The sequence below is a fragment of the Phoxinus phoxinus genome (assembly GCF_949152265.1).
Source record: "Phoxinus phoxinus genome assembly, chromosome: 15".
In the NCBI taxonomy this organism is placed as follows: Eukaryota; Metazoa; Chordata; class Actinopteri; order Cypriniformes; family Leuciscidae; genus Phoxinus; species Phoxinus phoxinus.
In genome coordinates this window covers 5,092,830-5,237,008 of record NC_136890.1, presented here as the reverse complement: position 1 = coordinate 5,237,008, position 144,179 = coordinate 5,092,830, and the positions used below count along the sequence as shown (strand labels likewise).

Here is a 144,179-nt window from a genome sequence, read left to right as displayed (position 1 = left end):
CACTTTCAAATAATAATAAATAAATGTTAGTGGATCATGTTCATAGTTAATGTGTGACCTTGAGGAGAACTGACTTAAACATCCACTAAAAGTCACATGCTGATCAAAAGTCATCGCAGAATGGCTCAGAGAAAAGCTTATAAAGCATTGGTTTGCATATGTAACTTGCTTCGATATGTTTTATATAATGGAATGATATTCAGACATTTAAATACTTTTCAAATATTTGTAAATATTATATTGATTTTTAAGTTTAGAAAAGCCTTTACTACAGGGGTTTGGACAATTAAACTGAAACACTGGCCAATAATAGTGTTGGAGGTTTCACACCTTTATATATGCGCAGCCTCCAAATATCTTGGGTTACTTTTTCTTCCCAAATCCTGGGTTGAGCCTTTTGGATACATTTTTTGGGTCCTTTTTTCAGTGTTTGGGTAGTTTTTGTGTTACCCAGATCCTGGGTCAGACATAACAACCCAATTTTTGGGTAGTTTTTTGTGTTACCCAGATCCTGGGTCAGATACAACAACCATGGGGTTGAGTAATTTATTGCAGAGTTTTTGCAACCTCTTCAGGAGAGAGCAGTGCAGCTTCGTCAAATTGGTGCATGTCAAATATGCTATATATTATGTGTATATGTATATATATATATATATATATATATATATATATATATATATATATATATATATATATATATATATATATAGTTTATATCAAATATACTATACCGTGAAATATGCTAAAAAAAATAAAGGCATTATCAACCAGTGGTTGTGTGGAGTATTTTTTTTAAAGTTGAGAGGATGTCGGTTAATCCATAAACATGAATTCATGTAGGAAGTAAAAAAAATAAAAGCTAGTACTAAAGGCCATTGCACACTGAGTCCGAAATTTTCGTATGCGTTTTTTCGTGTTCGTGATTCGGTGGCTCTGAATTGTCAAAGCACCATTCAAACTGCTTGTTACGGATGCGAAAAACGCAGAAAATCAAACCCGTTTCGATTTTTTTTATGACGGACGAAAGTTTCGGAGGCAGTGTGCAAGTGTGATTGACATAACGTGAGGTCGTATTTATTTTTTAACGTGCGAAAATTTCGGATGCGAATTTCGGACTCAGTGTGCAATGGCCTTAAGAATAAATCAACCCAGTATGCTGGGTTAAATAAACAACCCAATTTGCTGGTTAAAATTAACCCAACCAACATATGTTCTGTCCTATATTTACCCAGCCTTGGGGTTGAAAACAACCCAGTGTTTTTTAGAGTGAGGCCAATCTTCACTGATTTTACATTCCTTCAGTAAGAGCGGAGTGTGAAAAAGGATTGGCAGAGCAATAGCACAGCTGTACATTGTGATATAAATGTTTTATGTAATGTCCTCAGAAGTGGTCAAAAATGAATTTTCAACATAAAATGTACAGAAAAATGCAGACTAAGGATGCTCAGGTCAAAGACCATGTAGACTTACCCAAATAGTGCTTAACACTTAACAGTCATGTGATTAGCAGTGGTTCTCAAACCTGTCCTGGGGGACCCCCAACACTGCACGTTTTCTTTGTCTCCCTAATCAAACACACCTAATTCAACTCATCAGCTCAGACAAAGAAACCGTGCAGTGTTGGGGGTCCTCCAGGACAGGTTTGAGAACCACTGGCTTAGATCATTACAAACCAATCACCAGAACAAATCACAGTGAAGAAGACTTACTCAAATGTAAGATTTAAATGTACATGTATCTTTCTGTTCAGTGAGACTCACTTGGTTGTTGTGACCAGTGATCTCCCGGCAGTGATTAAGACTTGTGTCAGGTATATGCTGCGCAGCAGAGGAATAGAAGTAGGCCTACTAAAGATGCTACGCTTTAAAGACCACCGCAGAGGCCGCGATAGTGTTGGAAGAGTATAGAGACGCCCTCGGGTGAGGCTGTAATACTCTCAGTTAGTATTAATGATCCTGTGTCGGACCAGCGTACACATGAGAAGGACGGTGAGAGTGTATAGATGCTAAAGACCTGTGTGCTCGTGTGTGATTGAGGTAGTGATAATAGCTTCTTGACGGGACGCCGTATTGTATTGTAATGTATTGTAAGTATTCAGGAAGGGAAATTACCTTGAGTATATACCCTTTAGTATTTTATTTTATTATATTAACAACTGAAAGTTGTTTGAATTGTCCATGAAGAAGTATTGAATAAGTCAGATTAGTAGGTTGTATTCGTATTGAGAATTAACACAAAAACTTAAAATAATGCAATCCACACGACATAATATGAGACATATCAACATTCAAAAGAAGACAAATAATGATAATACACACAGCAAGACTTGTGACAGAATGGTTTGAAGTTGAACGTCTCCCATGACCTGCAGAGTCACCAGATCTGAATATTGTTGAGCCACTTTGGGGTATTTTGAAGAAGCAAGTAAACGTTTTCCTCCAGCAGAATCTCATAGAGACCAGGCCACTGTTCTGGAAGAGGAACGGCTCAAAATCCCTCTGGCCGCTGTGAAGGACTTGTGTCTGTCATTCCCAAGACAAACTGATGCTGTATAGGCCGTAAAACGAGACCCTAAACCATACTAATAAATGATTGTGGTCTAAAACCAGGTGTTTCAGTTTTATTATGTGTGCATCACAATTTATCACAAATTAACCTTCTTGTAGTAATGCATGTTTCTAAATATTCAAGCCATCTTAAATCTTGTCTATTTCTGCACCTTAAAAACTTAATTTGCAATCACCCTAACAGTATAAATTATAACTATTAAACCTCAGTATGAATATTTGCAACAGGGATATAGCTTAGAAAGTTGATTTTTTTTATTTACTTTTAATAAGTCACATTTAAGCTTGCTTCAATTAAAGGATTAGTTCACTTTTAAAGTGAAAATTCTGTCATCATTTACTCACCCTTAAGTTGTTTCAAACCTGTATGAATTTCTTTCCTCTGCTGAATACAAAGGAAGATATTTAGAAGAATGTCGGTAACCAGACAGTTTTTGGTTCCCAATGACTGCCATAGTAGGAAAAAAATACACTATGGCAGTCATTGGGAACCAAAAACTGTCTGGTTACCGACATTCTTCTAAATATCTTCCTTTGTATTCAGCAGAGGAAAGAAATTCATACAGGTTTGAAACAACTTAAGGGTGAGTATATGATGACAGAATTTTCATTTTAAAAGTGAACTAATCCTTTAAGTAGAACCTTAATTAGATTTTGGTCCGGCTGAATTTTTGAATGCACCGTATGGGAAACTTCACCAGGCATAGTGTTGTTTAGTATCCCAAAACGTTAATTTTAGGCTTTGAAAAAAAGAGTTAACAAATTGTTTTAACAGTTCGAGGGTTACTGCATGCGCAATTGCAAGATTTACAGAATTAATTATTTAAAAAGAAGACAGCAGATAACTGTAAGTACAAGAAAATTGCAAATGGCACAAACAAATCAGTCTCAATGAACTCAGTGTATGAGTTCTCTAATACTCATGAAACATCTCTGAAACTCTTAAAAAAAAACAGACATAGCAGTTTCGAAATAAAATGATTTTTAGATCCCTGACAGGGTTAATTGGATGAAAATACAGCAAATTAGTTTAAAATGTTGGTTACATTTATATTTGAAGCAAAAACTAAAATTGCCATCAATTAATTCAATCTGACAAAAATGTCACTTCTCAACAATGCTTGCTGGTCACTGGCTTTAAAAAAAATAAAAAAATAAAAATAATTTTATATATATATATATATATATATATATATATATATATATATATATATATATATATATATATATAAATGTTTAAAAATATTCAGAAAAAAAAAAATCAGGCCTCTCTATCTCAATTTTCTAGTGGTTTGTTGCATCTAAATATAATAATAATAGTAATAATAATAATAATGCTAACAACAATAACAAATAACTAACAATAATAATAATAATTGTATACTACATATAGAAATATAAAATCTCTATTGTATTAAAATGCATATTGCAAATAAATGCAAAATGCAAAACAAATTTCTAAGGTCTTATGATCAAAGCAAATGTAAAAGTAGCTGTTATTTGCTTGAGATAAAACTGTATGAATAGCATGTCGCAATAAATCTGGCATTATAAAGTGTGTAACAAAAAAGCAAAAGGCACAGATGGACTGTTTTTTCTGCTAGATGGAGACACGGCTGGTTGGGTAAGATGAGCGATCGGCACAGGCAGATAATATATGTAAGAGAACAGAGACTACTCGATAATCATGCTAATCCTGAACACTGCCAAACATTCAGCATACTGACAGTGCCAAGTATCTGCAGAGAAACACTCTCTCTCTCTCTCACACACACACACACACACACACACACACACAAAATCATAGACACAAATCACGCATACGCTTACACCCAAACACACATGGAACACTCAGACTGACATACGAGCACAAACCATCAGAAACACTCGCTCACACACATCACTGGTAAAAAGATGCATTCAAATGGCTGCCCATTTCTCCGCCACTCTCCGAAAGTTGTACATTTACAAAGAACGGTGCGATTTCAAAGTGAAAAACGCCTGAAGACAATTAAGCAAGGTCTCTAAGAGGCATCTGATACGCAGCCCCCTTTGAGAGGAATATTCTAAATATAAACTCATATTGGAAATGGGATTTTAGTCTGACTTCAGGCAGCTATATGTGGTTTCCAAGGCAACACTTTTTTGTTTGTGCTTAATGGGTTGGATACGGTCTAAAACAGAACACGCACATTTACATTGTAAGTGCAACACGGGCAGAACTTCTAGTCAGATAATTAATAGTGAGGTTCTTTTCAGTTCATTGTAACCCACCTCTCCAATCTGGTCAGCTCTCAGTCTTCTGGCTTGGAGGCAGAAGCGCATTTCTGCAGCTGAGATCCACGCAAAAGTCCAACGCTACATGTGTTAGACTCCATATGTGCCGTGTGCGTGTCTCTGCTTCCTTAATTTGATACTTCAGTGCTAAAGGAAGTGATTAAGCATTTAAATCTCACATCTTAGTTTTCCATAAGATTTGTATATAATTGCACTACATATTTGCATAATTGCTGTCACTCTGCATTACGTTGTAGATTAAACTAACGCTACAGTAGTCTCAAGCAGTGAACATTCCTCATTAATCTACTTTTCTTTATAGGTAATTAGATTAACATCTTGCTCATCTTCATCAAGAAGAACATACAGTTGGAAAATTCACTTTACCAGGGAATAGGAATCACCATCTAGATGAAGATGTTGGAGCTGTGGCCTAGTGGTTTGTGCATATATGCTGAGGTGCTCATGCACATAACGTGGGTTTGAATCTGGCCAGTGTTGTTAACTAAAACTAAAACTACTAAAAAAAAGTTTTTTTTTTCGTAAACTGAAAAGAAAATATAAATATTAGATGAAAAACTTTGTGTTAAAGGCACAATATGTAAGATTTTTTGCATTACAAAAATCCAAAAAACATGTTATTTTGTATATTCAGTGTTATTAATCCAGAGAAATTAGCTATTAGTGTAGTGTCCCTCCTTATTGCCTGTCAATGACGCCATGTCCACGTTATCTTCAGTTTCCACTTTTACTGCCATAGAAACAATGGCAACAATGAGTCTCATAAAACAATCCTCAAATGTATTTTTACTATGATTGTTTTGACCAAGTAAAACAGCGCTGCATTACCCCACAATTTTAATCTGTCAAATAAAGTGACCTGTATGAGTTTTAATTCAGCACTATTTAATTAGAATGATAAAAAAGTTAATTCAACTGATCAAACGTAACTGTGACAAAGTTTAAGTTCAGGGAAAGAGGAGGCGGGAAAAGGCAAACGTAACGCAAATAGTAAAATAAACATAAACAACAAAGCAAAAGGAGCGGCAGCAATATGACTGTGGTAACGTAAAATGTCCCGGGCTCTCGGCCCCGCACCGCTTCATACCACAGTAACGTTAATAAAACTATAAAACATTAGCTCATTCATGAACATGATTTCTGCCTGAGTCCCGTTGGATAATTTTCCATTGTCTGTGGAGGTGAAGACGACAACTCCCATGATTCCACACTCCTTCACGGCGTCATCAAACTACTCATTTTTTATTGTTTTGAATAAGCGACCTCTAGTGGCAAAACTTGCATACTGTGCCTTTAACCCAAAATTTGAAATGGTACAAAAAAAAAACAAACAAAAAAACACTAAACTGAAATATTAATTATTATTATTATAACAATAATAATTTATGATTTTGGGTTTCTGCAGTCAGAAATTTAAGGATCCATTTTTCAGTGTCATTAAATATTTTCGGATTTGGAAGAAACTAAGACTTCTGAAATGTTCCTCCATTCATAGCTAAATTAACTCAATTATCTCAAAAGATAAGTAAAATTTGATGCCTCAGTAATACAAATTATTTCCCACAACCTTTGTAGAGGACTAATACATTCTGTTTTCATGTGAGAAGGAAGAAAACTCATTGAAATGGGTTGAATCTTAAGTACCAGATTGCAGGGCTGTCCTCAGAGCGCACAGAAAGTCTCTCAAACTGATTCTGACACCTCTCCTGTTAGCCCATCAGCGCTGCTAACGCTAACACAAGCATTCACAGGCACTGCATGTATCACCAGCGAACATCACTTCCATGCATTTCTTTGCTATCAGGATTAATTATGGCAACTAATGTTGGCTGTGTGTGAGAATGACTGTCATAAAAGGGAAATTTTACTGCCACTCATAGTCATGTCCTCTTTGCACTCCTCTGTGTGGGATGATGACATTGACGCCATTCATGGACACCCACCAAAATGGCTCTCCCACTGGCAAGGGCCGAAGCTTGAGATTTCTGATTTGGTTTGCCAGTGCAACGTGACGGATGATCTGGCTAAAGCAGCCTTAGCATGAAACCCTTAAGCTGACCTGTGTCTTTTACCGTTCTCATCTGCCAAAAGAGATAATGCTAGTCTGAAGAAAAACTTATGTTAATGTTTGTGTTAATTAGGGCAAGGGCCTCACGATTCACTACATATCGCGATAAATGTGTTGCAATATGATATATCAAGATAGATCACAATATATTGTGATACGATACATATTGCGATATATAGCAATACTTTAAAAAAATACAACTTGCTGTGTGGTATAATGTGTATCACATTATATTGATAACTCTAAAATCAATAAAACTAAAATTGATCACTTTTATTTGAAAAATAAAAACTTTCATTCCAATTTTAATAGCAAAGCTATTTGCATTGCAGTGTCACTGAACACATTTAACTTAAAATGTATAAAACTGAGATTTCTTCTGTTGAAAAGTTAAAAGTTATTTTGATGAATGTGTATCCAGACAGTTGCAGTCCCCTGTGACTTAAAGAATACCATATTTTCATACTATGGAAGTCAATGGGGAACAGCAACTGTAATAGCCACATTCTTCAAAATATCTTCTTTTGTGTTTAGCACAACAACAACATTTCGAACAACATTAGAGAGTAAATAACAGCATTTTTATTTTTGGTTGAACTATCCTTTTAAGGACAAGTGGCAGCATGTTTACTGCCTGCTGTCACTTTAAGACCGGCACGCGACGCATCTAATATAGCCTACACGCATATCACGCGCACACAATTTCCTCTCAAGCGGTTCCTTTCACTTTAGACATAACCAACTGTGTTTATGTAAACCTTGTGAGTACATATTTGACAGTATTATGGTGCGTTCACACCGGATGCGAATAGCGTGTCAAATTCGCGCCTGTCGCGTCTAGTTATACGCTTGACCACTTTGTGTCCATTCCCGCGTCAAGAGCGAAATTGACGCGCGTAAAAACATAAGTTTGAAGCGAAATTGACGAAAGTTTAAAAAGTTTCTAAACCCGTTGGCGACCATCTTTTTACAAGATGTGTGATGTTGATAGATAATTTATCGAGAGAGTCACCGCTCTGTATTTGCTCTGGAGAGCAGAACTTCAGCGAACTTGACGCGCGAATGAGGTCAAGATGAAAAATCGCGGGATATTTTTACACGCGTAACACGTCTTTGCATTGACTTAACATTGAAATCACTCGCGCCTGACGCGCTATTCGCGTCCGGTGTGAACGCACCATTAGGCAATGAGACTCAAATGTAACGGAATCCAGAAGCTGTATGACAGGCTTTTAGTGCCTGTGAGTGAGCTTCGTGTGTACGCACTCAGAAAAGCATGTTAAAACAGCGCATCAGCATGCGAATGAAATGTTTAAGGCTTTAAAGCTCATGCAAATAATTACCTTTTGTGAATTGGAGTGTCCTGTGTGTGTAACTATATCTCTGCATGTGATGTGAATGGTGTTGTTGAGATGGAGTCGCCAGAACTGCAACTGCTAGAATGCACCGTAACACGAAACTACGATATTTCTTCAAAAGCAAATGGTAGGAACATTTTAATCGTCCATGATCAAAAATCGTGATATCGCACACTCCTAAACCAAAGTGCACCCATCCGTTGGCTCTGCAAGCTGGAGGCGCTCATATTTTCTGCCATGCTCGCTCTCGCTTGGCCATATGAATGTACTGTAGGCCTATATTACGTAGCCTGTTAGCTAAATGTTAAATTAATTTTAAACCCGTGTAAAACTTTTTTTTTAAAGTATCGATAGTAGAGGTTGGAATATTGATACACTATCGGGGGAAAAAAATATCACGATAGTTAGTTGTATAGATATTTTTGTACAGCCCTGGTGTTAATAGACGTTAATGCTTTCGACAACAACATGTCAGGAAATGTGCTCAGAAGCCTCAATTGTTACTGTCACAACAAAAACACAAGCAGTGTTTTTTCTTTATTTGAATTTTTTAACTACAAAAAGTAGCTGATCATTTTAAAAATTCAACTAAGAATGTAAATGCATTTACACTGCAGGTCTTGATGTCCCATTACGATTTGTTGACTATATCCGACTTTTTTCATGACCAGCTTGCATCTTCTTTTAAAAGTGACCCATATCCGATATCTACATTTACACTGTACTAGAGCTGCACGATTCTGGTTAAATTGAGAATCCACTTTTTTTTTTAAATAGAGTTCAGACAACTAAACAAAATGACATGCAATTGGTTCTGACAAAAATGTTAATTGCTACGGTCTATTTAAAATGTTTAATTAATCGAACTAATAATTAATTATTTTTATATAAATTATTTGAATGCGTGATTCAATGACTCACTCATATATCCCTCACTTGTTTCATTACTGGATGAATCAGTGTTTTTGAACAAATCTCTTGAATAAATAATTCAATGACTCAAGTTAATAGTTACAACAACAACAAGGACGAGCTTAAGGAGCTGATGCTTTTTACCAAGCATCAGGAAAATACCTGTCTGTTAGTCTAAATGCTTCCTATCAATTAGGCTTCAAGCCAGTATCTCTACTGAAACTAACAATATTGGCAACCAGAGCATGATTTGCCATGAAAATGTTTTTAATTTATATAAATACTGTCTATTTAAGTCAAAATGTCAGGTTGATACACCATTCCTGATAAATCAAGAAAATACCTAATTAATAGAATTAATTTATTGAAATAAAACCTTACAGAGAAGTAGTAATAGAGAAGTAGTTTGGCATGATATTTTAATTTTATTTTTTAAGAGAAAATAAATCTGTGTTGACTCAAAGCTATATGGTGTGACCAAAATATCAGATCATTTGCTCTTTTTATGACAAGACAACGCTGGTTGTAAATGTCATGTGGTATGACAAAAAAATAATAAAAAATTCATGATGCATTTCACCTTTAAAAATATAATCTAAAAATCATGAAAACAATGATTAAGACAAGTATACTCATGAATTCAAGCTGCAAATAAAATGATATTACTTTTGAAATTATATGTAATTTTAAACTTTTTGAAAATGGAAACGATTTTCAAACCCACACAAAACCAACATGAATACAAAGAGTACATTTCTCTACATTGGGCTATATGCTGTACTTTTTCTTTTTTAATTATTTTTCATTTACATTGACACCTTTAATTCAAACTCACTACAAGCGCAGGTGGGACGTATGGTTCAACTGCTGTAGAAGATCTAGAAAGTGTTTACAACAAAGTAGGCCATTTACAGCTACACTACACCCACAAACTTACAGTCACCTTCTAGCCACAAGGTGCTAGTATGGCAGCATTTGAGGGTCTAAACACATGCAAGGTTACAAGCTTTCAGTTCTCTCTTTGACGTATCTACAGCAGATGAGGGCCGTCTGTGTGCTCCTCTCACCAGCCCACCCGTCTGACAAACGGCACCTCGCTGATCCGCGAGAGCTAGCGTCAGGGAGCCCTCGCGACTCGCTAAGACTCGGCCCTAGTCAAGACGTCAGAAACACCATCGCCATCACCATCCTTCACAGCCAACTCAGCCCAGACTCAAGCGGAACAGATGGAGGTTCACAGAACATAGAATGCATACATTGTACCCGCCTGGGAAATATGCTGTAACCCAAACGCGCTGCGCATATAAGAAAGAAAAATCTCGAATTAGAGCTCAATAGAGTCTGAATTGCTTTTTCTACAAAGAAATTAAATTAAACAGAGAGGAAATGTAGACTTTTAATGATGTCTCTTGCTTCTCAGATTTTAATTTTGAGAAGTCTACAGGTCAGTGACGATAATTTTTTTAAATAATAATATAATTATTATTAATAATGTCATATTGATTTAATATGAATTAATTCAAAAATACACATGAAATGCTATTTATACATTAACTTTACACCTAGTCTATTATGAGCATGTTAATCCATTAATTATCTTTTAAAATGTATTTTATTGAAAAAAATAACAAAATATTACTGCTTGTTAAAAAAAATTAAATAATAATTTGTCCACCAAATCAAACTGTGCAGCCAAAAGATATTGATACAACCAACATGCAGAAAACATCTTGCAAACCCTCATGACCGTGTCAAGGTATAAGTCTCTTACAATATAAGATAAATTGACTTTTAATGACAAGGAAAGGTTAGTTCTGATTGTAAAACTTCTCAATTTATGAATTAATAATTCATGATATTTGCACTTTTAAAATAATGATTGTGATACATTGCTGCATGATTCTGGATAAAATGAGAATCACAATTCTTCTGTTTCAAACAGATCTTTAATCAACAAAACTCGTGTTCGGACCAGGCAATCGAACCAAGTGTGAAAGCACCCGTACGACCACAATTAAGCGGAATTCAAACTGATGTGGCGTCATTTCGAACTAAATCAGGCCAAAACGAAGTTCGTTTGGAGTTAGTTGGGGGAGACCGGAACAGCTTGCCAAAGCGAACTTTCCGGAAAAGCTCCGGCTGGTAAACATCTTCTTACTACCATTGGGTGGCGATTACATAATAGGTAAAGAGGCTCCGCCTTCTTTCAAGTGGAAATCTTTTCTAGTTAATTTCTTCGGTTCATTCCATCCAGGGCAGACAGCCGCTTTATAATAGAAAATTAAGTTGCATTTTTAATGTTTAATACGGTAAAGCTGCTTGATTTTAAACAATCTATTGTATAAAGTGCTATATAAATAGACGTGACGTGACTTTACCGGAGTGCCGAATTGCAGAGCTCCTGCAAACGTATTATCCACGTTGCTATGATCAGATGCTTTTCTTAGGCTTTATTAAAATGATTGCTCTTTTCTCAATTTTGTAGTGTTTATTTTGTTTAATGAGAGGAAAGCGCGCAGCACATATTTACAGTACATATTCATCTAAACATCGCTCTCAGCAGTGTGGGCGGCGGCGGATGTTTGATAACAGTATTTCGCTGGTCATGTATTTTCAAACTTATCTTCTAGTTTTAACTTAACTTATCTTCATACTCCTAAGCAAAGAAGTATAGTGAGTATATCAGGGCCTTAAAAGGATAGTTCACTTTAAAATGTAAATACTGTCATCATTACTCACCCTCAAGTTGTTTCAAACCTGTATGAATTTCTTTCTTCTGCTGAACACAAAGGAGGATATTTTGAAAAATGTCAGTAACCAAACAGTTAACTGGTCCCATTGACATATATGACATAAATACCCATAGTATTTTTTTTAAACAACTTGAGGGTGAGTATATGATGACATAATTTTCATTTTAAAGTGAACTATCCCTTTAACTCTACTTTGATCACTACCATAGACATCAGTGTTTATATCCAAACTATAAACTTTTATCCCAGTTTTTCTGTGATAATAAATATGTGTAAAAAAATGTTCTTATTATTTGATGGTAAAACCACATGACATTTTTAGATACAATCAACTGAAACTTGAAACGTTTTTCAAAACCATATGAAATCAAAATAAAAACAGGTTTTAAAGTAGATTATTACAACTCTACGATATAGCATTGACCCCTGATGAGCTATGAAAAGAGAAACCTTTGAGCAATCAAATCAAATTATAACTCTCTATATATGTGATGGAGTATATTTTAATACAGAGCAGAAATCAAGTAATATTAATAGACAGCAAGCATATATTTTATCCCACTGAAAGGAAATTACTTTAATTAACCTCAAGATTTGCGGGTTTAAATTGCACAGATCCAAAAAAAAGAAGGAATAATGGAAGGAGAAAAAGAAAAATCATAATGATTAAGAGGGAGGAGCAGGGGGGGGGGGGGGGGGGGGGGGTTTGTAAGGCATGGAGAAAGAGAGAAACTAATGATTGGAGGAGAGAGAAAGGAAGAGTAGTATGTAAGAGGATATAAATATCGTCATGTGGTCTGGCGGTAATGATGTCACAATAGTGTGTGTTATCAGCGCTTGTGCAGGTTCTTTGGTCTTAGGGTTTGTCCTTTTCACTGCTGTACAGACACCCGCTCTGCCCTCAACACTGATAAAAAGCCACAAATAATGCTTACACATGTGACCACACCCATGGTTACAAACCCGCTGGACAGATATCTCATCCGTCTTGACCTTTCTGTTATCTTCAGTGTCGCTCTCTCCTCTTACCACTAAGATATTGAAGTAGAAGGGATCTAATTTGGATCATAAGTTCATGACCGGACTCTAAATATTTGATCACAATAAACATTTTATTCACTATGTAATACCATTTACTAACCTAATTGTATACAGCATTTAGAGCTTTAATATAAATTGAACTGATTTGCGATCACAGTGTGTATGTGTTGACTATTTAACAATGGCTTCAAGAGAGACTAATTGAATCATATTTAAGAGCCGGAGTAAACGGTTATAGTTTATGCAAGTGTTTTCCAAACCCAGAATTTACTGGTTTTGTTCTAACTTAATAACTTGTTGCCACAGTTATTATAAGCGTCTTTGGACTTTTCCCCCCACTAAATCACTTTAGGAAGTTAATAAAGTGAGAGGGTGCCGCTTAGTCAGAAGTCGATATTAACTTTATTGCCAAGTGTTTTACACATACGAGGAATTTTCTTTGGTCAAAGGTGCTACACGTAGACAAAACATACAGTTGACATTAATAAAATGTAAAAATATACATATATGGAATGGACAATACAAATACAATATGGAATGGACAATAATATAAAAATATACAACAATATGAATAAAAATAAATAAAATAAACAACAAATATGAGCAATGTGCCAAGTTGTACATGATATATGGGTTATATGATATATTGTACATGACATATAGGGTTAGCGATATCTTGCGAAGCTTGTTTTTTTTCGTAGCAATATCTGGCAACACTTAGTCATCAAAAAAGGCCCATAGACAGCGCAGGCAGGTTATTACTGACAGGATACCACTCTCGATAAGACAAATGCAATGATCATTATGATATATATTATCTGTAGGAAACTGTCTCAACACTCGCACAAAATAACACTAGTGCACAGATCTGTAGAACAAGTAGGTTACAGAATGAAATATGCCAATTATGCAAAAACTGGCAATGAAGAGGGCTATGCTATGTCATTCGGTTTAGTAGTTGACCTTTCACAAAGTTCTGCTAAAACATTCATAAGAGCACTAGACAAAGTTCTTGTTACTTATCCACACAGCAATGCTTATAAATGAAAACTATTACAGTAGCAGGTATTGTTTCATGAATAATAATAATAAAAAAACTTTAGATGTATTTCTTAAAGAAAAAAATCGAATTTAAAGATCAGGAAGATAGATATGTGGACAAAGGGGAGAGCAACAGGGAGGAAGAGGATAGAGATCAGAAGGAGACCGAGACCTTTTTAAAGTTAGTGTAATGAGTTGCATAAAAAAAAAAATATATATATATTTACCATCCCATGTCCCTTTATGGCTCCGTAGTATTTAAAGGTGGGGTAAGCGTTATTTGAAAAACACTGTTTGAAAGTGTGTCAGACCGACACACCCAGACAACAAATGTGTAGCCAATCAGCATTAGGGGACTTATGGCGGTGGAGGAGAGAGAACGAGCAAGAGGGAGATTTGAAGAAAGACTGTAGAAAGAGAGATGGCTGAGAGACATTACAAAAAGAGAAAAGCTCATAAGAATATCACTGGAAAATGAAGGGTTATGATCAGGCAAGAGCTTTAGGACCCGCGTTAATATTAGAAAAGCTTTCCAGCGGTGGAGAGAGAGAAGCGGCAAGGCCTGAAAACAGACGGAGGTTGCTTTGATTCGCTCCAAACGTGAGTAACACTTGCTTTGAGTGTGTGCTGCTGCTTTATTTTCCGTAAAGCATCATTTTTTTGCTTTTGCTATGATAAATAGACATGCACTCTTGCATTGTGTGTGTGTAACGGAGGCCAGCTAGTGAGAGTTGCTGATGAGTGCTAGAAAATGCAGTGTTTACTGTTTAGTGTCCTTGTTAGTGCATCGGCCGCGCATGCCACGATCGGGGTTCGGAACCGACCCGGAGCAGGGCGGTTAGGATTGGAGGGTGAGCTTTGAAGGCGGAGCAATGAAGAGATGGGTGTGTTTGTTTGGGTTGATTTCAAATATCAACAATGTTCAGCAACCACTTTACATACTGCACCTTTCACAAGTTCACACTTACGAATGATCAGAGAGTAAGCGGTTATGCGTATTTGGCGTGCTGTCTGGGGGGAGGGCTCCGAGCTCGGAAATTGGGCCCGAACCCAGAGTGAGTCCCTGTTTACACGAGAACGCTCGCGGGTGAAAACGTAAAAATATTTGATCAGATGTGCCTTTCGTTTAGACGGCGACGGCGTTTTTGGGGCTTAAAAACGCAAAAAAGTGAAACCACCCTCCAAAGTGGAAATCTTAAAAACGCTGCACCGTCGTGTTCCCGTCTAAAGGGTAAAAACGCAAAAGTCTGCTAGACAGTGAAGGCACCGATCTACTAGGGCTGGGCGATAAAACGATAACGATAACTATCGCGATATAATTTTTCTCGATAAAACGATATCAAGAGTTCGATAAATTTCCGATAATGTTTTTGCGCCAAAAGCGGAACGAATCTCATTTGAACCGCGCGCCACACGGACCATTTATCCGCTCGGCTCAAAGTCCAAACGGCAGCGCAGCGCAAGTTCACCTATGGAGTTCACTAGAGCAGACGCGTTTACTCTGATCGGTCACGGGATCCAGTGAGAAGCGCTTGTATTCAGCGAGGAACACAAATGTCTCAGTGATTTAAACCAGTTTAAAGGAGATGAAACAGCGCTGACGAACAGGAGAAGCACTGTGCGCAACGATACAGTCAGAAGCTTCTCCGTCTACACATTCCCATCATTTACCACGGATTTAACGTTACTGTAACGTTAGCCTAGTAATATTAACTGCACCATGAAATGTGGGATATATATATTGAATTGTATAATATTATTAATGTAGACAATGTATTAAAGGACTAATGGAATATAATTACAGTTTTTAATAATGTATTTAGGCTACTGGTTTTCATAAATACCATAGAAACCATTGAGTTAAATTTTATCTGTGGTGATCTAAATGCATGATGCTGGATGACCAATGGTTAATTTTAATAAAACTAAAGAATATTACATTTTACCAAATAAAAATAATGTTGTTACTTTTTTTAACAGATGTTACTGTTTTTGTTAATGAACACAAATTGTATAAAGTAAATCTGCACCCTAACTCAAGCTAATACTACTGAAATAAAGATATTTATTTTATTAAGGAAAAATGTCAAATGTTTGAATGTTCTACCTCGGATTTGTGAATGTTCACCTGTTTGGCAAGTGTTTGTCATGATATGTTCTGACAATAAAGAGTAGTTTATAAACACAACGCTCTGGTTTCTACAGCTTTCACTTAGGAGTAAAAATCTGTCTTTAAACTTGAAATAAATAAAGATTTGACATGTATCGATAATTATCGATATCGACTGATATAAAAAAAAATATCGTGATATTTTTTTTGGGCCATATCGCCCAGCCCTACGATCTACTCACGGTGGCTCTCGTCGCGTACGCGTTTACGTCACAGGCATGCGCCAGTACAGGAAAATAACAAAACATTATCAAACTAAAATATAGTATTAATTTCATTGACAAAAAAAAAAAAAATCTGTCATTTTTAAACGACACACGAAGAGCTTCGAGGGTTAAAGCAGCAGCTTTACCGTATTAAACATGAAAAACTGTGTCAGTGTCTCTTTCACTTTCAGTGCTGTGCTTCACATTGCCACCTAGCCGCCTGGAGTGCACACTACATCGAATTTCACACACTTTTGCATCACCATATGCACGCAGATTTCCCCCCCATTACGCTCGTCTAAACGCAGAATAAAAAGTGATAACGCAACGCCACTTTTGCGTTTTCTCTTCAGATCGTTTCCGTGTAAACATAGCCTAAGTGTGAGGAGATGGGGTGGTGGAGGGAGGCTGAAAACTGTCCAGGAATATGTGTGTGTCGACTGCGTATATTTATAGGCCTTACTCGTGCTGATTGAGTGGACCTGGTGATTACTGATTGCTGACAGCTGGTTGGAATGACTTGATTATTTGATCATTCGAACGTGTTCCTCCCGAACCTTGTTAATAAAACATAATTTAAATTGTCAGGTGAGTTATCCTTAGCAGATTGAATGTAATAGTTGTCTTATTTCTTTAAGTTAGGTGAACTTTTGTACACTGCAGAGTGCAGAAACGGTCTTCCTAAATTCCTGTGAGCCTGTGGCCTGTTTTACACAATCTATCAGTTAACCTATTGAGAGGAAAATGGCATAACGTTAAAGTTAAGAGTCAAAGAGCTGCGCAGTTTATTTTCAAAAGGGCATACATGTAAAACATTACTGGTCCATGTGATCCAAAAACACATCCGAATCTTAATATTGAACTGACCGGAAAAGACACTGGCTCAAAAGTGTGCTTGGCCTGCCAGTTAAAGGTCCCACTGTGGTGCATTAGGTTAACATCTTAATGTAACATTTCTGGATTTATCACACTGATCTGGAGAACGGCTAGTATTTAAACACGCTGTTTGTTGACGTTTGTTTTGTTTTATGCTGTATGTCTGTACACAATATCCTGCATGTATAAGCCCATCCATCATGGCACAACAGCTCAGAGCCACAATCCCATTTTAGACACAATTTAACCACCTGAGTGAAATAAACATGACATACGTGTCGCTTTTGGCGACCACAGCCAGATAACGGATTAAGTGGGATTTACATAGACAAAAATGGGCCATTACTTTGCAGGTCTTTGAAGGGATCGATAGGCAACGTGAACCTGACGTATACGACTCCAAACAGATGCGTTTTCAGCATTTAGTCCTTGAATTTGTTGTTTGGGTCTCATGTTGAGATTCTTAAAACACTTTCAATAAAAGCCCGAAGTCAATTATGTAGCTGTCTGAATACATAGGTGCAGCCAGAAAGCCGCTCCATCAACAGAGCGACCGCTTTCCCTCATCTCATGTTTCTCGGCTCTCTCTCATCCTTCTCGAAAGGTCTCAACAGATGCCTGAGGTCCATAAACTCTCTGCATTCTCCGAAGCATCTGGGATCTGCTTCTCTGTCAAGGCAAGTTACGGGACAATAACCTCAGCCACATTTCTCAGGGTAAAAATGTGTTTTTAAAAGCAGAGTTTGAATACATTCGGCACAAAACAGCAGAGAGCCAGGAATCAGCCTAGCGGCAAACACAAGCGCTCGGCTTCTCGCACTGTGAAAGGGTTACATCCGCATCTCGCGCTGAAAGAAAACGCTCTACATACACACGGAGAAGAACAAATCCTGTTGAGCCAAGCTGAGCTGAGATACCCTACATACTACCAGCCCTTCCAGGCACAATTAGGATTTTACGGAAGGGAGAAATCCACATTCCTGCACACATAGAGCACCATCCTTCTTAACACCATCCAGTTATTCTCTCGTTTTCTCTCTTTCCTTCTCGCACGCTCGTGAATCTTTCCTCTCCCTTCTTCTTTCCTACTTGGGAATTTGAGCGAAACAGACAAAGTCTTGGAAATCAAATTAAGAGCTCCTTTTTGGCAGGGAAAGGGTGTCTGAGGGTTATCGAGAAAAGCAAAGATAGTTTGTATACGTTCAGTCGCAATCAATTTTTTTCATGTCATAGTTGTGTTATAGTGCACCATTTCTAACAATACAGAGCCATTTTATAGACTTGCGCTGAAGGCGAGGAAAGGGAACACAAAACTATAGTATTCTAGGAAGATGTTCTTGGTTTAGGGGCTTTTTAAACACTTTTAAGTATAGAGCTAAATGAATGCTGCTTAATCTATGCTTCAAGGATAAGACTGCATCTTTACAAAAGTCCTGTCAGTGTTAACTACTTAAATCAAAATTAATAATATTTGAAAATAGTTCTTTTCAATAAATGGTTATTATTGAGCCTGATTCAGCAGTGAACTCAAAATAAAAAAAATATGTATTTCACACTAGTTTGGAATAATTAACAAAAAAAATATTTAAAAAATCTGAAGAATTTCCATTCAGATATCATTCTAATAAGTAACATTTCTTATTATCACAGTTTAAAACTGTTGTAGTTCTTAATATTTTTGTTATACATGTTTTTTTGTTTTTTTGTTTTTTGAATTCTTTGATTAATAGAAAGATTCTATTGAAAATATAAATATTCTTGAGTAATATAAAGAAGTATTCCTATAAAAGGGTACGGCAGACTTTCAGAAGCTCAGGTACTTTAACATAACAACTTGATAATTTGTACAATGGAAAGAAAATTAACTCAATGGAAATAATAAGCTAAAGTTGGTTTGTTAACATGTTCATTTTTACTGATTCTTTTTATCTTTGGAAACTATGATGATTCTGCAACAGGACTGTTTTGAGTGAGACAAACCAACTAATAGCACAAAAATAACAGAATACATCAAATCCACTTCTATTGCTAAGTTATGTTTTTGTAGTTGTTGTTTTTTCACTAAAAAGTATCACTTTATGGATATTCAAGGAAATGCCTGCTTTTAGAAAAGCCGGGGGGGGGGGGGGGGGGCAGGATGAAAAGTGATAATGCAGACACATGTAAAAAGCAATAAACGGGTTATTAATTAAACCAGTATTTCTAAGAAAACAGGTTTTGCATAAATCATTTTGATTAGAGAAAGTGTGGAAATGGAGAAACACCTGCAAAAAATTCCCATTAAACTGCCAGTTTTTCAAGTTAGAAGTTGCAGAGAACCCGGTGACACATCAATAATGACAATACCAAAATGTAACAATTTTATGTTTTTTTAGCATATTAAGATTTATATGATGCAGGGACATCAACATATATTGCAGGAATGATATAATGCATTGCAAATTCCATTTTATATTGTCCTATTACACTTTTTCACAGTGACTAAAAGAATAATAGTATGTGGTAAATTCAGCAATCATGACAAAACGCACCAAATTAATCAGTAAAATATTGAAACTGATACCTACACAATCCTCTACAATCTTCACTATTATTTAATGACATAAACATCAGGCTATTATTATTAATAGTGCTGAGCATCAGACAACATGTGTGCCTAAATGCTGTCTGCTGTCCTTAAAAAACAAAAAGTACCCGATCATTAAAGAAAACTGATCTAATTTAACTCACTGATTCATGCAACTGCAGAGCGAGTGAGAGAATGAGAGTGTCAGGAAGCTTTTATTAAGTTCCAAGATGCAGTCATTAAGATTACAGTTGAACAGTGATTCACACACATCATGTACTGTATTTTCTAAATATGCTAATCTTTGGAGAATTATGGGTATTCTGCAACCAAGCCAATTCCTCCAAACACACACACACACACACACACACACACACACACACACAAGTGCAAGAATCTAAGCATATTATAGTAGTCAGTTAAGCGACAGTTGCTAAGTTGAAGCAACAGTTTGAGCAACGCAGACATTGGAACGGTTACTGAGATTGACTTTGGCCTTTTAGCTGTCAGCACGAAAGGGCTGATCCCTCACAAACATATTATTACTGTCACTAAAGATTCCCTCAATGAATAGAAAAGGTTAACACCATCTCTACCATGTGAAATGACACTGGATCCAACCATTTAAAAATGACCTGCAGTTAAACCACAAATATGTTTGTCAAAATATAATCAGAGTCTAAATATTATTAATTTCAACATGCAAGAAACATACTTAAAATGGTAGGTTGCAAGGATTTTAATTGGATAATTAACATGCATTAACGACACTTCCATTCCTGACTTCTGATTGGCCAATACAGTATTCCAAGTGATAAAACATGAAACATCAGTTAATCACTGTGCAGCTCCCATTGCAGTTCATTATTTTGGTTTCATAGCAATTGTTCTTTTTTTAATATTTGTATTGTGTAGTAAGGATGTTATAAAACTGCTTGAGGCTGGGTTGATTTGTGAATACAGTCAAAGCTAAAGGCCAATGCTAATGTGTTTTTTTTTTTTCCTGATGCATGATGAACATTAGCAAAATAGAAGGAGAGATCAAAAGAAAAAAAAAATTGGAGCAACAGTTGGAGACTGTTTTTAGAAGACAATACATTAAAAAAACAAATCACCCAGCAGGATGCAGGCAAATGCACATGGAAGTAAGTTGACTTATGCCCACTTGTGTTCTTTTCACAGACAAAATGTCCACATGGTGTTCCAAGTCCTTGTGTATTGTGGGGGTGAGAAGCGGTGAAAAACCTCAGTCACTTCAGGGTAATGCAAATGACTTTAATATGTTAAGAAGATTAAAGTGGATAAATGTCTAGATACATTTTTTTGAAAAGCCACATAAACCTCTAGTGTTTTTATTTGGCGAGGGGAGGGGTGGATATACGTGAGTCAGTTCGGGATGATCAACACAAAAACCCTGCCGAAATGAGACGCCATTGGCTGAGGAAAATTGGGCTTATTCGAGATTTTGCATTTTAAGCTTCTTGGATGTAAGACCGTCCCACTTCTTTCTTATTATTTTTAAACACCAACCCTTAGGACAACAAAAAGCTACCGGCAGACATAGGTCACAATCTGCTATCTCCACGCTCTCTCCTGAATTAGGCTTGGTTGTCTTCTTCAGCTTTTGTCAAAGTGCTCTTAAAGATGGTGAGCTCTGAACTACTTTTTCGTTCCTCCTGTGAAAGTAAGTACACATGCAGCCTGTAGAATAAAGCATTAGCTAAACTAGTGTGTCTGTTTCCTCATACTATAGTTAGCAAATCTAGTTTTCGTAGGTGAGCTTTCTTGGTGATGCAATCAACAAAACTTATTTCTTAAGAACGAAATCCCAACACGAAATGACAACCGACTGCAGCAATTGGCCGAAGTTTGTGTGGCGGTAAAACACTGCCTAAAACGTACAGATGCCATAGCAAAAATATGTGAGTGTGAAAAATGAAAGAGAAATGGAACAAAATAACATAAAAGGATTAAGAAATGATTTGCATAACATTTCCGTTACTTCCAAAGCGCAGGATCAGAGACATGACAGGGACGTGATGACTGCTGAGTCTTATCGTCAACCACATTCTCTTCAAGGCACAAAGCTAGTCAAGATCAATCACAGTTAATTTCACAATTAAAGATATAACCATCAAGAGAATCTCTTCAGCTTGCGTCTGGGAGCCAAAAGCTGAAGAATATGAACATGTTTGTTTCATTCACATTCCCTTCACTCTTCTCGTGATACTGAGAATTATTGCTGTCCCAGCCACCCGGTAAAATGTAACACGGTAATCTGAAACATAAGCGAGTTATGTTCAAGTGTGATATGTGTCATGCACTTACTACTATGCTTATTTGCTCTGATCAAAAAGACAATATCTAACCAGCTGGGCTGCTGCCAATGAAAATCAGATTCAGCTCGTAATGACCACAAAACAACAGCAACGACAACAACAACTACTACTACATGCCCAGTAGGAATAACAGAAATAAGCAGGAAAAGAAAAAGAGAATATGATAAGCCTGAAGGAAGGAAGGAAGGAAGGAAGGAAGGAAGGAAGGAAGGAAGGAAGGAAGGAAGGAAGGAAAGAAAGAAAGAAAGAAAGAAAGAAAGAAAGAAAGAAAGAAAGAAAGAAAGAAAGAAAGAAAGAAAGAAAGAAAGAAAGAAAGAAAGAAAGAAAGAAAGATAAATTAACTAAGTGGAATGGAAGTTAAATGGGAGGAAGGAACAAAGTAGAAAGCAAGGAAGGAAGAAAGAAAGAAAGAAAGAAAGAAAGAAAGAAAGAAAGAAAGAAAGAAAGAAAGAAAGAAAGAAAGAAAGAAAGAAAGAAAGAAAGAAAGAAAGAAAGAAAGATAAATTAACTAAGTGGAATGGAAGTTAAATGGGAGGAAGGAACAAAGTAGAAAGCAAGGAAGGAAGAAAGAAAGAAAGAAAGAAAGAAAGAAAGAAAGAAAGAAAGAAAGAAAGAAAGAAAGAAAGAAAGAAAGAAAGAAAGAAAGAAAGAAAGATAAATTAACTAAGTGGAATGGAAGTTAAATGGGAGGAAGGAACAAAGTAGAAAGCAAGGAAGGAAGGAAGCAGAAAAGAAAGAGAGAAAGAAAGAGAGAAAGAAAGAAAGAAAGAAAGAAAGAAAGAAAGAAAGAAAGAAAGAAAGAAAGAAAGAAAGAAAGAAAGAAAGAAAGAAAGAAAGAAAGAAAGAAAGTGAAAAGGAAAGAATACTGTAAAAAGTGATCAGTTGACAACTTAAAAAAGTGAGGAAACCCGTTGCCTTTAACATTATTACGTAATAAACTTCACGTGTATAAAAAAACTTGACAATTCCACATAACTTCTTTTTTTTATATATATAGATGAAGTTTATTTACTTAATAATTTTAAGGCAATGGGTTTCCTCGCTTTTTTAATGGAAGTGGAAAGAAAGAAAGAAAGAAAGAAAGAAAGAAAGAAAGAAAGAAAGAAAGAAAGAAAGAAAGAAAGAAAGAAAGAAAGAAAGAAAGAAAGAAAGAAAGAAAGAAAGAAAGAAAGAAAGAAAGAAAGAAAGAAAGAAAGAAAGAAAGAAACAAGCTTCACTGAGACTTTTTTGGTCCATTAAATAAGATTTTATAATATTGAATCTTAGATTTTAAGTTTCATTAATTTTAATGAATTAAATTAATTAATTTGAAATGTAACATTTCCTAAACGCTTAAAAAAAAAGGTCCACACACTGGTCTCATTACTGACGGGAATATTCCCTGATTCAAATAGTAAAGCTTAACGGTTAGCATTCATGTGACACACGTCGAGCTATTGGTGTCCGTGCCAAAAATGCAGTTTCAAGTTCGGTCCGCATCATCCCCCTTTTTTTCCACTTCTCTTCATTCACACATAGTAAAATAAAGGCAAATGTTTGTTAAATCAAGTTTCAGAAGTTGAAAAATGATACTTTCAAGCGACTTTGATATGAATGCAGTCTCACAGCAAAGAAGATTACACATGGCTCATTAAATACATACTGTCCCTTTTTTCTCACAGTTCCCACAGAACTATGGATCTGCCAAGCCTCTCTTGTTCTCTTGTGTTTATCTGTGGAAACAATATCTTTGCCAAGAGAAAAGGGGACGGCGGAGGGAAGACAGAGACAGTGAAAGTTTGTAAAGGCCCCAGGGCTCTTTCAGGACCAGGTGAAGCAGTGGGCTGGGACAGACGTGCATGGAGGGGGTGGTAGGGAAGAATTATGGCGAATCTTCAGAAACGCATGCATTTAATTCCTGTAAAATGAATGCAAATCCGAAACTTTAAAAAAAAACTTAAACTCTTTGGAGAACTGAGGGAAAGGAAGTTTCTGAACAGCTCTGAAAGTTCTAAATTTGGTCTCCGATGATCATTAAACAAGGTAACGTGTCGAAGCCGCGGCCCAGCGGGTAGCACGCGTGGTCCGACGCTAATGCGAGTGCAAATCCAGCTCACGTCATCTCCCGATCCATCTTCCTTGCATCATTTCCTGTCCTCTCTAAACGAAAGTGACGAGAAGGCCTCAAATCGGAAAAGGCAACATTACTTCAACCTTTTGTAACGGCACAGCATGCAGGGCATCAAATGCACTGTAACCGAATGTCACAGTCTTTGCACCGAAGTGAACGAGACACCCACTCACACAGACACCCGGCAACATCAGCCTGCAACAATATCAGCTCACAATTCACATTAGAGGTGGCATTACAGATTTCTGACAGGCTTGCCTTTACACGCAGAACTCCTCAAATGGGATTGGGCAGATCCCTCTAAACAGCTTGCAGCCGAGTGACATTTTGTCCCCATTTCAGCAACGGTTCTGCCAGATATGATCCACCATCTAGTTAACGCAAGTGTTAGGCTAATTACTTTAGCTGCTTGAGCCTGGCCTCCGATGCTCCGTGCAGCATCAATTCTCCGGCAAACGCTTGGCGGTTTCCAGGCTTCGTATAAATAGAAATTTAATTTCTGTATGTTTATCCTGGCATCCTCTGCGGCAAAGGCATATTCCCGAGCCTGATGGATTATTGCATCTTTGAACTTTAAAATATCTGTCAATGTAGGGAAAAGGCACAAAGTAGAATCTCGACTTTAATGAGATTTGTAAGTGACAAACGAGAGATTAATGGTGTAAGTCGATGTAATTCCATCTTTCCAAATGTGTCTCCCATACCTTTTCGTCTGACTTTTCTCTGTTTGTCTTTGGCTCATTTTTTTTTCTCTAGGTTTGATGTAAAGCGGAAATTTAAATAAAGGTGAAGTGGCATGCCATTATGAAGAATCTTAATAAAGATGCATTGTTTAAATTAGAAGATGATGGAAAGCTGATGGAAAAAAAACTGAAAGATAAATAACTAGTGAGATAATAGTTGGTATTTAAAATACAGCTGGAGGTGTGGCCTCAAATAGTTAGTGCATATGCAACTCTACTATGTTTGCTTCACTATATTAGTGAGGACATTGCATAGACTTCCATTGATTTTATTTCAGGATAATGATATTTTTATATTTAAGTGTTTAATAACCAATATTCATAACTGATTTTTAAAACTTCTGAAGGTAACCAGCTAACTACAAGAGACTAATATTACACTGAACAATAATAAAAAAGCCTAGAAAGTCATGCAAGCGACATAACCTTATGAGTTTATTTGATAAATGATTAAGTGGACTTTTTTTTTTTTTATCTGTGAAAAACATTCCAGCTGATTATCAACTTTTCTATCTCAGCACAATATTACAATTTAAGTGAAAGGTAGATTTGAAAAATAACTTTGTCTCTTTTGCTTTAATGACAGCAGCAGTTTCTTGAACTCCACAAGTTGATGATCTTGTTCTCCAGCATGATTTGAGAACGATCCAAAGTGCATCTTGTGCTTCAATGGAAACAAGAACATCTGACAAAATTGCTAAAGTGACCTAGAAATAATGCAAAATATGAAATTCAGCTTTCATCCAGGTTTTTAATTAATCAATTACAGATTAAAGATAAAAGTACAGATTGTAAAGTGGTCTCAGACTTTTAAACTGGACCTATGCCCTACGGCTGTGCAATTAATTGAATTTCGTTTTTGGCTCCCAACGATCACCAAAATAGTACAATCGAGTAAAAACTATTATTTTGCCATGTTCTGTTGTGCAAGAACACTCTTGTTTTGTCTTGTGTTCTGAATGACACGCACACATCCACCATAACCTCTCTCAGCTTGAATGTTTAAACTGATAAAACTTAAAAAGAAGTGAAAATTATGAACTTTAGTTATGATGCAATGCTGGCCCGATTGTGAAAGTGACAATTCTGTTATGTCCGACTCCTAAACGCGAGTTTTGACGCTTGCCTTGTCAATCCATTTAGAGAGCGAGAGAGAGAAGACGCGGCACCGCTGAACACTCGCGCGGTTTATGAAATTGTGTCTTGGAGAAAGTTTTAAAATAATTGATTTGGTTTTATAATCTCTGTGGATTAATTTAGGCTACTCATACAATCTACTTGCTAAAGTGAATCAATGTTTGCAGGGGAATTTACCGCATTATAAGTGGTAAACCTGCGGGAATTATTAAAATACTTATTGAAGTGTAATCTGTTATATTATTTATTTAATAGTTCAAAAAGTACAATAAATTTAAAAAAATAAAAAATTTTAAGAATTGTTGAAAGGTGTCTCTTTAATAAATGCAACACGTTCCCAACGTCATGTGAAATAATCGTGTTACATAATCGTGATTTCAATACTCACCAAAATAATCGTGATTATGATTTTATCCATAATCGAGCAGCCCTACTATGCCCCTCTTTACAAGATGTAATATAAGTCTTAAGGGCCGTTCACACAGAAGGTGTTTTTCCATTCCAATGTGCTACTTTTCCATTGTTTTTCTATGTAAACACATGCTAGACTGACATGTATGACCATTGCACTCGAACCTTGCGTCTTTTGCACTGTATTGCGCATTACACGGCATTCTCAAAATGTCAGTTCAGTTCAACTTTTAAAAAACGCACCACGAGACATTGCGTTCCCCCCCACCCTCCTTTATACTGCCCTCGTCTCCTATTTTTCAAAGCAAAAACGCGTTCTGTGTGAACGAGCACTTAGGCGTCCCCCAGAATGTGTCTGTGAAGTTTCAGCTTTAAAAAAACCCACCAGATAATTTATTATACCATGCCCAAAATGCCTCTTTTTGAGTAGAAGCAAAAACACGCCATTTTCTTATGTGTAACTTTAAATTCAAATGAGCTGCAGCTCCCGACCCTCTTTCCAGAAGAGGGCTGTGCCTACACCGCTCATTCCTCAGATACTCCAACAACAAAAACACAGGAGAAACAGTATGGGGCTGTTTCCAAATAATGCATTTTACATTCCACTGCGCTGCTTTTTCATTGTTTTCTATGTAAGACGGACCTTGCGTTTTTTTCCCCGCCTCCCATTTGGGGTCATTTAATTTTTCACATACCTGACACCAGCCTTTGCATTTAAAAACGAGACGTGGGCAGTGGAAAATGCAAGACGCGTTTTTTAAAAGTTAAACTTCTTTTAACTTAAGCACTGCACTTTTAGTTTCCTGTGTGAGGTGCTGTAAAAGATTCAAGCGAAATGATCAAACACATCTGTCTAGCGCGTTTACATGGAAAAGCAATGGAAAAATAACGCCACTGTGGAATGTAAAAACACGTTCTGTCACTGTGTTTATTGAGACAGTCAACAGAACATTTAGATCGTCTCAGCTACGTGATAAACATTGTTGTGTTTCCACTCGCTGCTCTAGCGAGGAGATAAACATGACGGACTGTGTTCAGTTCACTGGGAGGAGCTAAACTGATAGGCCAGATTATGTCACCAGACGTGGGCTTTACACTTTGACGTCACAATGCGTAGAAAATGCAAACAACTCATTTTAAGGCACGGTTTATGATTTATGGGGAATATAAAAAAAAAGAGTGGGTGGATTTGTACCATTATATGGTGGTTGTGTACACACACTGCCGACACACATTTATGTTCAAACACCATGTGAAAGGAAATTTTGCATAATAGGTGCACCCATAAGCAAAATTGAGTAAAAATGAAGCAAGGTAAAACAAGATAGAGATATGGAAAAGACCATAAGCCGTGTGTTTTAGCCAGCTGAAAACGCCAAGCTGTGGGCGCTTGAGAGCGTTTTGGCAGTTGAGACGCTTTGCTTGTTTTGATACGGTATATCCGCGAAAGTGTTACTAGTATCTAATTTCACACTTATTTTGTTTCTGTGTTGATTCTATATTAAAATGTCGATACAATGTAACGTATTTTCTCTGGCTCTTGTTTTAAATTATTTTGTTCTGTTAATATGCTTGTTGTTGTCATCTGTTGACGTTGTACAAGCAGAATGTGGCGGTTGGTCGGTGTGGTATTAGTCCCGCCCCTCCTCCACTGTGATTGGACGATTGGGTAAAGAGTGACAGTGATGAGCGCTGCGTTTTACACAAAGTTGAACATTCTTCAACTCTCTGCGACCTGTAAAAACAGCGCTTCAGCGTGAAAAAAAAAAAACGCTCAGCGCCTCGTTACGCTCATGGCGTTTTAAATACGCAGTGCTCCCATTGAAAAAATACGCCAGCCGCTTGAAAAAAAAAAACGTTTTGGTGGACACACGGCCTAAGGAAAAAGAAATTGAGATAATTTGTCTATGAGGTCAAAGGTCACAGGCTCCTGGGGCCTCACAGCGGTTCACATCTCATTGCTGACTCTACCCGCGGGCTCCGATTCCTGAACCTCACTATGGAATCCTTACATTCATGATGTACTCCAGTCTGAGAGCGCTGCACAGTCCTTATACAACATGTAAATCATCCGAGTGTGTGGAAACGAGGATTATGTGGCTTACAGCCTCTCTCACCGTTCAACTGAATATTCATATCAATCCTTCGCCTCTAGTAAAGAGTAGCAGCAGATGTTGGCAGTGTCAGATCCCCGGTGTGATTCATAGGCATTGTGTAAGAGCGCCTGATGATGACTGTATAAATGAGGTCCAGTGTCAAAGCAATATGCTTGTTATCATGACAAACAGATCCACAGGGGAGAAAGAGAGAAACCTGGTGTCTATCCTGAATGAGAGCCTGTAATCCTACATGCCCGAGACGCCCACCTGGTTATGGCAGATTTACTATTAAACAGGCAACAGTGACCTTCTTTCTTTCATGGAGTCGATCTCATCTAGTGGCAGGGTTTGACAAAATGCTGAATTTAAGAACTGGCTCCATTTCAATCCGTGGCAATTCAGTTTCAGAGAATTGGCCACACCCAGGAGCGCCATGTTCGAGTAAAAAAATGTGGCAGAAATCAAACTTTCACAGCTCTAAATGTTTTCAGGCCAAATGATCTGCACCTTCAGCAGATCATTTGCTTTTAAATGAAAAATCTGTTATTCACCCTGTCACTCCAAAATAATATGATGATCATAGAACAATAAGTTATCTAAATGGCAAAGCTGCTCTGTCTTGTCAAATTTAATTGCAATTTTGCTTAGTTTATTAAAATAAATATTATTTATTGAAAAAGTATTTATATTATTTATTTATTATTTCATTTTAATTATTTTTTCCTCAAAACACACACACACACACACGCGCGCGCACGCACGCACGCACGCACGCACGCACAATATATATTGGGTGGATTAAGGGATATGTAGAACATGGTCATGCAGAATAAGGCATTAATATGTGTTTTAATTACTAATAAACAGTCAATATCCTAGTAATATGTATGGTAGTAAGCAACTAGTTATAATTATAGAAAGAATTATATGGTATTTTTTAAGGATTTGGAACATTATATGAAATTAAGCAAAGTGTTCATAGCATAGTTCAAATTCAATTTAAATGTATGTCCATTACACATTTCTATAATGTGCATTTTGAACATGTATTATTATCATAATCATAATTTTCATATTTAGTGTGTATAATAACTAGAGCTGTAGGCCAGTGCAAAACTTATGTTCAAAAATAAAACAAACTCTAGAGAGCTCTAAAGCCGTTTTTGTACTGTCCATTCATCTGTGAGAAAACATTCCTTAAATTATATTAGAGTGCTTTTCACAGCCATTATTAATAAATGTCATTAACTGTAATTTAAAATGTTTTTTTTTTATTTTTATTGAATTAACAGCTCTAGTGACAACCTTTTTAAGTGTAATTCATACTAAAAACGCAGTGTATTAATAAAAACTACACTTACTGCAATTCTATGAGTTTCTATGAATTATCTCCAGCCCTTCCTCTTAAAGACAGACAAATTAAAGTGGTTCGCCCACCGCGAGTATAAAAAGCAAACTCAAAACCCCCTCTCTTCCTCCATATTTCAAGAGGCCCAACAGCGAAAGACCTTTCAGGAATCCTGCATGGGTGGACGAGTGGGTTTTCCCTGGGAAAGACACTCAGGGTCTTCCGGAAAGGAACCCCACCTTCGGATGTCGGATAGCACGCTGCTACGGCGCGCTGGTGCCAAGGCTAGCGTGGGTGAGTGGGCAGCGCTGCACTGAGACGACTAGCAGCCGTGGGCACTGCCAGGCTTAGCGATGAAGATGCCGCCCCTGTCGTCATTACAGGCAGCTCACAGAAAAGAACAGAGAGCTTCGCCGAAATAAGCCAAAAAAAGCAGGAAGTAGGGAGGGATGGTTCACATTGAAATCCTCTCTTGACGCCCCCACGCACGGTTTTAAGCACAGCGTACAAAATCACTCTCACAGAGAGAGCGAGAGAAAGAGAGATATTAGCGGCGCAGTAAGCTAGCTCAGGAGATCACATCCAGGCGCTTTCTAATCACTGTAATGGTTTAGAAACCTCATGCTCATCTTTCTTAAGCACCGAATAAAACAGTAGAAGTCCCCATATGAACCACAGGCGCTGCTTTCCTATGCCAAAGAGACTTTCGACAGCTGCGGGGAGCGACAGCCTAAAAAGTTAACGTGATTTCTTTCTTTTTTTGGAATAAGTCACGTCCTAGAATACCACCCGATAAGACCTTAAGGAAATGGATGGAGTTGAGAAGTTCTGAAATATCCTTGTACGCCGATGTGACGCGGAATGCTTCTCGATCAGCAAATAGCACGTTCATCCAGAATACAAGATTATACACATCTTCAAATAAACATCTACACTCCAGATATCTTTAAGAGCACGCCGCACGTTGCAGATGCCAAACGTATCCTTGCAGATGCTTTTAAGCTAAGAAAATGTGATATATCCGTGACCATATTTGTATAGGCCAATTTTAGCATTTTTTTTTAATGATCATAATGTCTAAATTACTATATATTGGGATAGCATCAGAGATTATTTCCAAAACTAAATAGTAAACTATTTTTTCAATACATCGTTGAGAAACTGGACAATTTTTAATCATTTGGTTTCTATTTCTGAGGCTATGCGCTGGGGTAGCCCCGCCCACCTCGAAATGTCATTGGTCAAAAATCCTGCTCTTCACACCTTTACATTAAACATCAGATTTGTTCTGATTGGCTGTGATTTCATCAAGTGCTGAGTGAAAACAGATCAACTAGAAACGTTGTCGTTGCATATGGCGTTAAGTAACTATTCATATAAAATTATAGATTGGAGCTTTACAAACAAGGTCAAAACTGTATGAATATATATTGTACATCCCAGAGCCATAGAGAGAAAGAGTTGCGACACTCCCATAGACCTCCATTGTAAAAAATGGCCTACTTCCGGGATTAGGAGATCGGATTAGTTCCAAACACTGTCATTTGAGCGTTGAACCCCATTCACTTACATTGCTGCGCGTCGAGTTGTTCCAGAGGTAACTTGCTGAAATATCGACCTCTTTTGAATTGTCAACTGTCTATATTGTTTCAGAGGCCCTTTGCGATGCTTATACTGGTCTTCATTTGTATATGCACAGCGTAATTATTTATATTTTATCTTGGTTATTTCAACCAATTTTCTAGCATTGCCAGTGTGACTTCGCCAGCTGTGAAGGTAGCATATCTGATTAGTTCGGTAATTCATCGCTACCACCTTTATAACAACTTTTATTTAATTGATTTTTTGGGATCTACTAACTTGTCATTTATTGTCTTGAGTGAAGCGGCTTGTGAGAACAATGCTGGACATCTAGGATCATGTTTCATGGATCACCTGCCCCTGGTTTTTGTTTTTCTTGTTCACACAAGCACACATTGTTTAATAAAAAATATTTTATTTGAAAACTTTCATTTGTATCAGCCATGCGAATTCTGAACGGACCGCCACGGCAGACCTCTGCGTGATCACGAAGGTAACGTTAGGCTAATGGCTGAATCGGAATTTATAAGCAAAATCACGGGAATCAATAGCCTAATACAGCCCAGTTGTGCTAAAATAAATATCATGAGACGTCCATCATCAGATGAATGATATGGAAAAGTTAAGTTAGAGCCGCTAAAAGCCAGTGCTACTACCCATGCGACCATGAACATAAGCTTTTCCCTCCAAAATATAGCCTAAAACTTATCTAAGTAATATACAGTACCTCGTTGCCCCTCCAAATGCAAAACTGACATTAACAAAATGTAATAACAGCTGAAAAAGTACTTGGGTATGTGTTTTATTTTATATTTACCGTTCAATAATGAAATCGCTGCTGTCTGTCCCATAGAATAACATGACAGCCAGCGTATGTTTTGGAACAATTGGGGCGTACATGAACCACGTGACAGCCATAGCGGCGACATCAAAGAGTGTCGCAACTCTCACTCTCTGGTACATCCCATTAATTAACTATTAATATAGCAAATTTGGTCACACTTTAGTTTAGGGTCCAATTCCCACTATCAACTAAATATTAACTATGACTTTTACCTCAGTAAACTCCTAATTACTGCTTATTAATAGTTAGTAAGGTAGTTGTTACGTTTAGGTATTGTATAGGGTTAATGGATGTAGAATATGATCATGTTATAAGTTCATATGGATGTTATAAAGTACACAATCTCAAATCATATCATACATATAAATTGTGGAAAGGAGCGAAAGATAAGATATCATTTTGATGATGTACATGAATCGAGGATATTTGTGGGTCTTGGGAAATGGCACAAGCGTTACAACACAAGTGTTGGTACATAGCATGCTGCCAATGGTCTGTTCTCCAAGCTGAGAACATGTGGTATCATCACAAGAGAAACCAAAGAATATTCCATACATGACCAATCCCATTTATAAAAGACCATTTATGAAATACTATTGAACTTTCCTTTGGGCATGTGTGAGATAAAAATCTGATAACAATATTCATTCAAATAGGGCCTTGTAACAGTTTTAAAAAATGAATTTAAATGAAAGCACATTGACGTGTAAGGCCTTTCATGAAGATTACTTCACGTTTAAAAGAGGAAATCTGCTGCAAATGTTTTGCTCTAGCATTATTGCCTGCTAAACTAGTCCTAACAAGTTCAGGTTTAAAGGGATAGTTCACATGCAAAGTTTGAGTATTAATTAACTACTAATAAATCACTAAACTACTAAATTAACTAAATAACTAAAATGCATGTTTGAGCTGTTTTAACTGAAAGCAACTTGCATTCGCATATCTTAAAATATGTCAGTGCCATTGTTTTGTCTTAAGATGCACATCAGTAATGTTTTTTTTTTTCTTTCTAAGGCATGTTTATAAAATATGTTTAAATATCCTAATTGAACTAAATCCTAATCCTGGCTTAATCTAAACCCTGTCTGTGAAACCAAGACTTTATGTACTTACTCTAGGGTTCGGGTGTAGTTTAGGGTCAGTTGCATGAAATTATGCATAATTTATTGTTATTACTACAGTACCTACATGTAACATGTGTAACAAGGACACTAAAATAATGCGTTACCTCTCTTTTCTTTGACAATCTCTTTATGAACTCCTTGAAGTGTCAACATTTTGATGCAATTAATGCATTATTTACTTTGTTTGCAGCCTAAATGTATTTTGATATCAGATGTATGGCTGCTTTTGTAACAGCTATGCTAGATCATTATAAAATGTGTTGCCAAAATTAGCGTAAAAACAAGACGTGCTAAAACAGTCCAAGTTCATCAAACCATTACCGTAAACAAACTATTTTTGACGCTGCAAGTGCCAGACAAAGATGCAATTATCTCCATAATGGCCTGAGATTAAAATAATTTGAATTTACGAGCACTTTAGACAGTGTTCAAATGACTGTCAACAATGTTCCTGATAGCAACAGAGCTAGATATAAAAATGTATTAGTGAGTGAAGTAAACAATAGTACAATCTCAACAACAAACGATAAGATTTCAAAGGCCGTTTTCCCTTCAGACCGTACCGTATGCAAATGCTAAAGCGTTCACTCAAACGCTTTACTTTGATGAAGCCGTTATGACTTTTGAAGACGTTTCGACTGCAATAGCACAAAAGCATTATGGTTGTTCGAGTGAAAATCAAGTTCAAGTCAAGCTGAGGGTTGAGTCATTACTTGAGGACTGACGGAGGGAAATCTGTTGTTTGGTGTGACCCTTTGCTTTTGTTTTGGGTAATGAAAGCCCATTGAGAGGCGGACATGCTGGACCGCTGCCCATTTCGCTCTGTTTCAATTACCCAGCATGCCTTCAGCAGGGTAATGAGGTGGGTGTCACCGCGGGGGTAAAGCGACAACCAGTGACCGCTGCGTCGCCACTTGGCCTCTCATTTCCGTGGTGATGAAGTGTCGACTGGCAGGGTCAAGGGGGCGAGAGAGAGAGAGAGAGAGAGAGAGAGAGAGAGAGAGAGAGAGAGAGAGAGAGAGAGAGAGAGAGAGAGAGAGAGAGAGAGAGAGAGAGAGAGAGAGAGAGACTGACACGTACTGTCTCTGATGCCTTCTCATATTGGCGGCACAGACCTCCAGCTACCATATGTTTTTATCAGAGACCGAACCACAAAAAGGGGGAATTACGTTTGAAAGGCCGGTAAATAAAGTTGGTATTGATTTGATCTCATGTGTAATCCGTTTTGCTGTCTGACACCAAGTCCAGCAATAAAAGAGAATCATGTAGGACAGCATAATAGATAATACGACCATACATCAATTGGGGTTTGGGAGACGTGAGGGCGATAGATCATCTTCCAGCCAGACTGCTTAGCTATGGAATTTATAAACTAGCTCCTAAAATTGAAGCGGCTTTCCAATTTACAGATGCGCCATGGTACTTTACTGCTTTTCTCCACTACAGTTGATTCTATTTCAAGTTTACCAGAACGATTCGCTGCGAGACAGACAAAGTTTGCCTGACATAGCAGCTGTCAAACGGCTCTTTCATCGCACGGCTGGAGTCTTTGTCTCTCACTTTCTCTCAAACAGTTTTTTTTTAAAACACGCCCTTGAGTACTTTTAACTTGTAAATTAAATCATTAAATCAAATCATTTTTATTCATTTTCAAAAAAAGTTTATTATTAATTATTTTTTAACAGAATGTATTTGCATAACATTTGCTGTAAATGTAAACTTCTGAAGATAAAGATCCATATTATTATTATTAATATTAATATTAATATTGGAGTTGTTTGATTAAATATGAGCTTGCTTGACTTTATAGGAAAGCTATTCTAAAGTTTAATTGTGGAGAAGGATATTGGGACAAACCAAAAGATCCAAATGCAAATTTTACTTAATATTAAATAATTGCAATCTAATTATACTGATGCATATAATATAAAAAAATTTTACGGTAATATGATCAGGAGGGCTGTTCAAAATTTATTCATATAGACTGAATACATACACTACAACTGACTATGAGTTCTTTTAAAAACTAAAAGTAATGATCATTCAAAATTAAAATTGTATTTATATATATTTGATTTGATTTGCTTTATTAATCCCCCAGGGGGAATTTTATAAATGACTGCATATATATATATATATATTAGTGCAGTCAAATCGATCTGAAATAAAAGTTTATTTATATAATATATGCGTGTATATATGTTTTTGTATTTATTTATTTATACGTGTGTGTGTGTGTGTGTGTGTGTGTGTGTGTGTGTGTGTGTGTGTGTGTGTGTGTGTGGCACTGCAGCATTGATACATTTACATTTGCGGACTTTAATTAAACAGATCTCTGAAAACCTTCATTAAAATGAACAACATTTATGTAAACAACATAAATGCCTGAAGACAAACTTTAATGCATCAAACGTGATCACATGAGGTCAGTAAAGTTGCCCATGTGCTTTCGATAACAGTTTTGTCTCTGTAACATGAATTAATTTCAGCACAGATATGCCTCAGTTATGGAACACTTGCGCCATCTTCTGGAGACATAACATAACAGCAACATACCAGTGGGACATGTAGGACACAACAGGCATTTTAAAAGAAACTCCCTAAATATTAAAATAGCAGATATAGTGGAAAATAACCATTTGATTAGCATAAGAGATCTTCAGCCAGAGAAACTTAAAACCAGGATATGAGAAAGTGTTTTTAACATCCAAAAATACTACACACATTCTAGCCTGGCAGAGGACTTGCACTTTAGCCTTTACTAATCACTGGTTAAAGGCTAAAGCAATGAACACTAACTGACTGGGTGAGTGAAAGCATAAAGGTATGGAGGGAATTTCTCTTACCTCATCAGCACATGGCAGCTGTACTTGAGGTGATCCCCACTCCTTGCTGATCTTCTCTCGGATCCTCTGGGGGACGATCCAGCACGTGTCAATAACCAGATCTGGGTAAATCAGCTTTAACTCTCCCCTAAAGAGTACAAATACAGGTATGAATAACTTAACCCGTCTATAACACTCCATCATTATTCAATGAACAGTTTATGGTTTCCTATAGGTCATAAAACCCTAACATAAGTTGTGAATAGCCCATGATGGCAGAGAAAGTTGAACTAGTGAGTAAGTTGTTAGGTTTGTAAGGCTTGTTGTGTGGGTTTCGAGTGGGACCGACTGCTTAAGCATCCATGACTCAGAGCTCTGAGGGAGTCCTACACATCCCACACCGGCCTACAAGCCAGACTTCTCAAATCAGTTCATCTGAGGAAATATGGTTTGGAAATTAACCCTAGTCCAAAACTCCTAAAGGAAGACATTTGTTAAGGATTCCTACTGGACTTTTTAATGAACCAATCCCAGCAGGATAAAAATGCCTATGTAAGACATCAGAAGGAATTTACACGCATGTATGTTTTCTTTTTGTAATTTTTTCCACAGTATTTTAAGCAAACATTCAGGATGTTTTGATCGTATTAACTAACGGAGTGTCTATTTACACTAAGTGCAAATAATCTGCCTTTACACTAACTCCGCCCACTGACGTCTAATTGGCCCAGACAAAATTACAAATCGACCCGAGTCCGAATCCACCCTTTGCTGAACTCGCGCTACTCCCTTTTCCCGTCACATATCAGATCGGAAAGGCATTTATTTTCAACAAAAATTAAGAAAATATTCAAAAAGTGGTAATAAAGTGTCTAACGTGCGTTTAATAATAAAGTGTTTATCGGTTAGGGAGAGCTTTATTGTCTCAACAAGGCGGCATCCATTAAAGAATTTTAATAAATATAATAATGTACACTATATAATAATTATTGGATACAGTGTAATGTACAAAAACACTGAGGTACAAATAGTATCTGCCTCATAAGTATAAATATCATCTAAATACTATTTGCACTTATTGCAAAGAAAATACTGCTATTTTTACAGTGTAAATATAATCTATCTGTATTTTCACTTTGTGTAAACAGCATCGTTAAGGAAATGCTGCTATTTTCACAGTGTAAATTGAATATTTTGCTATTTAAACTAAGTGTAAATAGCAGCTATCGCTAAGAAAATATGCTTTTTTCACTTGTAGTGTAAATAGCATCTACTAGCAATTAACTAATTGTTTACTACATTCAGATCACTATTTTTATATTAAAAAGAAGTTTGTATTAACCCATAGTTTACAGTACATATATGGATCAAAATGTATGTCTTTAATTTTTCCATCTGTTATCTATATTATAGTGCATAGTACATATGTCCATATAGACAATGTTAAATATAATTAATGTTAAATAAAAACATAATGATTCCTATATATATATATTCAGTAAACAGCAACTTACCCAGATGCTTTTATCCATAACAATTTACAAAATAATCATTATAGTAACAGTCCTCCTGGTGCAACAAGGTACACACACATTTACTTATTTACTAATAATACTAATAATAAAGCATTATGTTTATATTGCGCTTTTCTCAAAGCCAAAGCCTAAATGAGAACATTGTTTTGACAGATTTTAACTAACTTGTTCTGAAGACAAATTTGTCTCCAAAGCATAGCTAAGTAAGCCTAATTAATATTATCAGATTATAATTATTATCAGATTAAGTCACTACTATATTTTGGTATTAAGAGAAATATAATTCTGATAGAATACAACTTGATAAAAAAAATACATAATTTATTTATTTATATTACTGAAAATAAGAATGTTTGAGTAGAAAATCTAGAAAGTTGTTATAGAGGAACTGACATTCACTTCTGACTAAGCAAACAAAATATTGGACACATTAAAATGATCACAGAAATGGAATATCTGGACAGAATGACAACATTGTGAAGTCTTACTTGCAGAACTCAGCATCTTCTGAAGTCAAGAGCTCGTCACAGGTGGTGGATGTGATCATGTGACACGCTGAGAGGACGCACAAAACAAGCGACGTGCAAAATAAATGCATTTCCACCGACCCTTCAATAGAAACGTGGGTGAGAGTAAATAACTTATTTCACTCTCTTTCATGCATGTAAAACATACTTTAAGTGCAATGTTAAGACATTATGTGAGAGGAAATCTATCCTAATATACACAGTGTAGTCTATCATTTTTGGACAAAAAAAAAACATTAAGTCTTTGATTACGTTCAGAATTTCTGTATCATTTACCTGTAATTCTCGACAAACTTTGAGATGTTCGCAGCTGAGGTTTAAGTAGACCTTCAAACATTAACAAGTCTAGTCGTCGACTAAAATAGTATACGGTTACGTTACAAAGTTAAATTGAGAAACACATTAGAACCGCCCACTCTTCACTACCATTGGTTTCCACTGTTATTAGCGGACACCTTATTGGTCTATAGATGCGTCAGTCATTTTTTGTTATGGACTGAATCGATCAGAAGGTTCTCGAGTGTAAGCATCTCTTTCAAAAATGTCCGATTCATAATGAGCCGATGATTGAGCAATATGTGACTGAATGGAACGTGGAATATGTTGGCGACGTATATTAATTAATGATTCATTGTTGGCGTAAATTAATTAATGATTCATTTATTGTAGGCTGCATTTCATTATATAAATTAACTTTCATTTTATGGACTGTAAAGCCGTTTTTAAACAATTTGGGGGAGAGCGGGGCAATGTAACACTTTTTGACTTTTTCAGTTTGTGTACTTAGGGTTCAGAGTATTTCTTTCCCCCCACATTAATTTCCCACATGTCTATAGTTCAATTATGTGGTTTTGTTTTTTATTAATACAGTATACTTTTTTTATTGATATACCCCGAAAGAATGGAAGTGAAATGTGACAACATGCCATATGACAGCTTAAAATATCTGATCTAATAAAAAATATAAGTCAAACCAAAATATTTTCTCAATAAAATACAATTATTAACTTTTTCATCTAAATTAATGGGATTTTTTAATAATTAAAAATAAACACATTTTTGAGTTTGACAACAAACACACCTGAAAACACAGCTATACAGCATAGTTCAAAACAAAATAATAATTAGGCCTAATTTCTGAACATTGACTCTCAGTCTTTATTTACATGTTTCTTGTGTTTTCTCAATAGAATTCATAAAAGTATAGAATATAATAGCATATTTATAATAGGGGTACATTGTAACGCAGTGTTACAACATGCCCCAGCTGCACAACTGGGATTTAAACACTGCTAGTGTCTTCTACTGGTTAGCGAAGCATTAAAGAACTCTCAACTGTGAAATAACAGACTGGAGATTAAAATGATATCAGATTTGTCTAATTTTAAATAAACACAAAAAAAATGTAGATGAAAAATTACCTTAAGTAAGAAATGTACTTTTGCTATGGTTAAATAAATGTTCAGTGATATCTTACAAAGATTTCTGAATTGTGGTGCAATTTTTTCTCTATATACAGTAGTGTTGATATGGCAACTAGTAAATAAACCAAGTTTCGTCATGCTGGCCTGTGTGGAGAAGTATTTAAAACAAGTGTGTTACAGCTAGCCCCGCGTTACGTTGTGCCCCGCGCTCCCCTACATTGTTAAAAGCGCTATATAAATGAAGATGACTTGACTTGACCAGTGGAATAATTTCCAATTTACCACGTAGTGAAAATTTAACCAAACTTATGGGGACAAAACAAACAAGTAAATAAATACAAAATGCAAACTGCTAGTTTGTGTTTATTAAACACTATTTACACATTTCATGAACACATGCTGCAGGTTTCCTGAAAATACAAACCCCCCATGATGCCTGTTTCCCATACAAATACTGATAACATTCAAGTTTTTCATTCAGTCATTTGATTTCAAGGCTTTCGTGGCTTCTTTGCTGCACTGGCCCTACATTGTTGTAACTGTGCAGCAAAAACAACATCTGGTGCTGCTGACACTCTGGTTTGTGCTTCTTTGCAATGGTGGCACTAGAGCTCATTAAAATAGGATTTAAAGCAATTATTTTTAATGATTTCATCTTAAATTGAGCACAGTAGCCTATTTTTCTGCTTTAACCCATGATTATGTATCTTATCTGAGATTAAAATAAAAAAAATACATGCATCACGCTGATTGGAAGTGCATGATTACTTTAGAGGGCACTATACAGTACACAGTATATTATACTGCATAGTGCACAGTTGTCCCCAAGAAAGACATTTTTTCTTTCTTTCTTTTTTTATTGTTCATATAGCGGACTAAAACGTTAGCCTATTTTGCACAGAGCATGTAGCCTGGTTGACACCAGACACTTCTCAGTTGTAACTGTGGGTCTGGGGAAGGTTCATTCACAGCCCATTTCCAAATGGGCGTCACCAACGGACGTCGCTCAAATGCCTCTGGGCGCAATTGGATAGACCTAAAACCAATCAGAGCTATCGTCATCGTGTAAAGCCCACCTCAACGTTTGTGATTGGTGCCTCGATTTGGAAAAATTGGAAATGGGCTTGAATGGGCTCTTGGCCAGACTGACTTGCAGAGCAAATCTCAAATTGGCCGGAAGTTCGTCAGGGTTTTCCCAGGCTACAGAGCATGCCAAGGTAGTCAAGTTTTATAAATGTCAACCAAACCGATCAATTTTCATTTTAGCACACACATTGTATCATTGTATTCCTTATTCTTCATCTGTAAATGGAAGCAGTTTGATAACACGTTCACATGTATGATAACACAATCACATAACACCAAGACAATACAGAGAAATCACAAGGTAATAATGGGCTAGTAAAGTAGACGAATAAACCATCTTTACCAAACAAACAACGTGACAGATTTTACACATTATGCACCTATTTGGAGTAAAACACATATTACATAAAGGATAGCATTACATTTCAAATACGTCTCTCCTTGTGTACTTTACATTAAGGCATGGGGTATCTTCTCTGCAGCAACAGAACACAAAGTTCAGAGTTTCTTCTTATCTGATGTCCTTACAACCTTATGTTGCTCGCAGAGAGTTTCTACAATCTGAATTTAATGAATCTGGGATGGTTAAAAACCCACAAGTAAGAAAAATCCCAAGAAGGATCTCCTTTAATATCTCAGTTGATTCTCTTAGACTTCGACAGTAAGATTGAATGCAGGCTTTTGCTTAAGGTTCTGGTGTAGAAAGGCCAGGTATAGTGAGAGTTTTGCACCTGTATCTATACGAGCTCTAAATACCTATGAAATCGGCCATTGATTTTTGTTGTTTTTGTGATGTCAGCAACTATGTTTGATGGTATTATGATAAGTTAATAATTTAACATGTTGTGCGTGTTTGTGTTATGTACGCATCTATGGTGGAAACAAATTTCCTCTCGAGGACAATTAAAAATCCATCTATCTATGTTCTCTGATTTTTCTTCTGTATTCTTCTGTAAGGAATTCTGGGAGAAACATCTGAGATATTTGAGTTGATATTTAAATGTGTCTAGGGCTGGAGAGTTGAAGATCCTCAAGGTTTCTCAACATATTTTTTGTTCGTCATTCCCTATTTACCCCTAGACTGAAGGGGAATACGTAGCAATGGGGGCTCGTCCGGGATATGAAACCGCGACCTCCCGCACCCAAAGTGAGAATCATACCCCTAGACCAGGGATAGGCAACTTCGGTCCTGGAGGGCCACTGCCTGTATCTATCTAGTAATCTGAAAACATTGATTGCCTTGTTCAGGTGTGTTTAATTAGGGTTGGAGCTAAACTCTGCAGGACAGTGGGCCTCCAGGACCGGAGTTGCCTATCCCTGCCCTAGAGCATCAGAACTATGGTCATAACTCCATAATGCCTGAAAGAGCAACCTCTGAGCAATAAATTCTGGGAAGATAAAAATGTAGCTTATAGCACATGATACTTGTCATATCTCAGTACATTCAAATCATCACTCTCACTTAGATTTATATAATAGAGTTGCATAACTGGCATAGTTATAACTCAAATCAAATAAACTCAGTAGCATATGCTAACAACAGACTGTTGTGATTGTCTGTGAATCGTAGCAATGTACACCACTTGTCTTTTATAGGATGATTGGTAGACTTAAGACTGATGCATGTATAAATTATTCATCCTTAAATTCATCCATTTCCAAAATAACTTTCAATATCCTTGAATCACTTTCAGATCAAACCTCTTCTCACTTTATCTTTGTATGTTAATGACAAGAGTCAGCAAATGTTCCTGAGTGCTATTACAAATACTTAGTAAGATGCTGTAAAGTCTCCACTTGCCCCCACCAGATGAATTAACAGTTCATCATGTGTATTATAATGGAAGGAACTCAATCATTTTCATTCTGGATCTACATTCAAAGCATAGCATATACATATTTTTGGGTGTCTAAATGAAAACAATATTCCTCAACATCCCCTTGATGCCAGCTACAACAGCCTTGCACGTGCAGGTCAGCTCTTATGAAAGCAGAAAAACATTCTCTAATATTAATTGGTTTACAACTGCAGAAAGTGCATAGCAGATTGCCTTTTACTCTCTGATTAATTATCCCTTTTTTCACTGTAGAAGTCATCTGGTGCTATAAAAACTACTGCATTTCCTTATTATAAGTCATTCTATATTTAAGGTGCTTTTCGCTTCTATAACTATGGCATGTGCTAGATCAGAAACATTCAAATCGCAAAAGGTTTAAGTATGAACCATGCTTGTGAATTTCCTCTCCTATCGGGAGGTAATGCACCATAGTTATGTAAATTGTAAAACTGCCTTGCATTGCATTATTCAATTGGAACTTTCCTGTCATTTTTTTCCTTAGTATATTATAGTATTAGAATAGTTGTATAAATACCTTTTTTCCTAAGTCACTACTAATTATATTCATATTTTAAAGACCCTAAAGTGTTCCCTAATGAGATCTGCTGAAATAAAGCAGATGTACGAAACACTCTGCAACTACTTAAATGTAACATGCTGTGATGCATCATGGGATGGTCACGGGCCTGCCCGTGAAACTCATCCAAAAGCTATTTGGAAACATTTAAAACTGTGTGTGGATTGATATCATCCACCTTATGAAGCAAATGTGAGCTTACTTTGGTAAAGACAGCAGCTAGTGCCCACACTTTGAATATTAGTGTTGAGGCACTCTTTAGATTCCCTGTAGAGAAGCCCAGCGTGACTGTTCACCTGGGATCCTGTTTTGAAGTGTCTGGTTATATATAATATTATTTGTTGCTGTTTTCCAGAATATTGTTATCGAGACAAAAATGCAGCTTTCAGGAGGCAATCTTGATGTAAACCTGAACTTCATCTTGTGATAGCACAAATACATGACATTACGTCAGTAAATGCTGATTTTGTGCAAGCCCATACTCATTTGAATGCCTGTTTCGATTTGCACTTTTGTCAGCTTATAACATGTGAGGTTACAATTATTAAGAGGAAACAGAGAAGAATATACATCATAGTGTGCAGGAAAAAGAAATAGTCTTAAAGCATGTGTCTGTTGTGCACCAGTAACATTCAGCCTGAACATTCTTGAAGAGCCGGAGTAAAAGCACATAAAGTGGTAAAACGGGTTCAAAGCATGTTAAGCCTAATCAACAGGTATAATGTTTATAACCACAGAAAATACACATAGTTTTTTTTATGTTTTTGAAAGAAGTCTTTTATGCTCACCAAGGCTGCACTTATTTGATCAAAAAATACAGTGGAAATTGTGCAATATTGTTACAATTTAAAATAACTGTTTTCATATTAATATTATTTGAAATGTAATTTATGCTTGTGATCAATGCTGAATTTTCAGCATCATTTCTCCAGTCTTTAGTGTCACATGATCCTTCAGAAAACATTCTAATATGATGATTTGTTGCTTAAGAAAAATTATTTATTATCAATGATGAAAACAGTTGTGCTGCTTAATATTTTTGTGGATACCATTTATTTATTTATTTATTTTAAATAAAAAGTTCAAATAAACAGCATTTATTTGAATTATAAATCTTTTGTAACATTATAAATGTATTGTACTGTCACTTTTGATCAATTTCATGCATCCTTGCCAAATAAATTATTAATTTCTTTCAAAATATTAGTGCACTTAAACCCGCTCCTTTCTTACAACGGTATTCATAAGTTCGCATTGATCTGCCTCCATCCAATCAACAAACGATGGATAGAACCAAGTCCCCGCTCTGCATAATAATTTCACTCGGATGTATATCACAATACGGAAAGAAAATATCTGTCTCTACTTCCGTTTCATCGCAACCTTAAAGGGATAGTTCACTTAAAAATGAAAATGCTGTTATCATTTACTCGCCCTCAAGTTGTTCCAAACCTGTATGAGTTTCTTTCTTCTTCTGAACACAAAAAGATATTTTGAAGAATGTTGGTAACCAAACAGTTGAACGGTAGCCATTGACTATAGTATGGAAACAAAATACTATAGAAGTCAATGGGGCCCATCAACTGTTTTGGTTACCAAAATTATTCAAAATATATTTTGTGTTCAGCAGAAGAAAAGAAAGGTTTGGAACAACTTACTCACAGGAAGAGTTAATTATTTGATCATTGATCATTTTTGGGTGAACTATCCTTTTAAGTCCTGTGGCTGTACAGTGTGCATTTTAATGTGTATTGCTTTAAGGCATTGGTAAATGCCTTAAAGTATCCACGATTATTTTCAGTGGTAATTGACAGTATGCCATAAATAATGTCTCTGGACTTTAGTCCCACACGGCCCTCCACTAACCATCAATCTTTGAAAATTCACATTAATAATACCATTAGATGTTAAACAGTGGACACCATTTGAATCTTGAGATCGTTGGTCTGTTGAAGTGGTTTGAAAGTAGATTGCCAAAACACTGAGAAATTCATGTTTGCTGGTTGCTCTAAAATGTTCCTGTGTTATTTTCATTTGGAGCCAGAAAAGCACTTGTTAACATTTCAAGTTATGAATATGTGCAGTCCTGCCATGTATTGTTCTATACAGATTTTGATGGTTATGTTTGGGAAACTGATGCTGAGTGTAGATTGTCTTTACACAGGTAATTGAGCAGCTTTCTACCACCGCAGAATATGATGCCACAAGAGGACATCAAAACTGATTTGATGAAAATCCAACAAGTAAAGTTGAGATACTTTTAGTCAAAGCCTTGTGTTGCTTTGACTTCCGAATGTTCTCCATCCTATTTAATTTTTGCTTGTTCTTCAGCAGCTAAAAGCAGGGCTTGGGCATTTTTCTCAACAGAAAACAGGTACTGTAATCTTGTAGAGTTGAAAAAGGCTATCATTCCTTGTTGTGTGTTTATATCCCACATTTAGTGCTGTTAGGTGGATTGTGCACCCTGAGAGTCAATCAGATGACTGCAGAGGAACCAGCAGAAGACGGAGAACTAGAAGAAGTTGAAGACGGAAGATGCCAAAAGAGCCACCTGCGTTTACACTGACGCTTCTGGTACAAGTAATCTTCTTTCTCACGCTCCTTACGAGCCCGCTGATAGTGATCTTCTTCCTTTAGATACCACACGGGAGGCCAGCGGTGTTTCTCAAAGTGCTCCTGGTTTTCTGCAAAACAGAATGAGACCGCCACACTTGCTTAATGCAGAACAAATTATAATACTGAGATAAGGGATGCCTGACACTCTGCAAACAAAAAAAAATTGCTTTGCTTTTTAGAAAAAAAAATAGCCAGACATCTCTAAAACATGATAAATGTAAACTATAAATTACCATTCAATAATTTTTGGTTATATTTATTCAATGTTTTTGACGAAGTCTCTTATGCTTATACCAAGGCTACATTTATTTGACAGTAAAAAACAGTAATATAGTGAAATATTATTACAATTTAAAATAACTGTTTTCTATTTTAATATACTTTGAAATGTAATTTATGCCTGTGATGGCAAAGCTGAATTTTCAGCATCATTACTCAAGTCTTACGTGTCACATGATCCTCCAGAAATCATTATAATATGCTGATTTGCTGCTCATTAAACATTTCTGATTACTATCATGTTAAAAACGTTTCGGTTTCTCTTGTAACCGTGGCGAGAACGAGACGCAGTGTCGATGAATGACACTAGGGGTCATACTTGGGAGCCCCAATCACCTCTGATAATTTGGGAACAGTCTAATTTAAATTGGCGAGGGGAATTTGCGTCAGTAACAGTAACCTCCGTTCCCTATCTGTGAGTCACTTTACCGTGGTGCCGATGACTGACACTAGGAGTTCCCCGGGGAAAACGGCACAGCAGCTTAACCCTGTTACAATGTTTGGTGGTGTAGATGTCGTCAAGCCACCGCGTGCCGTAAGAAGCGCAGTCGCAACATCGTAAACTACCCAACGCCCCACGTAAGCCGTATAGTCCTAGCCGGGAAGTACCACACATGGAAAGAAGTGTGGAAACACGTAGCATTGCCATGGTCATGTTCTCGTAGTGAAGACATGAACCACCCACGAACGCTGTCTCAGCATGGGTGCGACCCAATCATGTGAGAAAAAGATTGTTGCCGTCTGAGGACGAGAGATATCGACCGCACCTAGAAACACACTGGTGGAAAGACATCTTTATAAAGATGCTCTCCGTCTGTGCTTGCTCTTTTAGAGGAAGCTTGCTCTTTTAGATCCCTGAAACGCCCAGGGGAAGCTCTCTCTGCAGAGATAGCTGAGGCGTGGAGAGAGACTGGTCCCGTAACACCAGCAACCCTTCTTAAACGAGTTGAATGGAATGAGGTATAGATATACAGTACACTTCACTTATGGTGAACAAATACTAATAATAATAATTCGTTACATTTATATAGCGCTTTTTCTGAGACCTCAAAGCGCTTTACATAGAAGGGGGGAATCTCCTCAACCACCACCAATGTGCTGCATCCACTTGGATGATGCGACGGCAGCCATATTGCGCCAGAACGCCCACCACACACCAGCTTACGGGTGGAGAGGAGACAGTGATGAAGCCAATCAGTATATGAGGATGATTAGGAGGCCATGGTGGACAGAGGCCAAGGGACAAATTTGGCCAGGGGTTACACCCCTACTCTTTTTTGAAGGACATCCTGAGATTTTTAATGACCACAGAGAGTCAGGACCTCGGTTTAACGTCTCATCCGAAGGACGGTGCTCTTTTGGCAGTATAGTGTCCCCGTCACTATACTAGGGCATTAGGACCCACACAAACCACAGGGTGAGCGCCCCCTGCTGGCCTCACTAACACCTCTTCCAGCAGCAACCTGGTTTGCCACGGGACGCACCGAGATGAAAGTGCAGACTGCCTGTCGCGGGAACTGAAAATGGCAAAATGCGCTTTTCGTGTCATGCATATGCATTCATGGGATGGTCAAGGGTAAAGTGGGAGTGTCACATAAAGAGATGGGAAGGGAAGCGTAAACTGCGCCTAATTATGTATTCCGCGTTATGTACAGAAAAAGCCAGTGAACGCGCACCTCTATTTTGCACTGAAAATGATCCGCCTCTTAAAAGCAGGAGTAACTTAGGAAGCGGGTTTCCTGGCATATGCCTCCTGGTGAAATGGCAACAGTAATCCGAGCAAGACGAAGACATAGGCTAAGGAGACGAGCTGAAAAGATTTTTGCCACAATAATCACACTTTTTCAGTTGAGTGAAAACAAAATCATTAAGCGTTACAGATTAAAAAGCTCCGCAGTATTACAGTTACTGGAAGAAATCAAAGATGACATTGAATCTCCGACTCAGCGTTCACATTCCATTCCAGCAGTTGTTAAACTCCTCACTACATTTCAATTATTGGCATCAGGATCATTTCAAACAGTCATAGCATGATGGAAAGAGAGGAAGAGGCCCATTCAATCTCACCTTTAAATACGCGCAATTTACGGTATAGTGGGTGGGGACAGGCGCTGATTACATGATGATCTGCAGGTTTGGTACATAACACGCACACTGCGGTTTCACATCAAGCGCTTTCTGCGCCTTGGCCATGGCGCTATTATTATTCGCAAATGTACCTACATCTGGCCCAGAGTGTTGAATGACAGTATTTCTGAATGGTTGGTGTCATCTACCGGGTCACCTCAAGGATATGTCCTCTCTCCTTTATCATTTATTTTGTAATCAATCAAATGACTGTAAAAGTAATTTTGGAAATAGACATATTAGGATTTTAGGACATATACAGGAACCACTGTATAGAGCAATACTCTAATGGAATTAGTGGGCTAAAGTCAGTCACACCACCTGGAGTTTCTTCCAAATAACGCACATTTTATTCATAATGTTATAAATACAGGCCTATAGTTCCTGCACATTTTAGTTTTTCTGAATTGTGTAAAATGGCTAATAAAAATATGTAATACAATACGATTATGTAGTCACCTCACCAAGGTGAATTGGTTTAGTCTTAACTTCTGGCCGGGACTCGTGAGTGACAGTGTTGGGGGGCGGGGGGGGATGGGAAATCTGTTGATTGTCGAGTGCCAAATAAACAGAGATGGACAGGAAAAGGTCAAAGCCATCAGGTGCACAATTTAGAAAAAAAGAAAAGAAGAAGAGGAGAAACAAGCAATATATAAAGGTATGCAACTATGTTCTCTCTGTATGATTACGGTATCCATGTTGTCATGAATGAAGGGCTAATGTTAACTGTGGGTATAATAACTCTTAAGTTTGTTAGCCTTTTTGCTATAATGCTTGCTATGCTTATACAACAATAATTTGGTTTTAAGTCAACAAATACGAGATCTAATTTCACCATAATATTGTGCTTTGCAACAAAACTGAAAAGTTCAGTTATTATTTATTTCTATCAGTTGGGTTAACGTTAGGCCCTGTAATTAGCCAACGGAATTTTAAAATCTGTAGGTAGTTTCAAAGACGAACATTTGCTATGTATTTGCTACATGACACATCATAAATATGAAGGAGGTTTTATGCATGTTTACGACAACTGTCATTAAGTGTCATTTAATGACATTTTGGCGCGGCAGCACCAAACAAAAACACACCAGGCTTGTTCGAGATGGTGCGGCTTCTCGCAGACCGATCGCCGCATGACATCAAAGCACTGCGAAAGCGATCCAAAAGCACAAGGAGTCGTATGCTCTCCAAACACTCCCGGAGCTCTGATCGGTCCGCGCCGCTCCGATGCATCTCGAACAAGTCTTACATTAACAATGGCGTTCGTTGCGTTACTATTGATGCTCATGGCTTTGCGAACTTACATCGGCATCCAAACACGGCGAATCCAACACGTTCGTGCAGCTCGCCGTAACTTGCATAGACGGAGATTACAATCGAGCTGCTATTAGCTCGATTAGCTGCTATTTAAAAAATGGCGGTCACAAGTTTCTGTTCGTCTTGTTGGTCACGGTAACCCCGCCCCCAGCCCCTGACGCAAGCGGTTCTTACTTCTAGCCCAGCAATGTTTTGGTGCTACTTAAGAACCACTTTTACTGGTTCGGAGCTGGTGCTTTGGTGGTCGAAAAACAAAGAACCGATTTGAAACTAGGCTCTGGCTCCGAACCAGCACCAGCTCTGCCTTGGTGGAAAAGGGGTACAAGAGGAACATTAATTTAACAAGTGCAGGAATGGCAAATTGGAAACACGCGAGCAATTACCTCACATTACATGAAAACAGTCCAGAACACCTCAATTGCATGAAAGCATGGAAATAACTGCCAGTGAGGTTAAAAAGTGGGGAAACTATTGCTAAGCTGGAGATGGCACTTCTGGAGGCTGAGAGGGTGAGATGGAGAGCAGTGCTGACACGTCTCACTGCTATCGTGCCGTCACTGGCAGTTCGAAATTTGACTTTAAGGGGACACACAGAAACACTGTTCACACCATCAAATGGGAATTTTCTCAAAGAGGTCGAACTTATGGCCAGGTTTGATCCCATTATGAAAGATCACCTTAACCGTGTCGAAAGAGGAACAGCAAGTCACAACAGCTTCCTAGGCCATCATGTGCAGAATGAGCTGATTGATTTGTTGAGCAGCAAAATCATATCTGCTATAGTGGATGACATCAAGCAGACACAGTTGTTTTCAGTAATTCTGGACTGCACCCCAGATATAAGCCACACAGAACAGTTGTCAGTGGCCAGTAGAGTGGTGTCACTGATGGAGAAGCCCCATATCAGGGAACATTTTATGGTAACATATCCACAGGCTAGCACTTGGCATCCATGATCCTGACGAGACTTGAGGAGTTGGGAATTCCTTTTGCAGAGGACAGTCATATGACAACGGGGCAAACATGAAAGGCAAAAATAAGGGAGTTCAAGCAAGGCTCTTAGAAAAGAATCTCGAGCTCTGAATTTAGTTGTGTGTGATGCTGCTAAGGGATCTGTTGATGCTATAAGTTATGTTGGTGTCCTGCAAAAGCTATACACGTTATTTTTAGCCTCCACCCAAAGATGGGCCATACTGAAGAACCATGTGAACATCACCTTAAAGATGTGGCCAGAAACAAGGTAGCAGAGCAAGGTCAAGAGCGTCGAGCCCATGAGGTACCAGCTGCCGTGAGAGACCACACCAAAGACCCAGCTGGCTGAGGCCCAGTCTTTGTCTGAGGAGGTGGGGTCGTACCGCTTCAGCATCTGCACGGTTGTTTGGTATGACTAATAATCTGCAATACAGCATGCCAGCAAACTCATGCAGTCTCCTAATATGCATGTGGGCCTAGCTGTGAGACTTTTGAAGAGCTACAGGGCAAGTGGCTTTGTGACTGCACAGATGGCGGCCAAAGACATTTGTGAAGAGATGAATGTGGAGGCTGTTTTAAAACAAAAAAAGCTGAGGTCCAACGAGCGCCACTTCTCATATGAATCACATGATGAGCCTTTCAGTGATGCACTTAGGAAGTTGGAGGTTGAATTCTTCAACGTTGTCGTTGATGCAGCCACATCAGCCATCAAGGAGAGATTTCCCACATTGGAAAATGTGGGAAAGAAATTCGGGGTTTTGTCAAATTTCCCAAGTCTTGCAGATGAGGAGCTGGCAGAGCAATGCGAGGCACTACACTGCACTTTAAGGGGCACTCTGGTTTGTACAGTAGAGAGCTTGTGCAGGAAATTAAGAACTTCCCTGACTTGCCATAAAAGACCAAGTCCTTGAGCTTATCACTTTTATGCATGATAAGGATCTATCGAAGATCTACCCCAACTTTTGGACTGCTCTCATGATTGCACTTACTCTGCCAGTAACTATGGCTCAAGCAGAGAGGAGCTTTTTTTAAAAACTAAAGTTGATCAAGTCATACCTGAGATCAACCATGTCCCAGGAACGGCTCACATGGCCTTGCCGTCATCAGTATCAATCACTCAATAGGGGAGCAGATTTCATACGATGACATCATTGATGATTTTGCATCAAGGAAGACCAGAATGGTCAGGTTTTAGTTTTCAGTTTGTGTTTTATTTTCTTAGTGTAATAGTGTAATAATTCTCTGAATTCTATTGAAATAGTGAATACTGAAATACTGAAGTCTATTCAGTATAAACAAACAACTCAATGGTATGGGTGTTGCGAGTCTTGAGCAGTATTTGGGCAACATTTTAGATAACATGTTGTCTTTTACTCCAAATACTGAAAGTTGAGGAAACTAAGGTATTTTAATGTGAATAAAACATTGAAGTGTATGTTTTACAGATCCTATATTGAGCCATTTTTGTATTTTTTATTGCTGTGCTGGTTTAATTCCATAAACTTGAAAAATAAAATAGGGAAGTAAAATAATTGGGAATAACCAGATGAGTATGGCCCAGTTGTATAAAAGGCAGGTGTTGGGAAAAGCACAGAGTATATTGTTGGATGAGTGGTGGGACTCATCCAACAATACACTGTTCTTTTCCCAACACCTGCCTTTGATAAAACAAATCAGTTTATACATTCATTTAGACATTCACCACCTCAGCTGTTAAGTTTTTAAATGTTAGGTAATCTTTTGTCTGAAGATTTTATGTGTTTGTATTGTTTGTATGGTTATTGTCTTGTATGCTGCAATCAAATTTCCCTTGCAAAATTAATAAAGATGAACTGAAACTTTGAAGTGACTCCCATGAGTGCAGAATTGTGACAAATGTTGCTCTAGAGTGGCGTAAAAGTCGCATGAATTCTGTTATGACTGTTCAGACTGCGGCCGCATGGCAAAACATCTGACCTCTATATGATTTAGTACCACATATGGAAGTGGCACAAATCGAAATTGAAAATATTCCATGTGGTTTGTGCTGTTTAAACTGTCATGAGAAAATCAGATCTGAATCACATAAAAAAGTATCAACTTTTTTTGTTGACGTGACTGACAGATAGTTGTGCTTTTTAAGATTTTTTTGGAAACCGTGATACATTCTTCCAGGATTCTCTGATGAATGGAAAGTTCAAAAGAACAGCATAACAATTTAACAATGTAAAAATCTTTACTGTCAATTTTGATCAATTTAATGCATCCTATTTAAAAAAAAAAAAATCTATTTCTTTCCAAAACAATTTTTTAACTGACCTCTTAGTGTATACAATATAAATCAATCTATTCATTAATTTTGTACAATATTAAGAATATATTACAAGAGTATACCTTAAAATAAACTGTAATCAAAAATCCATTATTTCATTACTTATTTAATGTCATGTCTCAATATTCATTTTGAAGTTAAAATAAATGTAATATTTAAAGATGTGGCAGTTATAACGATTTGAAGGCAGTTGAATTACCTGTAGATTTGGCCTTCATGTCACGAGGGAATTTGCGACAGACTCTGTTGTAGTTGGTGCAGATGTGGTGGAGGCACCAATCAGTCATCTGATGAGAACAGTGGAACTAATGGGAACAAAAAGCTATTAATTTTAGCAATAATTATTTAAATGTCTTGGTTTTCATATAGATAAATTCATGTTTCACTTGTTTGAGGCTTTGTATTAAATGTTTGTTTTGAATTTCATATGATTAAATACAGTATATTTAAGTCCTGGACAGCTATTTGTAACAACAGGAAGGAAAGTAAGGATTAAGGAAATAATATCACATAGTAAAATGGGAAACACTTTACATATTATATATTATTTTCACACGTTAGACATTTATTCTGTAATATTTTAATGTTTTTTTTTTTTAGACTAATTATCAAAAATAAAGTATAGTCCTACAAAGCTATTACCAGAGCATGTGATCAGAGCAGGTAATCGTATCATTGTTGCCCAGCATGGCTATACCAGCTCAGTAGGGCTATTTCAAACAGAAGTCTTCTGAGAAATTTCACGTTAATTGATGCGGACTTTGCTTTTCCAGTGCGTGATCGGTACATGATTGGAGCGTTTCTGAAACTTGAACGCCTATCATGGAGGGACGGGGCGGCATATATTCGGCTTATATGTTCTGCCTTTTTTCTCTTTCGCCCGAAAATTCGGTGCATCCAGCTTCTATGGTATTTGAATTCAGCTTTGCTTATTGTACACATCATCTTTGTTTTGTCAAACGCACCATCAGACAACTTTTTAAATCCAATCATTCCTCCTAAAACTCCATCCTTGTCCTTCTCCATCATGACAGGTTGACTTGGTTCGACACACTCATAATAAGCAGCCGCAACAGGAAGTCAGTAAAACTAGGCAAAAAAAAAGTGCTGTCTCAATTACGTTATTTTTTTTCAACGCATTAAACATCTCAAATGAATCGCAAAGATTAACACGTTAATTCCCCCAGCCCTAGTAAAAATACATTATGCGTCTATTAAGACTATAAGCTCTGCTCCCACTTCCTGTCTGCGGCTGCTGGCCTAAAATTGCTGCCCAGTGTCACGCTGTGGTCAGACACTTGCAGGAAGCAGGAGTCAAGATCCAAAGAAAGTATATTTTAATACGCCAACCAAAATACAGGGATACGTATGAGAAAGCACTACACAACAACTTAACACGAAAACAAAGACTTACTCAAACTGAGGGCGTATATACACAGCAGACAAAGGGAGAAACTAACAAGACACACCTGAACTGAGGAACTTAATCAATATGTAACCATAGAAACAAACAGTGAGAGAACGGAGGAGAACTGAACTAATTCACAGACTAGAAGATTAACAATTAAATAATCTCAAACATGAACAAAACAGAAAAAACAGATAAAAAAACTCAAAAGGTGAGGGAAAGTCCAACAGGGGAGGGAGGGTGCCCAGGAGACTGACGAAGGGCTGGAGAAAGGGGTAGGTGGTACCCCTCCTAGGTGGTGCCGGCAATACAGGAAGCCAGGGAGGTGCAGGCAGCTCTGGGACGGCCTCCTTGGCCGTGTCTGGGAGAGCAGGCAGCTCTGGGATGGCCTGTGAGTGGATGTGTGTGGCCGAAACAAACATAACAACAGCAATATAAATGTTAAGGACCATCTCTTCGATCCCACCAGGGCAGACAGGAAGGGCAGGCTCTGGAATTTCACTCACTGGAGCGGACTGGGGAATTTCTCACACTAGACCGGACTCTGGAATTTCTCTCACTGGAGCCGAATCGGGAATTTCTCACACTAGAGCGGACTCTGGAATTTCTCTCACTGGAGCGGACTCAAGAATTTCTCTCACTGGAGCGGACTCAAGAATTTCTCTCACTGGAGCGGACTCAAGAATTTCTCTCACTGGAGCGGTCTCAAGAATTTCTCTTACTGGAGCGGACTCGGGGGTTTCAATCTCTGGAGCGGATTCGGGGGTTTCACACTCTGGAGCGGATTCAGGGATGTCACTCTCTGGAGCAGATTCGGGAATGTCACTCTCTGGAGCAGATTCGGGAATGTCAATCTCTGCAGCAGATTCGGGGATGTCACTCTCTGGAGCAGTTTCGGGGATGTCACTCTCTGGAGCAGATTCAGGGATGTCACTCTTTGGAGCAGATTCGGGAATGTCACTCTCTGGAGCAGATTCGGGAATGTCACTCTGGAGCAGATTCGGGGATGTCACTCTCTGGAGCAGTTTCGGGGATGTCACTCTCTGGAGCAGATTCAGGGATGTCACTCTTTGGAGCAGATTCGGGGATGTCACTCTCTGGAGCAGATTCGGGGATGTCACTCTCTGGAGCAGATTCGGGAATGTCACTCTCTGCAGCAGATTCGGGGATGTCACTCTCTGGAGAAGATTCGGGGATGTCACTCTCTGAAGCAGATTCAGGGATGTCACTCTTTGGAGCAGTTTCGGGGATGTCACTCTCTGGAGCAGATTCAGGGATGTCACTCTCTGTAGCAGATTCGGGAATGTCACTCTCTGGAGCAGATTCGGGAATGTCACTCTCTGCAGCAGATTCGGGGATGTCACTCTCTGGAGCAGATTCGGGGATGTCACTCTCTGGAGCAGATTCGGGGATGTCACTCTCTGGAGCAGATTCAGGGATGTCACTCTTTGGAGCAGTTTCGGGGATGTCACTCTCTGGAGCAGATTCGGGGATGTCACTCTTTGGAGCAGATTCGGGGATGTCACTCTCTGGAGCAGATTCAGGGATGTCACTCTCTGGAGCAGATTCAGGGATGTCACTCTCTGGAGCAGATTCGGGGATGTCACTCTCTGGAGCAGATTCGGGGATGTCACTCTCTGGAGCAGTTTCGGGGATGTCACTCTCTGGAGCAGATTCAGGGATGTCACTCTTTGGAGCAGATTCGGGGATGTCACTCTCTGGAGCAGATTCGGGGATGTCACTCTCTGGAGCAGATTCGGGAATGTCACTCTCTGGAGCAGATTCGGGGATGTCACTCTCTGGAGCAGATTCGGGGATGTCACTCTCTGGAGCAGATTCGGGGATGTCACTCTCTGGAGCAGATTCGGGGATGTCACTCTCTGGAGCAGATTCGGGGATGTCACTCTCTGGAGCAGATTCGGGGATTTTATTCTCTAGAGCAGATTCGGGGATTTCACTCTCTGGAGCAGATTCAGGGATGTCACTCTTTGGAGCAGTTTCGGGGATGTCACTCTCTGGAGCAGATTCGGGGATGTCACTCTCTGGAGCAGATTCGGGGATGTCACTCTCTGGAGCAGATTCAGGGATGTCACTCTTTGGAGCAGTTTCGGGGATGTCACTCTCTGGAGCAGATTCGGGGATGTCACTCTTTGGAGCAGATTCGGGGATGTCACTCTTTGGAGCAGATTCGGGGATGTCACTCTTTGGAGCAGATTCGGGGATGTCACTCTCTGGAGCAGATTCGGGGATGTCACTCTTTGGAGCAGATTCGGGGATGTCACTCTCTGGAGCAGATTCGGGGATGTCACTCTCTGGAGCAGATTCGGGGATTTTATTCTCTAGAGCAGATTCGGGGATTTCACTCTCTGGAGCAGACTCCAGAACATTACTCACTGATGCGGACTGGGGAATTTCTCTTACTGGAGCGGACTCATGAATTTCTCTCACTGGAGCGGACTCGGGGATTTTCGGACTCGGGGGTTTCAATCTCTGGAGCAGATTCGGAGATTTCACTCTCTGGAGCAGATTCGGGGATTTCACTCTCTGGAGCGGACTCCGGAACATTACTCACTAGAACAGACTATGGAATTCCACTCTCAGGAATGGACCTAGAGATATCACTCACTGGACTTTGGAGTGGACTCTGGAGTGGACTCAAGGACTGGTGCGGACTCTGGAGCAGATAAGATTCTCTCGATGTGGAGGGTTTGGTAACAGGCTCGGGGTGAGCTGGAGTGCCCAAATGTTTTATGGATGGGACTGGATGAGGGTTTGTATTGTCATTTTGGAATTCAACCACAAAATCAGAACAGTATAGCCAGAGGACGTAATTTATGAAATCGATTAAGGGTAAATTATAATGACTAGGAGACAGGAACTGAAAAAACTCATCATCCACTCCCATCCCAAAGTAAGCCTTGAGCGTAGAATCGCTCCATCTCACCAGATGGGAATAGTCCAAAAATTCCTCAGCCATTTTCATGAATGAGTCTCGGTTAAGGTTCTGGTATTCTTCCACAGTGTGTAGTTCAGACACAAGCAGGAAGCAGGAGTGAAAATCCGAAGAAAGTTTATTTTAATACGCCAACCAAAATACAGGAATGCGTAGAAAAAAGCACTACACAACAACTAAACACGGGATATTCCGGGAAACAAAGATGAACTCAAACCGAGGGCTTATGTACACACCTGACATAGGGAGAATTCAACTAGAACTGAACTGAAGAACCTAATCAATATGTAACCATAGAAACAAAAAAAGGATAGAACAGAGAAGAACTGAACTAATTAACAGACTACACGATTAACAAAGAAACTGATGTAAATGGTGTAGCAGTGTTCAGTTTCTTAGAATATAGGTTTAATGCTATGTTAAAATATCCATATTAATTCTTAAATATATTTCAAATACACAAAATGCTTGTATCAGACTTTACAATCAGCCATCCCTAAAGGTGCAAATGGGATATAATTTCACTTGACAGCGATCCATTTGCATTCTCTCAGTCAGATGTACACTTACTTGGGCCATGTCCAGGTAGAGCAGGACATCTCCATCTATATCAGCTCCCATCATAGCAGCCTCTGTCAGTACCGTCACAGTGTACAGCTCTATGACAGACACACAACACTCATAAAAACAACAGAATATGTCAAAATTATTTTTTGGTTTGTATTTTTTTTTTCTCAGTTAATAAATGACACCCTACCATTTGTTAACAATAGTTAAATGTTCCATTTGCTAACATCAGTTAATTACATTAGTTAACATTAACTAAAAATGAAAAATAACCCTAGAACATTAAAGGGGACATATCATGAAAATCTGACTTTTTCCGTGTTTAAGTGCTATACTCAGGTCCCCGGTGCATCTAACAACCAGTGGTGTAGTCTACGTGATACGCCGTATACCCACTAGGAAATGCCAAGTATTTCCGTATGCCCACTTAAAAAAGCGTGAGGATACGCAACAACTTCGTTTTGTTTCAGAACTTTCACACTTTCATTCATAAATTCACAGCGTCTGTGTTTGCGAAGCGACACGGATCGAATCGCGTAATCCACTCATATATGGAACTTATACTGTATAAAGAAGAACGTTACAAAATTTGGTCATTTTTGAATAAATTAATCAAATCTCGATATGGACTAGTGTCTGTGAATATTAAAGCTCAAAGAGACTGCAGCTGTTCTACGCGTCTCTGGGATGAGCGCTCAATGTACACACACACTCACTGAAGCGCGCGTGAAGCTCGTGGTGTTTTCAGCGTTTTACTGTATGAGGACTTGATGTAGCTACACATGTGCACTTCATCGCAGAGCTGCTATGAGAGTCACTTCACAAGAATTTCACCATTTAATTTGATAAAACTATCGTCATTCATTCGTATCATATACACACAGAAACTGTAATGTCTTTACAACCTGTCAAAATAAATGTTTGGTATAACTTGAAGAAATTATAACAGAAATATATTACTATTGCACAGTGGAGTATACTTCAAGTAGGCCTAATAATAATAATAGTTTATTAAAACACACTGAAACTCAAATGTCTACAACCCACCAAAATAAAAGTTCGGTCTAACTCAAAGAAATTATGAAAGAAATTTTACAGTAAAATGTAGCTACTTTAAAATAATAATAATAATGAAATCTAAAATTTAATTTTAAAAAGGAATATCAAACAAGTTAAATAAAACGTAAACAAGTTACAACCCAGTTTGTGTAAAGGATCGGCCCTGTTCTGAACGGGGTGGGGAGTAGCAGCTCGTTTGCTATTGCTATTGCTAAGTTGTATAATATTGGTAACAGCATCCTTTTTACACGTCACATTACTTACTATAGTAATATAACAGTAAATTAGGAATAATAATTACATGCAACTAATCCTAAACCAATCCCTAATCCTAACCGATTAGTAAGTGCTGTACATGTTGTTAATTAATATGGTTACACTTTATTTCGATGGTCCACTTACTTATTATGCTAACTAGAGCCACCGAAATTACCTGGAACAATTTGACCCAGGAACTTTTTCCCCAAGACCTGTTGCTTTCCGCGTTTACACCGTGGTTTAAAGTACCGTGAAGATTAGGAAAATTAGTCTGGTGACGTAGGACTGCACGCACTGCAACAGTTTTTTAAAAATGGTGGTTGAAATTAAATGCTGCGTCGAGTCAACCAATCAATATGCGGCATGACCTCAACCACTTAGCATGTTCAGCACCCAAGTCCCAACTCTGAAAGTTCCTGAACTTTGAAAAAGTACTATCTCTCAAGCAGGGACTTTCTGAAGGGGAAATTTTTACCTGGAACTTAATTTAGATCCTGCGGTCGAAACACACCGAGTACCACCCCAAAGTTCCTAATTCCTGGGTAAAGTTACTGCGGTGGAAACGCGGCTTATACGCAAATTTGTAACTACATTTTAACTAAATTCCAATAAAGTAGCCCATTGGTAGACTGGAGCAGACTTTTAGTAGCCTCTTAGGTTAGGGTTAGTAGAATAAGTTGACATGTAGTTGCAAAGTTATTTATATAGTCAGTAGAATGTCTGTTGCAGAGCATCAAAATAAAGTGTTAGCAGATATTAAGCAGACAGTCTACTAATAGTCTAATGAAAATTAGTTGACATATACTGTAGTTGCAACATTACTTGTAGTTAGTAGAATTTCTCAGTGGACCATCGAAATAAAGTGTTACCATTACTAATACAAAGCACTTAAATATAAGTATAATTATTCTTTAACAAGGACAGCTTAAAATAAAGTGTAACCACATTATTTAATGGGCCAGAGCTGACATGAACCAACAGGGAACAATGTATTTTTATTAACTACTGTTAACAAAGATTTAAAAAAAATACCTTTAACAAATGGTGCATTATCACCCAAAACAGTTTGTATGTAGCTTTACAGCTGGTCCAAAACGCAGCAGCTTGAGTTCTTACCAGAACCAGGAAGTATGACCATATTAGCCCAGTTCTGTCAACTCTGCATTGGCTCCCTATTAAACATCATATCAATTTTAAAATATTGCTGATTACTTACAAAGCACTAAATGGTTTACCTCCCCAATACTTGAGCGAGCTCTTAAAGCATTATAGTCGTTCACGTCTATTGCAATCTCAAAATTCCGGCCAGTTAATAATACCTAGAATATCAAAATCGACTGCAGGCGGTAGATCCTTTTCTTATTTAGCACCAAAACTTTGGAACAGTCTTTCTCACATTGTCCGGGAAGCAGACATACTTTGTCAGTTCAAATCTAGACTAAAAACACATCTCTTTAACCTAGCGTTCACATTACACATTATAGACTTCTATTATAGACTTCTAAAAATTCTGTATTATACATTTTTCAAGGCTTCTACCTAGGAACCTATTTCATGGGTTGCGTTCTCGAGCCACCAGCCACTATTTTGTGCAAATGAGCGGCCGGATCGCATTAAGGGTTTTCTGTTAGAACGGTGTCGTGTTAGCAGCCCCTAAGTTAATAACTAATGATCGCTGCGACGGAAGTGAATCAATTAAAACTAACTTTAGCTGGACAATAACTTTATTCTAGAGCTACTGTAAAGCCAAAACAATCTCTGTTACTTTAATTTCCTATTATCACGGTAAAGCTGCTTTGAAACAATCTATATTGTTAAAAGCCCTATATAAATGAAGGTGACTTGACTTTAGTTATGTACCTGTCAGCGCAACCAGGTGAGGCAGACAGAGACGGTTCGCAAGTACAATGAGTTCCATGGGATCCAGATCTGGGCGAGAGCAGAAGCGTCCCGTATAGAGATACTCCAGCACAGCACGCATGCAGCTCCGCGTAGTGTTAGGAAACAGCACCTGACAAAACACAGCAAAAAAAAATCTCAAAGAGGGGGAGAGGGGGTGGTAAAACCTCAGTTTTAAAGTAACATGCAAGAGCGATATGATAGGATTCAGCTGTGTTCATCAGTAAGGTCCAACTATAAGCATTCTGTAGATAATTTATGTTTGCTAACGTTCTGAAATACAGTGGGGTCCAAAAGTCTGAGAGTATCACATGAGCACTCCATCTTTTCAATGTCTAAGTATTTGTTTTGTCCTTCGTTTGCTTAATAGACAGCAGCAATCAAGCGGCATGAAATCATCAAGTTTCAAGTCCTTCAGCATGATCCAAAGAGCATCTTTAGCTTCAGTAGAAGCAAAAACTTTAGATACATGATCAATGTCACAAAACTACTTATTTGATTAGTGCTTTAGATATTCTGAAAATCTGAAATATTTCCATACAATATATAATAGGTTACTGTATATTTTTCTTTGTTGGATTTTTTAACCCTCTTAAGTAGACACAACTAAAGTAAAACGCACAACTAAAGTAGTTCCGGGCCAGTTCTTTACCGCATTGCAGTTCTAAAATGATGTTTGGAATAAGATGCCCACCAGCTTCGTGTCATGACTGCATTACCATCTCGGGTGTGTATTACTTTTTCAAATCCTTTAATGGCCTGTCGTCAATTATTCATAACAAACTACTTACATAAAATAAAAAAATTAACACCATATCTCCTAATAATATGTTGTATACTTAAATGCTTTGTTTTAAATAGTTTAGTTTAGCTTAGTTTATTGTGGGATGCAATGATGTTTGAGAGATGAACGTCTCAGTTACGAAGTCGTTACGTCAGAACTGAACTGTCAGAACCATCGTCAGAACAATCACCTTTGAGTGTAAACTAAACGAGCCAATGGATATTGGCATGTGAGATTTGCATCGTGCACCCCGCCCCACAAAGCGGGTATGAATGGAAGTGCACTTGTAGCGCACATTCAAGTTTTCCGCTAAGGAGCTGAGACAGTGTGTCCTGATCGTTCAGCTGTGATACAGCAATTGTGGCGACGGGACATAACAACTCCGTTCCCTCCTTCAGGGAGGGTTAAATACGTAACCGAGATGTTCCCTTTCATCAGTAACTGAACTGAACTGACGAATTGGGATCCCTAGCAAAGCTATCGCTGCCCCTTCCAGCGCTTTGTGTAAGCCACCTGGATCCCCCTGCACCTACTGGGGCAGAAGATAGGACAAGGCTTCACACAGATAAGGTCAATCACTGATGTTACTTCTGACTCATATTGTGGGACTATTGGATAATAACACTGGGAAAGAGTGCCTTTTCCAAGCGGAAACGAACGATACGGAGGCCACATCCTGCTAGTAGGGAGGTATCATATGGAGATTACACATATGGACTGGCCAATAGGGTAGTGCAACATATGGTAGGTCTCTGGGGTAGCTCCGGCCTAGTTATGGGGGAGTTATTATCGGCAGAGACGGCAGTGTGGGCTCTGCCAAGGAAAAGACAGACTCACCGACAGGGAAGCCATACTGTGGAAAAATACACATATGGGATTGATGTAGGAATCACAACATATGGTCACTTAGGCTAGCACAGGGGTCGGCTCATCTTGGGTCTGGTACGTCAAGACAATGGAATCCACTATCCAGTGAGCCAACCTCTGCTTAGAGACAGCCTTTCCCTTCTGCTGGCCTCCTCCAGGGGAAGTGCTTGCTGGTTCACTACCTGGTCCCTGAAAGGAGTGGTGGGAACCTTGGGCATGCATCCGGGGCAGGGTCTAAATCCCAGGCATGATTCGTGGGCTAAAAATGCCTGCAGGTCCCCAGACTCTGCTGACTGCAGTAGCTTGAAGGGCACTCTCTGTAAGGCTGTTAGCACCCAGGAGAGGATTTAACCTTCTCGCGCCCTTTAGGTACCTGATGATCAGGTCATGCCTTCCCACAGATTTACCATCTACTACCATCGTGATGTATATAGCGGAAACATACACTTTCAGGGTGAAGAAAGACCGCCTTTGCTCCATTGTACTTGATCCAGCCCTTCCTGCTGGAAGGACAGCACAGCTCTGATCGGACATCTTCGGGGGTGTTCTCATTGAAAAGAGCAACAATAGATGAACAGGTTCCACTTCAAGGAGTAGGCGTGCCTCGTAGAGGGCGCTCTCGCCGAAGTGATGGTGTCTACCACCGCCTGGGGTAGATCACAGAAGTCCTCCGCGTCCGGTCCAGAGACCACACGTGGAGGTTTTCAGAGGTCTGGACGCAGGTGCCATTGGGTGCCCCGTCTCTGAGAAAGCAGATCCTTCCTTGGACTAATGCGCCAGGGAGGGGCTGACGTGAGAAACATGAGGTTCAGGAACAAGGTCCGTTTGGGCCCGTAGGGCCTGCCCTTCTCCCCCTGACTTTGCACATTGTCTATCCAAGTAGGCTCACTGGGGGAAACGCATACTTGTGTAGGCCCTGGAACCAGCTGTGTGCCAGCACATCCGTGCCGAAGGTTTCCTCAGTCAGGGAATAAAGCGCAAGCTGTACTGCTAGCAACTCAAGGCAGTTTATGTGCCAATGCAGTTGGGGTCTCATCCAAATGCCTGAGACTGCATGCCCGTTGTTTCGTGGCATCCCAGCCGGTGGTGAAGGTATCCGTGGAGACAACAGCATGCCTGGACACTTGTTCTAGGGGAACTCCTGCCCCTAGAAACGCAAGGTCTGACCACGAGCTGAAGGTTTGGCAACAGGCCGGGTTGATTGTCACCCGGTGCGTGCCACATTGCCACGCCCATCTCAGAAGTCGGCCGTGAAGCCAGTCCGTAAGTGGCCTCATATGAAGCAATATAAGCAGTATTACTGTGGCTGAGGATCCATACACCCCAGGAGCCTCTGAAAAAGGTTTAGTGGGGCCACCGTCCTACCCTAGAGCGAGTTCAGGCAGTTCAGCATCGACTGAGCATGTTCCTGCATGAGGCGTGCTGTCAGGTTGACCGAGTCCAACTTCATACCGAGAAAAGATATTCTCTGCACGAGTTTGCTCTTTTCACAGTTGACCCGAAGCCCCAGATGGCTGAGGTGCCTGAGCACCATGTTCCTTTGTTAGCATAACTGCTCTCGTGAGTGGGCCAGTATAAGGCAGTTGAGAATGCGAACGTCGTGCTCCCTCAGAAAGTCTAGTGCCGCCTCCACAACCTTCATGAAGATTTGAGGGGGCAGGGATAGCCCGAAGGGGAGAACTTTGTATTGATGTGCCGACCCTTGAACGCAAAGGGTAGGAATGGTCTGTGTCAAGAGATAATCAAAACATGAATATACGCATCCTTTAGGTCGATAGCTGCAAGCCAATCTCGGGAACAGATGAATTTGAAAATACGATTCTGCATTAGTGTTTTGAACACTTGTGAAGGACGTGATTGAAAACTAGCAGATCCAAAATTGGCCGTAACTCACTACCTTTCTGGGTACAATGAAGTAGGAGCTGTTGAACCCTGACTTCATATCAGCATGAGGGACCGGCTCCATTGCGTCTTTCACCAGTAGGACTGCGATTTCGGCCCGTAAGACAGGAGCATCCTTGTCCAGCACGGAAGTGAACTGAATGCCCCTGAACTTGTGGGGACCCTGGGCGAACTGAATCACATAGCCAAGTCTGATGGTCCGAATGAGCCAGGTCCCACAGGACCGTACAAGCGGGGTCAGAGGGACCACAGACAGACCCGCAGTGGAGCAGCGAGGTGGAGCGCAAGGACCCGACCCGGAAGGCACAGCGTTACTGAGTGCGCGCTGCAACACTTACCTGGCTCCAGAGTTGGGCAGGGTGTGTGTGAGAAGGCATTGCGTCCTTGAACTGCACACTGCTGCCCGCTGTCGGTAAGAGAGGGGGATGACAGTGGCAAGGCATAGCGTTGCACATTGTCATCCGCGCCCTCTCCCACTTTTTCGACATCTAGCATCCCAACAAGGTTTAGCCAGGGGGCATTTCTGGACCACCAAAGTGGAGATCGTCTGGCCGAGGCCCTGCGTTGAGACTTGATCACGGTCAGTCATCATGCTTAGTTCCTGCATCAACCCCGGCTCAGAACTACCCTTGTGCATATGAGCTCTTTTGCTTTGGCTTAGTAGACTTGCAGGGTGCCAACACATGCAGGGCGGAGGTGGCCTGACCAGCAGCATTATAAGCCCCAGCGGCAAATGTGGCTGTTGTCTCACAGGTGCTGGACGGGAGCTGTGGATGACCCCAACAGGTGGCAACACATTGCAGGCATGCAACGCAACTGCACACTCCACCTAGGGAATCCCCCAGGAACTGCATCACCATCAAGGGTAGCGAGAGAGGAAAATCTTTTTATGCAGATTTTACCATATTTGGCATTCCATATTGGCACTAATATTCTTCCATACTGCCAAAGTTCATCATGTACATCCAGGAAAAAAGGCACGTGGGCGGGGAAAGGGAATTTACGCGTTGCACTGCACACCCTGGCTATTCGCCGAAGAAGTCTTCTCATGGGAGGAGGAACTAGATCAGGGCATAGCAGAGGGGACTCCACCCCGTTTAAGGTACTCGAGTCTCGACCGCAGGAATGGTGCACTGGGTTGCAGTGACACACACTCGAATGATGATTGGAGAGCAGAATCTTGCAAATTGCAAAGCTTGAATGTGCGAGGCAAGCGCGCTTTCATTCATACCCGCTTTGTGGGGCAGGGTGCACAATATAAATTTTGCATGCCAATGTCCATTGGCTCGTTTAGTTTACACTCTAAGGTGATTGGGCTCTCAGGCGAGATCCCAATTCGTCAGTTCAGTTCTGATGTAACGTTGAACGTGACTGACTGAAAGGGAACAAATAAACATTCCTCAAAAGTAATTTTGTATCATATTTTTGATACATTTTAACATGATTTTTCTAAAAAAGAATGTATGGATAATCAAGTAAACTTAAGTTGATTCAGTACAGTAAGTATTCATCTTAAAATATTGCTAACAATATAAGTTATTCCTAAGTTTACTTTATACAAATCATTAGAGATCTCACAGCAAAAAGACACGTGAACCATGAGTTTATTATACTATTATTATACTAAAAGGCCTTACTTGCTAAAAAAAATCAATGAATCGGACAATGACAATGTAGTAAACTGTGTACAGCAGATTTTTCAGCAATATTTTGATAATGTTGATCACTTAGAGGCCTTGGAGATTGTTGTATCAAATATGATTCAGTAGGCTTCATATGGTTAAAACTAAATCTATCCAAATGTTGAGAAATAATCTGTTTGTCCATCAAAAAAATGTTTATTCAAAAGTATATCCATCTGATCTTTCCGATTTAAATGCATAAAAAAATCCAGATGTTCATCAGATTCCCATCAAAAACTACACTGGGTCATGTTAGACAAATTATGAAGTTTTACATGATGTTTCCATTAAAATACAGACCACAAACAGTAGTTCAGTTTTACCACTGGTACTGGATATATGCGAATGCATTACCTCTTTTGTACAACTCTCCACAAATGGTCCACCAAACATGGCTGACATCCAATCACAGCTTGAGATGAGCAGTGGTTTATGGGCCATAATGGTGCCATCATCCAACCTGAACACCACATCTGTAGCACAGGACAGAAGACCTTCTGTAGCTTTTCAAATCACCATTATAACGGCATATCATTTCTATATCATATAAACATGCTTCTCTCTCTGGTAAAAAAAACAACAACTGTTCAATCTCAAATTCGACCAATAGGCTTTTTGACCATATCATCTTGATAACTTAACAGTGGCTCAATATTACATTCCACTAAAGCTCAATCATAGTGCTATAATCAAGTATAAATAAATACCGGTATACGTGTTTCTCAGTGTTTATAATAAAAGCTCAGTCAGCATTAGAAGACAGCTTGATGTCCTCCAAACCCTGAGAGTGCTGAAAAACACAATATGTCCACACCGCTCCTCACTACCAGAAGAGCACTGATTATGAAACCGAAAGCCAGCTGACATAATATGAGGTCTTGTTTTTCTCTATGGGGGTGAAAAATTAAGCTGAAGTAGAGGTGAAAATAGCTTGAAGGGATATTCTGCTTGAGCTCATCTGACAAATTTGCTTTGAAAAAATGCTTTTCGACCTTCCACTAGGATGGACACTGTAAACCAAATGTGTGCAGATACCAAAAACGCAGAAGTTTGCTTTTTAATATAGAGCTGACAGTTTTATTCTACATGACACAGGAAGGTTGGGGTGACAAATAGAGACATTTGCATGAAACAGGAGAAGGATTCTAAATAGTCTAAATTCTATGCACAGTTAGTGTAACAGACAAATATTAGAATGCTAATCGCAATCCTCACAAACAAACAGACGCCTTTAGATTCTTAGGACTGGCTGATATATTGAATATTCATTACATAATTGTGATCATTTAGCTGGTGATATAAAAATCAAGCACTTAATAAATGCGATAATTTTAAAGCACTGTTAGGTTTCCTAAAGTATTATTTGTGAATCAGTTCAAACTGTTTAAATAACTTCATTTAAAACCCTGAATCAACTATTTGAGTGTGTTACTCAAAATCTCTCAAAAAAATGATGAATTCATATGGCATTTTTCATTTACAGAAGGTTTTAGGGAAAATATATGTACAGTTGGTAAATATTGCAGTTTATTGTCATAATTGGCACATATAAAAGATAATTATGAAATTTCATTTTTTTATATATTATTAAAAAACACTATCAAGAAAAACACTGTGAAAAGCATGTCTTTAACTAGATTTTTACTGTATTCTATTTTTTCCCCATATATTAATAATATTAATTGATATTCTGATTAGTTGACTGGTTGATTATGGTGAATTTTTAAGTAATTTTAGAGCAATTACATTTGTAATTGTGTAACTACCTTGAAATTTACTTTTAATTTCATGTTAAAAAAAAGAAAAAGAAAAGAATGGCAAACTAAATAAGCGTCTTAGTCCCATCTTATTAACAAAATTTTTGCTTTTTGGATGACTAGACAATTTTTCTGGCCCATAACTGCCAAGCATACAGTACATACAGTTCACATGCCTCTCACCAGAGAAGGTCCCTTTGGCCAGACATTCTTTCACTCGATTTGTGCGTCTCACGTGAAAGGCCTTGGTGATCTCCTGATTCATGAAGGCCTCATCGTTCAGGATGTTAGCCACCATCATACGCAGGTCAAACACTTCCAGCAGCTCCGCGATGTGAGCCACCTGCATTAGCTCTTTCTCCCGTTCATCTAGTTTACCTGTGTACAGGTACCGCAACACGGATCGGAAGGGACCGGGTTGCATTGAAGGGTCCATGTGCACAACAGTAATTTTTCTAGGGTTGAAGGTGACGGGGTCATCCACCAATTCTTCTTGGATGCTAATGAAAGCACGACTCAAGGCAGGGAACAGACGACCACGGCGATCTCCGTCGCCTTTTAGAGTTCCATCACTGGTGCAAGAACGCAAGTTTGCTCTATCTCCGTCGTCGCTACTTTCACAAACGTCAAAACTAGCTGCGCGCATCAGCAAATCGCGGCCAGAAAGAGGTGGCCCTCTGGGTCGTTCTCGTTCCCGTTCGGTCCCCTCAGAACCACGTGGTTCGGTCAAGAAGAGATCGTAGAACTTGGACGAGGATGTGGCAAGGTAAATGCGATGGGCGAAGATCCTCTGCCGTTCCTGGAGGACTAAGATGACGTCAGCGCACAGTGGGTCCTCCAGCAGGCGGCTTGGGTGCTCTTCTATGTTACTGGGAGGGTCGGGAACGGTGATAATGGGTGGGGGAGGTTTAGGGGGAAGGAAGGGAGCTTGGAGGAGTGGCCTTTGAACATTTCGTAAATGAGACTTCCAGAACTGCAGATGACGGCGGGAGATGAGGGCTGCACGGATGGCGTTGTCGAAAACGTCCTTAACCCCGAACTGAGCAACTATGCTGGTCTCATAATACGGGACGCCTAGTTCTTTAGCCACCTCACGGCCTTTCTCTGGTGCCAATATCTCATTGGATTTGATGGGTCTGAAACAAAAAATATCATTGTGTCATCATACTAAAGGGCTAGCACACTCCAAAATGAAAATGCACCACCCTCATGTCATTCCAAATCTGTGAGAAAACCAAAAGACTTATTCTTTACTGTACAATGAAAGTGAATGGGCATAGGTCAGGGGTGTTCAAGAAATGCTCCTGGAGGGTCAACGTCCTGCAGATTTTAGCTCCAACACACCTGCATGAAAGTTTCATGCAGGCAGCCAGCATACATAGGTAAGAAGACAACTAGGCAAAAAAAAAACAGTTTCTGAGGTACCTTCATGTGCCAATGCCGCTGCCTGCAAAGTCATTGCCAGATAGGGCAGTGAGGCTATACGTCATCTCCCATAAGCTTTTATATGTAGCCAGCTTAGGCAGCTGACTGGTTTTCTCACTGCCCTATCAGGCAATGACTTTGCAGGCAGCGGCATTGGCGTATGAAGGTATCTCAAGAAACTTATTTCAGACAGACTTCTGAGGCAGCATAATAGTTTAATGATCTACAGCAGATAGAGAGAAATAGAGAGCACTTTAGTGATAACTAAGCAAATAATTACTACAATACAACATTTCTAGCAAGAAATTACATCAAAATTGGTAAAAGTTGGTGAAAAAATAACATTTACACAGAAACTGACCACAAACTGCAACTTTCAGACGTAATATTTATCTTTTGCTCAACTGTCACGGAATGGAACACACAGAATTGTGGGATATCAAAGGCAGTGAATGATACATCAATGCTGCCTTCGAAAAACAATCAGGTGAAGGTACAGGATGTGGGGTGATCACTGGGTGTGTGCGGCTGTGGTCACAGATAACGCGCGAGTCCCGATTTTCGCCTCTTCTTCTGCGTTTAAAATTGTTTGAATGTGTAAATGGAAAGACAAAACCCGTCCAAATGATAAACTTTCAGTCTATGATGGTTAACATTAGTAGTTAATCCACGAATCACATGCGTGCCGAACATTGGGGCAGCTGGTCCGTATCAAAGATCAACTGTGATCCGTTGCACCACTAATGTATAGGCATTTCATAACCCCAAATTACATAGTAAAAATCTGACCCTGTCAAAAAAGGTGCAGTGCTTTCTGCAATTGGGTCGGTTCATATTCACACCGTAACCGAACTGTACCAGAGTTCGTTTGGAACCGTAACGAGACCACCTCTTCAGCTGGGTCTCGGTTCGGTTGTTTGGTCCGCACCCGAGTGCGATTGCTGTATTCACACCTGCCCAAAAGATCCGCACCAAGGGGGGAAACGAACTTGAGTTCGATTCAATCGAACCAAACAAGGCTCTTTTATTTAGAAGGCAGGAAGTATTCCGCCATATTGCGTGTTGCAGTTTCTCCCATTCATAAGTAATAAGAGTGAACCGTCTTTGTATATCTATAGATTTTGACACCCCTGAGCCAGTTAATCAAGGTCTTCAGGCTCATAAGAAACTTTCAGGCAGGTGTGTGGGAGCTAAACTCTGCGCAGGTGCAGCATTGACGGCTACCAATAGTTACCTGGCCAGTGGGCGGCGAGCTCTGTTCACTGCCTCCAAGTCAGCATACCGCAGGTCTAGCTGGCAGCCCACTAGGATAACAGGAGCTCTGGGACAGAAATGCTTGATCTCAGGGTACCACATTGTCCTCACATGATGGAGAGAGTTTGGGTTTGCAATGGAGAAACACAACACCACCACATCAGACCTGTTAGCAAACCAGAGACAACTCATTAACTTAAACAGCTTAAAATTGTTTAGGTAGCTGGGTTACCTTTTTCGGGTCACCTTTGACCTCTGCACAGTATACTATAAGCTTATCAGTGAGAGCAAAGTTTAATCTGATACAGTTCTGTAGAATGTGACAATTTCACATGTTTGTGGTAAAACACTGTTGTAAAGAGCTTGAAAAAAGCTTTTATCATTTTCTTTTTTATATTCCACATAGTCTGTTTGTCCAGTATTCTTGCAAAATATGTATAACATCCAAATACAACAAGAACATGACAACAATAAAAATATCCCTAATAATTTAAAAATGAGTATACTTAATTTAGTATGAAGTAGAGGGATAATGATCCAAGTTCACCTGCCATACGCAAATCTGCGGTCCTTGTGATGGTCACCAAAAGTGTCCCAGAGACGCAAGGACACGCTGACATCATCCACCACATCCCTGGACCTTTCTAGAACCTGGCCGGGAAGACACATCTATCACATGCATGGAGATTTACCCGAGAAACTGCGTACAGTACATTAAAAAAAAACGTATTAAATCATTTATCTGGGAATTTATAGATTATAGTGGCATCCATCACATGTTTTTCCATCAAAATTAATTTTATATACCTTTCTTTGAATGAATGAGAATATGACATTAGGCATTCCTCACCTCCTGGCAGACTCTGTACTGATCTATTGCCCAGACGGTGGGCACATGAGTGGCAAGTAGCTGGTACTGTGTAAGCGTGGCATTGCAGGCCCGGGCACAGATTAGCCGGGTCTTTCCAACTGCATTGTCCCCAACCACCACACACTTGATAGTCTCGACATTTGGTCTCTCATAGTCCATGTCAGAATCCATAAAATGGTGCCTTTCACATACAAAAATAAATATGAATTAATACGACTTACGGTTAAATATTAATTTTTGTCAAGTTGCCGTTATACTTCTTGCCAAGAAATGACCATAGATGAACAAACAGATGTGAATATTGGTTGATCATTGTATTACTGTTAAATGGGTCAATGATGTGATGTCATGTTTTTGTCCTAATCCATTTAATTTAACATTAAAACAAATGTTCTTGATTCATGACATAATAAAAAAAAAAATTACATCAAATTTGTATTGTAGATGCAAGGAAAATATATTATTACTTTTTACTCGATAAACCACATGAAAAATGACTAGAGTAAATACATTTTAACTTTAATTGAAAAAGGCATGCATTTTTTCCAAAACCAACCAAAACAGGAATACAAAGATTACATTTTTTAAGAACATGGTATACATTTTGGGGTATGTTTACACAACAACTGTACTCAAAACGTTTTCGTGTACAGATGACAACGTAGATGATCGCCGTTTTCACAAATTCACGTTTTTGTAGTTGTTTACACAGAGACAATAACATAATCGTTTTCAAAAATGTGCATTTTCAGGCCCCCAAAACGGCGTAGTCGTGTAAATGAATGGCCCAAATGCAAAAAACGTTTCTGTTTTTAGTTGAAAACAGTGTCGTGTAAACCACCCCTTAGTTTTTTTTTACAATCACTAGGACCAATTTCTCAATACTTAGGTCACTTTCTCAAAACTGTCCACAGAGTGAGCACAACAGCAGTCTGTGCTTAACTGTGGATCATTTATCATTGCTTTGGCACAAAATGCATTCAAAAACAATATATTTAAATTATTTTCACACTTAGACAAAAACTCTATATACCGGTACCTACAGGTCAATCTGCATGTTTACATACTCTTTTCAAAACGGGTAAACTTAAGTTTAAACCAATATCATATACAAAACTGCATAAGACTCCACTGCTACACTTTTACAGTAATTGAAAAACATTCTGAATCTAAAAATGACACACTATCAAAAGAGTTTGATGTAGCTGAACACACACACATTTAAAATGTATTACTATTTATACAAAAGGGGACAACATAATTTATAGTGTAATGTAAACATGGATCATGTAACATACTCCAGTGAATTATGAACAGTAGAGTGTCATTCTTGTTTTGTACAGAATTCTTTCAAAAGCAAACACTGTATAATGCTATACCTGTTGTTAGTGTTTTTTTAGGAATTGGTTTCATGAGTGATTAAGTTTGTTGGGTGACAAACTTTGCTTGTGTTATGGAAGAATTATTTGATTTGAGACGTTTATTAAGTGTTTTTTTTCTGTCGTTTTAGTGTATTTTGAATATGAAATTATCTGCTGTGCAAAGTTGTTCAGGGGAACTGAGTGAAGAGTTTTTAAAAAGTAACCCTAGTATTGAGATATTTGTCCCAGCGATTGTAAAACTGTAAAAAAAAAGACATGTTTACTCTCAAATATGATTGACTCAAATATACAGACGACTTACAGCATACTGTGATTAAATCTAACAAATGTAATTTCTAAAAAAAAAATATCACAAATAGCAAATACGTAAATAAAAGTATTCCAATCCCATGAGTGTCATTTTAGTCATTCACACATCTCAAATTCCTCCAGTCTGCCCTTTGAAAGTGATCTCTCTGAAATCATTGTGTTCCAAACAGACCTGATTCATCATGTTGAGCAATCAGAGAATGCCAACACATAAAATCAATAAAGGAACAACCCCTATGGCAGGGGTTCTCAACCACTTTCCTGCAGAGTTTAGCTCCAACCCAGGGGCGGATCTACAAAATGATATGGGGTGGCAAGCGGGTAGCATGAGGACTGTGAGAGGTGGCAACACCAAAGCAAACAAGCATTTAATCATCTGTACTATCATCTATATACCGTATCTTTATATCATCAATCAATAGTAAAATATTGCTGCAAGTGGCAATCGCCGAGGTCCAAGCACCAATGGCCCTAGTGAAGAGAACACTTCAACTTAAAAGTCCTTAAGACAGAGTAACACAAGACCAGGGGTGCGTTTCCCGTACAACTATATAGCTCACTGCTTAACTACCATAGTACGATGCATCGTTGGAGAAATCAACTAGCTCGTCACGACTGTTTCCCGAAACCGTATGTCGTAAAGTATCGTTCAACCACGTTGGTTTATGACGTCTCGCACGTGGTGGACTAATAAATTATTTTAATTCATCTTTTTGAGATCTAATTAACGCTAGATTTTGTCATATAAGTTACAGACATGTCATCTGAAGACCATTTCTAATTTTTCTCAGTTATTTTGCTTTATTACCAGACTCAATATTTGGCTCGTTCTTACATAGTAGAGCACGTTCGCACATGCGCAGTCTTCAAAAACGGTGTTTTAAATCTCTTGACAAACTAAAAGACGTAAATTACATTTGTATGTATTCTAAATAAATAACACGGGTTGTACTGAATGTCAGCTTGCTTATTTTGCTAAAGATAAGGATTTATTCAGTCTACATCTCATGTAAACTAGAAACTATGCTTCTAACCACAGCTCGAGAGCTGTCGTTCCAACCACACAAGTTTGCGATGCTGTTTGCGAACATTCGTTGGAACGATGGTTTCGGGAAACACCAAATCGTTGAACTATGCTGATAATGATGGAACTTGCGACCATAGTTGGCTAACGATGCTTTCGGGAAACGCACCCCAGAATCATGACAATAAGTGTAGCTTGCAGTTTGTTTGTTTTATTACTCATTTTCATTATCGTAGTAATACATATATTTATAGAAAATCTACATATCTTTATAGAAATGTTATAATGTGCATTACCTTGAAAAACTTTTTTCAACCAAAAATTTTGGTTTTAAATAGACAGCAATATATCTGATCACACCTGGCAACTTGAAAAATATGTTTTTTTTTGTGGGGTATATAAAGGTTAAATAAACATTTAATGATCTATAAGCATTTCAAAGATTTCTATGTACACTAATTTTATAAAACTATACTGTCACACTATACAAATTAATTAAATAAATGCATTTGGATGGAAACTGATAGAAAAATAATAGGCTTAAAAGATTCCTTATCTAACTCTGGTATTAGTTTCAGTGATCGGGATCTCTTCGGAATCGTCAAATATATCAAATATATGAGATCAAATATATAAAAGTGGAGCCGGAAGTCGCAGAATTCGTGCGGCACAAATATCCACAACACAGGTCACAATAGACGATTAGAAGTGTTGTGGAAAATAATACTATATAAATAATAGAAAAACAGTCTGAATTGAGCAACACTGGTTGTGCGGTGTGTTTTTGATTCACCAAAAATAACTGGTTCATAAGAGTCATATAACTCAGGAGAAGAGAAGCTAACACTGGATTCGTAAACACCTTGATGCCTTCCTCGAATACATCCTCCGAAAGGCAGGAATTTAAGGCTTTTGGACAAAGCCAAGCTCTTTAGGATGAATAGAAACAGACAGATGAGTTTGATCAGGGTTGGAGGAGCTAGACTCTGCAGGAAAGTGGAACTCGAGGGCCAGAGTTGAGAAAGCCCTACACGGTCCTCATAATCCTCTTCTGTACCAATGCCAATGTTATCTAATTTGGCCTCAGAGTACCTTAGAGCAGGGGTACTGAGAGCTCCTGGTAGGAGTACAGTAGCCGCGTTTCCACTGTCGGGCCAAAAGCGAGCATTCATGGTGCGTCAGGGTCAGTCGCATTTCCACTGTCACTTCCAGGGGCTTGAGCGTGCTTCATCGGGGCTTCATCGTGGTCCAAAGTGGGCCAATAGGTGCTTGAGGAGAGCGTTTAAAATGTTTTCATATCAGGCTAACAGCTAACCTCAACATTAAAACTCACTTTCAGACACCAGCAAGTGTGTGAAATAACTTCTGATTGCGATCCGATGGGGATTCTGATCACAGTATGAGGCATAAGTATGCTGTGCTAAAAAGCTTATCCATTGTACATGATACAAATACATATATGATTATAGAAAATACCTGAGACTGTTTGAAGAATTTAGGCATATAATATTCGATATTCTATAATATTCAGCTCTGTTAGCCCCGGCTCGCACTGGCCCGACAGTGGAAAGGCAGCTATTGGTCACCTTGAGTGGGCTTCATTTCAGCCCCTAACCCTAACTCCCATGCAAATGAAGTAAACACCTGCAGCAACACAAATAACTACTGTAAACCTGTAGTTGTTAAAAAACATGAATTCTACATAAAACATCACACGACATGAGTTTGGGGGTTAAGGGTGTGTAACATCAAAATAAACTGTTATTTCATTAAAAAGCACCAGACCTCATTTGTTTTAATTATATTCTTCAAAAACGTGCGTTTTGTTTTTTCACGAAATAAAGAAAGTCATACATGTTTGGAAAGACATGACAGGAGATTCACTTTTGAGTGGACTATTTGTAAGTCGCAGTGAGTGAAATTATATTAAATTAAGCTCAAAGCTGTTACCAACTTCACTATCACAGCGGATAGATAATGTCACTAAGGTAAAACAAACAAAAAAACCTGATGGGGATACCAGCTGGGAAACCATAAAAGCAGAGGAACAGATGCTAATTATAAAATGCATATGGAATATATGGAAGCCAATGGTAACCAAAACTCTGGGGGATTTAAAACCACTTTCTTCCACTGTTTAATTCTGATTGAACAACAAGCATAAATGACACATTGCATGATATCAATAATAAAAGTTATTTAGATTAAGATTAAAGATAGAAAAAGTTTTAATACAGCCCATATTATATCGTGTCTATTTACAACTAAGGTGGGCTTTGTTGGCAGAGGCTACTTACACTAACTCCGCCAAATGACATCTGATAGGGCCAGGCAAAATTACGGAAGACACTGGATTGTCAACAGTAGCAATATGCTGGGTCCTACTTATACTACGCCCGAAAGTGTGTAGGCTACTCTATTTGTGAAGAAATAGAAACTTTTGAGTGTGTAGCAAAAGAGTAGACAAGCTTTGGGGCATACTATCATGTCATACAATTTCATCTTTAACGGTTGCTCTCTGTCACTTCCTGTCACAGTAAACTAGCCGTCAATCATCTTATCACTTGTCACAAGTCATCTTGTTAAAGCTACACTGTGTAGGTATTACTCCCATGATCTAGCGGTGAAATTGTATATGTCTACCAACTGAATATTACTTTCTAGCCCCTCCCACTCCGAGGGCGATGTAACTCCTACGGTGACCATATTATTTAAAATCTGCCGGCAGTCGTGAGTAATCTCCCACTCGCATTCGTTACGGTGCCACTGAGTGTAAAAACGCAAAAGCCGAAGCTTCAATTTCCAGGTATGTCCCTCTTAGGCTAATGTATTTGCAAGATGGAGGCGCAAAATGGCTTCCGCCATTCGAGCAGATCACCCGTATGTATTATAAATGGTAAATGTATTATAAATTTGCTAAGAATCAACTTTAAAAATTACACAGTGTAGCTTTAAATTCCTCCACATTTCATTTAAATTCCTACCGTATCGGAGAGAAATGCAGAAGCACGTTGATCAGCAGTCGCGAGCCTTTCATGTAGTGACTCTCCTTATATTAATGCATAATAATGATGCATTTAAAAGTTAATGGCCAAACGGATATTTATAAAGGTCCACATTGTTATTGCAGATGAAATATAACACGGATAACATAAAATAAAAATGTTTTTTTATCAGGTTAAACTTTGATTAGTCACTCAAACCTTTATCTAAACCTATCACCATCGCTCGCGCATATCCGCCATGTTTTATAGTTTTTTTTACTTTTTACTTGTGTTTGTAGTTCCTCCTCCAAAGCTCAATGGGTTGTGGGTAATATTAGCTGTTAGTGAGCACGGATCCACACTTCGAAAATCCACCGAAAATAGTAGAGACCATTCAGGGACTTTTACATACTATTTTCAACATACTATTTAGGATGGATATTTAGGATGGACATTGGGATGCAGGGATAGCGTAGGTGTAGGCCAAGTTTTGATGCAAATGTTTGAATTCGCCTTTTGCTGAACTCGCTCTACTCGCTTTTCTCATCACATATCAGATCGGAAAGGCATTATTTTCACAAAAAATTAAGAAAACATTTGCAAAGTGGAAATAAAGTGTCTAACGTTTGGTTAGGGTTAGAGGGCTTTGTTGTCTCAATAAGGCGGCATCCATTTAATAATTTTAATAAAAATAATCAATCATTACATTAGTATTGCATACCATTTACTGTACAACAACACTGAGGTGCAAATAGCATAGCTGCCACTATTTGTATAAATAATTACACTTAATATTGCAAAGAAAATACTGCTACTGTAAAATATTATTTTCTTGATGCATCATACCTTTTTATCTTTTGGCAAATCAACTTAGAAAATGAATGTGGTTCAGATAACATATTATTTTGAGATTCTATTTAATTAAACGATCTCCTTCATTGTGTTAACTCAACATTTTAATTTCAATGAACTCAACATTTTAAGGCTACTACCAGGTAACTTACTTTTAGTTAAACTACCAATGTTATTTTACAGTGATTAGTGAAAAGATCGCTATATTATATTGTACTGATTCTATTACATTATATATATATGCAATGTATATATAGGCCGATACAGTATCGATATCACTGTTGTATATCACTGAAAGGTGTAGAAAACGTAACATTGAATTAAACATGAAAGTACTCCATTACGTACTTCAATAATCTGATCCAGTAATAATCAGATCCAATAGTACACATAACCGGTTAATGGACATCTTGGGAGAAGCATATCAACATTAGTCTATGTACAGTTAATCATTGCACTCAGTGTTTGTCAACAGTTATCAAGTTACACAATGATAGCCTACATAATCATGACTGAAATATTGATTAGATCACAAGCGCATCAAAAATCCACATTACACACCATCGCAATAACCGATAATGTAGCTTTTAAAGCAGGCACGCATATTCTCAGCTTTACGTCGCTCGGAAATAAAGTTTATAGGCTACATTCATTCCACTGAATACAAATAATAAGTGATATAAGATACAGTGCATTATTACCTCGTGTCTTGAAAATGGAGGTGGCTGTAGCAGCACAGTCTTTGGTTTCCAGGGAAACGGAATTAAGCCTATACTCCTCCTCTATTGCTGTACCACGAGCCAGGCCCGGTTCTCTTACGTAGAGTTCTCTCGTACTGCGTCGAAAGAACGCTACGGGAAAGATATTTCTTTGTCGAGATTGAAGCCAAAAATTAATCCTTAATTTTGTAATATTGTAAAACGCTTTTCTGAAGCATACAACCTAGGCGGAGCAATACAGCTCACCCATTGGCTGCTCTACCAGAAAAGCACAGCCTATGCGAGGCCAGGACGCTGACCAATGAGGACGCTTCGCGCCCTTCTGCGTCACCTCCCGCCCAAACAGGCGTGGCCTAGGCCTATAAATACGAGCATAGCTGTCTAACACGCCGATTTTCTTAAATTCAACGAAGCTGCACGCATCGCTGGATTGATTCGAGCCGCCACAGCCGTTTGGATACAAGCACCTCAGCAGGACGAGCCCTTACCTGAAGCCGCTGGTCTTCGCCGCCTTCAGCCGCCGTTCCCTGCTGCGCTTCTCCGGCGTGGATATATCCTTTCAGTTTTGTGTGTGTTTTGTGTGTGTGTTCGCCTACCGCGTCACACGCTTTTTCCTCACAAAAGAGCACGAGCGTCTTTATAAAGATGTCTCGCTTTTCCTGCGGCTCCTGCCGAGCCGCGCTCATCGACGGGGACCACCACGAGTTATGTGTTTCCTGCTTGGGCGAGGAACATGCAGCTATCGCTCTCGGTGATGGCGGCTGCCATCACTGCGACATGATGCCAATCGCGACTCTGCGGACTCGCCTTGCATCTTTCGCCGAAGCTGCTCAACCGCCCCCTGTAGCGCCGCGCCGTAAAAAGCGCCGTGCTCAGCGGGTCCCGGAACCTCCCTCCACGAGGAGCTCGCCGCCGCCGCCGCTAGCTCCTCTCAACGTCTCGCTCGAGTCGCTCACCGACGGACAACAGCCGCAGCACGCCGCTTTGTCCGTTATGGATGACGACCAGCAAGCTGTATCAGAGGGAGATGATGATTGCTGTTCGCTTCTCGCTTCGGAGAGCGAGGGTTGGGCGAGCTCTGTGGACCTCCCCTCCCCCGCTGTTCGAGAGCGCAGAGGAGGGAAGATCAGCATCGAGGCGGAACTGATGCGTCTGCTCACACAGGCCGTGTCGAGCCTCGGCCTCGATTGGTCGACGCCCGAACAACCTGCACTCAACCGGCTGGATGGACGCTTCCTCTCTGGAGACCGCGCTGCGCCCCCCTCCAGACACGCACCGTTTCTTCCTGAGCTTCACGAAGAGGTAGCGAAATCTTGGAAGGCGCCATTTTCAGCCAGAGTACGTACTTCTGCCTCGCCAGCATTCTCCGTAGTGGACGGTGCTCGAGACAGAGGCTACCACGCTCTCCCTCCGGTCGAGGAGGCGGTAGCGACTCACCTTTGCCCACCCTCTGCGGGACGGCGGGCTAAGGGAGTCCTACCATCCAAAGCTTGCCGCACGTCTTCAGCTCTGAACGGTCGCGTGTATTCCGCCGCCGGACAAGCTGCATCGGCGCTGCACACCATGGCGGTGCTTCAAATCCACCAGGCCAACCTCCTCTGCAAGCTAGACGAGGAAGGCCCGGGCGCGATCAGTGTTCCGGACTTGCGTAGCGCCACAGACCTAGCTCTTCGCGCTACAAAGTCCGCCGCACACGCCATCGGCAGGATTATGGCCACAGCTACTGTTTCTGAGAGACATTTATGGCTGACTCTCTCTGAAATGGCGGAATCCGAGCGCTCTGCGTTTCTCGACGCCCCCATTTCACCGGCTGGCCTCTTCGGATCCTCCGTGAAGGACTTCGCGGACCGATTCGCCGAGGTACAGAAAACTTCGCAGGCCATGAGACATTTCCTGCCAAAGCGCTCCAGTTCCGCAACAGGCCGCCCTAAACAGCCGCCTGCCCGAACTCAGCAGCGCCCCGCGCCCGCCGCGCCGGCCCAGCAGCAACAGGCCCGAGAGAGACCACGGTCTCGCTCCGCCGGACGCCGCCCGCCACCGCGTGGTCCTCGGCCCAAGATCTCAATCAAGCCCGAGGCCTCGGCGCCATCCTAGCCCTGCTAGGAAAAAGACGGTGTTCGGGTCCCGCTGCGGCCGGACTTCCACCAAAGATTCCCGCTTGTACAGCCCTAAGTTCCGTGTTTGTACCAGTGTACTCAGCAGCCAACAAACCGGCCGTAAAGCCCGTTTGCCTGCACACAAACGCCGTTTTCACGGCGACCCAGATAAATCTAAAAAAGAGTTTAATTTCTGGTGTTCCGGCCAAGGCCGATGGTGTAATGTGTGTAACTGCAATGCCCACCCAGTGCCCATTCATTCACACAAGCACAGCCCCGTTCAACACAGGGTTTGCACACATAAAATCGGCTCACACCGATTGTGCTTTACGTGTAGTGAGCGTGCCCACTGTCCAGTGCCCACAACCACTACACACTGCACGTTCCGCGGTTTCTGTAAAAACGAAACTAACGAACGGTCAGTCAGTACACAAACACAGTGTCCCCGGTGTTATAAATGTGCCCGCCACCAAGCGCCCACGTTTATTCACAAACATAACGAGCCCCGTAGGGCTCGCCCCGCGTGCTCTCTCTCAACTCAGAGAGTCGAGCGCGCGCGGGACGCATACTGTGTTAAACATGTCCCCCGCCTCAGACGCCACGGCGTCCATGTCACAGCACATGGTTGCTCTCGTGTCGCCGCCATTTCGCGACCAGAGCCCAGATTACATTCAACCCCTAGTCACACGTGCAGATGCATGGGAAGGACTACCCGGGGTTTCAGAATGGGTGCTAGAGACTATAAAAAGAGGCTATTCGCTACAGTTTTATCGACGCCCTCCCCGTTTCACGGGAAAAGTCGAAACCACGGTAAAAACAGAAGTAGCACATCTACTTCGAGCCGAAATAGCGAAGCTATTGAGCAAAGGGGCCATAGAGCCTTTATCTCAAGCTCAGAGCGAAGGGGGCCTGTACAGCAGATATTTCCTGGTACCGAAGAAAGACGGGGGTCTCAGACCCATTTTAGATCTAAGGCGTCTGAACAAAACGCTTGCAAAGCGGAAGTTCAGAATGCTCACGACCAGAAGTATCCTCGCGCAAATTCGCCGAGAAGACTGGTTTATGGCAATAGATCTGAAAGACGCGTATTTTCACATACAAATTGCGTCACGTCACAGGCGATTTTTGAGATTCGCCTTCGAGGGCCGGGCATATCAGTACACAGTCCTGCCATTCGGCCTATCCCTAGCACCTCGTACATTTACAGTGTGCATGGACGCGGCGCTGGCACCCCTGAGACTCCGGGGCGTTCGAATTCTGAACTATTTGGACGATTGGCTAATTCTGGCTCAATCGCCGTCAGAACTCGCTCACCACAAGACACTAATACTCGATCACCTCGAGTGCTTAGGTCTGAGGGTCAATTGGGAGAAAAGTTCACTGTTTCCCAGTCAAAGGATCTCCTTTTTAGGACTGGATCTGAACTCACTGTCTATGACAGCACAGCTGTCATCACAGCGCAGGCGAAATACCCTGCAAATGGCGAAATCCTTCCTCAGCGGCCACATAGTGCCACTCAGGAGATTTCAGAAAATGCTGGGCCTCATGGCCTCAGCCTCAACAGTGCTGCAGTTGGGCCTGCTGCGCATGCGCCCACTACAGTTCTGGTTGAGAGCGCGCGTACCGCGCCGAGCATGGCTACACGGTCGCTATCGCCTCAAGGTCACTCAGGAATGCATTTCAGCCCTGACACCATGGAGAGCGTCAGACTGGTACCGGTCAGGTGTAAGCCTGGGGACTTCCTCGAGCCTGAAGGTGGTGTCCACGGACGCGTCCACCTCAGGCTGGGGAGCACTGCTCGACGGCAGTCCGCTCTTTGGCCAGTGGTCAGAGCGAGCCAAACTACCGCACATAAACTGCCTGGAAATGATGGCAGTGGACTTTGCGCTGAGGCGCTTCTGTCCCCGGATAAAAGGACACCACGTCCTGGTCCGCTCGGACAACATGTCGGTAGTAGCCTACATAAACCGCCAGGGTGGCGTGAGATCCCGGAACCTATTCAGGTTAGCGGAACGCATACTGGTGTGGGCCCAGCACAACCTGCGCTCGTTAAGAGCAATGCACGTGCCAGGCCACTTGAACGTAGGCCCGGACAGACTCTCACGGAACAACGTTCCCACTGGAGAGTGGTCCCTACACACACAGACAGTGCGTCTGCTGTGGAAAACGTTCGGCAGAGCGGAAATAGACCTGTTTGCAAACCAGGAAAACGCTCATTGCCCAGAATTCTTTTCGAAGAGCACGAACGCGCTGGCCAGAGTCTGGCCCCGCCGCCCGCTCTATGCTTTTCCTCCTGTCTCACTCCTGCCTCAAGTGCTGGAGCGTATCAGGGAGAGCGGATGCTCAGTACTGCTAGTTGCTCCATTCTGGACGAATCAGACCTGGTTCCCAGCTTTGATGCGACTGAAAAGTACTGCCCCGTGGCCGATACCAGTGAGGAGAGACCTCCTCTCACAGGCCAAGGGCTCGATTTTGCATCCTCACCCCGAGCTTTGGTCCCTACACGTATGGGCCATAAACGGGTACCCGCTAACCTCCCAAGAGGAGTGTTAGACACGATCGAACAAGCTAGGGCTCCGTCTACTAGACGGCTCTACGCTTCCAAATGGTCGGTGTTCTCTGGATGGTGTTCAGATCAAGGTCTGTCACCACTTCAGTGTGGAGAACCGGAGATTCTCTCCTTCTTGCAAGAGCTATTGGATAAGGGAAGAACCCCATCCACGCTCAAAGTCTATGTGGCTGCCATATCAGCGTTCGTTAATCCAACGCTTGGCCGTTCACTAGGCAGGAACGACCTGGTGGTCCGCTTCCTGAGAGGCGCCAGGAGGTTAAACCCTCCAAGGCCTCCTTCAGTCCCCGTTTGGGACCTTTCTACAGTGTTAAACGCTATGAAAGGGGCCCCTTTCGAGCCTATTCACTCAGTTGACATGAAACACCTGTCTCTCAAGACCGTGTTTCTTTTGGCTCTCGCTTCAGTGAAGCGTGTGGGAGACTTGCAAGCGCTCTCAGTGAGAGCTTCTTGTATGGAGTTCGGGCCAAACGACTCTATAGTCGTGTTGAAACCGAAGCATGGGTACGTGCCTAAGTCCCTCAACACACCGTTCAGGGCTCAGGTCATCTCCCTGTCGGCCCTGCCGGCCTCAGAGGACGGAAATAGCTCCCTTTGCCCGGTCAGGGCATTAAGAGCTTACGTGTCCCGCTCCGCTGTTTTTCGACAGACGGAGCAGCTCTTCGTTTCGTTCAGCGGGCGCTCCAAGGGACGTGCCGCAACGAAACAGAGTCTGTCTCGATGGGTAGTGGACGCCATTGCGCTAGCCTACGCATCTAGAGGCTTGGAATGCCCTTTGGGCATCAGAGCACATTCCACGAGAGGCATGGCCTCCTCATGGGCTTGGTATAGCGGAATCTCGTTACAAGATATCTGTATGGCGGCAGGCTGGGCCTCCCCGTCTACATTTATTAGGTTCTATAACCTAGAGGTTCCTGCGTTGCAGGCTAAACTGCTCTCGGTCTAGAAGACTATGTATAAGTGTTCCTGCCCCGCACTGCGGCCCAGGTCACTTCAATGGTAATATGTACAAGTGCTCCTGCCCCGCGCTGCGGCCCAGGTCACTTCAATGTCTAATATGTATGAGTGCTCCTGCCCCGCGCTGCGGCCCAGGTCACTTCAATGTTTTAAGCATCACTCACTGACAATGTGTCCCATGAGCATGCTATTACCCCTCATATATATCTATATTTACATATATATGCTATTATGCCTTAAGAGGCACTACTATAAGGGATGATGCTATTTTAGCCGCTCTCCTTATACTTCTTGGGGTAGGCGCTTGTATACCAGGGCGCGCGCGCCCTTAGGTGTCTGTGTCGATCCAAGAACACGCACGGCGGTTTGCATAGGGTTCCCGTAGCGTTCTTTCGACGCAGTACGAGAGAACTCTACGTAAGAGAACGTACTCGGTTACTAACGTAACCTCGGTTCTCTCTAGGAGAGGGAACGAGTACTGCGTCTCATGCCGTGCGTGTCCACGCTGCGTCGCTTCATTGACGAAAATCGGCGTGTTAGACAGCTATGCTCGTATTTATAGGCCTAGGCCACGCCTGTTTGGGCGGGAGGTGACGCAGAAGGGCGCGAAGCGTCCTCATTGGTCAGCGTCCTGGCCTCGCATAGGCTGTGCTTTTCTGGTAGAGCAGCCAATGGGTGAGCTGTATTGCTCCGCCTAGGTTGTATGCTTCAGAAAAGCGTTTTACAATATTACAAAATTAAGGATTAATTTTTGGCTTCAATCTCGACAAAGAAATATCTTTCCCGTAGCGTTCTTTCGACGCAGTACTCGTTCCCTCTCCTAGAGAGAACCGAGGTTACGTTAGTAACCGAGTACGTTCTACGGGGGTGCTTGAGGGTGCTAAGCACCCTCAAACAAAAGTGAAAGCACCCTCAGATGAAATTATTAATAGCCTAGCACACATGTAAACGAGATTTTGCCGACAATAGAAACACAGACGGATTCACACCCATACATATAGGCTAATACACAAAATAAATCCATTAAACTTATTTTTCAAATCAGAAATGATTTAATTATGCTTTCATGTTTAATGCATTTGATTGGTTGTGTCCTTTCGCGATCGTGATACGCATAGGTGAAGATGTCTCTTTAATTGCCCACTTTGTTTGCGTGTGTGCGTCCCGCTCAGGAAATTAGTTTACGCTAACAAAATGAAACCTTATTATAAAGTGTTACCACTTTTTAAATAAAATGCCTAGCGTTTCTGCTGTTGGTTTGAAGCTTTAAAATAATTTTTAGTTGCTAGGCAGGCAACGTGAAGCCTTTGAGCGCTAGTCAGCTTCATGTCAGTGACTATACTTCACAGCGGTAGAGTTACTCACAGGACACTGCACTTATTCGCAATCACAAAAGTTCATTATTTGCTCGTGTTTTAAAGCTTTGCCGGGTTAACATTTCATTGGCGTTCTGTTCTGACATGATGCTCTTTTTCAGAGCGTGTACGCGCGCGCACTATCAAACGATTTTTGTTGGGTCAGACCCATCTGCTGGCGCTGGGGGGCCGAGACTACCAAACAAGCCACTTTGAAATTTTTCTATTTTCATGAATACAAAAAAACGGTACAATATGAAATTTGGGTGACCCTCCGCCTAGACTAAAAAGATTTGGATGACCCTACGTTTATGTAAGCACCCTCACTATTTTCAGAAGCACCCTCAGTGATTTGGTTCTAGAACCGGGCCTGCCACGAGCCACTCTTACTTAATGCAATTTTATTATAATCTAATAAACAAAAGAATAGTTTACAGCTAACGGCTATCTAAAAACCTATATGCATCATAGACAGCAGATCAATAGCCTAATATTGCATAAAAAAAAACGTAAAGTAGCTTGCAAAGCGCATGAGCGAGTAACGCGACTCCTTCTGACATAAACACAACAACCTACACCAATGTTCTGCTATACACAACATACACCAATGATCTGCTATACACAACATACACCAATGATCTGCTATACACAACATACACCAATGATCTGCTATACACAACATACACCAATGATCTGCTATACACAACATACACCAATGATCTGCTATACACAACATACACCAATGATCTGCTATAAACACAACCTACACCAATGAAAGAGGCTCTCGACGCCGTCCAATAGCCCGATCAAAACTATCCATCTCATTCAGAACTAGACCATATGGCTACATCTGAAGCGTTACGCGTTTCAAGACAGTGTAACCAATGCTTTAAGATATAGTAAAGATATAGTAAGCAAATATCTTTACTATATAGGTAAGGTTAAACTCATTCATTCATTCATTTAAGCTTTTTATTATAGTTCTATTATTGCCGTTATTATTATAAGGCAACACATATGAAATCTTATTAAAATAACCTAGGCCTACTTAAAAAATAAAATAAAAATATGTAGCCTAAGTCATAATAATATTTATTTTTACAAATTAAAATAATATTTTACTTAATAGCTCAATGCCTTTTAGGATACGTGTGAGTGAACTTGACAAATAGGCTACTGACAATAAATGGACATTTTTTGGACACTCGAATGATAGGCCATACTGAAGGATGATATTTTCTATCCCGTTTGCATTATTGCATTATTTCTGATAACTCGTTCTCACAAAAATAATTTCGAGATGCATCGATTGAATATTAGGCTATACGCCGCATTTTCTGAATGAATAGTCTGTTCATTCACCGCCCCTTACTACGGGCTATTATGTAGCCTATGCAGCAGATGTCTTCTTTAGAAATGATACTTTAAGTGTCGTTTTAATAAATAACAGCGACTTAATATCTTCATGCACCAGTAAGTAGGCTAAATAGACTGAGACACACACAGAGACACACAGACACACACACACACACACACACACATGCTGCGGCTGCTCTTACCGCATCACAGGGAAGTGTTGCATCGGCTCGGCCGATATGGGGAAGCGACAGAAGAACAAATGCATCGGATGAGGATGGAAAGCTGGAACTAAACTTCATTGTCGGATCTAAAATATACGGCTTACAATCGCTGCCGCCAATCAAAACGCGTTCGAGAGAGATTGCTCTATGCTTCTCCTTCTCAAACGCCATCAGATGAAACGTCGACTTTTAGCTCAGGCTCCGTGGCGGGCAGCAGGGCTGGACAGACTCTTATGTTTCCTCAGTTACCGTACGAACTGTACAACACAGGCACAACAACACAACTGCACATTCACTGTAACACACACACACACACACCGACTCCCTGTTCACTTGCTTTAGCAAGGGCTAAATTCAGTCTCTCTATCCTTTAGCAATCTGACCCCTGGATAAAGAGGTAATGTTTGTGTTTCCTTTTGATTTTTTAAAGATCTGAGTCCAAGGGCCTAATCTGGGTTTAAGAGTAAGCACTACCTTTAAACAATCCAGATCTGATGTGGAGATTTTGAACAAAGTATAGGCTATAGGCCCTATCACTATATAGCAGACATTATTAATGTTGGTTGTTTAATTTGATAAAAATCTATTTAAAATAAATGCTGTTCTTCAATAAAAACAATTCATAAAATAATAAAAAAGATGCATCACTGTGTCCTTGGGGTGTAACGATACTGTCATGTCACGATTCGATACATATCCCGATACTGAACTCAAGATACGATATTATTGCGATACTCCAAGACATGTTAAAAGGTTAACAATTTTTTTTAAAATTTACTTTTGATTAAAATACTACATTTACTACAGTGTGGGTGCAAATGAATAGATTTGGACTTGGTGCTGATAATAACACAATTCACAGGACAATGGTGACACCAGAATAAAAATATTCATGATTCTGAAGCTGAAAATACTGAATTATTTTAGACGAACATGCTTTCACTCTGATATATATAAAATGTTGTAGGCCACTTTTTACTGGCAGCATACGACATTTGGCATTATCAGGACCCACAAATATTCCCCCATTGCATTATTATACATTATATTCAACATTATATAGTTTAATATATAAACTAGGCTATGTACAAAGGGGGAGCTTTGAACAAGTAGTAGACCACCACGGCCGATTGTTGATCCATGTGGATTTCCAGTTCCGCCATGTTCCCTGACCATCACCTGTGTACTGTCACTGATTCACCAGGGTCCACCGTCACTCCATCACTATGGCCCTGTCCCAATTGGCACACTCCGGACTTGTGGACTTCCTCAGAGTCCACACTTTGGTGACGTCATGTAGTGCAGACCTATAGGGCCCTTGGCGCGAGTCCACGAGGGCGCATTGAGAGGTATTTTTGGGACAGACTCGATCGCCACGCCGGAAATAGGAAGACGGTCTGGTTGTTGTTTAAATATTATACTTCTACATTTACATATGATTCACTAAAGCCCTGACATTCGGTTATATTTATTTAATGAATCATAATGCAATCGTAGCCTATTATTCAGTGCACTATTTATGTTTATATTAAATATAAATATATATTTATGTTTGAGACATCAACCACTGGTTGATGACAATATGTTTGTATAAACTGTAGGTAATAACTGGTAAAATGTACACATAGGTCATAAAAACCATAATGATATTTACACTTAAATATGTTCTTCTCATGTTAACGTGAGCGAAAGCTCCTCCCATTCGTTGTCTGATTGGCCTTTCGCAAATTCGCAAGGATTCCTGGGTAGTTAAAGTGCGTGAAGCCTGCATCTACGCGGTCTTCGCGGAAGACCGCTTCAAGGGTACAAAGGGGGCGCTGCTGAGCACACTTCAGAGCGTTAAAATGATGAATGGGACGGCCTACGGACTCGTAGACTCAGCGAGCACGCGCAATTTAAGTCCACGAGACCGAAAGTCCACATGAAGTGCGTCATTTGGGACAGGGCCTTTGATTCCCAATCACCAGAAGACTAATCACCAGCACCTGGGTCAGGGGATCTCTGGATAATCCGTAATTCGTTTGTAATTATAAAACGAAAATACCGTTTTTCTGTTTTTTGTTTCAAAACGAAAAACCAAGTAACCGTTTTTGGTGTCAGAATCAAAAAACGAAAAACCAATTAAAAACGGGCCGTTTTTCGTTTTTGGCGATCATTTTATCGTTATTCCTTTTTGAACAAAGAATGAAGAGAGTCTTTGAACTTCAGTCAATTCGTTTTTCGTTTATAAACCAAAAACGGAGGTCACGTGGTGGATAATCCGTAATTCGTTTTTCTGTTTCAAAACGAAAAACCAAATAACGGTTTTTGGTGTCAGAATCAAAAAACGAAAAACCAATTAGAAACGGTCCGTTTTTCGTTTTTGGCGTTCATTTTATCGTTATTCCTTTTTGAACAAAGAATGAACGAAAAACGGAAGTCACGTGGTCTATTCCTTTTTTGGAAGCAAAAGTAGGCTAACCCTTTCAAAATAAAAGTAACTAGCTATAGTTAGCGAGGTGATTGTAGACTAAAATTGAACTATTATAACGTTTTTTAGGTCAACTAAAGTAGGCTAGCACTGGGTGTGAAAAAAAAACACTTTAGTTAACTGAAGTAAAAATGAAAACTAATAAAATAATAACTCTGGCTGTTAGGGAGAATTAAACATTTGTAAGATGCACATGCACAACCAACACCACACTTTATATAAAAAAGATTGGTGAACATTTATTATCTATGTAAAACACTACAAGGGGAATGTGTTGCTCTCAGGAGGAGGCTGTATTGGCACCTGGCTCTGGCTAAATCTACATCTGTCCACTGCAGAGGCTATAACCACAACCTGGAGGAGGAACTATAAATGTATAAAAGTATAATATAACATTAACATTATAACATTTACAGTAGGTTTTAGTCTTCACTCACCCACTATGCTTGTAAATCATTTAAGGGCATATATACAAGTGAAAGAGTTGCAATGCAGAGCCCTGCTTCACTGTAGGCTACCGTTGTACATTATGATGTACATTTGTATTTAAAGACATAAGTTGACATCATCCAATTCCACAAAAGTAGTGCCACAATTCAAAGATGTGGCTTACCATAAACCATGATGTAAATATTTGAAAGTGACAACAAGGCCCTTTTATGGTGCCGGAGGAAGGAGTGGTGTGCTGCTTTGTCCTGCCAGTCCAACATTTATTTGAAGAGAGAGTGATGGTAGGTGACTGCATGGGGCCAGTCTTGCTACTAACATCAGTCCTTAAACCCTGCACATAGTGCTCAGGTATTGTTCCTCCAGGTATTGGGGACACTCTGGGAGGCCCTGACACGAGTACCAGGGAGAAAAACTAAATGATTTAACTTCACTTTTATTTTACTTTACACAAGTACCAAGAGTACAGAGCACTGCCTTTCCCTGATGGTTCATCAAACAGAATTAAACCCCAAAAAGCACTAAAAGATCTGAAAGTCCCAGAGCTAGAGATCATTTTTGACTGAGTAAGGCTAGGTTTCACACACAAGTAGGTCTACATAACTAATGAGAACTACAACCCAGCTAACAAAATTATGTTCTGAGAACGTTGTGGGAACGTTGATTTGGAATGTTCTAAAAACGTTGAAATGTCCAGTTTGCTTAACGTTGCTGGAATGGTTTCTTAATGTTAGCAAAACATTGCTGGAACGTTAGCATAATGTTGCTGGAACGTTATCTTAAGGTTAGCATAACGTTGCTGGAACATTAGCATAACGTTGCTGGAACGTTAGCATAATGTTGCTGGAACGTTATCTTAAGGTTAGCATAACGTTGCTGGAACATTAGCATAACGTTGCTGGAACGTTAGCATAACGTTGCTGGAACGTTATCTTAAGGTTAGCATAACGTTGCTGGAACGTTAGCATAACGTTGCTGGACTGTTAGCATAACGTTGCTGGAACGTTAGTATAACGTTGCTGGAACATTAGCATAACGTTGCTGGAACATTAGCATAACGTTGCTGGACTGTTAGCATAACGTTGCTGGAACGTTAGTATAACGTTGCTGGAACATTAGCATAACGTTGCTGGAACATTAGCATAACGTTGCTGGAACATTATCTTAAGGTTAGCATAACGTTGCTGGAACATTAGCATAACGTTGCTGGAACATTATCTTAAGGTTAGCATAACGTTGCTGGAATGTTATATTAAGGTTAGCATAACGTTGCTAGAATGTTAGCATAACGTTGCTGAAACATTCTTAAGGTTAGCATAACGTTCATGGAACGTTATTTTAAGGTTAGCATAACGTTCATGGAACGTTATCTTAAGGTTAGCATAATGTTGTCGGAACGTTCGCATAACATTGCTGGAACATTGGCATAACGTTGCTGGAACATTATCTTAAGGTAAGCATAATGTTCCTGCAACGTTTTCCCCCAAAATGTTATTAACAATACAACATTCAAAGAACATTAAAATGTCCACTGTCTTTCATGTGAAAATGTTATTTTAAGGTTAGAAAAACAATTCTGCACCATTCGTTCAACTTAATTTTTTTATTAAAACAACCATGTGAATTATAAGCGCACTTTTACATCACATCAAAAAGTAGAACATTTCATATGATTATCATACATTTTAAACGCTACATAATAGCTTAAAAAAACAACTACAAATATTTTCATGTAAACATTTAAATGAAATGAAAACTGTTTAAGGAGTTCACCAAAAAATTATGTCAGTAATTACTCATGTTATTCCAACCCCGTAAGACTTCCGTTCATCTTCTGAACACAAATTAATATATTTTCGATGAAACCTGAGAGAACAGCACCAGTGATCGTTCCAATCACACAGAACGAGCAGTGATCTGCGTTTTATGTTGGCTGCTAGGCAAACACAGAAACAGCTGTCCTGTCAGTCAAGTAAACGTCAAATCAGCCTTTTATTAACTTTGTTTACTTTCTGTTAACATTACGATTCCTGAAGTCGTTAAGCTCCTGGTAACCCGCGAGAGCACCACAAGTTTATCCTCCATCATCACACTCTCCGGCGTTCAAAGCAACTGTAGCTTTCATCACTACAACGGAAGACCCGCCTCTCCATTCATTCAATTGGACAGTGGAAAAAACACTTTTACCGCTCGGAGTTGATTTTTTTAAACTCCAAAAACGCGAGGCGCCTGAGGTGCATAAACAGCGCGCAGAACGCGCACTGCCATAGAAATCAATTGAAAAAAGGCACCTCTCACTGCCAAAATCGCATTAGGTGTGATCGGCCCCTAAATCAGCTTAAAATAACGCATTTATCGATTACATTGTTTCGCCACAAGGTGGCAACAAGTGACAAAATGTATTTGTTATTGAATCATTTATTAAAGAGAATGTAGTAGTATGATGCTTTTGAAATAAGTCAGAAAGGCGTTTGCTGTTCTCTTCTCAGGCGCTCGTGTTCTCAGCGCCGCCCGTCAAAATAAAAGTCCCGCTTCCAAAACGTCGGCCAATCAGAAAAACTAATCGGCCAACGCCGATATTTGAAAAATGCCTTATATCGGCCGATATATCAGCCTGGGCGATATATCGGTCGACCACTAATCGTCCCAGCCCTAGAGTTCACGAGATCAGCGAGAACTGAGAAGATGACGCAGATGGGTCTCGATGTAGTGCGGCACTTTTGTTAACTCACTCAAGTGGCCCACAAAACTGATTGTCGTTGCTTGATAAACTTAAGGTTGAGCCACTTGGACTATTTTAACATGTCTTTACTAACTTTCTGGGCCGGCAGAATGAAATTGCCTAGAAGCCTATGGAGGAGTGAGCCAGCTCTCATATTTCATCAAAAAATATCTTAATTTGTGTTCTGAAGATGAACGGAAGTCTTAAAGGGATAGTTCACACAAAAATGAAAACTCTGTCAGTAATTACTCACCCTCATGTTGTTTCAACCCCGTAAGACTTTCCTTCATCTTCGGAACACAAATTAAGATATTTTTGATGAAATCTGAGCGCTGTCTCACTCCTCCATAGGCTTCTTGAGGGATTGAAACTTGCCGGCCCAGAATAGTTATTAAAGGTGCAATGTGTAATATTTCTGAGGATCTATTGACAGAAATGCAATATAAGATCCATAACTATGTTTTCAGTGGTGTATAAAGACCGTACTTAATGAACCGTTATGTTTTGAGTCATTTATATCTACATAACCGCAGGCACCCCCTTCTATGAAGCTCGACATATTGTGACGTCATGTTTCTACCGTAGCCGACAGCGAACAAACAGCGCTACAGAGCGTTTCGTCACTAACTTGAATGAGAAGCTGCAGAAAACAGATATTGTTTAGGACAAGAGCCGACGGAGGGTAAATCTAAAAATCACGGGTCAACATCGGTGTGGCTTTTCACTGATTGAAGGGAAAAGCTTTCCCTTTCACTGAGGGAAAAAGGCTTTCAAAGCGACGCCGAAGTTGCCTGTTTTCTGCTGGATAGGTAAGGTATTCCAACTTTAACATTGCAAATGAAAACTGTTGTTTCATAATGTTAGCATTACCTAGAAGCTAGCCATAGACACCGTGTGAAGTGACTTTTCCCTTGTCAGTGGTGTAAAATATGTAGGTATATTGTTTCATGTAACTTAGTTATTCTCCCTCGCTGTGTTATGTCTTTGCTATGTGGGGATAAATGTGCTGTTACGTTCGTGAGACAATCAGCTGATTAGTACTATTGACTGTAAAACACTAACATTAGCCTACAGCATAACAGTTCATACTAGCCAGCTAAACTAATCTGTTAGATAAATTTTGTAGTTGGCTAGTTTCATGTGGTTCTTCTCCCTCGCTGTGTTGTGGGTTTGCTATGTGGGGAGAAATGTGCTGGTTACGTCGGCCACCGTAGCTTCTCCTTCCAGTTTGAGAAGGGAGGGATAGGCCGTAAGTGACTGGCTGTTTGCAATTCGCAAACCTCACCACTAGATGCCTCTAAAAATCACACACTGCACCTTTAAAGACATCGTTAAAATAGTCCAAGTGACTACAGTGGCTCAACCATATGTTTATCAAGCGACGAGAACACTTTTTGTGCGCAAAAAAACAAACAAAACTAATGACACTATTCATTATGTTCTCCGTGGGCCTAAGTGTGTTTACGTAGTATAACTGCACATAGTATATATGTGTTGCACGTCACCACGTAGGCTCACCATTGGCCGACGCTGGTCATGTGTGTGATGCGTGTGACCTATGGAGGAGTGAGACAGCTGTCAGATTTCACGAAAGTCTTACGGGGTTGGAACAACATGAAGGTGAGTAATTACTGACAGAATATTAATTTTTGGGTGAACTATCCCTTAAATATAAGTAGTGTGGGTGTGCCAAACTAGCACTGTGGTCCAGTCTGTGGTCCAGTCTCTTCATGCCCCGTCTGTGGATAAAAAACAGATTGACTGATGTTACTAAAAATTGGTGAATTATTATTTCATAAACATTTGATAATAACAGTGTGGCTACTCCATAAATGTTAACCCTAAAGTTATTTAGACTGTGCTTTGAGTACTATAAATTTATATTAGTTTTTTTCCAACTGCAAACACATGTTTTCAAAACGATGTCACCCTTTTTCAAAACTCTACACACAATTCCCAAAACTGCACACACAAAATGCCTCACATCTCCTTCAAAATGTAACACTGCATTCAAAATGCCATAACCACATGACAGAATGAAGCATTTGCATCAAATGGCAAACACTTCTTTCATAATAGTACATTTTTGGATATACCATGTAAACACTGTTGTTCTATATCTAAAGCACTCTGGTCTTTCATAGGCTTATATCTTCACTTCAATACAATGTTCTACAGTGACAGTAATCTGCTGAGAGCGGGAACAAGTACACTAAACACCAATGCAATGTAGAAACATAACATGTTTTTTAGGCCAAACATTACTGTTGTATACAGTAGCATACAACACAACCATAAACATATGTAAACCAAAAGTATATTCTTTAGAATACAGTAAAGAACACAATTGTGTGTGTGGGGTCTCTGTCCATTGATGGCATCAATAGTTCAAAACATCTGACCTTTGACCTATATGTGATTGGTTAGTGATCAGTAAAGCAAAGTGTTTTCACATGTGAGGAGTGTTTTTTTCTCTCATGCAACAGTACATTCCACAACAACATGCTGGCACGCTGACAAAATGTTCGTCTTCGAGCATAGTACGGGGATAGTTTCTCTCACCTTAGAGCTCCAATTCAGAGGTCAATGCATCCAACGGTTGTCCTGTAATGGGATGATGTCTGTTTGGTATGCTTTGGCCTTGAGGGGGAAGAACTAGTAGAAGCTTGATGCTCCGCATCCGCCAGTTCAGACGCCCGTCCCATTGGAAGTCTCTGTGGGAAAAAAACTGTAAACCACACAAGATTAAAATGTAGCTTACAAATGTTATACAATGGAAAGGTTCAATAACACATTGTAAAGGATTAGCTACACCTAAAAAATTAATGAACTTCCATCATTGAGGGGAAAATAAGATAATGTGCATCAAAATTCTGTGTAACTTTACCTGCTAAACTTTTCTAATTTGTACTAATTTGCCATACTATGGAAGTAGTAATATAATACTTTCATTGTATGACAATAGCAGCATTGAGAAAGGTCTTCTTTGAAGCTATTATAATAAAATTATAAAAATGTATAAACCAGGGCTTGGCATTAACGTTAACCCTGGTCTTGTACTTGTCCTTTGGACAAATAAATCGTTCATTCACTTGTAAAAAAACAAAAAGTAGCTTGTCAATGAATATATACATTTTTTGAAGTAAGGTTATTCATCTGTGTGTAACGTGTGTGTGTGCGCGCGCGCTGTATGCTTAACGTTAAATTAAAAGAGCACATTAATATGAAAACGGTGATTCAACTGACTTGGAATTAACGTTAACTTACCTGTGAATTAAGCGGTTGCGTGACATTCATGTTAATACTAGGCATAAATGGCATTATAAAACCCCAATTTGCCCTCCTGTAGGGCATTCCGTCATGTGAAAACTACGAAATAACCGTCCAGTGAATACTTTTAAGTTAATTAATTTTAAGATAATTTAGTTTACTTCCATTCACATTGAAAAATTGCCACCAAAACCTTTACAAAATCGTTAATCAAGATTACAAGCCTAAAGCCTAAACTTACAGCTAAAGTCTAACAGTTGAGATGCTAACAGACTTTTCCCGAAGACACTAAACCATTTCTATAAAGTAAATATTCAACGGAAGCGTGTTATTTACATGAAAGAATGTGTCAGAAACATTTTTATGTACTATTTGTGTAATTTTGGGGACTAAACTTACCTGAAATTAGCGAAACCAACAGTGAGAGACAGAGTTGCTGCTTGTCGTCAGTTGAGCTCCCCGCCCGTTTCCATGGTAACTCCAGTTCAAATCTGGTTCAAAAGCAACTCGAATGTTCAGTGCGCGCGCAAATTAAAATACGTAGAAGTCACGCAGCATATGAACGAAGAAATGATGGAGGGAATTATTTGATAATCAGATAAAATATCCTGAAATGTGAGGTTAACATTAAGTGTATAGACTCGTGGCCATCACCAAACTGTAAACGGAATAAGAATATGAAGCATTGAGTGTAAAACAATGTTTACAAAGTCATTTATAATAGGTTATAATAGGCTATAATATAATGTAATATAGTCTATAATATTATATAGCTTTATATAAATGGTTAACGTGGTGTATAAATAAAATGGCTAAACATTTATTAAAAACTAAACATGATAAGGCATGGATATATTTTATGAAATATAGGCTACACAATATGTAGCCTACACAATTTACAGATGTAACATGAGGAACAATTTAAAAGGTTTATGTTCAATGTATTTTTTAAATAATATATGTTCAAAATGTATTTCAATATATTTAACAGAGCTTCACATAATGTGAATAGCATATCTATAAATTACAGGAAGGTCTGTCTGTCTGTCTGTCTGTCTGTCAGTCTGTCTGTCTGTATACTGTTAACCACATATCTCTCGAACCGTTAGTCCAATGGATTTCAAACTTGACAGGTTTCTTGCTACGGGCACGAGTAAGTGCAGTGTCAAGTTTGACGTTGTTTGGATTAGAAATGCAAAAGATATCGCTAAATATATCGGCAAAAGAAGGTAATTGTTTAAAAATAAACATTCTGACATAAACAGTCTGTCAGCTAAACATTTAGTCAGCTACACTGTTTACTTCTGAATATTGTATTTTATTCACAGCTTTTCTCTGAGTTCACTGTGTAGCCTGCTCCCTGAATCGTGTAGTTAAATTTTCCATATTTATTGTATGTCATTATGTCAGTATCAGTATTTGCTTTCATGCACAAATAAAAATGTCACTGAACTTTTGCTGTGTGATTGAAATGAGCCTAACCCAACCCTAACCCTAACCCTAACCCTAACCCTAACCCTAACCCTAACCGGCACTTTGCCATCAATTATAGTAACCTATTCGCACACTGTTTGCTCAAGCGTAGCGTTTTCTCTGAGTTACTGTGTGTAGCCTGCTGCCTGATTCATCACGCTTATTCATTTGTGGATGTTAACTGAATCTGTAAGTCAGCTATGCTGTTTACATCTGAATATTATATGTACTTCTCTGGTGCGCTTAATGTTATCGCTACTGTGTAATAGTAGCTTATGCTATTAACCAACAAAACATATCATATTCAATGCGTTCACAATCTCTTTCACAGGCATCATTTGTAGCCTATACACAAACTGTTTTTGCTCAAGCGTATAGCGTTTTCTCTGAGTTCACTGTGTAGCCTGCTCCCTCAATCGTAGTTCAATTTTCCACATTTATTTTATGTAATTATTTCAGGATCAGTATTTGCTTTCTACCATACACAAATAAAGATGTCACCGAACTTTTGCTGTGTAATTGTAACAATGAGCACTCAAACACACCAAAACAACAATTACTAAAAACACACACAAAAATTTATTTTGCAGAGGCATTTTGCACTAGTTAATATACAATTATTTATAGCGCTATAAGTGCTGGTTTATTGGGGTGGTGTTATAAACTACTGTGATGTTTAAAATGTTTATATGGATATATAGTCATACAAATCTAGTGATTGTAAACTAATGTTAAGAAGCACACATTTGTTAAGTGTAGCCTACTTAACATTATGAGAATGTTCAGCAAATAACATGTTCCCAGAACGCTGTATGACAGCCTAAATATAACATTCATAAAATACTAATAACATTATAAGGACCTTCGGAGAACGTTGTTCTAAGAACGTTTTCAATTAACGTTATGAGAACGTTCATCAATCACGAAATAACGTCAAAAAGACGTTCCAAGAACATTGTTCCAAGAACGTTTTATATCAACGTTATGAGAACTTTGATCAATCACAAATAACGTCAAAAAGACGTTCCAAGAACGTTGTTCTGAGAACGTTTTATATCAACGTTATGAGAACTTTCATCAATCACAAATAACGTCGAAAAGACGTTCCAAGAACGTTGTTCTAAGAACGTTTTATATCAACGTTATGAGAACGTTCATCAATCACGAAATAACGTCAAAAAGACGTTCCAAGAACGTTGTTCCAAGAACGTTTTATATCAACATTATGAGAACTTTCATCAATCACAAATAACGTCAAAAAGACGTTCCAAGAACGTTGTTCTAAGAACGTTTTCTATCAACGTTATGAGAACTTTCATCAATCACAAATAACGTCAAAAATGCGTTCCAAGAACTTTGGTTTTAGAACGTTTTCTATCAACGTTATGAGAACGTTCATCAATCACGAAATAACGTCAAAAAGACGTTCCAACAACGTTGTTCCAAGAACGTTTTATATCAACGTTATGAGAACTTTGATCAATCACAAATAACGTCAAAAAGACGTTCCGAGAACTTTGGTTTTAGAACGTTTTCTATCAACGTTATGAGAACGTTCATCAATCACGAAATAACGTCAAAAAGACGTTCCAAGAACGTTGTTCCAAGAACGTTTTCTATCAACGTTATGAGAACGTTCATCAATCACGAAATAACGTCAAAAAGATGTTCCAAGAACGTTGTTCCAAGAACGTTTTATATCAATGTTATGAGAACGTTCATCAATCACAAATAACGTCAAAAAGACGTTCCAAGAACGTTGTTCCAAGAACGTTTTCTATCAACGTTATGAGAACGTTCATCAATCACGAAATAACGTCAAAAAGACGTTCCAAGAACGTTGTTCCAAGAACGTTTTATATCAACGTTATTAGAACGTTCATCAATCACAAATAACGTCAAAAAGACGTTCCAAGAACTTTGGATTTAGAACGTTTTCTATCAACGTTATGAGAACGTTCATCAATCACGAAATAACGTCAAAAAGACGTTCCAAGAACGTTGTTCCAAGAACGTTTTATATCAATGTTATGAGAACGTTCATCAATCACAAATAACGTCAAAAAGACGTTCCGAGAACTTTGGTTTTAGAACGTTTTCAATCAACGTTATGAGAACGTTCATCAATCACAAATAACGTCAAAAAGACGTTCCAAGAACGTTGTTCCAAGAACGTTTTCAATCAACGTTATGAGAACGTTCATCAATCCCAAATAACGTCAAAAAGACGTTCCAAGAACGTTGTTCCAAGAACATTTTATATCAACGTTATGATAACTTTGATCAATCACAAATAACGTCAAAAAGACGTTCTAAGAAAGTTGTTCTAAGAACGTTTTCTCTCAACGTTATGAGAACGTTCATCAATCACAAATAACATCAAAGAGACGTTCCGAGAACGTTGTTCTAAGAACGTTTTCTCTCAATGTTATGAGAACGTTAATAACGTTATATGAACGTTCCGAAAACATTATTTTAATAACGTTTTGTACTAACATTTACACAACTTTTAAAGAACGTTAGTGAATGTTCTGGGAACGTTCCCTGTTAGCTGGGAAGCTGCATAAAAAAATATTTCATCTACTTTACTAACATAATAAGTATATTACACTGGAGAAAAATGCAAAGGAAAATAAAAAGTATACAACTTTATAGATTTGTTTTGGAAGAGTTTTGGTTTTTGACACAGAAAGGGGTACTGTTTATGGTGGATGCTGAGAGTTTTTAGCAGCTTTAGTGCCATAGAAAGAGGAGCTGGAAGACAGGTGAAGTTCTGCACACCCTTCAAACTCAATGATTAGCTTCTGTTGGTAGCAGTGCTTGCCTTCTCTTTGATAAAAACACAAGTCAAAAGGTCAAACCCTTGTTGCCTGTTGTCGCCACAGAAAGAGTCGGTGCACAGAAGGGGGACCTGCTGGTTGAGCTTCCACATAGCAAGAAGGGCTATAAATATGTTACAAAACTAAAATGTGAATTAAATAATAGAAACTTATAAATAAATAGGCTACCTGCTATCCTAAGCTACATATAAAATGAGTTCACTTGTCTTAATCTGAAGTTACAGGTCACCAATGGTCTTACAAATGTTTAATTCTCCCTAACAGCCAGTTATTATTTTATTAGTTTTAATTTTTATTTCAGTTAACTAAAGTGTTTTTTTTCACATCCAGTGCTACTTTAGTTGTCCTAAAAAACGTTATATTAGTTCAGTTTTAGTCTACAATCACCTCGCTATAGCTAGTTACTTTTATTTTGAAAGGGTTAGCCTACTTTTGCTTCCAAAAAAGGAATAGACCACGTGACATCCGTTTTTCGTTCATTCTTTGTTCAAAAAGGAATAACGATAAAATGAACGCCAAAAACGAAAACCAGACCGTTTCTAATTGGTTTTTCGTTTTTTGATTCTGACACCAAAAACCGTTATTTGGTTTTTCGTTTTGAAACAGAAAAACGAATTACGGATTATCCACCACGTGACCTCCGTTTTTGGTTTATAAACGAAAAACGAATTGACTGAAGTTCAAAGACTCTCTTCATTCTTTGTTCAAAAAGGAATAACGATAAAATGATCGCCAAAAACGAAAAACGGCCCGTTTTTAATTGGTTTTTCGTTTTTTGATTCTGACACCAAAAACGGTTATTTGGTTTTTCGTTTTGAAACAAAAAACAGAAAAACGGTATTTTCGTTTTATAATTACAAACGAATTACGGATTATCCAGAGATCCCCTGACCCACCTGCCACTCATCAGTGTGTCAAGCACACACCTCAGTCACATTCATTGGCCGTTTCTCAATATGCGTTCTTGTCTGTACTTGTGTTCTTGTGGACTTGTGAAACGTCATCAGTCGCTGCCCAAGTACTGTCCCAATTCAAAAGTTCACATCTAGCCAAGTCCAGTTCAAATCCCCGGATGTGTTCTTGATCCGCCCCTTTTACCAATAGCATCCAGCTGCAGCCCCGCAGACTCACCTCCGACTAGACACCAGTGGCTGGACACCAGTGGATAGACAGCCTACGTCATTTCCGTTTCGCCGCTAATTTCCGTTTTCACCTCTGGATTGACATATATTCATTTTATATTTTCAAAATATTTATTTTCTGTTTTAACCAGTGGATAGACAGCATTCTTTGCAGGCTTTTGCACACGTCTTTAATATCTGACCTGTAATAGGGCCTATCTTTCAAATTGGCTTAAACTGTCTTTATATACAAATACATAATTAAAATGTAAGTACTTTGAAAAAGAGAGTATAAAAATTGAGTGACTATAGTGTATTTAATCTTCAAAAAACACAGCTCATTAATTCCCACCGGGACGAAACAAGTGATTGGCTTGCGCGACTGTCACTCTACGTCGCCATGACTACCGCCGCTATGGCTCTGCCCACGTGCGCGCAGTCGCGCACCCGTTTTTCATATCACTATTCTTTGATCATATCACTATTCTTTGTGACTTAAATTCAGCCTAGATCAATGGACTATAACGTTTTGTCAATACAACAGACTTGTACATGTTAATTGACCACAGTTTTTTGCCTTGCCCATTTGGATATTCTTATTTTTTTTGTAAATGTAACCACTTCTGTTTTTTAAAATATACATATATTCATATACATGATCAGACAATTTACCAAACAATCCAGATCAAATGAACACTTCATGGTTTTGCAATATTTATTGGAAATCACACAATCTGACCATCAGAATGAAGATGCCACAGTCAGGCCCGTAAGGTTGTGGGGGAAGTAACCTAGAGCAACCTAGCTCTAGAATTGAGGCACACCAGAGTTCACTAATACCTTCAAAAAACACCCCAGCAAACACAAAAACGTTGCGAAAACGTTTTTTTCACGTCCTGAAAAAGTTGTCACAACGTTTTTATCCGACGTATTTAATACGACAGATGTCGGGTTTTTTAAACGTTATAAATACGTATTTTCACAACGTGGCTGAAACATTTTTTTAACGTTATAAATACGTATTTTCACAACGTGGTTGAAACTTTTTTTTAACGTTATAAATACGTATTTTCACAACGTGGTTGAAACATTTTTTTAACGTTATAGATACGTATTTTCACAACATTGAAGAAATAGTTTTTTAATGTTGCTTCAAACATGCGTCATCCTGTAACGTTTTAAAAACGTCAATATCACGTCTTATGTGGTACTTTTTTTCCTATTGGTTTTCACCACGTTCACCCGAAAACTTCACGGAAAGAACGTGTTCTCACTAAAACCTGACATGTTTCCATCCTTGGATGTAGCAGCGTTTGTAGCAGCAGCCTATGTTTTGCAACTGTTGCCACGTCCGTCTTCCAAGATTCCAGTGTGAAGAGTGATCGATCAGTGGGCTACTCATCTTAAACACAATTCTTTCTGGGACCCGTTCAAAACATTGAGAAATCACTGGACACAAAACATAAAAGGTAAGCAAATTCTTTATAATTTATTGATTAATAACACAATATGGTTGATATGATATGATTAATGATTGTAATGAATTATTTGAATTAATGATTACATTTCTGTAATATATTACAACATTTTTAATAAATAACAATCTATATATAATATATTATTATAAGAAACAAAACAACAAGATAAATCATCAATAAAACACATGGAAATTTTAAAGAATTATATACAAATTAGTAATAGATTTAATAAAAACAAAATCGCAAAGAAACACTTTAAACTCCAAGGTCTTCACTGTCAGAGTGGAAGAGGGGGGGAGACTGAAATTCAAATCATTGTAATAAAATCAATTGTTTGTGTTTAGAGAGGTCTATTTAAAAAATACAAATTTGTATCAGTTCATCACCTCAGTGAAACAATTAATTTGTGAAGTAACATATGAAAGTGTACCTGTCCAATTTGGGTCTGTCAAAGAAGAATGAAAAAATAATGTCATAACTCATGAGTATTATCAATTATTGATTATTATCATTCCCTACACTGGTAGAGCCATAAAAGCTATCAACACACTTGTTTGACTAATTACTTAAAAATTAATAAAAAAATAACAATTGTGAGATTGTTTGCTTTATTTTAGTAATCAGTGAAACAAGTATATGGCTCATGCCCAATATGTTCCCCGATCCCTGGCCTAACAGTAGAATATAGAAAAAAATTAGATGAAGAATATATTACCTCGTCATCATCTTCAGCTGTGGGCTCATCAGTCTTAAAAAAAGGAACACATAAGACACAAGACACAACAAGTGTTTCTTTCTAATTGCTTTGTCATTGCTAACATGTAAATAGCCTCATCTTAAATAAATATACAATTTTGAAAACCCTCATATAAGGCAATTTAATCAGACAAATCTCTTTATCTCTGTCACACACGCAAGTGTATGCACTGTTTGCACACTGTATATTCTAGGTTTTAAAAAAATCAGGTTTTACTGTCCTTGTAATTATAGACATAGGCTATTGCATGTAGATAAGTACCCTGAGTTTTTTTGGTCCTCCGCGTTTGTTTGGGGCATGCTTTAAAAACTCTGCCACTTCTCCCTCTATCTCTGGCATCTTTGCAGCCTTAAAGGTTTGAAGGCATGCTCCTGAAAATAACATTAACAGATAAAACATGAAACCAAAGAAAAAATAGGAAAAATATTCAATCTGAATGGGGCTACTTTCTAAGTCAGAAATTGTCTCTGATTATGTAAATTCTGTCAAAGCAGGCCATTTTATAATCCTTGATATACAATAACTACTTTATTATAGCTACAGTAATGCAAAAGTTCTGCATGTTTCATATTACTACAAGGGCTCGACATTAAGCCTTGTCATGCTTGTCCTTTGGACAAGTAAATCAGTCATTCACTTGTCGTAGTAAAAAGTAGCTTATCTGGGGAAAAAATATTTTTTATTAAATTATATGAAATATACAAATTTTCATATTTGTGATATTCACCCCTATAGGGCATTTTCTTTTACCTTTATACAAATGATATACCCCCACACCATCTTGTGTGCTTCATCTTTCATTTTACATTAATCAATTGGAAAATTAATTAATAACAACGGCATTAAATTATGTTATGAGAATGTTTTTGTTTTGAAACTACAAATAAGAAATGTTGAGGACATTTTTTAATAAAATTATACTTAGTTTTAAACATGAAACTAAACCGCCAGTAGGTGGCCTACACATTGGTTTTTCTGTAGGCCTATAATTGCAAATTACACATGCGTCAACGTCGTCCAGGCGGGAATCGATTCGCGGGTTCTTCCAGTGAGCTAGTGAAATCTTGAGGTTATGCGTGAAAATACTGGTAAGTTGTTGTTGTTGCTTTTTTATAACGTCATTCTTAATGCAGATGTTAACTTATTTAATGGTAAGATTTGTAATGTGCTCGCTTCTGTTATCTTGTCGGCGCCACAGGCAGGTTAGAATTGGAGGTTGGTCGATTTAGCTTTGATAGCGGAATACAATTACTGGCAACTACAACTGCGAGTAAAAAAATCGACATTGACTGATATTTAAAATATCAATTATCAGTAGTGTTATGTGCATGGCTGACCATGCACATAATTTATGGTTGAACAGCTTTGTGAAAGTGCAGCGCTTTGGGTCTGTGTGTTTGACGAGCGAGAGAGGAGGTTCATGTGCTTCATTCATTATACATATCATTATTTACAATAATTTAACGTGCAAAAAATAAATAAATAAAAATTCTCGGCTTTTGGTGATTCCATTGTTATTTTCTTGTTATTCACGTTTCACACGTTCACCTCAAACAGGGTTCCCGTGGATTCTTAAAGTCTTGTTAGATTCTTAAAATGTAAGGCCATAAAAAGTCTTGTCTTATTTTTACTCATGAAAGGTCTTACATTTTAGATGACACTTTGAATTAGACGTGTCTAAATGCTTTCCAAATTAAAACTATCTAATTAGTGTACGTTTTATTTTATTATTATTATATCTTTGTGGATTTGCTTGTTCACGTGACAATCCGCATCATTTAACGTTACGGCAGCATACGTCTGTCTCCTGCACGCGAAACAGGAGGAGAGAAGGAGAAGTTGGCAAATGTCAGTAAAATTGTAAGTTCATTCTTTATGTGCTTAGGGATGTGCGATCAATGTATTGTCTTTGATGATATTGCAATTGTTTTAATTTTAATTTTATTTTTTATTTTAACTATGTACGCACTGCGAGCTGGCATTTGCCTGCGCGCGCACCTCCCCAAATGGAGGCTGCAAAAGCTAGGCTTCTGTACCCTCAGTACAGTTTCAGTTTAAAAAATGGTACTTGTCCTGGACAAGCGTTAATGTCAATGCTAAATATAATGTAGTAATTTCATTATAGCACTCGTCAGCCTGCAGCATCCAATATGATGTTCCTGTAAACAACACAGAGACAGAAGTTAAACGGCACAAACAAACTAGGGTCATCATAGCAGAACTCATATCTCCATTTGTGCTTTAAATAGTTTGCTTTTTTAGACTTTAAATAAACATTTATCACCTTAACACGGTCAGAATGAATTGATTCGGTCCGGTTACATACCGGTTAGGTCCTGGTTCCATATCGGTACCGGGTTTTGGTTTTTCGGTTAGTTTTAAAATTGGTTAAGATTTGAAAATTGTCTAGTGTGTCCTGGACCTTACTTTTTATAAGACTCATGATGTGAAGGTCCTGAAAAACTTTTTTTCCTTTTCTTCCCTTTAGGCTGAATTTGGACCATAGCATGTTTGTCCCAAATGCCCGCATCATCCTTCGTATCGACTGGCCAACTGTCCCAGAGCACAGTCGCACACTGAATGCAATCTAAAAAACATGTAAGTAACAGTTTTATCGATAATATATATATATATATATATATATATATATATATATATATATATATATATATATATATAGTATCTATAATTTAATGTAAATATGTATACTTAGATTTTTATACAGAAAGGTAATCACCATGGATTTTCTAAATGGCCTTTCTTGATTAAGCTTTAAACAGAATGCAGACAGCTCTTCCTCTGTCTGCATCTGTTCCACAGATGTTGCCTGTTCTTCAGTGACATCTTGCTGCTGCTGCATAATTAATTCTCGCAGCTGACGCAGCTCTGTCATGATTGCATCAACCTTTCGATTTAGCGTTAGGTAGTCTGACCATAAAAATACAACACATGCATTAAAATTCTGCACACCAGATACTAGGGGTGGAACGGTACACCGAAGTCATTGTTCGGTTCATACATCATGGTTCGGTACGAGTTCGGTACATGGAGGGAAATCAAAACAAAAATGCAGAAGGCAATTATTTTTATTGTGCGTGTCTCAGGCTGTACCACCTATACAGTCTCTCCCGAGCTAGCTGCGACAGCCTGCCCTGAAGTGTGTAAAGTAAGATGTAAACAAAATAAGACAATCAGCTATAAAACTGAAAATACAGCATCTCGGCAAAAATGTCATTGCGGTGTGGGCGGTCATGCGCGCCCCATTTCGCGTGGCGGTGTGCAGTGCACGGCTTTTTTTTTGACAGTGCGTGCGGCTCCGCATCCGAAGATGCACGACTTCAAGCCGAATCTGGCCGAGCATGTACATCTCACCGCACCGGCACCCAGTTCTTGCGTCTAAATTAGTTGCTTACATTAACTAAATGAGCCTACAATAGCAGACATAAGCCCTTTAAATAAAAATAAATGGCCATGTTTTATAAAAAGGTTCACAAAGCTAAATAAAAATGTTTAGAAATTATGTAAGATAATGTTAATTTAGTTGTAGGTTATGTTCTCATACAGTAGTATGAGAACATAACCTACAACTAAACAGTAGTAACAGTAGTTCCGCATTACATTAATTAATTTGCACGTGAGTTTTATTTATTTTTAAACCGTGTATTCTCAGTGTAAATTCATGCACCGAACCGTGACGCCCGTACCGATTCGGTTCAATACGAATACATGTACCGTTCCACCCATTCCAGATACCATATAACATGTAAACACAACAACTCAGTGTAGCATAAAAGTAATTACTTTGCTCTTCATCTGTCCTCTGACATCTTTTTTGACAGGCCACTGCTGATGCTATGAGGTAAAAAACAACAACACACATTTAACAAAGGAAAGTTAAGATTTAGTTTATTGACAGAGCATAAAATGCTTACATTTTGTGGCTATATCTTTGAAATTATACCTTTAAAAAAAAAATTCAATTAAAAAAAAAAAAAATTATTTGGAGTGAGGTGCATAGCTTATATATTCATTGCCATTTTGCATAGTAGGGGAGAGGCGGGACAGTTGAAACTTTTCAGATAAACGTCATTTTCTACGATAAGGTTACAGATCGATTTTTTTTGTGTGTGTGATCAACAACTCACATATGTGTTCTCTTAGTGTCATGTGTTATTCGGTACAAATATAGAATGATTTAAGTAAAAATTGAATTTGATCTGTAGTTGTGCTTTGTTTCAATCGTCCCGCCTGAGCGGGACGGTTGCAACACAGGGGTGGGACGGATGAAACATAACAGTTTAAACGGAAACTATTTATCTAATGCTTGTTTTTATGAACAATACCTGACAAGTAACTTGTGTACATATTGTTACAAACATATTTTGTCATTTATTTTAATTTAAAGGCTCATTTTAACCATTTTGTTCTATCACCCATTAAACATAGACGATAAGCCTATGCGCATTTTGTGTAATCTTTCTAATAGGCTATTTTGACGAAGACAGACAAATCCGTTTACAATTAATTATCTTACACTTCTTCCTTGAGTCATATCGAGTGTTTACTAGTTGAATAGCCTTAACAGCGGTTTTCCTATGACCAGATTTAACTGGCAGAAGGCGCTGCTTCATCCGTCCCGACAGCGCATCCCGACAGTTAAACCTGTTTTTCCCTTAAACTAAAAAACTTTGATATTGCACACTTAAGGGTGTGTTACAGTACTAATACACCTGCCGTATTATCATTACAATGGCACATGAAACAATAAATACAACTTGTCAGTCAAAAAAAAGTACCGCACGAAAGAATTCACTTACTGCACTCAAAAACAGCTTTCCGGCTTTAAATCCAAAACGGCATGACGTAAAGAAGAAATGTTTTCGCGGGTCTGGTAGGCATTGCGTGTTATACGTGCTGAAGAAATATGACGTACATGACGTGAGTGGTTTTCAAGAAAATCGCAATGTTTCATCCGTCCCGCGTTTCAATCGTCCCGGCTCTCCCCTACTAGAGACCAAACACTGAAGGTCCTATTGTACCTGTTTCTGCTTAAGTGTTGGTAATAGAGCTTAACTTATATTGATCCCAAAACATTCCTTCTAAATGTTTTTAAGTAATAAAAAAAATCATTAATGTGTGTATGTGTATATATATATGCAGAATATTTTTAACACTTACTTGATGGGCAAGGTGTTGTAGCATTCCTGTCTGTTAATTTTAAATGGTAATAAACATTTTGTATTAGCTCCTTATTTATTTTTGATCTGATATTATTGGTTAGTTTGATGTAAACAACTTTAAACAAATTGTTCTTGCAGGTTACTTACTGTCTTGTGGCAATGGCTCATCATGCTGCCTGTTATTTATGAAAACAGGAGCTTGAGGTCTCTTGAGGTTTCCAGCCATACATGTGGACCTAGGATGCTTTGCTGGTGTGGCCAATTCTGTGAGTGAAAACCACATATATTGAAACGGTTATATCATTCCAAATTTTGCTAAATGCCTGATTATAATTAGTTGACAGACAGTTGGACATTCATTTTGTGAAAATGTCACGAAACCTGCCTCCTCGTGGACGATCTGAAACGCTAACATTAATGCATTAGACTGATATTAAAAGAAATAAATGATATTATCAAACTCAGTAAACACCAAACAAGTTAAGCATAGCCTACTATGTACAGTAAAGCAGACGAGCCCAGAATATGACATAAGAAAGCAAATTTGTGTTCAGTGCAAATAAACCTGCTGCCTGTTTTATTAATAATAATGAATTGTGTGTTTTTTATTTTTTAAGGCTGCTTTAAAATTAGCAAAATTGGGGTTTGAGTTACTCCATTTAGTTTGATGATTATAAAATTTTCCTAATAACAAAATCAAATCGATAACATATATTTTTCCCACTAAAATGAGGGAAACATATTAACCCAAACAAATTTTTAACATTTTATTAACCTTATATTAATCCTTATATTAATCTTTGCAAATCGCTAGCACGCTTCACGATGAATGCGGCTAACTTAATGTTTACACTCAGGGTAACGTTACATTACGGCATGTTTTTACGACGTTCTCAATATAATTACTAATTCCATGTTTATACTGAACAATGCGTTATAGTTATTATGTTATCCTCAGAGACTCCCGTTGCCATTCTTCAAAATATAGCCTCAACTGTTGTCAAGGCAACACTCCACGTGTGTTGTGTAAAAAACGCACCACAGAACAGAGGGGCGGGGTGAGCAAAGATCATTATCATTTAAAGACAAATGCACTAAAACGGCGTGCTGAAAACAGAGCTGTTTTTGACCAGGTAAAATTTGTGTTTTCTTACAATACTAATGAGAATTTTTAATTAAAGTATATTACAAACTTTTAATTCAGACCCTAAATAATCATATTAGCTTGTACAAAAATGGCATTATATGACCCCTTTAATTAAATCAAGTTTATCTAAAAACAAATGTTTGGAGACTTTACTTCCTACTGCTTTACACCAAGTGCCCTGATTGCTGAATAGAGATACAATTTTGGCAGAAATAGAATTGATTACATTATAATAACAGAAATATGACACTTACATTTCAGACATAGTTCAGTAATACCCCAAAACTCACCATCAGAATTCAACAACTGACCAACTAATAGTAGGCTATATCAGACTCAAACCAATGCCTAAAAAAAAAAGAAGTTTTTCTTTGGTGTGTAATATTATTATTCCAAATAAAAAACGAGTGAGGAGAGAATTTATGTTTAAAAGCCAAAACCAAGTCAAAAAGACTTGCTTGTGAAAATCAGTCTAATGCATTAATGTTAGCGTTTCAGATCGTCCCTGAGGAGGCGGGTTTCGTGACATCATCAAGTACAATAGAAGTGCCGTTTTCACATCAGAGCTGTGAGTGTACATTTTAGCATACAAGTACAAATATTTATTGTACAAGTTCTCAAATTCACATCTACGTGCTCTCGAGTTTTACTACTCTTTTACTTTCATACAGACTGCTCCCACAACAGCAGCCGACAGAACAAAATGGAGTTCCCTTGCAGTCGCCTCAAGCACCAGACGGCGTAAAGAGGATTGATTGATTGATATGTAGATACAATAACAGTGTATTTAAATTATTTACCATCCTCCGTATCACTTTCGAAACGACTTGGTCGCCTGTGTGTTCTTTTCTTAATTTGGGAGTCTCCATCCGTTTCAACATTGGAAAGCTCCTCAGCACGCTTCAAGTAAACCAGAGCTTTCTGATAGTTTGCTAAAAAACAAAATTATGATTAAATTATTAAATATATGGAAGCCAATATTGTTGGTGTACTTGCTCTAATGATGTTGCCACTTTATTTTTACAACACTAACAATCTTAATTAAACATTAAAAATGTATAAATACGGTATGTATAAAACACAGATACAAAGTTAGGTCTAAAATTTTTGCTTGTCGCAGGGCTGTATATTTGTTACAGGTTACCGTTGTTCAGCTGCAACACCGGTTAAATCAGTTGCCCACCATGGTACCACCCCACATCTCCATAAACATGAAGCTAAGTACTGTATATTTAAAGTATATTTATACTTTAGCATTAAAGTATTCTAAAAATATCTATTTAGCTAGGTAGCTAACAGACCCAGAGTATGCAGTCAGAATTTGAAATCAAAACATTTTCTCTTACATGTAAAGGATTTTTCCAGAATTCTGATTTTAAAGAGGTTCCACGTCCTCTTATCTGGCAGCTCTCCGCTTTTTGCCTTCTTAGATGGCTCAGATGGAGGCCAGTAGCAGCTCAAAATCTGTTTGTTTAGACAAAATTCTAATCATAAACCATTCAAAAAGTGAAAAGGCTTTTACAATACAGTCCATATAGTGTATGTACTTTATCACAAAAGCTATGCAATAGCAATACTTACATTTCCATTTGACACAATCCATGACCTGCATACAATTGCAACAGTCTTCTCTTTGTCAAATTCGACCACAACGTAGGTAATCATCTAAAAAAATTGAATTTGGTTATTGGTCATTTAAAATTTTCTAATTGGTAAATAAAGGAATTTTGTACAAATAAGGATAAAAAAAAATTATATTTATATATATTTTTTAAATGATTCACTTACAGATATTTGCTATAAAGATTTCCTGGAATAAATCCTGAATAATCCTGAATTCTTATCATTTAAATGCAGGTTTTACTGAATCATGATTACTATAAATTTTGCATAATTAGTGTTGCATGATTTCCTGAAATGTCATCCACATTTTAAATGTTCATAGGGTCAAGCAATGTCCATGATCGGTGTGCAAAATGTAAAGAAACAAAATATTGTTGTTATCCATATGGTCAATCATGATTGCTTGAGATTTGAGATCAGATTTTAATACTCTCCTAATTGTTGTCTCCCTTGCTTTGCCAACATAGGAACCAACAATGCGAGAGTCACAGGGCTCTGTGTAGAGGGGAGCTGTCTTGTCGTAGACCCTACATTGGAGTGTTTGTTTTTCCAGCCCATCTTCTTCAATAACCTCAAAGAAGGTCTGGTCAACTCCAAACAAATTGTTGGGTCTTGTACACTTGATGTGTTCCTCCATTGTTCCCTTCTGCATCTTTTGCCCTTCAAGAATTCTTCTTGTTACCTGAGCCAGTGGACTTCTTCCAGAATGAACCATTCTCTTCAGTTTCTGGTTGAAGTTTTCAAACGGAAAAGCACTACATTCATCCAGACCCTCAAACTGTTTTGCAACATCTGCAATATGGAGCATCTGATGGACATTGTACACAAGGAAACTTTCTCCATACAGTTCTCTGCACTGTAGCACAAAAAATCTCAAGAGATCTCTCGCGTATTGCCAGTGTTTCCGTGTGAGACTTGGTTGGACCAGAATGCACATTGCCGTGGAGAAGCACATGAAGTTGTCATACAGCTCTTGTTTAAGAATTCCTTTCAGAACAACTTTTCCTGTGTACAACATTAGCTGTCTGTACTCAGTCGCTTTCCATCTGTCAATTTCATTTAGTCCCCTGGGGCGTCTGGCAAACACACTGGGAATGCTGTTTCGGAGATTTTCAAGCTTGTTGCTTACAATCATTGTGTGTCCAGCAGACATCCTTGTCTCTTTTGGCCCTCGAATCCATGTCAGGACAAGTTTTTTCATCACTCCAAGACATGCTTGATGCATATAATCAATAGGGAAACCAGAAACCATGTCCATATTTAGCTGGCAAAGTGGAGTTTCTTGTTCTCCATTGTGGTGTTCTTCCTGCTGCTTTTGTCTAAAAGACTTGTCAGTACGTAACACTAGATTGTCCACCTGCTGAAATGTCATACGCCCCAGCCACTGACCTTTCTGAATGCATCTATCACATCCATAATACCCTGAGAAGTGTTTTATTGACTTGATGAAGGCCTTGGCAGGTGCATCACAGATAATGCCGCTAATTTTAACTATGATGCGTCTTCCATGGTACCACAGACCCTCTTTCTCCAATTTCCGAATTCCCTCAACTGTGTCACATAGAAATTCCAAATCACCGGGCTTTGATTTTCCACATGTGATGGCCACTGGAAACACATTTGTAGGTTTTAGATTGGTGCTGCAAAGAACTGACCAAAAGCACGTTTTTGAACTTTTGAAGAGTGGGAGGCCATCAATATTAAGTCTCAACTCCAGGGTATGCATCTTCTCAGTTGTTTCGACCGGGTATTTCTGTATGTGATTATTTAACATTTTTTCTACTCCAAAGTAGAAATACTCCATTCCTGACTTGTGCTGAATATTTACAGTTTTTGGAGTCTCAAGCAAGGTTCTGGAACAAGATGGAAGGTCTTTTGTTCCATGTTTCTTCAATAATTTTAGAAGACTATCCGTAGCATTATGGGCAATTCCATTTTCTATGCTCCAAGAAGCGATGTCACTGGCTATATTTGAATTTGAATCACTCATCATCAGGGAATCATCATCTGAAAATTCATCATCCATCAAAACATCTGAATCTTCAGAAATGTGTTCTGTTTCTAAGTTCAGTGTTTCATTTTCATCATTGTCCATGTTTATGTCATGCATCTCTTGGTTTTCTATTATTTCCAGCGTATTTGTGTCAGCAGTTTCACATTTGGCTGTTATTAGAAGTTCTGAATTCTCTGTTTGTTCCCTTTTTCTTTGTAGTTTGCTTAGTCTTTTCAAAGTGACCCACTCCCTGTCATACTCTCTCTTCCTACTCTTCCTGTCCATGGCTTAAATTAAAGAGAAGGAAAGGGTAGCAATTAAATTAACTTAAAGGGTTATTTCATTCGCACATGAAATTGTCATGGACTAAATGTATTTCACTTTTGGATGCTTTACTACTGCTAATTTTCTTGAAGAAGTCACACTGATTTGGCGTGTAAATAGAGTATTCTAGGTTTGAGGGGTGACTACTTTAAGTAGATTAAATTGGGTTTGACTGGAGTTATTGTGTTTTATTAAGTGTAAAATTTACTTACTATCAGAGAACAACAGATGAGCTGATGATTGAAGTACTCCAAACAACAAAGCTGACAGGAAAAATTGAGACTCTACTTTAGGAAACAATCTTGGAAACATTCAGATTCCAGGCAAACAAGCTAATTTGTATAAGTGGAAAATAATTAAATAAGATTATAACTACATAAATAATAAAATCAACATTACTAAGAGCATCTTTAAGTGAAATGCAGAATATTAAATAATAAAATCAACATTACTAAGAGCACCTTTAAGTGAAATGCAGAATATTACTTACCTTTAAAAGATTAAAATTACAAATGCAGGATGACTTGCCAACAAACAGATGGTAAATGAAGCTGAAAAAAGAGAAGAGAATAATTATTTTCATGACCAATATAGAGAAATGCATTTGATGAGACTTTTCAACCCTAACAAATAAGAAGCCAAGTTATTTTAAGTAAGCAATAAGTTAGGCATGCAGTATTGTGAAATACCAGTCAGTGACAGTAACTTAAACGACATTTCATGATGAATAGCCAGTTAACCTACTCTAAATGTTTTAATTTCATTATTTATTTAATCATGAATTATCATTATTATTAAAATAACACGTGTTGTTATGTGTAGTACGGGTGGTGGATTTCATTAGAGTTCTCATCGGTATCCTTATTAGTGTTTTCTTTCTCCTTCTAACGTCACTCTGGATGAGAGAGAGGGAGAGGAGGGTTGGGGCGTGTTTAGTGTGAGGCGCTTGCGGCCAAGCGAGACAACGTTGCTTACGCGATACTTTTATTACAAAGTGAAGATTATTTTTATTATTATTATTAATAATAATAATAATAATACATTTCTTTATAGGTAATGTTGGCAAAGGTGACTGAAACAAAAGAGCGTCTCTTAGTCTGAGCGCATTTGCTGGGCCAAATTACGTCACACATATGTAACGGTATTTAACGGTATTTATTTACAGTCTATGGTAACTTAGACCTAACAGTTACTGGCGAGACGGAAAGTCATTGTTTGTGTGTGGAAAAGGCAGTCTTTTCCAACAACTGAGACTTTTTCACCATTTAGGCCTAATTAGTTTTATATGAGATTATTTTATTCATTTTGTTATAATTGCCAAGGAAAACAAACTTTTCATACTACATATGTCCTCCTAGTAATATAAATTATTTACTTTGGTCATATTTTGAAATGTCATATTTATAGTTTGATGTTTGTTGTTCTAAATGTAAATAAAATAAACTTATAAGTAAGTAAGTATACTAGGAAGGCTACTTACCTTTAATCACAGTCCTCTGTGGCGATCCCGGAGACGTCCGCTATGCGCGTTCTGGGCACTGACCACAGCTTATATGCCCTCTGCCTGGTTCGTTCGCGGGCTTTGCACGTGAGTGATAATTTAAAAACTATAAAACTTTATGAAGTTTATATATTTTCTTATTTTTTGAAAAATGTAATGTATACATTTAATATACCTTGCGTTATTCTGCCCTGACATAAAATGACTAAATAAATAAATAAATAAAGTAACGGGTGTTTCGAATGGAGCTGCTGATGGAGTGACGGTAAATGTGACGTTTCTCTATTCTGGCTGCCTTAATCCATTTCTCTATTTTTATTTTATATTGAAAAATCGTGGGAATTCAGTAGTGGATTTCTTTCACTATTATATAAAATGGTAAATTAATTTGCTCTGGCCTCCCATGCCAGTAAGTTTACCCCGCTATTATTCCAATCAAGGAAATGAAAATGAATGAATAAATAGGCCTAAGTAAATACAATATCTGACTGTATGTTGTTAAAGTCACACTCAGGATTTTTTTTTTTTTTACCACATATAGGATCCATAATGCCCCACTAGACCATAAAACCGATAACTTCATGAAAATCACAGAAAGAAATTGTTACAACGAACACACTACAAGCACAATGTTAAATACCACTGTGTGTGTGTGTTCATTCCACATTGCATGCTCTACCAGGCCTTTATTCAATTCTCTGTTGTGTGATCAAACAACCTCTGGTCCGGTGTTCTTTGTGGTTTTCCTTGTGTGAATCACGATGTCTCGTAGCCTACTTTTTTTTTTTTGCTTGGGCTACTCTCGAGACTCTTGTAGTTACAAAAAAAATATTCTAGCATCAAGCAATATCTAATGAGTCATATATCACAGTTACATTTTCCAAGGATTGAGTATGGATTGGGAGACAATTCGGATTTATCATTTGTCCACTTGTAACGGTGGCTGCCTCAAATCAAGTTGAATTTAAATTGTTCGGGCACCAGACAAGGCAAAACCTCTTATATACTGTCTATGGGCCAAACTTGTCAAGTAAAAAAATATAGATTGAAATTCAGTTTCCCAGAAAATAACTCAAACCACTGTTACACAAAATAAATTCCTTTCAATACCCACAATATAGAATCAGGCTCAAATGACACATTCAGAGATTTAAGGGTTTCAGGGCAATATATATATTTTAAGAAAACATTTTGCAAAAAAAAAAAAAAAACCGTAACACAAAGGTCACTTTTCAGACTGAGGTTTTTTTTTTTTTGCCTTACATGACAAATGACAAAATAATGAAATGTGAACAAACAGTTAGGATGCTGTTCAAGTTCAGTTCAAGATTAGGCTACACCCAGGGTGCGATTTGTGAAAAAAACAGAGGGGGGGATGTTTTGAAAAAAATGTATTCATAAAAATAGATAATGAGAACGAACTTCATCACTGCATTTGGAGGAATTGTAAAATCTTTTTTCTTATTAACTGAAGTAGCCTAACGCAATATTTTTACTCTAATAGCTTATCTTTCCCCACACATATGAACTGTGATCATGCAATAACGTTAACTTTACATCGCGATCAGTGTTGTGCATGAACGCGTTCATATTTTCGCCGAACGCTGAACTGAACGAATCACTTTTCATACAATGAACGTGAACGAGAGCGGCGCTCACTCTGGCAGGAATGAGCAGCACGCGCAGTTCACGTTCACGCTCATTTGAAAAGTCAGGTTTTACCAGGGCTTAATCCGACATTGGATCCGGAACCTTTTTTATTGGATCCGGCACCTCCTGTGTCACTAAAATTAATTGCCTAAATAAAAAAAAAATAAAAAAAATTACTGTTTGTGTAGTGTTCAATGTTTGTGACACATGACTTGCGCGCTTGTTGTACGAGTTGAGATTGCTGTTAGCCTCGATCGTTTCACTTGAAAAATGTCAAAAAGACAGGAAAGTTTGCTTAACTTTTTCAAATACGCTGGACAGTCAGATCACAAACAATCAAACATCGTTTCCGCTGATCAAAAAGGAGACCACGGTGGACACAGTAGCCTAGTATCGATATCTCGTTATTTCGACATAATAAGGGGACATTCTAATCTGCATTAAGCGTAGCCTAATGGTTTTCTATGGGAGGAAAATGCTCATATTATGGGCTCATCTGATTTTTTGTACATAGCATAGCCTATTTGTTAGGATTTTAGTATCATAATGATTAGGCTTATAAATGCACGCACAATTATCCGTGAACCTGATTTGAACAAATGCCTTTCAACTTGTGTGTGCAAAATTCAGAATTAAATTAATGTGCAGAAATTTGTACAAATAGAGAGTAGGCTATGTAGGCCTACTATACTGTTGTAGCCATTAAAAAGCGCGTTTCATATTTGTTAAAATATTATGGGTTTTTTTTCCATTGATTTCCATTTGATTTATGAAAAGTGAACAGCACGACCGAGTAAGATAGGATGCGCAATATGAGACATGGAGCGGGTCAGACATGATTTTGACCGTTGAAGTTGAAGTTGTTATAGAAAGCCTTTCTTTAAAGTGAATTTCGTTTTGTATAAATTGTATCTTAATTTTAATCAATTTTTCATCAACCAATTGCCTGTATTTAATGAATAGGCCGACGAAACAAATATAGCCTAACGGAGGCGCCCGCGCGCTCACTTGCACGTGCACGTGAACTAGAGCACATCCTAACTTAACGAAACTCAGTGTATGCCTCACACAGACATGACAAATACATCAAATACACAAAGCTTGAAATGTCTTTAAACGAAATAATTCAAAACGAAAAAAGAAAAAGGCTACTCTCTGATTATGTAATCCATTATTAGGTTTTTGTGCATTTCTCTCTATAAGCGCGTTCACACGGAGATGGCGATCGACACTTGTCGAGAAAACACTTGTTTATTAATAAAAATCAATAGGCTACACGCACACATTATTTCGAAATAACGAGATATTGTGTTGAAATAACATTATTAATAATAATAATAGCCTACATCTTTGTTAAAATAATTTAACAAATGAACGTGTTAGATATGTGAACTTAGTTCATAAAAAAAAAAGAACTATGAACATGAAATAGTTCGATTATCAGATGTGTGAACTGAAATTTGAGCTAGTTCTTTTTAAGTATGAACTGGCACAACACTGATCGCGATGCTGAGCTAGTGAAATGATAGAAAAGACATGATCTGTATTAGCAATTCGCCTCATTCGCGCAAACTGGATGCGCGAATGAGGCTCGCGTCTACCTCGCCGCGCTAAACACCGCGCCGCAGGACCTCTAGACGCGCGTTACATTGAAATCACTCGCGCCAGACGCTCAAGAGTGAGTGAGTAATCATTTTAAAATAAAATTGACTTTAATCAAACCACGAATCCGTGATAAGTTTTGTGATCCGTCTCGCCCCTATGTAGTAGCACTATGATCACTTTGAGGGGGGGATACATTTATCCCCACTGGGGATACAAATAATTAAGCAGAGGCAGGGATACATTGACCAGAAAGGGGAAATCCCCCCTTTGTTGCATTACACTGTTCTGACCACTAGAGATCATCATGAAGACGGTGTCAGAGTGTTTCGAAGCCTCGACACAATACGGCACATTTGCTTTTCACGAAAGCCTCGATCTACCCACCCCTAGCGATTAATAGTGTAACCCAGGTCACTTAGGAGATTCTGTTGACGTAAGGAGAGAGAGCATGAAAAAAAAAGAGACTAACACTTGTGAATATATATAACAGTTATTTTATTAATATCTGTGGGGAAAGGAAAAAAAAAGAAAAGAAAAGAGGAAGAAAGTTTAAGATTCCAAGAGAAGATAAGAAAATGCATAAACTAAATCATAAAACTTATTTAGAAAAGTTATCCAATTTAACGAGATGGAGATTGGTTCAGATTGGTCCCAAACATTCCATCTTGAACATAATCAGAAAGAATTATCACCCAAACACTGCTAATTTCAGATGATATTGAAAACACCTGATCGCTTTTCGAGCTATGTTAGAAATGTGATCAGAATCATCATATAATAAGGGTAAATTGCCATACTTTTGGTACACTGGAGGGAGTATGAAGTTAAATTAGCCTACCTTTTGCAATATTGTGCATTTATATTTTTTGTGTATTTCACATGATTTTATATAATTATATTGATTGGTTTGTTAAATACACACAATATTCCTTTTATTGCTGTATTATATTTAATACAGTATCTCTTCAGTTTAAACTATAAATGCATGCTGTCCATTAAAGTGCACATTTGAAAATTAAAAGTAAATAAAAATGAATGAGGTTATAATTCATGCATGAAAGGGTAAACAAACAAACAAACGTGTCAAAAGATTTGGTTGTATTTTAGTACTGTAATGACGTTTTTAAAACGTCATATTCAAACGTGCAGATAACGTTATTTTAACACCTAAATAAAACGTCTCGCCAAAGTTGCATTTTGGTCTGGTTTTGTTTTCGTAGTAGACAAACGTGATATTTACGTTTTTTTGACCACCTAAAGAAAACATACCTGGTTGGTATTTTCACAACGTTTCTAAAACGTTTTATTTTGGTTACATTCTTTTTTTATTTTAGGTGTGGTTTCTTAAACGTTTTTAAAACGTTGCACTGCAACATTACCTAATTGCAACCAAAAAACAACGTTGTGAAACGTTGTAAAAACGTTTTGTGTTTGCTGGGACGACACAGTATGAAAACAAGACGATTTTTTTTTAAATAGCTAGTTTGTGCATTTGAATTCTGACATGACCTATCATCATCGACAGTTTATTATTTTTTCTTACCGCTGACATCTGCATGGCGCGTCAAATTTGAAAAGTGAATGACGATACGGAAATGACGTCAATTTGAAAAGGAAATGACGTCTGCTGTCCATCCACTGGTGTCCAGCCACGGGTGTCTAGCAAGAAGTGAGTCTGCGGGGCTGCAGCTGGATGCTTCTCCCTTTTACCGAGGATGCATGTAGAGGTGACTTGTGCAGACTTGAGACAGACAGGTATCCCAGAATGCATCTCGTCCCACCAGCAAGCGTCAATGGCAGAGGAGAAAACCCGCGTAATATCAAAATACTACTGTTATCGTGTCACGAAATGTAATTCTAAGAGTGTTTCAGTCGAGAATGTAGTTGTTTAAAGCTCAAATCTGAGGTTTATTTATAAAGATAGCGCCTATTTAAAAAATGTATCTGACGTTTTCGGAGTTGTGAGATCCAGGCGATCACCGGGCGCTCAGCGCTCAATAACCCCGACTGGACCAGCTTTTCCTCGGCTAGTGCTTCTGATGTTTGCCGCTGGCTCTGGTGTCTCTAGTCTTGTGTATATCTAACGGGCGATCTTTGGTCTCATTAATCTATAATTTGTTCCATGGCAAATCGTTTTGGCTAAGGGCAAAGTGAAGTTTCATAATTTTATATATTTAGGCTATTTTAAGCTGACTTATGTTTGACTGAATTGTTTGCTTTATTTATTTTTATTTACTTATACTTTTATACTGGATATCAGATCATTAAAACGGACATTTAACAAAAAGAGTCAGGGTTGTGTAATTTTATTTTAGGCTATATATTTTAAAATATATATAATATTTTTTATATTTATTTTATTATACATTCTCTTCACTGTACATGTATAATAAAATAAAATGACACAACCCCGTCTGTTTTTTAAATGTCAGTTTTAATGTTCAATAATGTTTAATATTTTTTAAAATGAAAGCAAAAAGAAGCAGGGTTGCGTTTTATTTCGTGTTGTTATGCAGTGAAGATAATCAATGTACACGTTGCCTGAACCACATTTGTGTGGCCATTTAATGTGTTTAAGATTTTTTTTTGAATGAAAAGAGGCAGAGTGTTGTTTTATACCATATTTCGTTTTATTGTTGCCTAAAATATACATAAAGAGATAACCGGAGTAGCCAGAGCGTGCTGAGTGACGCGATCAAGAACGCCGCTGTCCCATTTGCAGAATAACCGGACTTGCGTCCTCTCGTCCTCGGGAGTTCGTTCTCCTAAGTCGAACTTGGCAAGTCTGAACTACCAAGGACGCAAGTCCGAAGTTTGCGTACTTGGTATTGAGAAACGGCCATTGTCTGGTCTTGTGGACTACAAACTTTATCTCTATCGCTCCTCGTGATCCTCTTCTCTGCTCCTCTGAAGAGCCCTTCCTCATCGTCCCCTGTCTTCATCACGCTTCACTCCCATACTCACCTGGAAACCCCTTACCGTCAGCAACTGAGGTGTGTGCACTCCATCATTAACGGACAATACAGTCACGACCTCCAATCACCACCTGCTAAAAATAAAGGACATTGTTATTTCACTCAGTCAACTTACCAAAGTTTCATTTCTGCTCACCTGATGTGTCACTGCTTCAAAAAAGTGCATCCATCCATTATAAAAGGAATCCATACAGCTCCAGTGGGTTAATAAAGGCCTTCTGAAGCGAAGCCATGCGTTTGTGTAAGAAAAATATCCATATTTAAAACTTGATAAACTATAATCATCTTCTGACAGACGGCCGTACACATCGATTTACGGTGGAAGACTAACCCTTGTCCCGACGCACAACATAAAGACGAACGCGAAAGCTCAAAGGAAATAGCAAAACAAACACTGGTTGCGAATAAGCCTTTTTGAAGAGAAATGTTTGAGGATTTCTGCAGTATATAATAGAAGAGGAGCTTGAGTTTGTTGCCCAGCCCTGTTTGATTGAACCGTGAGCGGCATCTAGGCTTACGCTACTCCTACATCATACATGCGTCACGGGTTGTTCTTGTGGCGTAAGTCAAATTGACGGTCGTATGACGGAAGCTATTTTAGATTATAAAGTTATAAATATGGATATATTTCGCTTCAGAAGGCCTTTATTAACACCCTGGAGCCGCCTGGAGTATTTAAAAAAAAATCATGGACATTTTTTAATACAACTCTGATTATATTCGTGAATGTCATTTGAAGAATGTCATATACACCCAGGATGGCTTCAGGGTGAAAAATCATGTGCTAATTTTCATTTTTGGGTGAACTATCCCTTTAAGTGTACCTACTCATAACATGAACTCTCAGCCTATAACTTTCTGAATTCATTTTTTTGTTGTTGCTTGAAATGGCACAATGCAATTACAGAAATTGCCCTTGTATTACAGGTTATGCCAACTGACATTATAGGACCTTAGTGGTTTTGAACACATACATTATATGGTTTCTGAAAAGGGAAGTGAGGAAAGTTCATTGTTAACGGTAGAACAGAGAGAGAGAGAGAGAGAGAGAGAGAGAGAGAGACAGAGGCAGAGACAGAGAGAGAGAGAGAGAGAGAGAGAGAGAGAGCTATAGAGCACAGTAAGTGGCATATACCTGACACTTGCTAAACAGAGAGTCGATCACTAGTATTGTAATAGACATTATGGGAACTGAAGTGAAACATACAGAGACACTACTGTCTTTGAGAAAGTTTCACATCTCTGAGGATTGTGGGTTTATTCTTCCTGAGCCTCTGGTAGGTCATTACACTTTTTATTAGCTGTAATTAAACTAATCCTCTTTTGTTTTTGTTTTTGGATATTATAAAATTGTAGTAAGAATGTACTATGTCGGTGTCTTTTATGCTGTGTAGGCTACTAGTATTTAGGGAAATGAACTGGCTAAAAATATGTACATTTATGACAAGAAAACAATTAATTGTTCTCAGGTACAAATCAGTTTGTTTCATGACTTGATATAGTCCAAGTATTAGGAATGTTTTTAACAAACTATTAATTTGTATTCATATTAAGATACATTAAGACTGATTACTTGCATATAAAAGCATTAGACTTCGACACTGTTTGCTTTCGGAGTGACCTTTATCTATTTGCTTTAATGGTACATAGGTTAATACAAGCTCTTACAGAGCTCTTACAGAAAAGTTTGAAAGTAGATCAAATTAGTAAGCTGACTTCATAATTTATTTTAAGTGCAGATAATTGTTTAGCTGTATCTTTAGAATCGTTAACTTTGACACGTTTAGTATCTGGGATTATGTATCTCTTTCAATGACTGGTGTAAAACATAAACATCACCTCAAGGTACACCTTTGGACTGTGCAATCAGCCATATTCAACTCTTTGGCTGAGAAAAAGCATAAATGTGTATTACGGATATATGTAAGTCATAATTACATGTTTTGAAGTATACATGAAATATATGTAGGATTTCTATATATCAAAACGCATTTGCATTACAGTAAATGTAACGAAAATGAATCATGAACTTATATTATGTTACATACTGTGTTATGGACACAATCTATACACATCTACACTGTGTTCCAGACAGACCTGCCGGTGTACTACAAGCCCTGGATGGACATTGCCAGAAATATGCCAGAACTCATCTCTTCTCACTCTTTGCGCCTCAGAATTCATGATGTATGATCCTTCACACAATAGTACAAAAATGAAACAAAGAAAGAAAATCAATTTGAACATTTTGCTTTTCAAACCACTATGTTGTGCTTCAGCGACCATATATAAAGTCATAGATTGTTTCCTTTTAGTTCCATTTTCCTTTCTGCCTTTCTTTCCTTTTATTTTCTTTAGAGGAACTTGAGGGGATTTCAGTGTGTATCCATTTCAGGCCCAAATTATGTTTCAGTTACACAGAAATAAGCCTTTTTATGAAATCCTTTTATAAATGATAGGCCTAATTGTTCAGTTAACATTTAGGCTTATTTATTATATTTACAATCATTTATTTGTTATTTTAACTAATATTATTTCTAATTGTTTTTGAACTACTGCACCATCCAGATAAGTAATTATAGTAATTTTCCCAAAAAATTGATATAATTATTAATTTTCATTTTCATTAATAAAGCAGGTAAAGCTCTGTGGTTATAACTGTAATAAGTTCAACTGTGTAAAAGACTACTGTGTACTTTATTTTAATTTTAAAAACAAACTATATTTTTTTAAACACAAATCACTAATAGCCATAATTCTGCCATATTTCTCTGCCGTGTGTAACTGACAGTGACAGTCACATGCCACCATGCTTCATTTAAACAACAACAACAGTGTGGTATTTTGCAACCAATCTAATAATCTTTTGTGATTTAGGTATCAAGTGAGGGAAAATAAACTAATGGAGATGTTGAGAATGCGGATGCAGGGTCTGAAAGGCCTAATAATCCAATAATGATTGTTTTTTATGTGTTATCATATCTCAGATGCCTCTGTTGGAGACTCATCTGTTGCAGAGCTATCGTGAGCTGCGTTTGGCCCATCTGGCTTTGAGCATAATGGCTATGGGTTACGTATGGCAGGAGGGAGAGAGAGAGACAGTAAAAGTACAACAATGATTTCATATGCAGTTCACGAATAGGACTGAACCACAGAATGGACCTGTCTGAGTATTCACTGTATGTCATGAACTTCCAGGTGCTTCCGCAGAATCTGTCGGTGCCGTTCTGTGAGGTGTCTCGGAGACTGGGTCTGCCCCCGATTCTCATCCACGCGGACACAGTCCTTGCCAACTGGAAGAAAACAGACCCAGATGGGTAAACTCACTGATCCATATGTAAAAATACTGCTAGCCTTTACTGTTTTAACAAATATTTTGTTTGAGGTGTGTGTGTGTGTGTGAGTTCACTACTGTTTCTAATATGTGTGTGTGCACTAACTTGGATTGGTTAAATGTAGAGGACATATTCCGAGTATGTGTTGCTTCACGTCACGCCACTTTTCACTTTCATTGTATTAAGGTTTAGGTGGAAATAATTATCATTTAATTAGGGTCTTCAGTATAGTTAGCATTCATATTCATCTCAATTTAAGATGCTTGTAAGTTGCCATTTGAGAGCTGCCATTGAGGGCTCTCAGTTCTTGACTCAATTGTTTTGACCTTATCTCGAGAGATTGAAACTGCAATTAAAACATCTACCAACATCTACCTCTGGGGGGGGGGGGGGGGGGGCTTTAATAGAATATACTTAAAGGGATAGTTCACCTAGTCACTAATTTCTCGCCCTCATCTACAAACCCGTAAGACTTTCGTTCATCTTCAGAACACAATTGACCCTTCGCAGGGAGCTTGATTGACAGGTGATCTGACCAATCATACTTTGCCATCCGCCATTTTGTCGGACAAAGCAGTCAGGAGAGTTAGTAGATTAACATGGGAGGATTTGAACTTGAGAAGCGGCGTGTACTGACGCCTTTCCGCGGTTAAAACAACATTCCTTCTGATGTTCATTCATGTTTATTTGATGCTATAAATGAACTAGAAGGAAGAGATGATCGGTTCACGAGCAGCTTTATCTGAGACTCTACAGCGATCTGTCAGACACATTAAAGAGCCACAAAACAGTATTTATTGTTTAAATTTCTTTTAAAAAATGACCAAATTTGAAAGGTGAGACTTTGTTTAATATGTTTATTATCAAAAGTAACCAAAAAGTAACCTGGTCTGTCCTGTCTGTCAGTGTGTTGTCAGTGTCTCTCTGCTCCGCGATGTGTTTTTCACTGCGTGAGAACATTGTGTGGCGTGAGAGCGGCATAGCTTGTCGGACATAGCGACAGTAACTAAGGGGGGCGGGTCTTTGCGAACGGTCAATTGAAGATCTTTTTGATGAAATTTGAGATATATAGAAATCAGTCAGATATTGTTAAAAATGCCTTCATTTGTGTTTTGAAGATAAATTATCATCTTAGGGGTTTGGAACGACGTGAGGGTGAGTGACAGAATTTTCTTTTTTGGGTGAACTAATCCTTTATGCGTGAACTAAATGCAGTGTTTTGGGGAATTAATTGCATGCTATTTACAATTAAATGAAAATACATTATAGTTTTAATTTATATTAAATGCAGCTGAACTTGAGTGCTTTTTTGATCCACTTAAGTAGAACGTAATTAAATTCAATATGATTTCACAATTACTTCTTGAAATACAAAGTATACTACATTGACAAGCATTTAGTAGAAAATATAATTTAAAATATACTGATTTCTATTGAAACTTCAATGTCATGTATTTAAAGTAATTACAAATTTGTAATGATGAAGTTACAATTTTGTTTGATTAAAATATGAACTTCATACGTATCAAATCATTTATATTTAAAAATGTAATTAAAATAAGTTTACTTCTTTGAAGCATGACAAAAGTTTATTAAACATAATGATTTAAAAGTCCTTTAAAGTAAAACTTTTAAATTGACATAATTATAAAGTGTACCTTAATTTTTTTATTTAGTGTGGTAAAAAAACATGAAAGAGGAATCTATTTGCGTACACTTAAGTCGCCTTGCATTAATATTATTCTGTATTATTCATATTTCGCTTAATCGCTCCACAGAACAGAATCCTAAAACTTCTGTGGCTTATACTGTATGATTTTGAGCATTTTTCTTGTTCTTTTGGGTCAGCAGATTGGTTGAAGTGATAACGTGCTACGATTGGCCAGCTCAATGTGGTCGTTATCTGATTGGCTTGAGTAGGCGGTGGGTGGAGTCCACTTATTTGTGGATTTATCTGCACGTCAACGTTTCAAAATCCACAAATGCTTGAGGGGATTCACAAATGCACAGGAACCGATTCACAAATGTGTGCAGCGATTTACAAATGCACAGAAAGCGGTTCACAAATAAATGCCAGGCAGAGTTGTGTTTGTAAAATAATTAAACATTTGTAAATATTTTATTTATTTGCCAATCTTATTTTATTTATTTGTGAATTTTATATTTTTTTGTGAAACTCTTTACATTTATTTGTGGATCTTAATCTATTTATTTGTGAATTCGATACATTTTTGTGAATCTCTTTACTTTTATTTGTGAATATGAATCTATTTATTTGGAATTTTGCAACAATAATAACCCCATACCCGGCGCCCCCCGCAGCACCCCAAAACAGAACGCGGGTCAATATATTGTGTTTTTTTATTAATGCGGTGCTATTATGCTCAGCTGAGTGTTTTACTGTGTGTGTGTGTTGTGTGTGTGTGTGTGTCGCATAAGGTGGCCTTCTGCTGCATGCAAACAGACTCTTTTGAGGAGACTGATTCCACACGCTATGAGCGAATACACTGAAGGCTCACTCTCGTCCCTTACATGTGTTTTATTTAACTAAATACATAATATTCAGCTAAAACGCATGCGCAGGTCACTTTACTTCCTGTTTACTTTACTTCTGTGTTGCTTTCACATTCACGCGAACCGCGGCATGGTTCGGGAGCAACTGAACTCTGATCAACTCGTTGAATAGGGGGTAGTCTCGGGTTCGGGACCCCAGTGCGCACCCGGGTCCGCATGATAGCGTTCACATTAGCGATTTTTCATGCGAACCGTGCCCCGTTCCGAACTAAACTGCCAGTGTGAAAGCCCCCTCAACAATCCCCTGGCCAGTTCAGATATCTCATGTGTTCTTGCTCAAGCACACCTGGTGAAACCAGAGCCCGTCTACGGAGAGCCTGTTCACTCCCTATTAAGTCCTATTGTACCGAATTTTGGTTGTAGTTCCACCAGAGTTCCACTGGGGGCAATCACCCCCGAGTGCAAAATGAATGGGAGTCTATGGGGCTAGACGGCTAAATTTGTCCCTTTCAGCCGATTGCCGTTGAGAAATCTCAGATTTGATTGTAGGTTTATCAAGTTCAACATGGGTTATAGGTCAAAAATTGAATGAACGAGTACTTATGTCCTTTCGATTTCTTACAGGTTGAGTTGTTGTTGCCCATAACACGCTAGCATTCTGCTAATGAACGCTGATTGGTCAGTGAAGGACTGGTTACGACCAGAGATACCGCTTGATGGCATCATGGCATCCGAAGCGGGAACAGAATGTATTCTAGCAGAAACTCTTCTAGCACGTGTGTTTACCTGTGTCAGCTGTGCTGGCGATGCCTCGAGAGAAAATAAAGTGCAGAGCGCGAAAACACCAAAGTGACTGAAGGATTGCCGTAAAGCAGTATCTCTGGTCGTACGATGTGTATGACGTCATTGACATTTTGAAAGACATTTTAAAGCAAATAAGTGACTCTAAAAAATCTAACACCCAGCAATGTGCAATTTCTTTGCATCTCCTTTCGAATACAACATTCAAATTACTAGACAAAAAATTATATCTTGAGAAAAGTGGATTTTGAGGGGTATAGCTCCATAGACCTCCATTCATTCTGCACTCGTCCTGTGAGCGCCCTCATATGGAATCAGAGTGGAACTGCAACCAGTCAGAAGCCGGAAGTGTAGCGAGAGTGAACCTTCTCCCCTTATTAGACATTCTCTGGTGAAACTAATGAAGCCCTTGATCGGTTGCATCAGGTGTGCTTGAGACAACACCTGTTTTGTAGAGTTGTGCTGTTGTGAGGGGTTCTATTCAGGGGGTTTAATAATTTTGAGACTGCAGAAGACATTAAAAGCTGCATTAAAACTGAACATACACTTTTAGGGAAATTTATACTTTTACTTTTTCTGCAGTATGTGTACTGTGCACAGTGTGGACATTTTCAGTATACATTGAATGACCAAGTGTACTACCAAGGGGTCAGGGTTTGGTTTGTTAGCATGAATACTGTAATCTCCTGTTGGTAGATGTCATAAATAAATACATCAATTGGGCTAAAATAGTATTTTATTTTTGCCCCACGTTTCCACTGATCAATTTCATTATAATAGATATTATATTAATGTTTCACCATTTGTAGTTAAAAACAATAACTCATGAATCTGATATTGTTATTACTGTGATGTGATTCAAGTTCACTTCTGAGTCAACTGGAAATTAAATTGCAATATCTGAGTGAATGTAAGAAACATGTTAAATGCTCTTTTTGTATTAAAAGAAAAAGAAAAAAAGGGATTTACATACAGTGTATATTCAGACAAATCAGCTATGTTTCAGATGTGACATATGCATGATAAATTGTACATTTCTTTTGCATGCACAACTGGACACTGATTGTTCCCAGACCTTTTTCCATGGAGTAAGTACGTTTGTTGAATTAACAAATGTTTAAGTGTTATTGATGCTTAGAACCAGCAGAGGGAGCCATCTTATTATGTACAGTGTGGAATATGTAAATGTGCTGTGTGTATTCAGATCCTCTTTGTAGCATTTCCCTTACAATACATTTACGTGGAGAATTAGACATGATAACATGTAAAAATGAAAGACTTTGATGTTGATGTAGTTTATGGCTAGTGCTGTTCTGAAGGGACTGTTCTTGTGTCCTGTAAGGAACCTGGAGTTGTTGTTGACTTTGCCTGGAGGGGAAAGTGTACGAGGGTTTTTTCTGGTCACACTTCTGGTGGAGCTGGCAGCTGTTCCTGGCCTGAAGGTCTGACACTCTTACAAATGCCACAGAGCACTGAGATACAGAAACCATGATAGCAGATCATTCATACTGATACACTATGGTATTTGTTGAATAACCTTGGAGTGCAAATACCATGGTATGTGATTATGAACTTTGAAAATTGCTCCGAAATTGAAAAGTATTCTCTTGTAAAGCTTACTCCAATCATCCTTGTTTTATTTACAAATTTGAAAAACCATTGCACTCATTCTGTACTGCCATCTGATAACATTACTGTACCACGGTAATGCTGCTTATTTTTTGTTTACAGTCTATCCTTGATGTCATCAACGGTGTCCATTATAATGATGTTGCTATGGTCACCACAGCTCTGGATGTTGTCAGTCAGGCCATAGACAGCATGAAACATGCTCTTAAACTAATGCATGGTAATACTTTTTAAGGTGATAAATGACCTCTATACGTTCATTCAAGTGGTTGTAATAGCCTATACTTATTGTGACCGTTTCAGAATATGTAGATCCCTCCATATTCTACGGAATTATGAGGATCTTTCTCTCTGGGTAAGTCTGTTGGTTTCACAGCTTTTTTTAAAAAGTATTTCTGAATATATGAAACTTTACCCTCCTTAATGTGGGTTTTAGATGGAAAGATAACCCATCAATGCCTGAAGGTCTCGTGTACGAGGGAGTTCATGAGAAGCCAATGGAGTTTTCGGGAGGCAGTGCAGCACAAAGTAGTATCTTACACAGCTTTGATGAGCTTCTGGGAGTCCAGCATGAAGGCAACAGTGGTAAGAGAACCATCAGTTATTCCACTCACGGTTAATCATAATAATATTAATATAGTATTAAATTATTCAAAGGGGACTGTAAAGACATTAAAGGGATAGTTCACTTTAAAAATGTAAATACTGTCATCATATACTCGCCCTCAAGTTGTTTCAAACCTGTATGAATTTCTTTCTTCTGCTGAACACAAAGGAAGATATTTTGAATAATGTCAGTAACTAAACAGTTAACTGGTCCCATTGACTTCCATGGTATTTTTTTTCCCTACTATGGAAGTCAATGGGACCAGTTAACTGTTTGGTTACTGACATTATTCAAAATATCTTCCTTTGTGTTCAGCAGAGGAAAGAAATTCATACAGGTTTGAAACAACTTGAGGGCGAGTATATGATGACAGTATTTACATTTTAAAGTGAACTCTCCCTTTAAAGAATCCTGAAATCTTGTTAGCATGGTTTCCACAAAAATATTAAGCAACACAACTATTTTCATCATTGATAATAATAAATGTTTCTCAAGCAGCAAATCAGCATTTTACAATGATTTCTGACACTAAATTTTCAGCATCATTACACCAGTCTTCAAAGTACTGTATATTCAAATATTTGAATTAAAAATAACATTTCACAATATAACAATTTGACTGTATTTTTGGTAAATTAAACACAGCCTAATGTCAAAAAACATTCAACAATCTTATGACCCACACTTTTTTTTTAACTCTTATATAAATAGGCCTATATAAAATGCAAAGATAATTTATTAAATGTCAGATGCATTTTTGCATTTTTATTGAAAATGTAGTTACGCTCTGTCAATACTGTTCAAACAGGGGCCTTCCTGAGAAGAATGAGGGACTACATGCCGCCCTCCCATAAGCGCTTCATTGAAGACATCTCTGGTCGCCCGTCCCTGCGCGACTTCGTGCTCCAGCAAGCGGATGAGCGCCTAACGCACACCTTTGAACAATGTGTGGCCCGATTGGTGGACTTTCGGAATTACCACATCAACATTGTCACCCGTTACATCACTATCCCGGCGTCCCGTGCCAAAAAGCTCCGTGAAAACAAGCAGGGTTTGGTCGAGGAGCTCGACGCTATCAGGAAAGCGCCAACAGCGCTGGAGGAAAGAGGAACTGGAGGTTCAGGGATCATGGTCTTTCTGAAGACTGTCCGTGATGAAACTAAAGACATCTACATCTCACAGTCTACTAATGGGAACCGAGTCTTGCCAGATGCACCGATGACAGCGATACAGAAGGCTGCATCTGAGCTCAAAATAGAATGAAAATAGCAACAAAGTTTCTTTGAATGGTGATTTGACAACCCAGGCTCATTGAAATAAATCATGCCTGTGCAAAATGACATTACAATGCTTTTTGCATGTTTCGTGACACTTTCAAAATGTGAAATGTCCAATGAGTGGCACAGAAACATGATCTATTAGCAACAGATGAACACGAATCTGGACATGTTTTATTACACTGGTTTTTGTACATATGGTGGCAGTTCGAAAATGAAATATCCGGTGAGTGACGCTAAAAACACGTTAAGTTTTATCCGCAACAGATGAACGTGAATCTGGCAATGTTTTATTAAAGGTGCAGTAAGCGATTTCTAAGAAACGCTGTTGAAAGTAGACCAGCTTACAATTTTTTGTTCTTCCTTGTAATTATTTTGTCATATTTGCTTTATTTTTCATGAAGCATTAATTTGAGTCGCTCTATGATAAATTGACGTCCACTCTTGCATTACATGTTCATGCATTTTGGATATGGAGGGAGGGGTGTGTTTGTTTGGGTTCATGTCAAATATCAACAGTGTTTTTCAGAAATCGCTTACTGCACCTTTAAATGAGGTGTTGTACATATATGGCTGCAGTTCAGAAATGAAATGTCTGGAGAGTGGTGTTAAAAGGTTGACGCTTTGCCAGGTTAGAAAACAATTAACGTATAGTGCCACTTACACTAAACCCTACTCTAACTTAACCGATAGTGTTAGATAAGCTAGTATTACATAAAAATATCAGCTGTGTCCGAAATCGCCCCCTATACCCTTAAACTGGGTACTATTTGAGGCGACATTCATTTGTAGTGGTGTTCGAAACCATAGTGGATGTTATCGAGTACACTTATTCAATCCCACAATGCACCGCAATAACGAGTGTACAACCACTGTATGCTCAACGACTGGAGAATATCCATAATCCACTCTGAAGGTCGTGCCCAATGAATTCCCACGTCTGACCAGAAAATGGTGCCGCAGCCAACTCATCATCCATCTATTTTCCAAACTTCTGGTCCAATGTGGCTAAAGTGTATCATGCAGGTATAAATTCCTTTTTACTTGATTATTAACTTGGAATAATCATGTAAGAATAATCATAAGAGCCATGACATTTTTTAAAGGGGTTTTGTTTTTGGGGTGTACTAGAATATGTTTTCATGCCTTTTTGATTAAAAGACACATTATTTTTCACATTTTACATTATTAGCAGCTCCTCTCTCCCCAGCCAGAATGTGGCGTTTCGAAAATACGATATGTTTTGTGATTGGTTAGCTGGCCCAAGTGTGTTGTGATTGGCAGCGCTTAGCGCATGTTCGGGAGATGTTTTGTTTGTTTAATTATAAGAAAAAAAGAAAAAAAAAGAAAGTAAAAGACAGCTGCACCTCACGGACGACTGCTGTCACATATAACAAAACATAACACACAGTCCAGGCCTGGTCCTCTCTCAATCCTCACTGTCGTCGCTCCTCCTTTATGCTTCCGCTCCTCCGTGAGAGATACGAGACCGGTGCGTCACACATAGGGTTGCCACCCGTCCCTTAAAATACAGAATCATCCCGTATTTACAAGTAAGATGATGCGTCCCGTATCAAATCAATAAGGGATTTGTCCCGTATTTTACATTAGGCCCACATATAGTTGAATAAAAACATAAGGATTTTGCAGTATGGATAATACTAATAGCAAATATAAATAAATCAATTTCGTAGTAGAGAAGCTCATTGCGTGACTGCATTTTAGCGTCTTTGTTTCTATAGCGACTGAGTCTCGTGAACATGCGCGGTAAACCTGCACGTTTTTTAACCCCTCGTGCGCTGTTCGGGTCTTTTCGACCAAATGACGTTTGCTGAAATAAATAAAAAATTATCTTTGTCCAAATGGCGTGAGACTTTGCACGGTTGACAACACTTTCTAGATCTACAAAAAAATTTAATTAAATTTGAATAATATCTGTTTTTTATGTTAGTGTGGGGGGAAAAAGTCACACTTGTGTTGTTTCAACAAAATGTAATTTTGAAACAACATAATAGTTTTTTTTTAGGATTTATAGTTTTAGGAGGATTTATTATATATATTTTTTAATTTAGGCTTTATAAATAAATAAATAAATAGTTTTTATACAAAAACAGTTTTTTTAAAAGTAAAATTCACTTCAAATACCCACATTTCTAATGTTCATGTGTATGGATAATTTGACATGGTTTAGTGTAAGATTTTTGCCCATCTTTTGGAAAATGCAGTTTTACAAGTTAAAAAAGATCACTTTAGATCGCTGCAGAGCAACACAATTTGCTATTTGACTAAAATACATATTTTCAGTTTTTAGTTGGATTCATACCTACATATTATGAAATCACAATTATAACAATAAAAATGACTTTTTGTCAAAGTTGAGCATTTTTTGTACAGACAAAAATCTGTTTTTCAATAATATTACATTATGATTAGAATCAAATTACATCAAGGTCGGACCCTGTTTAGAAGATTGACAAAATTCATCCTCAAAATCAGAAACAACGCAAAACACACATAAACAGTGGCATGGGGGGAATGGGTGTCCCTTATTTTGCCACACTGAAGGTGGCAACCCTAGACACACAGGTGTCGCTCATTATCAATCAAAAGTAAGATTTTTCATCTTACAACAGGAGCTTCCCGTTTGCAAAGTTTCAAATGATTTTTAAACAGCAAGCACAAACTATGCAAAAGCAGCAGCCCTTCCAGTACACTCAGTGTCTGAATTCACTCACTCGGTTTCATTTACTCCTTTAGGTGGACTATATTAGTGGACAAATGTAGGGAATAGTGAATGAGGGTATAGGGGGCAATTTCGAACACAGCTACAACTTTTGCTGAAGCAATTATAGCATTTGCTGTTTCATGGTTTTATGGGACTAATATAGTCTTTGAGGACTCTCAGGGCTTGATGCTTCATTTTTCCCAAGGAGCACATGTGCTTAGGAGCACATTAAAAATGTTATGGCCGCAATGAAAAGTTGTCAAATAATGTGTTTTTCCTTAATAGAGGCATATAAGAAGACATTTATAAACAAAATGACTCAATTAATTAGGCTTGAATACAAAATGTACAAATATTTCTTCTTCAAACTTTAATATGAAGTTAAATGTTCTTTCCTTCCAGTGATACAGCAGCCCAGACAACATCTACAAGAGTTCACATCACTTCAAATGCCAGACACTAATTATTGTGCAACCAAATACTAGAAATTGACCGATAATTATATATTTTTTGTAACCAATACCAATCATTTGCATGTTTATTTGCCATGATAGCCGATATATAGAACCGATATGTTTTTATAGGATTATTTCTGTTTTTGACAATTACAGTATAATAACAGCACTGAACTAAACAAATTAAATTCAGCGGTTTTATTTCCAGCATGCACTCATTCATGGCTGTTTTATTTAACTATAAAACTGTTTTAAACTACATATAAAACATATCTCATTTGTGCATTAAGGGCTGTTATGTTAAATAAAGTTTATTATTTTACCGTATTTCACCTTTGAACATCGTTGTTGACTCATCTTACCTCAGACACAAGACTTTAATGGTGGTCTTATGAGCAATTCTGAAATCCCCAAAGATGGCGCCATTTATTGGTCAATCCGATATTACAAAACCAATTCCGGATTATGGGAAAATGCTTAAAGGGTTAGTTCACCCAAAAATGAAACTTCTGTCAATAATTACTCACCCTCACTTTCATTCATCTTCGGAACACAAAAAATAAGATATTTTTTTATTAAATCTGAGAGCTGTCTCATTCCTCCATAGGCTTCTATTGTAATTGAAACTTGCCGGCCCAGAAAGTTCATAAAAACATTGTTTAAATAGTCCAAGTGACTACAGTGGCTCAACCTTAAGTTTATCAAGAGACTAGAATACTTTTTGTGCGCAAAAAACTAACAAAAAAAACGCATTAGAACGTAGGCTCACTACGTTCTGACGTATAACATAGTGCTGCGCTGTTACACTACGTGAACTCACTCACAGGCCCACACAGAAGAAAATTAATAGTTGTATATAGTCATTATTTTTGTGTTTTTTTTGCACACAAAAAGTATTCTCGTCGCTTAAGGTAAACTTAAGGTTGAGCCACTGTAGTCACTTAATAAATACTGAATTTTCACTTCATTTTTTAGAGAATATAGGCTACTAAAGTGTGTTTAAAAGTTGTATTGTGAAAATAGGTAAAAGCATGATGCTAATATACTTTTAATATATTTAAAGATAGTAACATTTTTTGTAAGTATATTTGCAATGTACTATTAAAAAAGGGAATATATTTCAAAAACAATAAAGTATACTTTTTTTTTCACTAGGGATGCTCCCGAGAGACACCGGGACTCCTATTTTATGTATATGCTTTATTATTTCTGGCTGCTCATTAAAAAAGACGAGGAAGATAAAATATTCAATCCTACAACCATCCACAACATATTACAATACAAACAACATAAAGAAAACATATTGTCTAAATTCATCAACAGTAAATCATAAGCAATCTATTGGCATACATCTGCAGTATTCATTGATTGTGAGCAGTCTTGCTACTTTAAAACATGCAGCGTTCATATTTATTTCATTAAATCATAGACCTTTGAAATTTAATAATCACATTATTAGTTTGTATCTCCATTCCAAATTATTAAGTTTGTTGTACTTGAGACTTTTTTTTTTTTTTGCACACATAAATACATTTTACAGTTTGCACACATCTCTTTGTATCTCTCTGTCGAGCCCTGGCTCCGGATCGCAAGCACACCGCTGTACCAGCGCAGCTACTGAGCAAGTTTACTGTCAGAAAAGCCATACATATGAAGCGAGTTACATGATGCTGAAGTCAAAATGCATTCATTTACAAATCAGGCACTATTGTAAAAGTGTTTTGAGGTCATAACATAACAATACGTGTTGATTATTCAGTACTCTGCCTCTAATGACCTGCTACGCTATGTTTACACGGACATGATCTGAAGAGAAAACGCAAAAGTGGCGTTGCATTATCACTTTTTATTCTGCGTTTAGACGAGCGTTATGGGGGGGAGGGGAATCTGCGTGCATATGGTGACGCAAAAGTGTGTGAAATTCGATGTAGTGTGCACTCCAGGCGGCTAGGTGGCAATGTGAAGCACTGAAAGTGAAAGAGACGCTGACTCTGTTTTTAATGTTTAATACAGTAAAATACTGCTTAAAAATGACAGATTTTTTTTTTTTGTCAATGAAATTAATACTATATTTTAGTTTGTTAATGTTTTGTAATTTTCCTGTATTGGCGCATGCCTGTGACGTAACCGCGTACGCGACGAGAGCCACCGTGAGCAGATCGGTGCCTTCACTGTCTAGCAGACTTTTGCGTTTTTACCCTTTAGACGGGAACGCGACGGTGGAGCGTTTTTAAGATTTCCACTCTGGAGGGTGGTGGAAGTCCCAAAAACGGCGTCGCCGTCTCAACGAAAGGCACATCTGATAAAATACGTTTTCACCCGCGAGCATTCTCGTGTAAACAGGGCTTAGACATAATACTCTCAAACATTACGGTCTAAGAGGAAAAACTACAATTAATTAGTCTCAAAAAAGAGCTAAAGGCAACATTCTATTATATACAGTCGGGTTCAAATGTCTGAGACTTTTGGACCTCACTGTATGTCTTTTGAAGATGTTAAATTATCTATAATTGTAGAACAATATATACATTCCCATTAGAAATGTTGTAATTGTGGCCTTATTTCTCTTTAATTACACTGTAAAAAATTCTAACCTCCCCAACTTAAAATTTTCTAGTGACTGGTCACATCTACATTTTTCAATTGGCCCAAGTGAAATTCTGCAAATTGATTTTTGAGTTGAAAAATTCAAATTGAAAATTTTGAGTTGGGGAGGTTAGTATTTTTTTTTACAGTGTACCTTATTAACTCATTTGTGGTTTCTTACAGTGACTATAAATATTAGAGCCTTTTTCCTGTTCCTGACTCTGTTCCTGAAAACTGGAAAATGGACATTCCTTTGTCATTTACTTTGATTTGAATCTATAATCCAATCAAAGCCTATATTAAAGCCTTTTACTTGAGCCACGCACATGCTGTAGCCTCCCTTCAATGACAGCTAGTGTTATGGACATTTTGTGGCAAAGAATGCCACGATTTCAAGCCAAACCATAATTTGAACCATCAACTTATTTTCCATTATATGCAACCACTAATCTTTCCATTTCATTTAAATCATGCAAAATATGTCCCCTGTCTCACTCTGGGTAGTTTGATTCAAACCATGAGCAAAATGACAATTGACTGCAATGAGACTGCTCTCATGCTGGAAAGCTTTCTATAACGCATGGTTATTTTTAGTAAATAGTGAGGAGAATTTCAATAGGCAGCTGTTGCCTTTGCATTTTTGGATGAATAAAGATACTGTAATTATTTCCATCACCATGGAAATAATCGGTTTGGTCAGACAGTTCAAATAGCTATATAAATGAACCAGATCACAGAGAAACAGTTCACCGATACAACTTTCTGTGTAAGAATCTTAAAGTCACGGGCACAATTGTGTGGCCTTTTATCATGACAGTTGTATTCATTCATTCATTCATTCAAAAACCATGGTTGTTTTTTGAGCCAGAGAAAAACTTATGCTTGAATTATAAATCTAAAAATCTATAATACGTTATTTTTTTTAAATGAAATATAATCATATTATGTACAAATATAATTATATTAAATATACTGTCCCCTTAAAAGGATAGTTCACCCAAAAATGTAATTCTGGCCCCATTGACTTCCATAGTATTGTGTACCCCCATATGGAAGTCAATGGGGCCAATCAAGTGTTTGGTTACCCATATTCTTCAAAATATCATATTCTGTGTTCAACAGAAGAAGTATACAGGTTTGGAACAACTTGAGGGTGAGTAAATGATGACAGGATTTTAATTTTTGTGTGAACTATCCCTTTAAATACCATCAATGCAGCTTGTATCTAGTACCCTGACTGTGGCGCATGTGGTGCACGTGCATCTTGGCCAGTTTCAGTTCAAGTGGTTTTGCTGGTGTGACGTTCAGCAGTTACCAATGCTCCAGCTACAGCAGGTAATGGTGTAGTTCTGTTAGCCCAACATAGGAGGAACTACAGCTCACCTCATGACACAGCCGAGATAGCAGGCAGAAAAGGTCACTGTCATCATTCGAGTGCGTAACTAGAGAGGTTTCACTGTGAATCACGGCTTTGGGTGTGTAGTTCCTTTGGGCATTCATGCACTGATTCAAGAATCAGCTTTCTTATGGGACGATGATTTCTGTTGTGGTGAGGCGTGTCTAGGCCAGCGACGTCCAGGCCTTGTCTTAAATATGGTCTTGACGCGACCCACGCTTATGAAGCTCGTGGTTTATGGTTCATATAACTAATTCACAGATCATTTGAAAAGTCATGTCTTAACGTGTAATGTTATATTGATAAACGCGAAACTAAGGGTGTTGGTTTCAATCAAGCAGGACTAAGAGTTTCCCACAGCTCATTGCCTGAAGGATGAATAATGACACGGAGGGCGGAGCATGTTACGCCCTTTAGGAGATTCTCATTGTTTCCAAAAACGTCACGTGAATACCGCATAGATACTAAACAACACGTAAATCCAGTGGCTCATTTTAAAGTCTATACAACATCATCCTCAAGATACGAAGATAGCTCTATTTCTCTAAATGTGAAAAACTAGTGTACATAATTGTATTGAATGTGCACTTGTAGTGTACTTCAAATCTTAAAAGTATATTGGGTAACACTTTGTTTTACAGTGTCCTTGTTACACATGTTACATGTAGTTACTGTAGTAATAACTATAAATCATGCATAATTACATGCAACTGACCCTAAATCAAACCCCAATCCTAACCATATTGTAAGTACACATAATTAACTAATATTACTCATTACTTAAATGTATATTTACACTCTAAAGCGGACAACTTAAAATAAAGTGTAACCATATATTTTTAAACTTTCCCTGCATATATATATTGCTGAAATTAAAGGTCAAACTTGTATTGACTTTCATGACTATGTTTCTTAAATGTGCACTTTGTAATAATATGAAGTTAAAAGTTTGGTTACACTTTATTTTAAGGTGTCATTGTTACAGTGTAATTATATAGCCTATTTATGTACTGGGTAATATTAATTAACAACATGTACTTACTATAGTGTTAGGGTAGGATTAGGCCATGGTTGAGTGTTAGTTGCAGCATGAAATTATGCATAATTTACTGTAATTACAAGTACATGTAACATATACTATAAAATAAAGTGTTAACGCAGTTTTACCTTAAAATATACATTCTAAATAATTATGTTTTAATAACCTTTTGGGAAATTGAATCTAATTTCTTTGGTCTGTTGAACACAAAGGTCACTGACGGTGTCTGAATTGTACCGACAGTGACACTGAGTTAGAGACAAACACTCTATGGCCTTGTTCACACCTGGTATTAAGATGTGTTTTGGTCGATCAGATCACAAGTAGACAAGGGAGACCCAAACCGTTTATACCTGGTGTTTTAATCCGTCTCTTCTGTCCACTTTCAACCACTTCTGTCCTGATATCTTCGAGGGGAGGGTCTATGGGCGGGTAAATGTATAGGCTTTTTCAGATCTTTCAATCTAATGGACAAAATAAGCTCAAGTAATTTTCATATGAACGCACCGGAGATTTATTTAGTTTCTACAGCCGCAAGATCCCGCTGAACGCTGTGAGTGTGTGTTATAAATAGGGAATGGTGAGAGAACATTGCTTGGTATGTTTTTCATCTTCAAAGCAAACTTGGGTCTTCAGCCGTCAAAGTTTAAATCCCGTCTGGTTAGCGCATATTCCATAATGTTTACACAATCCGGTCAAATGCGTTTAAGCTCAAAACGTTTTAGACCCCGTTTACACCTGTATAGCATCGTCCACTTGTGTATTTGGTGGAATCTTAATTCCAGGTGTAAACAGGGACAAGGACTTTTTCAGTCTTTATTTAAAAAAAACAAAAAAAACATTTTCCCTGAAAGTCTACACACATGAAAGTCCCACATAAACACACATGAGGCTGTAAAGGCGAACTAGTGAGTAGATGACTTTATATGTTCTATGTTCGGTGTGATGACGTTTAATGACAGGCTCTGTAGTCCCATTTAGCCACTTGTCAGCAACCGCAACTTGTCAGCAACCGCAAAAAAACCCACAAGGGGGTATTACTGATGTATTACTCATGTCATACAATACAACATAAACATATATTGAGCTTGTGTTAACCACAGACCTTATTGCAGGCATTTAACCAAAAACCCATTGACTTCAGGATTATGGAACCGGAAGTGCTCAAATGCTTGCTTCCTGGTTTTGGGCTACAAAAATACATAATTCCTGCAACACTCTATTTATTCACTTGCCTCGTTGCATTGCATTATGGGATTGCCTTCCCTGTGAATGATACATGTAATGCTGCCTTAGAATTAAAGAAGGTATAGATTGCTCCAGATACATAAAATGCTATATAGTGAAACTATAAACAAACCAGTAACTTTTTTTTCCATACATCCTTTAGCACAGGGCTTAAGGAAACTACTTTCAGCTATACACTCGCATCCGGCTTTCCATACAGCAGCTGTGTGTAGGAAAAGGAAAAGGGAATTAGCCTGCGGGAGCAGTTTTGCTGAAGCGCTTATCTAGGATCAGAATAGCCCTGTGCTGAACCCACGCTTACCCCCAGCGCAGCACAAACCTTAATCTAGGCCTGAGTTTTACACTATACTCTCTACTATATGCAATAGATGGAGAGGGAAAGAAAGATAGAGAGATGTGCTGTATTTATCAGAGATTTTCTATGCCGAAGTCCACCCACGTGTTTTCTCTCTTCCTGCTTTACCTCGTCCATTCTCCCTGATTCACTCTTCCTTAAACCCCCTCTTATGGAAAACATAGAGATATGGATATTGCAGGGACAACTAGGTCATACAGTAGGCTATTTGCACACACGCACATAGAGTACAGCGGCACCAGACATTATTTGGATTCGTAAAGCAATGTTGAATCATGTAAGGTAAGGTAATTTATTTATAAAGCACAATTAAAAACAACAGGGAGTTGACCAATGTGCTATACAATGATGCCAAAAAATGCAGAGCAAATACACAAAAACATTAATATCATACAACACATACATCTAACAACTCACATAAAAACAAACAAGCTACTAACGTATCAGCAAGAAGAGTTAGACAGAAAAGCCAGAGAAAAAATATGAGTTTAAAGATACCACTGGCAGTTCTAATATGCAAAGGCAGACTGTTCCCGAGCTTTGGAGCCAACACTGAAAAAGAACAAAAGTTTTTCCCCAAAGTTTACGTCTAGACCTTGGCACAGTCAGGAGTTTCTGGTCAGAGGACCCAAGTGATCTTGATGGTGCCATACAATTTAAAAACAAACAACAAAATCTTAAAATCAATCCTAAACCGGATTGGCAACTAGTGTAAAAAATACAACTGAATGAATTTAATTAGATAACAAAATATCGACCCAAAGTGGCATCTGCAAACAAATGCTGCACTCTGACTTTTCTGAGCCATTTTCGTAAAGACGTTTAACCAACTATAGTCTCAAAGACACTCCTTAAATTCCAATATACATACTTCTCTGCTACACTGCATGCAGAATTTAGATGTTTTGATTAGTATATCTGAATAATCTGTATTCATAGTTTGGTATAGGTTTTATTTATTTGTATTTTTATTTAATCAAAAAGACATTTGTACATTTTTAAGTATGGATTATGTGCCCAAATTCTTATCTGGTCTCTTATCTTTATCTCTCTAAAACAGTAAGTGGTTTCATTTATCCTTAAAATCAAAGTCATGTGGTGCAACCAACATGCAGACATATGCGTAAAAAACATAAAACAGGAAATGATAGAAATACTTTTTGTGATAATGTTTAATGACATTTTTATGCTAAGGCAAGAAATGGAAGAGCTTATTGAACCTTTAGACAAAATATAAAATGAAATATAAATATAAAATGATATAAGATAATGTGAAGCAAACATTGTATTCAGAGTCCCAAACTGAGCAAAAATATGCAATTTGATGCAGTTGCTGCTATTTGTAAAGGTAAGATTAAATTATGATAGCGTGTAATGTAGATCAATGAGATTTTTACTACTTCTATAAAATGCATATACATATAAGTTTTCACTCTATAGCTCTTAATAATATGTCTTAATAAGATATTTAAACAGTTATATGGTAATGTACAAATAAACGTGTCATATCTGATACTCACATTTATATACACAATATAAAAAGTTATGTTTACCTTGTAAATATCAGTAAAGATTTCAAAGCACAAAGACAAAGGAGACTTTTTTTTTTTATACAAAAATGCTATACTTTTAGTACAGTAAAACTATCAATCACAGAAGGCATAGAATATTGTGTCCAACTGCAATATTTTATTTGTGAACTTTCTGCAAAGGTTTGATCAGGCTGATACATACATAAACTTGAACTAATTGTTTTAAAGATTTCTCCTTTTCTCTATAAGGGACACTCTTACAAGTCATTGACAAGTAGTATAAAATTAGGTTATATCTATCTACATATTCAGCCGGCAGACTCTCTTTCTCTCTCTCACTTCCCATCTATCTCAGATCTTATATTATGACAGAATATGCAAATTCTGACTCATGAGTTGGAATGCCCTGACACAATAAAGTAGCCTGGAGAGCAATGATCATCACAGGATGACCAAACAATTCCAAATAAACTGTTATCATTGTGGAAATCCCTTCATGTTTGATGACACATTTTAGGCCTGTTGAAAACGGAACACAGTGACGACATCCAAACACATACGTGCA

The 144,179-nt window shown here is 38.4% G+C and overlaps 4 protein-coding genes and 2 long non-coding RNA genes across 13 annotated transcripts in view; 2 read left to right on the top strand and 4 right to left on the bottom strand.

Annotated features, from left to right (window-relative positions):
* The window catches only part of pebp4 (phosphatidylethanolamine binding protein 4), a 135,030-nt gene extending 96,090 nt beyond the window's left edge, over positions 1 to 38,940 (bottom strand). Inside the window, exons 1-3 of one of the 2 annotated variants that reach the window (XM_079638116.1) lie at positions 38,756 to 38,940; positions 38,441 to 38,561; positions 36,439 to 36,565 (exon numbers count right to left, since the gene is read on the bottom strand). In XM_079638116.1, coding sequence (XP_079494242.1) covers positions 36,439 to 36,565; positions 38,441 to 38,561; positions 38,756 to 38,816 — 309 coding nt within the window. In that variant the 5' untranslated portion in view covers positions 38,817 to 38,940. The remainder of the gene's footprint in view (positions 1 to 36,438; positions 36,566 to 38,440; positions 38,562 to 38,755) is intronic. The other variant, XM_079638117.1, reaches the window with a different exon arrangement.
* Positions 38,941 to 45,044: 6,104 nt separating this feature from the next.
* Positions 45,045 to 87,576, bottom strand: rhobtb2a (Rho related BTB domain containing 2a). Its single transcript, XM_079638110.1, has 10 exons — positions 87,519 to 87,576; positions 71,692 to 71,893; positions 71,389 to 71,492; positions 70,822 to 71,007; positions 68,346 to 69,298; positions 66,760 to 66,878; positions 61,132 to 61,282; positions 57,958 to 58,046; positions 53,226 to 53,331; positions 45,045 to 46,088 (listed from the first exon to the last, which is right to left on the bottom strand). The coding sequence occupies exons 1-10, from the start codon at positions 87,539 to 87,541 to the stop codon at positions 45,880 to 45,882; spliced, it is 2,142 nt and encodes a 713-aa protein (XP_079494236.1). The 5' UTR covers positions 87,542 to 87,576; the 3' UTR covers positions 45,045 to 45,879.
* A 5,772-nt stretch (positions 87,577 to 93,348) lies between these two features.
* On the bottom strand, positions 93,349 to 96,964 carry LOC307011967. The gene is made up of 3 exons (XR_013800532.1): positions 96,848 to 96,964; positions 95,741 to 95,906; positions 93,349 to 94,917 (listed from the first exon to the last, which is right to left on the bottom strand). It is a non-coding gene; the product is annotated as an uncharacterized lncRNA (long non-coding RNA).
* A 5,776-nt stretch (positions 96,965 to 102,740) lies between these two features.
* LOC307011968 lies at positions 102,741 to 111,251 on the top strand. 4 transcript variants are annotated; one of them, XR_013800534.1, is made up of 5 exons: positions 102,741 to 103,351; positions 106,606 to 106,715; positions 107,957 to 107,976; positions 109,436 to 109,563; positions 111,116 to 111,251. It is a non-coding gene; the product is annotated as an uncharacterized lncRNA (long non-coding RNA). The 4 variants fall into 4 exon arrangements; XR_013800536.1 differs by lacking the exon at positions 102,741 to 103,351 and adding an exon at positions 105,096 to 105,205; XR_013800533.1 differs by lacking the exon at positions 107,957 to 107,976.
* LOC307011965 (uncharacterized protein) lies at positions 103,398 to 112,131 on the bottom strand. 4 transcript variants are annotated; one of them, XM_079638112.1, is made up of 8 exons: positions 112,026 to 112,131; positions 111,791 to 111,908; positions 111,245 to 111,376; positions 109,445 to 109,561; positions 109,296 to 109,325; positions 107,919 to 107,969; positions 106,855 to 107,045; positions 105,199 to 106,704 (listed from the first exon to the last, which is right to left on the bottom strand). In XM_079638112.1, exons 1-8 carry the CDS (start codon positions 112,107 to 112,109, stop codon positions 106,447 to 106,449), a joined length of 981 nt encoding a protein of 326 aa, XP_079494238.1. In that variant the 5' UTR covers positions 112,110 to 112,131; the 3' UTR covers positions 105,199 to 106,446. The 4 variants fall into 4 exon arrangements, with proteins under 4 accessions (XP_079494241.1, XP_079494240.1, XP_079494239.1 ...); XM_079638115.1 differs by lacking the exons at positions 105,199 to 106,704; positions 106,855 to 107,045; positions 107,919 to 107,969; positions 109,296 to 109,325; positions 109,445 to 109,561 and adding exons at positions 103,398 to 103,660; positions 103,791 to 103,805; positions 104,076 to 104,108; positions 104,379 to 104,488; XM_079638114.1 differs by lacking the exons at positions 105,199 to 106,704; positions 106,855 to 107,045; positions 107,919 to 107,969; positions 109,296 to 109,325; positions 109,445 to 109,561 and adding exons at positions 103,398 to 103,805; positions 104,076 to 104,108; positions 104,379 to 104,488.
* An 11,100-nt stretch (positions 112,132 to 123,231) lies between these two features.
* ido1 (indoleamine 2,3-dioxygenase 1) lies at positions 123,232 to 132,341 on the top strand. The gene is made up of 10 exons (XM_079638111.1): positions 123,232 to 123,392; positions 124,207 to 124,302; positions 125,103 to 125,222; positions 125,314 to 125,432; positions 129,839 to 129,853; positions 130,108 to 130,207; positions 130,497 to 130,614; positions 130,698 to 130,749; positions 130,831 to 130,979; positions 131,810 to 132,341. Exons 1-10 carry the CDS (start codon positions 123,300 to 123,302, stop codon positions 132,262 to 132,264), a joined length of 1,317 nt encoding a protein of 438 aa, XP_079494237.1. The 5' UTR covers positions 123,232 to 123,299; the 3' UTR covers positions 132,265 to 132,341.
* Positions 132,342 to 144,179: the final 11,838 nt, after the last annotated feature.

Coding starts and splice junctions, on each gene's coding strand:
- rhobtb2a (XM_079638110.1), bottom strand. CDS start 87,541: ATGCAACACTTCCCTGTGATGCG. Junction 71,493..71,691: donor AGTACAGAGTCTGCCAGGAG/GTGAGGAATGCC, acceptor CTTCCCGGCCAG/GTTCTAGAAAGGTCCAGGGA. Junction 61,283..66,759: donor TGGAGAGTTGTACAAAAGAG/GTAATGCATTCG, acceptor GTGTTTTGTCAG/GTGCTGTTTCCTAACACTAC.
- LOC307011965 (XM_079638112.1), bottom strand. CDS start 112,109: ATGATTACCTACGTTGTGGTCGAATTTGACAAAGAGAAGACTGTTGCA. Junction 109,562..111,244: donor CGAAAGTGATACGGAGGATG/GTAAATAATTTA, acceptor TTTCACTCACAG/AATTGGCCACACCAGCAAAG. Junction 107,970..109,295: donor TACAACACCTTGCCCATCAA/GTAAGTGTTAAA, acceptor TTTACCTCATAG/CATCAGCAGTGGCCTGTCAA.
- ido1 (XM_079638111.1), top strand. CDS start 123,300: ATGGGAACTGAAGTGAAACATACAGAGACACTACTGTCTTTGAGAAAG. Junction 124,303..125,102: donor TGCGCCTCAGAATTCATGAT/GTATGATCCTTC, acceptor ATCATATCTCAG/ATGCCTCTGTTGGAGACTCA. Junction 125,223..125,313: donor GAGAGAGAGAGACAGTAAAA/GTACAACAATGA, acceptor ATGAACTTCCAG/GTGCTTCCGCAGAATCTGTC.